Genomic DNA, 131,795 nt, shown 5'->3' on the forward strand with positions numbered 1-131,795 from the left:
GCAAAAAGTAATTAAAATATTCTAAAAATCATTTGAACATTTTCTAAAAGCCATTTGAACAAAATCTAGGGAGGTAAATTATCGTCAGGAAGTGCTCTGGTTACCCCGTCTTCAGTAGCTCGCTTGACTCTCCCCGCCAACAACACACTCTCCTACACAAGAACTAGTTTGTCGACGATCCACGAGGGAGAATGTGAAAGTAATCAGGCTAAATTTAGTTGTCTTAAGTTGTTCTGGGTCCAATTTCATATAAAAAAGTTGTTTCTACATTCTAGGAGGATTTAGATTTCACAAAACTTCTGAAAAGAAATTCTGATTAATAATTTCGATGGCGAAATGATCGTACAAACTCGACAAGAAACGAAGGTCGCCATTGAAGTGACCACGACCACACGGCCACGACAACACGGTCACGACAACACGACCACACGGCCACGACAACACGGTCACGACAACACGACCACACGTCCACGACCCACAACTCGGCAGTGAGTGAATACACTTTGGAAGAGATATACACTGAAATACACTAGGATACCAAAACACACACACATACACAATGAGGGAGGAAGGTTAGCAGAGAGGGGGGAAACGGTGGGTGGGGTGGGTGAGAGGAAGGAGGGAGGAGAGAGAGGGGAGGAAGGAAGGAAGGGAGGAAAGAGGGAAGGAGGGAGGGAAAGAATTAATTTTGTCGTGGATAAAAAAGTGAAGAGAATGGATGAGATGAGTGAGAATAGGATTCTAATTCAAAATGAGATTAGGAATGAAACTAAGATCAGGCATTAGACTGAGATCAGAGGTAGAGTGGTGGTAGTAGTGGTAGTAGTAGTGGTGGTAGTGGTGGCAGTGATAGTCATAAGTGGTGGTAATGGTGGTTACTACAAGAGGGACCTCATCTGCTGTCAGGCTGTGTGTGTGTGTGTGTGTGTGTGTGTGACGAATTTTGCATCATTAAAATAAGAATGATGAAGTGAGCGTTTAAATCGACATGTTGTAATAAAGACAGAGAAGAGTTACCACACCAGCCAGAAATTTGGACTAGCACCGTGACTATGGTTCCAGGTGGCTCGGTCACAGACTTTACATTTTCAATAATTTATAGTCCACGATGATGGCCTAAAGGGGTAGGTGTCTGAAACCCCCCTGCCCCTTACCCCTTGCCCTTCCCCCTCCCACGTGAGTTAACACTTAATATAGAGGAACTACGTGAGTTAACTGCCACGGGAGGATGATTTAATCTCGAATGATTTACTTCCGACCTGATTATACACTTTCCCACGCTACTACAAATACGAGTTAACTGACTGTACTTTACTTTTAAACAGTATATATATTATGAAATCAATGACACACTCACTCTCGAGCCAGTTAGCGTGACTCCGGTTAGCGTGTTAGCCAAATTCTCGCACCACTTACGCCCTTACCCTACTACGACCGGTAACCTGAAGTTTTGTGTGAGTTATTAATCTCCCACGACGCTGTTTTGACGTTTGACCTACATATGGGTTTTCCAATTAATAAAATGTTCTCACGAGTCTTGTTTTAAAGGAGGTGAATCAGGTGTATCGAGGCCAGCCAGGCAGACACGTGTGGGTGGACCCTCGTCTTTGTGTTGGCCAACCTTGACTCCTCTTCCCTCCAGTGACCATAACTTGGCCTCATCTTCCTAATACCTCCATCACAACCAAATGTGGTACACTCCCTAAAGGTTCACCTGGCCTTAATACAGGGGCGGATCCATGAATATCGAAAGGAGGGCGTCCAAGAAGATGTGGGTGAGGTAACATGGAGAGCACAACTAGCCCACCCAGCTGGGGGTTTATGGGTGGGGGATGCTACAGTATAAGGGCCCCCTAGAATTTTTTTGAATTCTGACCAATATCATGAATTTTTTTGGCCATTTTGAAGCCATGTGCACTTGATATGAGGAGATATTCTGAGGTAAATAAATAATTCATTTTTACTTAAAAAAATGTCTGAGTGCAACTGCATTAAAGAAAAAGTAATGGAATTTTCTGATGAAAAAGGGGGGTCCGCACCCCCGGGACCCCCCTGGATCCGCCCTTGTATTACATTCCCAACGACTGACCTGACCCAATCTTTGTAAACTGTTGAGAGCTTGACCTGACCTCCCCGGCATCCTCCTCACGACCCGTACAACATGCTCCCAGTGTGGTTCAGCTGTCGGCAGGAGACGTGACAACTTCCTCCATTAAGAACAAGGTTACTGGGTGGTGATACCTTTTGGGATTATGGTGTTTGGATTTCGAGAACATGTCTGTCTGTGTGTTTAATTTACGTGTTGAATTAATCTGTTTTTGTATCACCTTCAGGAGTCACCGCGTTGTTCCTTTTCTCAGCCTTTTTTCTCTCTGTGATTCATTGTTTCCTGTCGTCTGTCTGCCTCTCTGTCTATTTAATAATTTATCTGTCCCTTTATCACCTCCATCTCCCGTCTATATATCGTCTAGTTCTCATGTTCCCTTCAGGACCAACACTACCCAACAGTACAACAGTTTCCCAGCAATACAAAATTAGAGCTGGTTGAACTGGGAGCGCCCGGTAATCGAACCACTGACCCCTAGAACACGAGGTGAGAGCTGCATACACTCGACCACCGCACTTCCATCGCAAAGGAATAAAGACCCAAGAATTTTCTCTACTTACGTGATGGAGGGAATGAACGAGATGCTATCAGGAAGATGTGTGTGTATTGTTTCTCAACGTAATTATGTGGAAAAAAACAAGAACAGAATGTATCTGGTCATCACGAAACAATATGAAATCAATTCTATTAGATCCTACTTGATATGAGAAATATTTTTGTATGTGTTGTAATTAATGTCTTTAAATTACTGGATAATTATATGAAACTTGACGTAAATGACGAATTATTACCGTGTTAAAGGTTTCAAAATGTGTGTGGGGAAGAGTTCTTGTTTCGCTATCAATGGAGGATTGAGGCCACATACGAGCCTGTGGTCACGCCCAGCAGCTGTGTTCCCACTTTACAGCAGCTGTACTGTACTCGGGTTGCCGTGAATCCTGGCCGAAATATGTTGGGTCAGTTCTGTGCTCTCCTTGTAGTACTTTATATTATCAAATTTGAGAGTTTGTAATATATTTTCATACTTGTTGAGTTAATCTTCATTCGCCGATAATTTACCAGCCGTCATTTCAAGCGTTCAAATACTGTTGGCAAGGCCGGATTTACCAATAGGCCAAGTAGGCCATTGACCTAGGACCCACCGGTATCTGGGGGCCCACTAAACTAATTTGTCGCGCAGCGTGCCAGCGTATAACCTTGTTTCAAGTGTACACCGAGTATTTCATTATATAATATATTCACAACCATAAGGGCCCCTGTACAATAAGTATAGGGCCCGGAGTATGGGGCCCCTGTACAATAAGTATAGGCCCGCAGTGGTCTTCAACTGGTGGGCCATGGGGTGGTTCTCAGGTGGGCCACGGACTAGGCCCTATACAAAAATGAAGAAAATAAGATAAAATAAGATAATAAAAAAAATTTATATATATTTTTTTAAATGTCCGTGTCCCACCATCAATCTATCTATCTATTTATCTATCTATCTATACATACATATATACTGGAGAGAGAGAGAGAGAGAGAATAAAGTTCAAGAAACCTTCAGCGCCTTGACGTGTGAAGGACAGGATCGTTTCACGTTCAGTACGTGTCAGGGTTACCGTTGGTTTGCTGACAGCTCGCTCAGCCAGTCATTATCTTCTCAGCCTCAGCTCAGAGTGAATGACTACTCGGAAATAAAGAAGCTGTTTAGCTTCTTAACGGAGTATGACAGTATGAAATATGATGATCTCAAAGCCCAACTGGAATTAGTTGTCAGTACCTATTCCAGTGACCTGGAAGCATCTGTTCTAGATGAGTTTTTGCAATTTAAAGACATTTTGTCTTCTGAATCTGACAGGTCAGTGACAAAAATCTCTACTTATCTGAGGTCCAAAGATGGTATTTTGACAACTGCCTTTCCAAACATTAGTATCTTGGTAAGAATTTTCCTTACCATACCCATTACAAATTGTGAAGGAGAGAGGTCTTTCTCTACTCTGTCTAGGGTGAAAATTCACCTGAGGTCTACCATGGGACAAACCAGATTAAACTCACTTTCATTATTATGCATTGAATCTGGTCTCCTACAATCCCTTGACACAAACAGTATCATTGACAATTTTCCATGAAAAAAATAGGAAGAATTTATTTTGAAATTATATATATATATATATATATATATATATATATATATATATATATATATATATATATATATATATATATATATATATATATATATATATATATATATATATATATATATATATATATATTGAAACATGCAAACATTTCTATAAATTTGGGGGCCCACTGATGAGTTTGGCCTGGAGCCCACAATTAGTTAAATCTGGCCCTGACTGTTGGGCAGCATTTTTGTATCTGTGTGGGCGTGCGTGTATGTGCGTGTGTGTGTGTGCATCAATGTGCGTGCGTGTGTGCATTTATGTGCGTGTGTGCATGTATGTGCCCGCACTGATAGATATAAGACCAGCACCATCCCATCTATTGTTAAAATAATAAATAACTCCTGATTTATGTACTGTACAGCCCTGTAAATGTATTGAACGTATATCATTATGTCTAAATCACATGTAAGTTTGTATATTTTCAGTCACCGGCAGCAACTCTATTAATAAACCTTTTATTATTATTATTATTATTATTATTATTATTATTATTATTATTATTATTATGTGTGCATCTACGTGCGTTCGTGTGTGTACAGTATATGCATGCCTGTGTGCAGCAGCAGCAGCAAGAATTTTCCAAGGCAGGGATAAACACATAACGGCCGCCACCTAAAATAAAGTATAAGAGCACTACAGACACAAGAAACTACACCACTGTAACCATAAACTGTTTATAAGTTACAGATTCAGTGGCTACACCAAGGTATGATGGAGACAACAGTAGAGTTAAAACAAAACAAGTTCAGAAAATAACAGGGAAAGACACTGAAAACTGGTTTGACATACAGTACAGTGACACACGGCAGACACTCATGAATTCAGTCAGAACTTCACCTTGGAGGACAGAGAAACAAAACCACTATATGTTGGGAGCTGCCCGTATCCCCTTCACTACACGCTACGGTATATGACAAGAGACGTGCACTGGGAGATAATAATTTAACTATCGAAAGAAAGAGTTAGGAATACGAGGAGGATAACAGGATGTAGAGTTTAGCACAAGTATTATCTGACTGACAAAGAGAGAGACAGTGGTTTCAGTTTCGTTAGAACACGGAATACCGAACAATGGATATACGTTAGAGCAGTCATGAGGACGAGGGAGGACCAGCATGTAAAGGTAGGAGGAGCCTGGAAATGAGAACTCGGCTACTGATGAGGAATGGTGGACATGGCACTTATACAGGCGAGTAGCTGAGGAAAATAAAGGTAGGGACATATCAAATAAAGAGAGAGAGAGAGAGTCATTTTGAATCCAGTTTTAGCACGTACTGAGGAGCCCAAGACAGTCTGTGAGTTGTGGTTACTAGAATATCACAGTGGGAAACATGTACAGTGAAGATGTGGGCAAGATGACAATTGTTGTGTCATTGTGAGTTGATTAGCGGATGGTTGTGATGAATGAGATGATACGGTGTTAATATTTTCTATAGTTTAAAACATTAGTGAGATCAACACTTGAGATTGATAGTCGGGGCTACTGTGTGATGGGCAGAGACATGAGCAGAGCGACGGAAGATTTCACGAAGATTGTCAGTCTTCATGACAGCCTGTACAGAGTCTAGGTCAACACAGTTCAACGACACGTAAAGACAATGATAGAAGCAAACACGCAATACTGACGCAGTGAAGCACTACGATAATATAAATCAATGGGAAATTACACAGTATTGGTCCATTTACGACTGGCCTGAGGCTGTGACTGGAGAAAAACGAATAAATTTACGAGTTAAATGAAACGGAAACATTATGGAAGAAATTAGTTCAGCAGAGCCTTAAGCGGGACCTATGAGTAAGGTACTCTGAGTAAAGCAACAAGGCGACAGTCCCCAAATTTATCGAGATATGAGCAAAAGTTTTGAGAGGGAATAATAATCAGGAAGTGGCTACTTAGCCGGAAATTCCCGGCTGGGCAGACTGAGCACACTAGCTCATCACAATTGGTTTTCCGGCTAAGTTGCATCCAATCTACCGGCTGGGAATTCCTAGCTAAATGTGTGTGTGTGTGTGTGTGTGTGTGTGTGTGACCGTTTATATCTTTAAGTGTTTATGTTCAGCCTAACTTAACAACCCAGCTAAGTAGTCTCCAGTCTCCCCAGCCTAGAATTCCCACCTACGTAGCCACTCCTAGTGCAGGGAAGGCTGGTATAACTCGATTCACTTACGCTTGAACACAATTCCATGCTAGTTGAATTTATGAGGGGTTGAGTTGACAGGGGTGGTTGAGTTGACAAGGGGTGGTTGAGTTGACAGAATTGGTTGAGTTGACTGAGGTGGTTGAGTTGACGGGGTGGTTGAGTTGATGGGGTGGTTGGGTTGACAGGGGTGGTTGAGTTGACGAGGTGGTTGAGTTGACAGGGGTGGTTGAGTTGACAGGGGGTGGTTGAGTTGACAGGGGGTGGTTGAGTTGACATGGAACCAATGCTACACAAATGCTAATTCCTAACGTGAAGTTGTAATCAGTGATGACGGAATGAAAATTAATGGGAAAAATAATCTAAAATATTCGGTAAGCAGGTGAAGAATATTGGCAGAGTTAATGCTACCAAGGTTAAAATTAATGTGTTACCAAATTAGTGTAGCTTTCTCCATTTCTGCCTCATTTACACACAATTACAGGGTCTCAATTGTTTCTCTTACCACTGACAACACAACATGCTGTACATACTGTATATAGTTTCTCACAATTGATCTTTTTAAAAAAATTATATTTCTTTATTATTATTATTACATTTTCGCCCCCCCCCCAGGCCCGGATGTGGGTCAGTGACCTGTGCCCGGGTGGGCTAATACCCGTAAAAAAAAAAAGTATGAAAAACAATTGTACCTTATAAATTGCCCATTATTATTTGCCTTTTATTATCCATCCCTTCACTTTATTCTTGTCTTTGTATTCACATTTGTAAGGAACCGTAATAGTGTAATAACGGCTCTTGCGTGTTTACAATGTTTCTAGTAATTCCACTCACCTCCCAGTTGACTACAATATTAAACAAATATCAAACAAGTGAGTGAATAAACTGAATATCTAGACTTTTTGTATATGTGAGAGAGTTTCTCTTTCTTGACATACAATATCCAGGTGTGCGTAGCATTTCTCCCTTCTACTATTCTCAGTTGATGCTTGCGTGTGTTGTTTTAGTCTTATCATTTGCATGGAAAGTCGTCCACAGCGATGAATAAATGCACACATGTGTAGGTGAAGGATATATTCGTGTTTGCATGACAGCTCAGTCACTCAAAAGCTCTCTTATCGTTAAGTGTTCCCGCCCAGTGTATGATAATGGTGTCCAATATATGGCATAGATCACCCCAGCGAGTGATAGCAGGAAGGTGACCGCTTACTTTCTCTCTGTTGCTGGTGACTAATGAATGTCTGAACCATCTCTTACCCCCCATGTTACTTGTGCTTCTCTTGGCTTCAACTTCTATCTTCATTCATTTGGTCACTTTGTGCTTCACGCCGTACACTTGTTCACCAAACATATCAGTGCTTCACGCCGTACACTTGTTCACCTAACATATCAGTGCTTTACGCCGTACACTAGTTCACTTAAAATACAAACGCTTCAGGTTTCACTGTTCTTTCATCTCTTTCTAGTGCCAGGTCAGTTTCTTTTCAACCTTCGATATATTCTGGCGTTTTAGTATTTCAGGCATTGTAAACCTTAGGTATTTGCAAGTTAATCTAGACACCGTTCAGCAAGTGTTATTCTGAACATCGAATTTATTTGCTGCAAACTTCTATCTGATATATATTTGTGTTAATTTGCTATTAATGTATTTTTTTGTGATTATTATTATTATTATTATTATTATTATTATTATTATTATTATTATGGTTGCACTAGTCTGGCGACCTTATGATCCAGGCTTTAGATTACATTGGCTACTTCATGCTTCAGGCTATACAGTAGCTGAACTAATTTATACTTGGCTACCTTACGCTATTCTGGCTATTTACACAAGGTTACCTTACGCTACCTGGCTATTACACTACACTTGGCTACCTTACGCTATTCTGGATATACTGTACTGGCCTGGGAACTGGCTCCTATCTGACGCAAGAGGGTCATGGAAGTCGATGGATCCCCTGCACTGTGGGAGTCAACCTGACCCAGTCTTCACACACACACACACACACACACACATTAAAAATTGGCGATATTTGACGATGATGAAGTGTTCGAACGATGATTATTCTTTTGTGGGTAATATCGGTAGGGGAGGGGGTGAGGAGGAAAAAGAGGAGGTCTTCTTTCTCTTGATGTTTGTGGTCGTGGATGGCTGGGTAGTGAAGTGGCTGAGTCAGATGAATATACAGTAAATTTTCTTCGAGGTAATTTTGGGTAAGAATGGCGATTGTATGTTGCTTCATCCTCTTAATCATGTTTGAAAATAGTGAGAACATTGGTGGTGAGATTCAAAGTTAATTTTAGAATTATTTGAAACTCCGAGTAATGTTCATTCATTCACTGTACCATCCTCATCTTGCATCATCTTCGCGGGGACCACAACTTTGATCTGCCATTCACTCAATTCAGTTTTAGCCATTAATACTGTACTACTAGCATTTTTAACCATCACTAAATATATGACTAAAATATCTCATTTTTCGTATCCTACAAATTTCCGATATTTCTCTGGGTACATTAGCTAACATAAGTGCCCCCATCCGTTGTCTCAACATCCCAGTTAGCCAATTGAATTAACAAGACAGAATTGATAAAAAAAAAAAAAAATAAAAAATTCCCGTCATCCTAACCTTAGTATAGTGTTTGATTTGATTACAACTTAAGAAAAATTCCACGTAGTTTTCTGTTGACAGATGGTGACTGTCAGCACGGCAGCAGCTATCTCGTGAGTTGATAGCTGTACTTACACCCACCTTGCGCCATCCTCACACCATAGACTGTGAGTAATGACGCTTGTGTGAGTGTCAGGCTTTATTTACCATGTGAACTGACGTGCATCACCTTGGCGGTAAAACGGAGCGACTCTCACTCACAAGTCTGGAGAGTAGCTGACTATCTCTCTGTGTTGTACTATCTCTCATCCCTGTCTCTTTATCTCTGTCTCATGTCATATTACTTTCTTATTTCTCCTCCTCCTCATTTCTTCTTGTCATCTTTTCATCTCTTCTTGTTCCTATCAGTTTCACCTATTTCTATTTTCCTGTTACCTCTTCCTCTTCCATACCTCTCTCACTCTACCTCCTCCTCCTGCCGACAGAGTTGACCACAGTGACACCATAACTAGACGTATGGTAAAAGTTGACCCTCACCAAGACATACGATCAATCCCTAAAGGAACACATATGACAGGAACACCATCGTTGCCCTGTATTCACCGCCACCAACCCACCTCTGTCGTAACGTTCACCATCCAGGCGTCGTGGAAAAAGGGAGCCGTGAACACTGAACACCCTACTTGATGACCTAACCCCTACCCCTCCCCACCTCCTACTCCTCCAGGTGGATATTCCCCCTATTAGTAGGTTCTCCCAGCATCTCGCCGTTCACTTGGTTACATCATAAGTATTCTCAGATAACACGATTTTTTTTTTTTGGTGTTGTGTGTGTGGGTGAACCGTTCCATTCTCTACTGATTGTGTATTCTAGTCAGTAGTCCTAATGGTGTTGGGTTATAGTGTGTGTTGGTATGGGGTATAAATATGCTTACTGTACTTACATATGTTAAATTGTATGTACGCTAAAACAACTATCTGTGCAGGTGGGGGTCGATATGCTCCGAAATTTTACGTGTGACTAGTGACAGCCCTCATATACCAAAATTTATCGTCTATGGTCTCATATTGTTTCCCACAAAGTATGCATAGATAGTTGTTTTAGCTATTGTATGTAAGAATATATTTTATGGATACAAATAAATATATACAATTGAAGTTTTTGCCCAATAGGGATGATTTTTGTTGTGTTTATAGCTATAACTCTATATAAATTAATTCGTATATGGTAAGCTATGTCGTTCATTTCAGGCGTCGTTTACTTTCACAAGGTAGCAAAATAGATCGCGTGAAGCCTTGTATTGATAACACCAGCTTTATCCTCACTTGTTGAAATGTGACAAAATAAGGAAAATTAACTCGATCGCCACAACATATTTTTTGAGACATCCTGTGTTAATAATCATCATATACACTGACTCTCACTTCGTTTTAATTGTTGTGGTAGATGATGTGTTGTGGTTGTGGTAGATGATGTGTTGTGGTGTGGTAGATGATGTGTTGTGGTGTGGTAGATGATGTGTTTCGTCCCTCACCCCCTCCAAAAAAAAAAATCAGTGTGTGTGTGTGTGTGTGTGTGTGTGATCACGGGGCGGTGGCGGTGGGGGGAGAGAGGAGGGTGGTGGAGGGAGTCGGAAAAGTCACCACCAGCTGGGCTTCACAATGGGTGGGCCAAGGTTAATGGATTCTTTCCAGTGATGTTCCTCTCCCTAACCCACCCACCCACCCACCTACGGGTTCAGGGCTGCCACCACCCACCCACACAGGTCCGGATCTGCCAGGTATGGTTGAGGGCAATGGGGGGGAAGTTGAACTGCCCTCCATTTCATTAACGGACACTCGAAGGCTACACGAAAAGGAAAACAGAATTGTCACTCGAAGTTAAACTGAGACGGAGAGAACACAGTCAACATAAAACATCACAAAGGTACAGTCGTCCAGGTAAGCGAAGCAGTAGTCAAGCATCACTGAAACATTGCTGAGGTAAAAAAAAACCACTACTTTACAATAAGGCGTTGGTGACTCAGTGATAGAACATATATTAGAGTATCACTTCACTACATATTAAGATAAAATTTTAGCACCATAATGAAGGTAGAGTGAACTTAGATATTGTTAGACACGCCAGAGCAGGAAGTGAACCATTGATTAAATTATATTCAACAACAAAGTGAAGTTTTGTTAGTACGTGAAGTCGAGTAGTTAATAAAGAAGATGGTGAGATATGACCAGACACACGAGAACACATTCACTCACACTTGTACAGGGAAGGGCAGCGTAGTTCATACCTAAGAGAAAGGGAAAGTAGAGCAACACTTGGACGTGGCTGAAACGGAAGGTGGAGTACGGGTCGAGCTGAGCCGAAATGGAAAGTGAACCAGTTTCTCATGCCAGTGGGCAGCCGGAGTCGGTGATCTCCTTTCCCTGGCCGGCCTCCTGGTCTGACGCACCGTAACATACTGTCGCTGTCTTGGTGATCCGTCTACACCGTTCGTCACCTCACAACTAACCACCTCAATAAATAATCACCAAATAATTAATCCGATTGTGTATGAGTATAGTCTGAATTGTATATTAATAAGATATGTAAATCATATTAACTTACACAATATTCGTTAAGTATAAAATACCTTTCCGGTGTTAAGATTTCAGAAACTCCAGATTCGGGAGTTAACTGGGTTACATCACCTGAACTTTTGAGGAGAAAACCCCATAACTGAAGGTTTCCCATAATATTCTGAGCAGTGACTTTTCCAATCAGTAAATTTCCGACAAAAGACGAACCATCAGATACGTTGCATCAGGAACCTTAGTCCATTGTTTAAAGAGAGCGGCCTGGTGAGTTCTTGGCCTCTGGAGTATTGTATTACGACTTTTTACTCACGAGATTTGCTCTTTGTACTGAAGTAGTTAAGTCTTCATACTCAATAGGTTATGTCATCATACTTCAGGTTAAGTCATCATACATCAGGTTAAGTCATCATACTCAAATGGTTAAGTCACCATACTTCAGGTTAAGTCATTATACTCAAAAGGTCAAGTCATCATACTTCAGGTTAAGTCATCATACTCAAAAGGTCAAGTCATCATACTCAAAAGGTTGTCAAGGTTAAGTCATCATACTCAAAAGGTTAAGTCATTATACTCAAAAGGTCAAGTCATCATACTTCAGGTTAAGTCATCATACTCAAAAGGTCAAGTCATCATACTCAAAAGGTTAAATCATCGACATAAAAAGATACGGTAGCTATATAATATAACAATTCCCGGTACTCTGAAGTCTTGCGTCACACTTCTCAAGAGAGACCTAGTGAACAGTGCGTCATAACCCTGGCAGCTGAGTCATTTAAAACAAAAGATCAACAATAGTACCTCAACCAACACTAATAATAGTCTACTACTGTTGTTACTATCACGGAATAGTTCTTTACGTGTGTCTGCTCAGATAGATCTTCTTAGTCGTGAGTCTTGTGATCTGATAGCAGCTTATACGTGGGTAGACAAGGCAGGGTGGTGGTAGTGGTCGGTGGTGGTGGTGGTAGTGGTCGGTGGTGGTGGTAGTGGTTGGTGGTGGTGGTACTGGTCGGTGGCGGTGGTAGTGGTTGGTGGTGGTGGTGGTCGGTGGTGGTGGTAGTGGTGTGGTGGTGGTGGTACTGGTCAGTGGTGGTGGTGGTACTGGTCGGTGGTGGTGGTAGTGGTTGGGTGGTGGTGGTACTGGTCGGTGCTGGTGGTAGTGGTTGGTGGTGGTGATAGTTGTGGTGGTGGTGGTAGTGGTTGGTGGTGGTGATGGTACTGGTCGGTGGTGGTGGTGGTACTGGTCGGTGGTGGTGGTAGTGGTTGGTGGTGGTGGTGGTACGGTGTGCTGGTGGTAGTGGTTGGTGGTGGTGATAGTTGTGGTGGTGGTGGTAGTGGTTGGTGGTGGTGATGGTACTGGTCGGTGGTGGTGGTGGTACTGGTCGGTGGTGGGTGGTAGTGGTTGGTGGGTGGTACTGGTCGGTGCTGGTGGTAGTGGTTGGTGGTGGTGGTGGTACTGGTCGGTGCTGGTGGTAGTGGTTGGTGGTGGTGGTGGTGGTGGTTGGTGGTGGTGATAGTTGTGGTGGTGGTGGTGGTGGTGGTTGGTGGTGGTGATAGTTGTGGTAGTGGTGGTAATGGGGAACTTAAATGTCAGGGGCTGATGAACCCTGGGGCGTGTGTTGGGAGCGCGCGCGCGCACACACACACACACACATCTACACACATGCTCAAAACACGCAACGCACACATGGAAACATAAATTTATGACAGACAGACAGACAGACAGACAGACAGATACAACTGATTAAAAATTTCATTCGGGAAGAAACCTTATATGTGCAAGAGAAGTGTGTGTGTGTGTGTGTGTGTGTGTGTGTGTGTGTGTGAGCGTCATATTTCAGCTTGTGTGAGTAACATAAACATAACACAATATCAAAGGCGTAAAGGCACAAATTCTTGAGGAAGTTACACTAAATTTTCTCCATAACTTGGGCAGATCAGAACTGGTCTAACTGGCTGGGAGTTACGACACAAAAACCAAACAGGTACAAGAGCAGGTGGAGTGTTACCCATATACTAACACTCTTACACAGTGACTGGACAGTAATCCTTGTCTCCAACACGCTTACAGTAAGTCCAGGTACACATAACAAAGCGAGGTGCAGGTATAACCAACGGGTGTATGTACAAAATACAGTTACATAAGTGTTACAAGTACAGGTACAGTCCATCATACAGGTACACATACAAGTACATAATACAACAAGTAGAGGTACACAGACAGGTAAGACTCTTCCATACAGGGGCTAATTAAACAGAGTGACTCAGTTCTCGGTCTCCCCAACACTCCGCTAACGGCCTATTCTTCGTTCGCGGTACGTTGAGCTCTGATTAAATTACTCTGTGCTGAAGAAATGTCACATTGACAATTGGGAAATACAGAGTAACTTTTACCTCGTGTGAAGCAACAACGGGTCATCAAAATCTTTATACATTGATCGTGTTATGTAATGAAACGGAGGCATGTGTGTGGTTGTAAACAGTGCTATAAGAACCTAACCTAACTGAAACTAACACTAACACTAACGTAACCTAACTGACACTAACACTAACCTAACTAACACTAACACCAACGTAACCTAACTGTCACTAACGTAACCTAAAACTAACACTAATGTAAACTAACTGGCACTAATACTAATATAACGTCAATTAAAATAACATGGGTTACAGTGTGTTAGATTAGGTTAAGTTAAGGTTTGGTTAGTTGCCATATTAACATTTTAATTTATATTTTCTGGCCACGACACAAACATCAGCATTGTACTGATATGAACGACCCATATTGGTAGGCTGACTGTACACCTCCCCCCTGCCATCCCATGAGCAATGTACACGGCCTTATACCATGAAAAAATCGAGTAAAAAACTAAACAAAAATGCTAAAAAACTTCGCCATTATTGTGTATAAATTCCAGGCTCGTAGTTTAAAAAAAATGCGTGAGATGAGCAAGAATGTACGAAAGAAAATATACAAACAGTGCAAGCAGGGAGTATCCTCATCGCGCGGCACATGAAGACGGGGTGTGGGAGGAGGGTGAGTGGACGTACAACAGACAAAAATAAGTGATAATGAAAGACATTACAGTATATACAGAGTGTACAGTATATTGCAATGACATTAATAACACATGCAATGAATAATAGACAGGGGAATCTTACAGTAAAAACACATTACAAATTAGAACTAACAGACACACTGGCAGAACGATTAAGGATACGTCATGGAGGGCTGCCAAAGTGCACCCAACAGCTCACACTACAGGTCAGATGAGGCTCTACCCTGGCCAAGCCATTTTGACTGTGGTTGTATTCAAATGGGGCCTAATATTAATGGTTAGGTAAAGAACTGGAACTTATCTGATTATTCACTCGATTTATGAGGTAAAATCCAGCCACCTGCGGCGACACATCTCCTGCCAGGTAGTGAAGATTACCTATTGCACCTGGTGATAACACGGGTGATGAAGACTAACCCCCCCCCCACCCCTCCCCCTAACACAGTCTAGCAGTCGTAAATGTCAGGCAGTGCTGTTACGGCTGTTGCTATCTGCCGCCTCTTCCCCTCACTTCTGGATTTTCTCTGTATGTAATGTGACTCTCATTTTGTCTACCAGTTTCTGAACACTATTGGCTGCCTTAGTGTACTTTATTACTTCTCTCTACATTATTGCACTGGAAAGAAAAACTGCCAACTGTGCTCGATATGTCTACACGGAAGCAACGTTACGTGTGTGCGCAAAATTATCCGCTACGAAGGTAAATGGAGTCGTGACAGTGCACAATAGGCACATCTCGTGGTAACAGATGACTCCGGCGTGACGAACCATGTTACGCTTGTCCAATGTCCACACTTCAGTTACTACCGGCAATCTTTACTCCGGTGAAGGATCAAGTCTGCCAAGGATGTCATAATGGGCGTCTGAAAGATCATTCAAGATTTTGTTTTTTTGTAAAAATATATAAGAGAAGATATTAAATTATGGCAGTCAAGTCATGTAAAGTGATTGAGAAAATAAGATAGTTACCCATCTTTACTGAACACCGAAAACATAACACGAAAATAATTAATATCCCGAGAAAAGAAAATACGAACAGAAATTAAATTAAACAATCATATAACTCACAAAACAAAATAAAAGAATCACCACTGATATACACCAGTTCACGTCCATCTTACTCGAATGATGTTTCCACCTCGTATTGCCTCCAGGAACTTATATCACAGAAAACGGGAAATTGAAAGGAGGAACTTAAGGTATCAGTTGAAGTTAACAATCACACAACTTTTGCTTCCTCCAAATTCCTGCATGCGTAAGCTTGTGTATCTATGTAAACTTGTCTGTGTTCAAGTTTGTTTATAAACGTTTATGTATATTTTTAGTGTGTATCTGTAGGTGCTGTATGTGTATGCGTGAGTCTACTTTGCTCTCTTAGGCCATGATGCGCTGTGGTAATTGTATAGGATGATCTTTGTCTGTCTGTATGTCTGCCTGTCTAGCTATTTGTGTGTGTGTGAGAGAGAGAGAGAGAGAGAGAGAGAGAGAGAGAGGTTCATATAAACGATTTACAGAATTCCACTTTCATATCCTACTGACAATGAGCTGCTCGTGGTTAGGTTAGGTTAGGTTACAAGAACTTATTATGGTGTGTGTGTCATCTCAGGTTACCAAGGTGAGTACATACATACATACATACATACATACATACATACATACATACATACATACTCAAGGTGAACTGGACCGGAAATAAGGGATGAACCTTTAATTCTATGTTGTGGGAGGAGGGGGAGGAGGAAACACGACATAAACATAATTTTCCTTTTATGTTTTTGTATCAAGGTTTTCCCCCCTCTCTCTCTCTCTACCCCAGAGTAGCTCGTGTGTGTGTGTATGTATGCATTTGCGTGTGTCTATGTGCGGTAGCGTGTGTCTGTGTGCATTTGCGTGTGTCTATGTGCGGTAGCGTGTGTCTGTGTGCTGTTGCGTGTGTCTGTGTGTTTGATTGACCGATAGCAACCAAATCCACTGTTTTATCACATCTTCACAAGCTATCTTATGAAAGTAACGAAAAAAATAATTCTTTAATATATTGTAGATAATGTACAATATAAGGACTCAGTGGTGATTACTATTACGATTATTAAACTGATAACTAATTAATCTTTTATGTACGGCGGGGAGGGGGGTGGGAGGTGGTCTCTGTGGTGGCTAAATAAAAAAAAAAAAATATCGTTCCACCGCTATTGTTTTCTTTGACTCGTCTACGTTATTGTAAACACTTGCTTTTTACACTTGTTTTTCCGTAGTGCAATATAAAAGTAATCCACAATATTTTCAGACAGACGTTATTATTACGAGAATAAAATCCAAATTTATACAATGAAATACAATGAAAAATATGTATGTGAGAGTTAAGGATGAACAAACCAACATAGCATAGCACCGTGGATTATTATTATTATAAACACACAAAATTGCATATAATCACAGAGAGACACATACGCATATATACAAACATGAAAAAAGTACAAATACATCCACACCAGCACACGCGGAAGTGAAATCATGCAGACTACAAGACAGCATTATGATATTACACCTCCTTCACCTTCTTATCTCCCTGAATATCTTAGAATTCTACTCGATCCCCGTAATTTCCGTTTTATTGAGAGAAAATACGACTTTCTCTTTCCACATTTTCTCTCTCAAAGCGGCTGGTAACATGGTAGGCTGAAAACACAGTCAATTCCCTTAAGTTAGGGAAGGTTATAATCTTAGGGTACAATATATCTTACAAGGGAAGATTAAGGTTAATTTATAGTGATGAATTATTGCAATGACAAGTTTGTTATTTCCTGAGGGTGTGCAGTAAGTTCAGAAGGTCACTTGTATACTGAACACTTTTTTTTTCTTTCTTTTTAGCAGATTATTGAACAAGGTTAATGGTAGAGGATGGTACTCCCTGCTTCCCTAACCTGTTATGATGGTAGGGGATTGGGGGGGGGAGGGGGTGATGGTAGGGTGGGAGAGGGGCGGGTGGTGGGGTGGGAGAGGGTGATGGTGGGATGGGAGAGGGAAATTTCTCAAGAATAGGCCATTGTGGTTCAAATATAATCATAAATATCGTCAACTCTATTGTTTCATCTTTTATAATTGCAGAGGAAAGATATGGGGGTCATCTCTCTCTCTCTCTCTCTCTCTCTCTCTCTCTCTCTGTGTGTTGATAATCACTTTCACTGTTCAGCCTCGCTTTCAGAAGACTGGAATCTCCGTTGTTCATGTTCTCATCATTTGATCTACAGTGAAGAACAATAACTCTCCGTACCGAACATTTCCTTTCGGGATGGAGGAATAAATGAAGCGTGATCAAATAAACCGAGAAAAAAAAAACTTTGATCATAGATTTACGATAATTCTGATTGTTACTTCTAGGGAGGAGAAGGAGGAGGAGGAGGAGGAGGAGGAGGAGGAGGAGTGAAAGTAAGAAAAAAGGGGAAAGCAAAGAATTATAGATTAGTGTATGACGTGAAGTGCCCGTCCTATCTTCTTATATGGATTTCTGTCTATTCTTGTGATTTAGCGTCTTCTCTTGTTACCATTCCCGGGTGAGGTGGGTGATGATATACAGGGTGTTAAAAAAAACTATTATATTTACCAATGATTTAGCTTTAACTTTTCCTCTCTTGTAGAAACTTACTAAACTTATAACAAGAGACTATTCAAATGGACGGAAAATTTAAAGGGTAAGATACGGTACAAAACCTAAACTCAAAATCAAATCAAAGGACAAACTCAATCTGATAAACTTTTACTGAGATATGGCCGAGGTCTCCAAAGGTGTTAGAAACGGCCCATAAATGGTTTCTTCGCCGCAGCAGTCAAGAACGTGGACTATACAATGATATGAAATTTACCCACACATTATACAGGTCAGACACAAGTTCGCTGACCCACACAAAGATAAACACCTTTAAATGGCTCAGTGACTTGTAAGAGAACTGAAGAGGCGCAGGCTAGTGTTTTTACTCAATAGTTAAGTAAAGAGAAACAATATCTTCCGGGATAGAGTACCACCTGATGAAGCTCACCAGAGGCCCTCACAGTCAGTCAAGTGCACAGGCTGGTGTACAGTGAACAAACACGGCATCATTAGATCATTCTGGTTTGAAGACAAAGACGGTAATGCCCTCACTACCAACTCTGAGAGCAGTGTGTCGTTTATTCTTTTATCTACAGGGCCTCAGCCATCATTACCTGAAACAAGAGGGTCACCTGTACCATACTATGCCGTGTCTGGAAGAGTCTTAATATCAAGACGAGAGACATTAATAACACAAGGCGTCTGAGAACACTAGTCACCCACACCTGTGTTTACTTGTTCTAAATCAAGGCACACTCCATTAGTCACGATCACATCATAGAACAAAGATTTGACTTTAAAATCTTACACTCTGCATGTTCCCGTAATGACTTGCACTTTCCAGAGTTTATGTGGATCTGGAAAGCAAAGCCAACATTATGTGAAGATTTGTTGTACACACTCACACATAAAAAGATTCTCAGGTCATTAGTTTCCCCGCCTCCAAGTTTTCTACGATAAGTGTTCTTCGCACGGAATTCAAGCGACTCGGATTGTTGTCATTGTTACAGTTCCTGGTGATGGACAGATATTCCTACTTATTATTTTTCGGTTTTATTCATAAAATTAGTCTACATTATACTACTCTGGTAACCTTATAGTACATGTGTTTAAGGACAATGTTTGGTGAGACTAATACCAAGTGTTTTTGTATGGTAATTGTTTCTGACGACAGAGGGGATGACTGTTCAAAAGACTGGACTCCTGTTGGCGTCAATCATCTAATATTACGGTTATCAATATTGCCTCACCTCCCAGCCACAAGTTAGGCCACTAAAAGTGTCACAAGTAAAATTACTTATATACTGGGTGGCTCATAAGTCCTACATCATAGGGAACCATCAAAAACTTACAATAAATGTTCAAATTGCTTTCATTCAGTTTGTATGCACATCGCGAACCGGCTCAAGCAGGAGAGTAGAATTTTCTGTACAACTCCTTGCATCTTCCAGCACTAATATCGGCACATTATGAGTTTGTTGTCCCTCAGGTCGTCAATGATCCCAGGGCTATTGATATAAACGACGGACTTCAACTTGTACCAAAAAAAAAATAAAAATAAATCGAGCGGTGAGATGTCCAGGTACCTAGGCAGCCACTCAACAGAACTCTCCGCCCTATGATGACAGGGTTTATACGTCACCCTATATGTACAGTACACTGAATATGTTGTTGTTATAATGTGATTACGGCGCTTGAACAACTTAGGTCTTTAAGCGAGTAACAAAGTTAGTAATTACAGTATTCCACCAAGAATTAAATATTACGTGAGATAAAACTCTTGAGGTTGAACTAATTAATAATTATGAATAGTGAAAACTGTCTCGAATGTTGTCAGTAGACAGAGTTTGTTGAAGAGTTTGTAATAAGTTGTCTTTTTACTGCAATAAATTAAGAGTTTAAGCATTACTTTTTCTATTAAAGAGAGAGTAGAAGGGAATCATCATCTCCTGTTGAAGAAAAGTATATTATTTGGATCTTCGAAAAAAAAAAGACTTATTCACGTTATCGAAAAGTCTACAAGAAGCGGGGATAAACTTTACTAACTCCTGTAAATAAATATAGGCGATATAGTGAAATTAAATCAGCCACTATGAAGTATCAAGACGTGGCTTCAAATAAAAGATATACGAGCTAAGAGATGACGAACACTACCACCAGACTACGGATTCACTTGTCCTACACTTAAATAAACGTGAACACTTAACAAAATGGAGAGCAGTAGAAGCGGCATAGATAACAACCTCAATCTAGGCAACCTAACATCGAGAAGAATTCATGTAACGGGATGGTTAATGAGGGAGGCAGAGCTAATCAGGAGGAACCAAGAGGACCCGGCCAGTAAGATAAAACATTGACCTGATTATCTAAACCAGTGAACTTCTACACAGGTAACGTATTGGCCCATGGGTTTGTTCACACAGTATGTCAACTATAAAGACACATTAATCCTAAGTGACAGGGATGAAAAAGGTTCAGTGGAAGATAAACAGGTGAATAGAAATGAGTAGTAGAGGCTTATAGAGGCTTATAGAGGCTTATAGAGGCTTATAAGACCGTATTCTGAAGTCAGTTATGCTATTCTTTATATTCTTGGTTACAAACTGGATTGGTCTCGGTCTTGACCTCCAGGTGGGGAGGTCAATATTTACGAGGAGCGCGTGTAGGTGGCAGACGTCTTCAAGGTGGCGTCTTTCTTGTGTTTTTTTTCTCTTCCTTCACTTTCCCATCTACGTGACACACCCACACACATATCCATCTTCAAGGCCCTCAAGGTCTGGCACTGAAACTCCCTTCCTTCCTCTCCCGGTAGAACTCCCTACATCACAATGAGGTCAATTTCTTCTTTGGTTCGTGAAGTCTTTGTTGTGATAAATATGAGTTTCTCGCTGGTGATGAACTTCGAGGCCGACGTACAGACGCTTTTTGTGCCGTAGGAAGGAGGAACAAAGTCTAAAATGGAGGTTTATATTACTAAAGATAAGATACCAATGACTTTACATATCAGAAGTACTTAGGGTATTATAAAAATACCTGGAATATACACAAGGTAAAAATATATACACGTGTTGTCCCTTAAAACAGCCGTGACGCAACGAGATGATTATGTTAATTGAAGAACTTTAATAAACATGAGTTACTGATTTTTACATAATAAACTATGATGAAGTAATGAAGACGTCGGTCACCCCGGAGCCAAGGGGTCACGGTCACCTTACCAGACAAAGAAGAGCATACGGATCACTGCCTGGACCTGTGACCACTGCACACACACACACAGACTGTCACCTCCCCACACATACAGACTGTCACTCAGAGACATTAACTCACTCTCAGTTCTCTTAACTCGCCCTCAGCCCCCTTAACTCGCCCTCAGTCCCCTTAACTCGCCCTCAGCCCCCTTAACTCGCCCTCAGTCCCCTTAACTCGCCCTCAGCCCCCTCAACTCGCCCTCAGCCCCCTCAACTCGCCCTCAGTCCCCTTAACTCGCCCTCAGTCCCCTTAACTCGCCCTCAACCCCTTTAACGCGCCCTTAGTCCCCCTTAAGAGGTCGCCTTGACAAGAAATAAATGGGGATCACGACTCCAGGTCTAATGATGCTGAGTCACCCAGTCATGATCTGTATCTGAGAGAGAGAGAGAGAGAGAGAGAGAGAGAGAGAGAGACCAGGCGAGAGCTACAACACGTTTTTGCTGCCCCAGTAGGACCACAGCAGTAAATTCTCACTCAATACTTTCTACCAACTGATGATGACCCGCTCCTGCCCTCGTTAGTAAGAGGGAGGGAGGGAGGGAGGGAGGGAGGGAGGGAGAGAGGGAAGGAAGGAGGGAATAGTAGAGTGGAGTGGAGGGAAAGAGGGAGTGGTGGAGTGGAAGGAGTAGCTTGCACAACTTAGCTGTTAAAGATCGCGCGACTTTCATCCAGCTATGACGCAATTCCTGGTTACCCTCCCTCTCCTCCACCTCTCTCTCCCCTCTTTCCTCTCACCTCCCTTTTCCCTCTTTCTTTCCACCATCCCTCTTCTTCTTCTTCTTCTTTACTCTCCACCCATCTTCCCTCTCCCACACCTTCTCCTCTTTCCATTCTTCCACTTCCTCATTTACTCCCAATTCTCTTCCTTTTTTCCTGCAGAGTTTTTCTCACTCTTTTATCATCCATTCTCCTCCTCCTCTTCCTACAGGAGTATTCGGTTTCATCTACAGTTACAGTGGTACAGTACAGTTACAGTGGTACAATACAGTTACAGTGGTACAGTACAGTTACAGTGGTACAATACAGTTACAGCGGTACAGTACAGTTACAGTGGTACGGTACAGTTAGAGTGGTACAGTACAGTTACAGTGGTACGGTACAGTTACAGCGGTACAGTACAGTTACAGCGGTACAGTACAGTTACAGTGGTACGGTGATGCCCCTACAAACAGTTCATGTAGGGGGAAAGGATAGGATACAGCTACAGTAATACAGGTCGTAGGGGGGGGGAGGGGTACTGTAGAGGCGTACAGTACAACACAAACAACATAGTTAACAGTGAGGAGAGAAGACGCAATGGAAAGGTAAACAATGACGAAGGAATAATGCAAAATAAATGATAAATGAGAAATAGATATTGTAATAAAAGGAGGATATATAAGATATTTGTGGAGGGTAGAATGGGAGGAAGGAGGGGTGAAGGAGAGGGTAGAAGGAGAAGCCACACCCTTCAACACTCCACTGCGTTACGTCCTTACATTTTCAACAACAATTTATGAATTTTGGAGACGAGAAAAAGGAAGAATATTATTATTAGATCTTTAAAACTTACTAAAGAGAAGAACGAATCTCCATCCCAGCCACCTTAACACTAATTGGGGTGGGGGTGGGGGCGGGGTTGGGTTGGGTTGGGTTAGGGGCTGGCGATAGCCCCAGATATCGGGGGAATGGGGGTGATGGTAGCCCCAAATATAGGTAGGGATCTGCTGGGAAGGGAGAGGTGAGTGAAAGGCATACACATTGCTCTTGTTAATTTATCTTCAATAATAATAGTTTATACCTCACAAGACACAATGAGAAATATTCCAATACTAACAATAGACGCCCTTAAGGCTGCCTCATGCTCGATAAACCATTTAGGAGTAAAACAACAAAAAGAGGAAATGGATCAGGAATGTAAAACTGACGACAGAAACAACAATATATCCTTCGTTAGGTGTAGTAATAAAAACACAGCGGTTAATGAAGGAATGGTATGAAATAAGTCTTTTTATATGTATAGAGAAGAATGGTAAAGTGAATTCTTATTTTACCCCTACAGGCTTGGCATACTAAACCTGCGTATCACACATTTTTCTTTTTTTTTTGGTGATGAGAGTTTGGTCAGTGAGCGTCCCTCTGACTACAACAGCGCGCTCCTATCATTAACTGCAAGGTTCACTGCCAACAATAATACCGTAAACGAACTCGTAAAAATGTTGCTTTATCTCAAACGACTTTATAGATAAAATGAAAGTGTTTTAATTATTTTATTACCTTATATGTTTTTTTTCAAATAAAGCAGATAATGTGAGTAAACATTTATTAATTTAAACACAGCAGACAATAAACATGTATATTTAAACTTTCCATACAATGTTTTAGGAGAAAATATATTAATAATAAACTAATAGTAAGACCAGAGAATGCTTTACAATTTCACTTCCGAGTATTTTGTAAACTTAAGACATATAAACAGTATCCTCAAACATTACGTAAGAGTCATTGAGAATGTCAGTCCATAGCTAAATAAATAAATAGGTAAATATCAAAGCAATGTCATCAGTTAAAGGAAGGAAGGAAGGAAGCAAGCAAAACGTCAAAACACAAAAAAATCATCCACTTATTATTATTGTTATTGTTATTGTTATTATTATTATTATTATTATTATTTTTATTATTATTATTATAAATGTTTATGTTTTTATCAATGTTATTATCACGATCATCATCATCATTCATCCTTCATTCACCATCGTCACTCTCCATCATCTGGCACTATTCATTATTCACTTCTGACCTTTACCTAAGCCGGAGTGAAATGCTTTTCAAAAGTGAATTGAATTTATGAGAAGGTGAACTAGTGCACACACTCAGCCCCTAGGGAGAGGGACACCCGTGACCTAGAGTAGAGACCCGCAAAAAGTGAACTGAGAGGAAGACTGCGAGAAAGGTGGCCACGAGAGTAATGTTGTGTAATACTGTAAAAATGTAAGTTGGGCAATGCTTATGTGTGTGTGTGCATTTCTATATCTATATATGTGTTTCAGCTGGTATATGTACGCGTGTGCTTGAAATAATTTAGTGTATGTAGAAAAGATAAGTATTTATGATGTATATAGCGGCTTACTCAGGTGGTTTAGCTAGCTGGCAGGATGAAGACCATAGTTCCACCTGGGGAAAGAGTAATATCCGATACACCATCTATAGGAGTTCCTTATTATACCGAGTTGTGCCTCTCTCTCTCTCTCTCTCTCTCTCTCTCTCTCTCTCCTACTCATAGCCCCTCCTGTCTCACAAATACATGGTAGTGAGTGTGCAGTGTAGGTCAGGTCGGGGAGCGATTGCAGAGGTGTTTCAGTGCCATTAGCCAGGGGGTAGGGGGGGAGGGCAAAGCTCACTTGACCCCAGTGTGAGGTGATAGTGGTGGAGGGGAAGGGGGTGGAAGGAAAAGATAGGAAGGGAAGGTGAGAGGGAAGGAGGGAGGAGGCAGAAACGTATAGATGGGGAGGAATTAGGGAGAAAGGGATGGAAAAAGGGAATATGACAGACACAGATCAGGGGAGGGAGAGAGTATGTCCCGCGTGTTGGTGTTGATTATCACCAGTTAGTTTAGACTCCCTGAACATGTAATTTTGAACATATTTTCTTTAGTCATGTCAAGTATTTCTCCTACAATAACAGATCATCTCAACTTATCACTGACCTCACCTTCGCTTGGCTTATTATCAATTGTTAATCCATTTTTGTACTTTAGAATTTTTCCAGATAATTTAAAATTTTGTTTTACATCCAAACCTGTAAGAAAATAACTAAGCGAATTTTTTTTTTCAATTATATAACAGCGACGCATTGGATGATCTGCGATGCTCTTATGTTTTTAAGAAATCACGAACTTGTAAGGCTGTGATGTGTTTGTGGGCGATCAGACACATATAGCCTATTTTTGTGTGGTGTTACACAAGAGGGTGTTTCGTTACCTGAGCCACACGTAATAAAGCCTCTCCCGCCATCACTGTGGAGGTCGTAGTCTCCCGCATCAAAACTTCCTACGTTAAATCTTTTTCTTTAACTTGGTGATGAGGGAACGCTTTTCGTTACGGTTTAGCCGCATGCAATCTCAATGTCGTTTTCACCGCTATCTTTGTGCCGTTGCTCAAGTAAGAGGCAGTTAAATACAGACTCACGTCACCATCAGGGCTGAAAGAGGTCTAGCGTGCGAACACTTACCAACACGGGTCCCTGTCTTCCCAAACACAGAGTTCAAGTTTTTGTGAACGATGCTCCACCGACTCTCCAAGCTCCTCTCTGCCTTGGATTTGCTAATCTTACCTACGATCTACATCATCTTTATATACCGCAAGTCAATAAAGTTAACCAAGAGATTAAAACTCCGACGTGTTAAGACTGGCGTTAAATGGATCACAGTAGTTCAATGGTTTACTGATCACGACTTGTAGGGGGCAGCGATATGAGGGAGAATGTATGATACGTACTGACCGTGAGAGCAATTTAGACTTAAGGGAGTTGGAAAGGAAAGGAAGGGAAGGGGGGGAGAGGGCAGGCATTAGGGAGGAGGGAGGGAGGGGCCAGGGCAGGAGGGAGGGTGACCTTGTCGTGACTTGAGAGGCAAAGGCTGGCGATCTCCGTCATCTAGTCTCTCATACTTACCCGGGGCAGTGAAAGGAGGGGGAGTAGAGCCTAGGGGAGGGTAGGGGAGGGGAGGAAAGGGAGATAAGAGAGAAGGTATAATGATGGAGGGATGAATGGTAGTGGTCTTAGACATAGAATGAGACATAGTTTAGAAATTAGGTGAGGGAAGAGTGTAGGGGGGGTGAGGGAAACTTGAGGGGAGAGAGAAGCAGAGGGAAAAAGGTGGGGGGTTGTGGGAGGGGACATGGAGGGGGGAGGGAGTGAGGGGTCTGTAGAGGTTAGGTTAGCTTAGGTTAGGTTAGCTTAGGTTAGGTTAGCTTAGGTTAGGTTAGGTTAGGTTAGGTTAGGTTAGCTTAGGTTAGTCGTTCCATTTAGTTATAGACAATAAGAGGAGAGATGGAGCGATGAATGACTAAAAATGTGATGATGGAGGAAGAGGAAGAAGAGGAAGAGGAAGAAGAGGAAGCGGAAGAGGAAGAGGAGGAAGAGGAGGAAGAGGAAGCGGAAGCGGAAGAGGAAGAGGAGGAAGAGGAAGAGACAAAGAAAAGAAACAGAGAAGAATTACAATATATTATTTAGATATAACATTCTCCGACATGGCCAACTACCCCTAATGTCCAGACTCTCGTTATGGCCATGGTTAGGGTCAGGCCTCCAGCAGTAAAAGGTTCCTGGTCCACTACTACAATCACTCAGGCTAGGGACCGCTGGGGTGTGTATGGTGTAATGAACGCCGCGAAAACTGAAACTTGGTGATGAAGGAAGGTGGTGGTGATGGTGAAGGGTGATGGGTGATGGTGGTGATGGTGAAGGGTGGTTAAGTTAGGTGGTGATAGGTGGTGGTGGTTGGTGGCGGTGGTAACCTTTCACGAACACCTTGACTCAACAGCCTATATAAACATTCATCAAAGTTAGAACCAAAAAAATCTTTATCATGAACAAGTGATGGGAAAGACTCAGGTTAGGTTAGGTTAGGTTAGGTTAGGAAAGACTCGGGTCAGGTTAGGTTAGGTTAGGTTATGTTAAAGATAATGTTCTGGCGAGAGAGTGTTTACATACGCAAGAGGAGGTTGGTGGAACACACGATTCTACCCCCCTTCACTCACTGGTTAATTACTTTTTCTACCTAGATTTTTTTTACCTTTGTTGTTGGTTCGTGTTTTGAGGAAGAAAGTGAATACCGTACATAAACAAGGGGCCAGGCGAGGGTGAAGGGCGTCAACACCGAGCAACAGCGTCGTTATTACCACTGATAACTTCTGCCTCCTACAGTCGCCAACTCTCAGCCAAAATGACGTCATTACTGCTTTGAAATTCTATCTTTAACTATATGCGTAAAGGGAGGCAGTGGAGTGAGGAGTGGCTGTATAGAGCTGAGTGAGGGGCGGACGTACTACAAAAACTATGGTGAGTGATGGTAAGCAGGAGGCAGCGGTCATTAAAGTGATAGTGAATGGCTGGTGGTTTAGAGAGGAGGAAGGAAGGTAAGAAGAATACCTCAAGTTACATGATGAGAGAGAAAATGGTAACACTGTAACTTACGACACATTAACATAGATACGTCACATTAGATTTCTGGGTGACGACTCAAGATACAGTATATGTGTACAGTATATATATATATATATATATATATATATATATATATATATATATATATATATATATATATATATATATATATATATATATATATATATATATATATATATATATATAATTCTAATACTAACAATACTTCATGAAGGTATATATTGCATGGGAAATTATACTGCAGAAAGCACAACGAAAACATTGCAAATAACTAGTGGTGAGATTAATACGTCCCTACCTTATTGCTTGGTTAGAGGCAAAATACATATGATTTTCTTATCACAGTATTTATAAAGAGCGTCTGTGTGTGTTTTACGTTTTTTTTAAGTTTAACAAATTTATTGACAAAGCTTGGAGTACAGTTTGCCTATTCTGAGTAATTCAGTCAGGTCTTGACACTGAGGGTGGTATCACTTCTGACTGCCACACAGAACAGAGGTTCATACACAAAGACATACATCATATTCATAAACATATATATATATATATATATATATATATATATATATATATATATATATATATATATATATATATATATATATATATATATATATATATGTCAGGTAATGTCACTGTTCACTGTCATGCAGGTGTGTGTGTGTCACGGTGTCTAATGGAATAAATTGTTTGCCTTATGAAGCCCGCCTCTCAACCTGTTAGTTCAACCCGGTCAGGAAAACACTGTAGGAGGCAGAAGTTATGAGAGGTAATAACGACGCTGTTGCTAGGTGTTGACGTCCTTCACCTCGCCTGGCCCCTTGTTTATGTACGGTATTCACTTTCTTCCTCAGTACACGAACCAACAACTGAAATGTCGTAAATAATGTTGGCAATAGTTTTTCTTTTTTCATTTGTTTCTTATTTGGTCACAGACAAAACAGATTAACTCATGAGCGTGTAAAAAAAAGATCCCGTTTAGGTTAATCCAGATTCCCGGTACACCTGAATGTGCTCAACCTGATGCTATGTCAACAAATATGAAAGATATGAATATAATAACATATCATTAATTAGGTTAGGTTGGGTTAGGTAAGAGGAATTTCGAGACCACCCAAAACGCGTTGTGGGTATTGTGAAAAATCTACGCACGGAAATTTCGCTTCGTGGACGTTTTTGAGGCTTATATATAAACTAACAAACGAACAGACACTCTGGCAATACCTTAGAGAAACACATTCCCCTATATTTCCGTCCTGCATTCAAAGACAGTTTTACCAATTTGTTTAAGTATGGCTAAATGACTCACTTTATTATATAGATCAGTGAGACATGAACCCGTTAAACAGTTCTCATAAATAACTAAGTTTAGGTAACATTTGGTTTGATTTAGTTTCTCAAAGTTAATATCTACATTATGTAACACTGTTTTACTTATGATATTATGACATTTGTGAAGATAAAATCATTCGCCTTGTGTTTGTTTTTGTAAGGATAACAGATATTAGTGTGTAGAGCGTCACTAGGTTTGAGAGAGTGAGTCAACGATACATACTCCACCTCCCCACTCCGCCTCCCCACTCCACCTCCCCACTCCACTCCCCCACTCCACCTCCCCCACCCACCTCCCCACCTCTACCTCCTCACCCGCCTCCCTCACTCCACCTCCCACTCCACCTCCCCACCCACCTCCCCCTCCGCCTCCCTCACCCCCTCCTCACTCCACCTCCCACTCCACCTCCCCACCCACCTCCCCACTCCACCTCCCCACTCCATCTCCTCACTCCACCTCCCCACTCCACCTCCCCACTCCACCTCCTCACTCCACCTCCCCACTCCACCTCCCCACTCCGCCTCCTCACTCCGCCTCCTCACTCCACCTCCCCACTCCACCTCCTCACTCCACCTCATCACTCCACCACTAATATGTCCGTCTCGTCAAGTCACTTATTGTAAAACTTCATCTTATTTTTAACTCTGATGTGATTCAGCCGTTTGCACTATATAATTCACGACGTTTGTTGATTTATTCTTTGCTTTCAAGTGACTGTGTAAGATGAGATGACCTGCATATTTTTCCTCGTCACATTAGGTATTGGTTCTCAGGCCAGACGAACAGACCACAACCATTATAACAACCATCACCACAACAACCTAACCTAACCCAACGTATAAAAGTTACCATTAATCCAACAGTCACTTGCATAGTTGGTAATCTGAGGATCATTATTGAAGCAAGAAGTCTGTCCTGAGTTCTACCTCGTCCAGGGAGCTGAAGTGATGAACCTCCTGCAGTATACAGAGCGAGATAATCCTGACAGCTTCACTACCGCAACATGAGCACGTGGGTGTGGGGGGGGGGTAGGGGTGGGCACTAAGGGCGTAGGAGCTGTGTGGGTGGAGATAGTCTGGGTGTGGGAGGGCACTGAGGGCGTGGTAGCAGTGTGGGCGTGTAGTTTGGAAGTCACTACAGGTGTGGGTACAGTGGGTGGAGGTAGTGTGGGCGTATACCGGGACAGCTCACCTCCTGGGCGGGGAAAGTGAGTGATAGGATTTTACACCGACTTTTTTTTGCGAAGGTATTTACGAAGGGGTGAAGGGAGGCGGCGGTGGTAGCTCTTGGCTGGCTGGCTGAAAATGCTCTACACAGACCTCATCTACCATTTTAACTCTCGGATACTCAACGTGAGATCTTAGATGAACATTGGATGAATCTCAAACATCTGCTCTACACACGCACACTCTTACACTTTCACAACACACACACACACACACACACACAGGAGGTAGGAGGCTGGGCTGATATAGAGAGATCACTGAGGTAGGTGTTGATCCTCCCTCCGCCTCGTTAAGCACAATGAAACCCACAGTAATAGAATCGGCGGAGTGACAAGATCAACATAATAGGTCCCTAGACGGGGTGATAAGGACCATATAATAGGTCTTTGGAGGAGGGTGAAAAGGTCCCTAGAATGTGATGCCCAGGGCCGGTGTTGTGAGGATGACTAGGTGATATGAGCGTAAAGATATTAAGGTAAGTAGGAAGAAACTACCCCGTGTTATGTGGGGGAGAAGATGAAAGTTTTAGTGATATTTTCATCAGGCAGAAACGTTCAAGATCTCTGGCGCGTGATCTTTATTACCGCTGTACATCAAACACAATAAGCACAGTACTTTACCGCTCTCTTCAAGAATGCCAAGTCTCGGTTCGTTAGCTGCGCTTCAGTTGGTCGAGTTCACTGGGTAAGGAGGACTGTCTTGTCGCTGCCTCTCGTCAACGTTAAGTGTTCAGACACACAACCTACTTTTTCCTTTTTCAACCAGGGGCGACCATCGCCTGACGCAACTGACACCCTCAAGACCTAAGAAATTATTGTTCTCATTCCTGATAGCAGAGCGTTTGATCACTAAGTCACAGTCTTGAGAACGTGGAACTTCGTCTGTAGTTTGAGACAACTGATTTTCAGAGGGCAAAGTGGAGTCCAGTTTGACGAGGCTACCTTTCCAGCTGAAATATTTTATATATACATTTTTTAAGCTGCGCTCAATATATCAACGTTATTCATGCCAGATAGTGTAAGTAAGTAAGAGAAAACAGGCTACACCACGTTACCTTCCCTTGCGCATAAGAATCGTGTTTGATTACTTAACTGAACCAATTATTGAAATATAGAATTTAATGTTAGGTTCTTACTAGTCGTGTTGGGGACCTGGGAGAACTTTTATTATGGTACAGAACGAAGGTGTGTCCAGGACTGCCACCTGTTGTCTACGTTAATGAACTTATCAACACAAGTAAACAGGTGATGACGTGTTAAAACAACCTGCTAACATGACACCTGTAACCAACACCTGCCACTACTCTCGGTACACACTAACACCTGCCACTACTCTCAGTACACACCAACACCTGCCACTACTCTCAGTACACACCAACACCTGCCACTACCCTCGGTACACACTAACACCTGCCACTAACCTCGGTACACACCAACACCTGCCACTACTCTCAGTACACACTAACACCTGCCACTACTCTCGGTACACACTAACACCTGCCACTACTCTCAGTACACACTAACACCTGCCACTACTCTCAGTACACACTAACACCTGCCACTACTCTCAGTACACACTAACACCTGCCACTACTCTCAGTACACACTAACACCTGCCACTACTCTCGGTACACACAAACACCTGCCACTACTCTCGGTACACACATACAACAAACACTTACCTGGTGACAAGTGTGCTATTATATAAGAACTCGTGCAGGTTCAGGTGAAAGTACAGGTGTGGGTTAGGTGCAGGTGTAGGAACAGGTACAGGTGTGTGTGTTACTTGGAGCAGCATCCAGTTCACAGGCCCTAAGATCCAGGTACAGAGATATGACAAATAAAAGATGTTAGTTGACGCCAATGTTCACAAGATGTATGTATGTATGTATTTATGTATGTATGTATGTATCCGTGTGCGTTTTATCGTGGCATGAGTCCTTGTGGGCGCTTAATCTGATGTTATCTGGTCATTCCATCTCACTCTTTCCTCTTCTTTCCTCTTCCCCTTTCTCGTTCATCTAACTTTCACTCAATCTTATTTTCCCCTTTTTTTTCTCTCTCCGTGTTTTCGTCATTCGCTTTCTCACGGTACATTTTGTCTGTCTGTTTGTCTCTTCCTCTTTCTAGCTTTTCTAATCTATTTCTCTTTCTGTCCCTCTTCCTCATTCTCTTACACTTTCTCACATTTTATTCGTTCCTCCCACTCCACCCTCCTGCCCCCCCCTCACTCCCCACCCACCCTCCCCCCCTCACTATATAGTCATACCGCCACACCGTTACTTATATTTCTGAGACGCCACATTGATGGTTGATGGTGATAATGGTGGTAGTGATGATGTACATAACAGAAGGAAGTGTACTGTATTATAGCTGTGTTTGTCTGTGGAGAGAGAGAGAGAGAGAGAGAGAGAGAGAGAGAGAGAGAGAGAGAGCCTAACGTAACATCAACAGTACCCATACACATAAACTATCCCCGACAGTTAAAAAAAAGGTCAATTTATTCTCACAAACTATAAACAAAAGAAAAACAAACATTCGGAATAAACTAACAACACAGCCACTTTGAGAACAAGAAAAAAACCTCTAGGGAAACCGGATTTAATTTTACGTTTGGGAGAAGTCATGAAGTGTTGGCTGGTCATAAGAATGAGAACACTGACATGAAGGATTGAATAAAAGAGAAATGAGAAGAAAGAACAAAACCCCCCCCAAAAAATAAAACAGGTTGAGAAAGAAGGTTTGTGATGAGTCTTGCGGTAATACATGGTTGATTACTGTATCAGCTGAAGACAAGGGGTTAAAATATGGCCGCCATACTTTCACCAACGTAATTTTCATGTATGTATGTATGTATGTATGTATGTATGTATGTTTTTTTTAAAGTACTTCAAAGTATTCAGTTCCTATATCAGCTTTCATAACCCTTCTTCCCTCTCCCTCCTTCTCTTCTCACCATCACCCCTCCTCCCCCTCCCCCCACTCTTCCCAGGGTGTAGGGCATCACTCTCTCACTGGCCTGACCGACCTTCAGTACTCATGACCTGGCTGCTGGAGGAGACACAGTGAATCTAAACTGCGTCTGGTTTATAAATACCACGTTCTTGTGTTTTTATTCTGCAACGAAAACAAGTTATTTGAAGTTCATTAAGAAGACGGTGACCATTACACGTAAGATTAAGATAAGGAGGTTTTTTTTTCTTATTGTTTTCATTGTCGTGCAAAAGTTCATTGTCAGTAAAATCACTTGGTAATGGAAACAGCTTTATACCAGTGGTCTACAGAGGTGACATAAACTACATCGTCTACTGTACATCCACCTCAATAACAGAATACATCATTTGCTGTTATTGCTGTTCTTCACCTGTTCTGCCCTGTTAATTGCATCTGACCTGACAGTCTCCTCTAGTAATCAATTGACATGAGTAAGCCCGGCTAATCAATACACACACTACCTTTAATTAAAGTTATCTTCAAGTTCCTAGTTTTCTATTGTATACTTGAATTGATTTTACATTTCTAAGATATTTTATTTTTTGCTATTATTATTATTTTTCCCGAGGTTTCAGTGTCAATTTCCTCTTATCTCTTGTAACTATAAGTGACAACACGTAATAAATGAACACCTCACACCGAATCAGAACAGAACAAAAGAAAGCTAGCACAGTTCACCACAGGGACCTTTTGGAATTTATAGTGTGGCGCACGTGTTGGATCTACGCCAAAACATCAACACCAGAGGACCAACACCAGAATACCAACACCAGAATACCAACACCAGAATACCAACACCAGGGCACCACAATCCAGGTTTATTTATAGATATCAGCAGAGTACAGAGTTGGATCAGATCGTCAACACCCGGAAAGAGAGTGGCTATGTCCTACCTGTGTCTCTGTCTCACTCATCTTTCTGTTCACCTTTGTTGACTTGGTGATTTACGATAGATGATAAGAGAGAGAGAGAGAGAGAGAGAGAGAGAGAGAGAGAGAGAGAGAGAGAGAGATTTTTAAAGGCAGTAACTTCTGACACTGATATATCCTCGTGCCTCCTGATACACCACATCACACTACACCACAGAGCTGATTAATTTAAAACAAACATGTTCTCAACCTTATCAAGAAATGAAAGCAATAAGACTGACGGAGTAGACATACATGGTGGCTATTTTGTTAATCCGTGTGTGTGTGTGTGTGTGTGTGTGTGTGTGTGTGTGTGTGTGTGTGTGTGTGTCGTAGTTTGAAATAATCAGCCTGAAAATATGACTTGTATGATAACAGATCACTAATCAGACTTCTAGAGTGACCTGGATGGTGACATTTGACAGGTCACTAAACAACTCTTGACTCATAACTTTCTAAATACCCGGTTCACCATTCCTTACTTTCTCCGTCTGAACTGAGAATATTAAATAAGTCGTGTTCACTCACTTACACTTTAACATGAAGTAAAAGTGAGGAGGTTATCTATAGTGCACCACATAGCAGGGTTGGCGGGGGGTCCTTCGTTCACCTTCTTGAGTTCATCGGATATTTGTAGCACTTTAGGGACATGTATGTATGTATGTATGTATGTATGTATGTATGTATGTATGTATGTATGTATGTATGTATGTATGTATCCGTCTATCTCATTAAAATGGTGATAGGAAATACCTCAAGAATATCATACACAGTTTATAGCCCACAGGATATAGTTAAACTTTCAGAAACTTTCAAGCAAATTATATCAATGACAATAAGTAACTGTTTAATACTTTTCTTTACTTTCCCTCAAGAATCCTGTCATTAAATAGTAAATGGTCTGATAACTCGTATGTAATCCCAGTTATTAAAACATAAACAACTTGGCATAATTGATGATAGATTGTATTAAGAGGCTCTGGTTATTGTATTGAAGGAACGATAATGACTTAAGTATGAACTGAAGTATAATGTGTTAATATATACCTTCTGAACATTCCTTAGAGTGAAAACCGAGTCATCATTCGCGTTCGACGTTCATCAAAGAGCTGCAGCGTATTGAACTCTAGCCTGAATAGCTCTCCACATGCACCATATACTGTAGAGGAATCTATGTTCTAAATGTGTGTGTGTGTGTGTGTGTGTGTGTGTGTGTGTGTGCTGAAGGATGGTGTTTGTGTGTTTGTTTGTGTGAGGCTGTGAGGAATCTTCACTCTTCCAGCTTTGGCGGGTCCCGGAGTGAGCCACAATAAGTGTGTATATACGAACGCAACTTTTAGAATAACCACAACACAAGACTATCTCTAATCTTCTAATGTTTATTCTTCGTGTACTTGTATATATAGTCTTGGGTAATTATATCTTTATGCTCTACAACAATAAACATCACAATATACATTATAAAACAAGAAGTTTGTGGGTCAGTAACACGAGATAAATATAATGTTGTGTTGAGCACCAGAGAAACACCACTCAGCATGACGAGCATCTGTGGATATTCTTGGTGGTCACTTGTTTTGTCGTGTTCGTCTAGTTTTATTTTCACCAGTTTACCTTGATTTTGTTTTTAGTGCAGAATTAAGTCTTCAAAATCGAGACATCACTCTTGTTAATCCTGTATTTGGTTATCCTTCGAGATCTATCATGTCTCCTTCTCAGCTACAGTGGGTGAAGCTTGATGCTGTTGGACACGTAAACAGATAACGTTGAGACTGCACACACAGGACAATATGATGTGTTTAATAAGTGACCAAGAACACATCATCATCATCATCATCATACTTTCCACTTTCTTATTTTTAGTATTTTGCCACCATTCGCCGCGTAAATTTTTCGGAAAGATTCGAAAAAAATTATCAAAAGTCATTCATGATTGTTTTGTGAAGGTGATGAAGCTGCTTTAGAGTTTTATTGATGTTATGAATGATAAAGGTAAGTACACACACACACGTAAAGAATCAAGCAAGACTGAGCCGAACATTTGTAGAATAATTTCGACTGGAAAATAAATACTACATATCAACAAGACCGACGGATCCCATTATCGTGGAAGAATAGTTCAACACAGCTTTAAGTACCAGTGTAAATATCACACCAGTTTTTACGTGTCGCCAGTGATGACTCCCTGAGGTAAGTGAGCCGACGGCCAGCCATGGTACAAAGAGTGAGCCTCCAGTCATACTGACCACACACCCACCATGCTATACAGTAGTGTACTCATACAGCCTAACCCGCAGCTGGTCACTAAGTCAACCCGGCCTACAGCACACCACGTTAATATACTAGTCCTGGCCAGCAGCATATACCGCTCCACACAGTCCTGGCCAGCAGCATATACCGCTCCACAGTCCTGGCCAGTCCTGGCCTGTGCACAGATCCTCAGACACCTCGTGGTAAATAATGATATGATAATTTCCTTTACGCATGGGCACCCGTAGGACTGACACACACACACACACTTCTAATACAGTGAAGTAAGCCGCTTCATGCAACAGAATGATAAACTATACCATCGATTTGATTCAAGTTCACCACCATTACAGAGTACAACAGGTGTAGTGAGGCCACTCTTACATCCAGCACTCAAACCGATAACCAACGATCATAATGTTTGTAGTCCATAGTTTACTTAGGGATACTATAAAGTGTAAACTGAAGGGGTAGAGAGAGGTAAGAACATGTTTAGTGTTCCGCTCTTGTCGGGTTTACTTCACTCGTGTGTTTAAAATTCCTTGTGTTCACTCCTCAAAACATTACGTGCATTGTTATCTCTTAAGACCCAACATTTGATGACATTTTCGTCGCAAGCAAAGTCAGTTCCTACGAGGCTATAATAATGATGCAACAAACGAACTCTAATGGAGTATAATTCATGTCATCAGCCACTGAGAATAAACGCACCTCCCTCACTACAGCCAACTGGTGTCATATATTGGTACCCATGCAGACAGCCTAGTCCATTCTAACATTATAGAAATAAATGGATCTGTTTACATTTACCATTTGTGGGCAGACAGGTCCTACGCCTTGGTCCAGGCTGTTGACATCTTGATCTTATATGATGCTACGGCAGTTGAAACACACACACACAAGATCTTCGCACGCTCCTTTTTCGTTAAGCAGACCATCACTGAACCATGTCTGATATTAGCAGGAACAGACCACCGAGTATTGCCAAGCTTGTGGTCCGTTCTTACTTAAACAGATTTCATTCTGTTATTGTATTCGCCGTTAAAAAAGCGACGAAGGCCTTCTCATTGTTTGCTTAATTCACTGTCGTTTTTTCTTGCATTGCTTCTTAATATTTTAATGAAAATCCGAAAGTAAACAAACCAATAATAAATGAGCTGAGTCACTGTCTATAATTATCGTTTTCTCCTTACATAACCGCGTGGGCTGTCTCCGTCGATAGCGTTGTAACCACTTCTTGCTCAATAACACTTCTATAATACACTAAATATCTTTTCCCAAATATTCACATGTACGTATTATGTCTCCTTAATTATTATCAATGCTTATGTAGCCTGAATACATCGCTGAGTTATGATGTGTCCTGGCCATGAGTGAGGTGGACCACTGAACCACTCCTGCACCACCGCTCACGACGTGTCTCTCGATATCACAAACATTTATTGGTTTATGAATGTGGTGTCTATCATTCATGTTGTTCATTAAGTCACTCTCTAGATGTTAATAATACAGATTCGGTTCAAGACAAGCTCTAATCCTCTGTGCTTCAGTAAGGCCTCAGTAAAAAAGCGACCTCCTAACACTATCAACAAGGACACTGAACACAGCCCCACGGGTACCCGAGTGGGTGTATTTGGCTCGAATTGAGAAAAATGGTGGTTTGAACCAATGATCGAGCCAGTAGCTTGGCCACTGCTGTGTCGTTCCTTCCTTGAATGTTAGCATTTCCGTTGTATTGCTCGGAAATTTCCTTTCACTTGTTTGCTTTGTATAGAATCGACGCTGCATTTGCCTTTATTTATTCTATTACACGGTTTCCGGCAACTCAACCAGCAAGGAGAGATTTCGGTGCTACTATAGCGTGCCTGTCGCTTCTTCTGGTGTTACATGAACCCCGAGATTCAGACTTGTGAATCCGAAGCAGCCGTGGACTGAATAATAATGCTTCCATGTCTACTGCTTCTGGTTCACGAGTCTGAATCTCGGGGTTCATGTAACACCAGAAGAAGCGGCAGGACAACTCAGGGAAGTATGACTCTGCTGCCTCTTTACGTTAACACCCATAATATATCTTTGAGTTACTTTGTCCACAATTATTACAACATTTACGTTGGTGAAATGAGTGTGTGATATTTAGTCAGTAACTTGCTGCCGGTAGAATGGTCTCTATGCCACTACATTTTCTTTACGCCAAAATGAGAACATTTATATAGACCGGCATCTCAGACTACCCCGGATATACTGCCGGATAAGTGTTTTTTTTTTAATGTCCGTGTGTCCGGTAGTTGCCCGGCTAAACGTGAGAAGGAATAGACTCAGTTATTTTGATAGACAGTAAGAGGCAGAGTGAGAGAGTTAGACAGTAAGAGGCAGACAGAGAGTTAGACAATGAGAGGCAGACAGAGAGTTAGACAGTGAGAGGCAGAGTGAGAGAGTTAGACAGTAAGAGGCAGACAGAGAGTTAGACAATGAGAGGCAGACAGAGAGTTAGACAGTGAGAGGCAGAGTGACAGAGTTAGACAAGAGGAAACAAGATTGAACGAGCTGATGGAGGCGAAGATCAATAGGCCGAGCGTGTTGGCCTTTCAGCTGGCGGTTCACTGGCTGTACTGGGCGGAGGGAAAGCGACCTGAGTATAACTGTAAACTTAAAACAGTCTAAATATGGACTATTTTTGAGTAATACAGAATTTATGATACATATATAGATAACATGTCATATATAACTAGAGTATTTCCACGTAATGTTATGAATATCTGGGTATTTTCATGCTATGCTGTTATGAATCGCGCGAATAACTGGTTTGAAGTTGATTTACGTTACTATATGCTTGATTTTGTATAATCCTTACTGAATAATGATAAAATAGACATGTAGTTACTCTATAATCCTTGTGAAAATGACAAATGGCCAAAGAACCTCACAATCTCTCGCTGAAAAGTTGAATCAGGTCAAGTAAATTTCTATATGAATATTTTAGGGCGAATAAAAAACTCTGTCAGGCGGGTAAACGTCATAAGTCACTCGCCCTGGGTAAGGAAATCCTCGATATAATATTCCCAGCTTACTTCACGCCACTAAGATATTATTTACGCCACTATTCGACAATAAGTCACTAAAATTTTATCTACGCCACTAAAATATTCACCACGCCACTGAAGTCTTATCCTAGGGCGCACTTTACACTACGCTACTAGAATTCTATCTACGCCGCTCTTAACTTGGAGCCACCAAAAATATTTACCACGCCACTAAAATAAATATGAATAACAACACTACAGCCAATAAGGGAGACACGCGCACACACACACACACACTTAAGTCTGTCACGGTCAAGGGAAGTATAAAATATTACTCTATTTTTTTCTTGTCTCAGTCAGGGCAGACAATCTTTAGGACGATAAGGGAATGTGAATATTTTTGGCCCGGCAGCCTAATGGTGAAAAAAATAACCTGGATCATCACTTTCTCCTGAGCAGAAAGGCGACGGGAAGTCCTAGATTCTATTGGGTTTAAATAATTTGAGAAAATGCTTGATGTATTGTGAACGTGGTCACCAGAAGGCTTAGGTTAGGTTAAGGACTATACTTCCCGTGATCCTGTGAATGGTACTGTGAGACATTGTTCGCGCTTTTGTGGTAGAGTGTGAAATATTTGACCAACATGACACTGCCACAGGACAAGGCAGGAAGGATTGGAGGAAGAGTTTCTTGACGAACTGATCCCTAACCTAACCTAACCTAATTTGCATACGTATCTTACTAGCAACGTTGTGAGATTGGTTGATATCAGCTGAAAGGCCAAGGAGCTATTGAACCAACATAGCTGGCATGTTTATCACCTAAACTGATAAACAGAGTGCGGCAATGTGCTCTCTCTCTCTTTCACTCTCTCTCTCTCTTCTCGTTCTGGTTCCTCGTTTAGTCTAACATATAATTCCCTGAACAGCGATTAGATAAACAATCACATTTTGCACGATAATATATGTTCTTGATCTGCAGGTGGAACTGACTCAACGAGAAACAGAACGATTAGGGGTGTACAGTGTGTGAGCGTGAGGTGTGGAAGTATTTCATTGAACTTTAAGGAGCAGTGTGAGAGCTCAGGTGGGTCAGATAGGTGGACTAAACAGGTGGGTCGTCATCATCAGCACGTACACCTTTACCATCGCTACACTTTCCCTCTCTCACCTACAACTAGAGCGATGACCTGCCACTGAGGGTACCATCACCTGTACCAGCCCTGCCACTGAGGGTACCATCACCTGTACCGGCCCTGCCACTGAGTGTACCATCACCTGTACCAGCCCTGCCACTGAGGGTACCATCACCTGTACCAGCCCTGTCACTGAGGGTACAAAAACGCCCCCAGGACCCGGGTGGTCAGGCTTACGTCACAGGAGGGATGCGACCTGGAGGTTGTGGCCTGGGGTGTGTGGCCTGGGGGGTGTGGCCTGGGGTGTGTGGCCTGGGGGTGTGGCCTGGGGTGTGTGACCTGAGAATGTGTGGCCCTGGAATGTGTGATCTGAAAGAGAGTATGGCCTGGGGTGTGTGGCCTGGGGTGTGTGTGGCCTGGGGTGTGGCCTGGGTGTGTGTGACCTGGGGGTGTGTGGCCTGGGGTGTGTGATCTGGGGGTATGGCCTGGGGTGTGTGGCCTGGGGGTGTGGCCCGAGGTAATGTGGCCTGGAAGAACACAAACTAATGGTCATTGGGGCCATTAAATGACAGATTACGTTTCTAGGGGCCAATGGAGGCAATTCAGGGTAATAAGAGAAACAAGGGCCACAAGAAGTCTCCAGGGAACAGTAAAAATACCACAAATCTTTATTACTGTGTTCACCTCAGATGTACTGTGGATCACTAGAGACTATTATTAATTAATAGGGACGCCGTCAGAGGCCATTAAGAGCCATAATATGCGACTATGGCCTCACAAGCACCAAAGGCAAGTAATATATACTACTTGGGACACAACACGCCCTTAGAGGCCACTCAAGGCCAGTAAATCATTTACCGGACCAGTAATTGCAGGGTATTAGACGCCTCTGGCAGCTGGCAGAGTCCACTGAAATGGACCACACTGGGGCAAGGCCATAGTAGATGGGATCATAGTAGATGGGGCCATAGTATATAGGGCCATAGTAGGCGGGGCCACACTGAGCGACGCCTACACTCTGGACATAATCGTAAACAACAATGTTGTGGGAAAAAGAGAAGCTTAAGGAAGCGGGTGTTGCGTATAGCGTATAGCGAGAGAGAGGGAGAGAGAGGGTACGCCAAGTGCCCCGCCCACCACCACCAGTATATAAACTGTTCCTGCTCTACCCGGGCATCAGTTACCTCACATCTCCTCTCTACACAACATCATGAAGGTACTTGACTTCTTTACACTTAATACTCATAATGGACGCACGACCACGGGACCTCAACTCTCACAACTGACTCCTCGACGACACCGACCAACAACAAACCTTCCTCACCATGACGGGTTACTGTAAGATGCTCTGTTGACTCATAACAATACATAAGACTTGAGCGTGTTGTGATTTATTAATATATTGTATCTAAACAAGTCATTGAATTAGTGATGGACTCAACCAAGAATTCGGTGCTTCACCTACAGTATATAGACAATGAACATAGTGGATTTTAGCTAAATATATGGCTGTTTGTTGGTGAAATTTCAAGTAAAATTGTTTAAAGTTTCTATGTAAATATTGTTTATGATGCAAAGTTGGATGATTTATTCAACTTTTATTTTGTCTTGTAGACCACACGTTTGCTATGAGAATCTTTTCGCTGTGACAAAATGATTAGTCGCGACAGCTAACCAGACAGTAGGTCAGTGCTTAACCTGACAGTGTTGTTCCTCCTACAGACAGTAGCTCTGGTGCTCTCGGTGGCGGTGGTGGCGTGGGCGGCTCCTCAGGACAACTACAACTACCAGGCGCCGGCCGTGCAACAGCCTCAGTACCCCGACGCTCCCGCCCAGTACAACTTCCAGTGGGACATCAACGACGATTACTCAGGCAACTTTTACGGTCACCAGGAGCAGAGAGACGGAGACAACACCCAGGGCAGGTGAGTCTACGGTCACACCTCAACCCACCAAACGAGTGGTCATTCCTCAGTCAGTGTTTTGTTGCCATCACGACGTTTATTAGATCATATAAACACGAGAATCAAGATCGATTTGTTTTTGTATTTTCTTATAGTCTTGTGAATATATAGGTATTTTTATCTCCAGTGTGAATAGACTGTCGGTGTGTTTTTACGAGATTATCTTAAAAGTTTAAGTCCTGTATTTGCAACAGTATCATATTTTGTTTACTCTTCTGTAAATTATTATCCTTTACCTCATTTAAGAAAAAAAAAATCGTATATATTCCTTTATCTATCTACCTCTACATATATTGGTCTTTACAGCAGATTATTTTTTTCACTAAACCAATAAACCTTTATACAGGTAACTTACTTTCTCTTCATGTCAGTCATTTCTCGTAAGTCTGGATGTTCTCTTCCTGAATTGGGTATTCAATTTGTGGTGAACCTCTTCACCTCGTGGCCCTGACGTCACTCTTCACTCAGTAATCTTGTACCTCCGTCCACAGTTACTACGTGAGGCTGCCTGACACTCGCCTCATGAGGGTTCAGTATTACGTCGACGACTACGGCTTCCACCCCACTGTTACCTTCGAGGGTGAGGCCCAGTACCCCAGCGCCCCCACCAGGGTCTACTCCCAACCTGCCCCAGCCCCCCAGCAGACTTATCAACAACCAGCCCCAGCCCCCCAGCAGACGTACCAGCAGCCCACCCCAGCTCCCACACAGTACTTCTCTCAGCCAGGAAAATAAACAAAATCTCTACACCTCCTCCATCTTCTCTCTGTTCAGTGTGTTCCCGTCCGTGTGACAAACAACTATTCGTGTAGATCCCTTTCCTTAGAAGACTTCAAGCTATGACGTCATCTGGGATCATCTTCCAGCACAAATGTGGAGGACACGAGTCACTCACCTGCCTGCCTGCACTAATTATTTGTTATCTCCTGTTGTTACCTGTGTTCCCTAAGTCACCTGGATGTATGTGTGTGTGTTTATCCACAACTTAGAAAGAGTTGCGTAGGTGTTTATACCACGCTTTTATAACTATATTTTAGATATACATATTTTTATACTGAGAATATATAAAACATAAAGATTATTTTGAAATTTGGTGTATCATTGACAAAAATCTCCATGTGAATTCTTTGATCAGACCAAGAGTTTGTTTTACCGTAAATTTCGTTTAAGTCTTGTGAGAAACTTTTGACGGTCTGTTTGTGTGTTTCCTCTCGTCCCCACGGCAACACTCAGGCAGAGCTCACTTGTCTGTCAGTAATAACATGACTACCAGGTGTGTGGTTGATACATTAAGACTTACCTGCCCAGGGTGTTGTCTCTATTCCTCCTGGTGACCGTAGAAGTCTCTTTAGGTGTGGTCGTTGGCGTCTCACTACACGAGAGACGATCTTGGGTACTGGCGGCACTGTGGGACTCCTCCACTACCCATCCCATCCCTTCATGACCGGCCCTGATGCCTGCTGTAGAGGGACACCCGTACTGGTATAATTCCAACACTGGCCAGTAATAATAAAGCAGTTAATAGATTATAGATACATGAAATCATACAGAAGTTTGCTTAGGATAATATAATCGATGTTGACACTAATCCAAACATCATGACAAGTACAGCTGAATGGTTGTGTGAGTGATGTGATATTTATATAATAATTAACACCAGTACTCCAACATACACACAGTACTCCAACACACACAGTACTCCAACACACACTGTACTCCAACATACACACAGTACTCCAACACACACTGTACTCCAACACACACTGTACTCCAACACACACTGTACTCCAACATACACACAGTACTCCAACACACACTGTACTCCAACATACACACAGTACTCCAACACACACTGTACTCCATCACACACTGTACTCCAACACACACAGTACTCCAACACACACAGTACTCCAACACACACAGTACCCAACACACACTGTACTCCAACACACACAGTACTCCAACACACACTGTACTCCAACACACACTGTACTCCAACACACACCTCCAACACACACTGTACTCCAACACACACTGTACTCCAACACACACTGTACTCCAACACACACTGTACTCCAACACACACACAGTACTCCAACACACACAGTACTCCAACACACACTGTACTCCAACATACACACAGTACTCCAACACACACTGTACTCCAACACACACACAGTACTCCAACACACACTGTACTCCAACATACACACAGTACTCCAACACACACTGTACTCCATCACACACTGTACTCCAACACACACAGTACTCCAACACACACAGTACTCCAACACACACAGTATTGGATGGGATATTCTATATTGAATTAGGTCATGTTTGTAGGGCAGAAAACAGAGTGACAGCATCAACAACACTAAACATGATTGGGGTAACATCACTAGTGGTGTACCCCAAGGTCCAGTACTGGGACCATTACTAATATAATCCTTGACGATATAGATTATAGGCGAAGAAAGCAACATAGATGGATATGATGTTGAGACAATAATGGGCATTTAATTATATCTAACGAGAATTTAACCTAACCAAACCTAACTAAACCTAACCTAACCAAACCTAACCTAAACAAATTTATTGTTATCGATCAATAAACGGCAGATGTGTTTTAATGTAAAGGGGGAAACTATAGGTATCCGATGAACTACGTAGAGAAATCCAGCTAACAAGGTACTAGGGAGTCATAGTTCTAGTAGAAGTGAGGTTAGGTTAGGTTAGGCCTCACTTGGGTTCTGTGTTCGGTCATCGTGTTATAGAATGCATATCGATTCCCTATAGAATAGCTAAAGGAAGATGGCAAGGTTAAGCCTGGGCATGAGGAACCTTGAGTGAAGAGACAGATGAAGAAAACTGAATTAGCATTTTCTTGTAAGATATAGAGTGAGGGGACGATATGGTCTAAGAGTATATATTGAAGCCGGGGTTAAATAAAGGTTATACAACAAAGATACTGAAACTGTCTAACCAGGAGCGAACAGATAGATAATTACTGGTTTTGAAATAGAGTTGTGGAGGATTGAAACAGATGTCCAAACAACAACTCGTTAGGAAGATTAAAAAAAACAAAGTAGGTTTGGTTAGATATACGAGTGATAAAGGTTAGACGTAAACAGGGCTGCCTAGTATGGACCAATAGACGTCACTGTAAATTCCCCCATTCTTATGTTTTATTTTTCCTCGAGGTGTGTTGATGTTATGTACCCTGGAGTGACCGAGACCACTTGACCGTATGTAAGAATTATATCCCAGTGGAGTTTGTGCTACAGGAGTCTTACAGGTGTTTCAGGGTGAGGCAGCGAAGGTTAGTTTAAAACACCATCAGCTTGTCTCTTAATAGCTTAAAATACTCCCTTCACGTCTTCTGGATGGAGTAGTTTGTCCCAGAATACGAACATCAGTAACACAAGGCAGGTGCATGAGTCAGGTCAGGTGTTTACATACTTACCATACACACTGTTCATGATATAACTTTCCTTACACTGGTCAGCTATCTGGTACTTAAAAGACATTTACATACGACATAATGACAGATTACACCACATGTGTTGCAGGTAATGACTTCTGGATCAGTTAGCTTAACGAAAAAAACCCGATAATTATTTGGGGTCGGTGAAGTGTGGAGGTTGTAGCGAGTGTATGAGTATATGGCTGGATGGTGCATTTATGTTAAGGTGGAGGTCTACTGCTATATTGTTACATGTCTTCTATACCACCACATGTGATATAATTTCTGGTAGGTGTTATATCTAGTTGACTATATTCCATTAGAAAACAGTGCCATGCGTGTAGAGAATCTGCCGGGGTTATGGGTCGTGATAAAGTAATGATATTATTATCTTGGCGTAGATGTGACGTCACAAGGCATGCCAAGGCCGCGCCTACCATTTCCCCGCCAATATAAAGCCGAGCGCGGAGGCCTGAGCCACAGTGCACCTGAGACCTTCACTCAACTCTCAATATGAAGGTACCTGACCTTTGCAATACTATGTTACTGAGACCAATGGCACACACTCCGTATTCAACTTTAAGTTATATAATTATGAAAAAGTTCCTCTGCCTGAGATACGACACAGCCAAGAATGAACTTCCCTAACCTTAGATGTGTGTTTTGGATACAACAGTCCCACTTATAAGAATATCCCGTTCATATTACGAACTAAAAGGAGACGCCTGACCCCAGTTGTAGAGTAGATAACAATATTGAAATGAGTCCCTTACCAATGGCTGACTTATTGACTGTGCATCCACAATTAACCTGGCAGTGTTGTTCCTCCTACAGACAGTAGCTCTGGTGCTCTCGGTGGCGGTGGTGGCGTGGGCGGCTCCTCAGGACAGCTACAACTACCAGGCGCCGGCCGTGCAACAGCCTCAGTACCCCGACGCTCCCGCCCTGTACAACTTCCAGTGGGACATCAACGACGATTACTCAGGCAACTTTTACGGTCACCAGGAGCAGAGAGACGGAGACAACACCCAGGGCAGGTGAGGGAAATATTCAATAAAATATTAAAATAGATGTTTTTGGTAGAAACAACTACACGATGCTTGTCTTCTTGTGTCGACCTCTTGTCACCTTGTAACCTCCAGAAGGTATTCCAACTACGGACTTACAATTTATAATAAACCTCAAATACCACGTGACTTCTGCTGAGATAACATTACAAGACCTAGTTCTAAAGTATCGTTGATTAATTATGAGTTAGACTCATGTCATAGTTAATAATACTGAGGACGATGCGTCTTTTTTTAATTTTACTCCAAGTACACATGTTGGTTCACCTCACACTAATCCCCTACAAGGTTATATCCTACCTACAAGAAGCCTCACCACAACTCCAAATATGAGTAGACCAGACAGTCATACTAGTTCTTTGAGTTTGTCGTAAGGTCTTTCATCTCTTGTTAACTTTGTATATCACTGTACATCATTAACTCCTCTTACCCACAGTTACTACGTGAGGCTGCCTGACACTCGCCTCATGAAGGTTCAGTACTATGTCGATGACAACGGCTTCCACCCTATTGTTACCTTCGAGGGTGAGGCCCAGTACCCCAGCGCCCCTTCTAGGGTCTACTCACAGCCCGCACCAGCCCCCCAACAGACGTACCAGCAACCAGCCCCCCAGCAGACGTACCAGCAACCAGCCCCCCAGCAGACGTACCAGCAGCCCGGACCAACTCCCTCACAATTCTACTCTCAGCCAGGAAAATAACTTTCGTAAATGGCACTTCAGGTTCAATACTGTTGTCTCGTTGTCTCGTGTTATGTGTTGTGTGTCAACTACGTCTAATGTTTAGTGACAAATAAGAATGGTGCGTCGGGAATAATTTCTGGCACCATTATATTTGTAGATCTATATTCTGTATACATACGAGTACTTTTATATAAATATATTTTTATACGAAGATTTTGAAAGTTTTAATAAAATAATGCAAAATATTTATTGTATAAGTGACCTCAACCAGTTATTGCAGTTCCCAAACAGACAAATGATTCAACTGAACTGTTCATAAACAAACTCTTTGGAAAACTTACCTTTCCTTAATGCGACTGCCAACAAACTTTCCCGCCATCATCAGCTGCTTCTCACAACGGAGGTATAAAGTTTGTATCATGAACGTTGTTGACCCGATACTGAGGTTCAAGGTTGTTCAAGTAGGTGTCATTGGGCTGGATTGGGTGGGGGGGAGGGGGCGCCGGTGGGTACAACGGTACAGCTCTTGCCTCGCAAGCGAGATGTCACGGGTTCAATTCCCGGGCCTGTGGAAAGTTGTTCGGACACCCTTCCCAGCCTCCCTTGGTCCCTGTTCACCTAGCAGCAAAGTAGGTACCTGCTGTAAATCGAAAAGATGCGAATTCGTATTCAGGGACAAGTTGTTGGAGCTTCCAATAACTTGATGACATAAACCACTGACTCTTCAGGCTTCTACGCCCTTAACTCATGAGACATAAAGGCAAGCATGAACTTAGCATGCTTCCCTGTTGGGCGCTGTAAACGCTTCTGCGCTTCACCTTACACAAGGATGTAGGGGAGTGCCCAATAAAAAAAGAATGGGCTGGATGGTTTGTTAACCTTTCTTGCCAGAAGACAGTTCTGTTTTGAATCAAAAGATGGCGCACCGTGCATGAGGGGGGGGTGGGGGTGAGTAGAGGGGGCGAGAGGAGGCTTGTGGGGTTGAGAATAATGGAACGAAATTATCAGATCTTAATTACGTTAATATTGTGATATCGTTGGTTATCACACTAATAAGGATAATGAATATATTAAAAGGTAATCAAATATGTATGACACAACAAATACTATGGAATTGTAGCGGCAACAGTAGTAGAGTTAAAGGTGTAAGGATTAGAAGAAATTTCAATAATAAATCACCATGTGTTAGGTCTTACAGCAGAGTTACCATTATAATGTAGCATACGAGTATTGGTGATATTTTACACTGACTAAACCTGTTATATTGAACAATGGAAGTGCTGGCCCTCTAGTAATGTTAAGTGTTTATCCGTCACACCTGTGTACATCCACACGTGGATGATCCCCAACATTTGTCTACACCCACACGTGGATGATCCCTCACAGCTGTGTACACCCACACGTGGATGATCCCTCACAGCTGTGTACACCCACACGTACTCTCTTATGGAAGTACAGCAAAATCATCGAACGTCACATTTATGATGTGTTCCAAGAGTTTGTGTTACTGCTCACTTTACGTGGCACATCAAGAGTCTGAGGTGTTCACGCTTGTGAGACTGACCCAGTTACTGTACACTAGCCGACACGTGGACCCCAAACATGAGAGACAACTATTAAGGTAATTATCTCATTAGCTGTTGCTCAACTTCGTCCGTTTGCATCATACGGATGTGGTATGACGAGCGTTCACTGGTTTAGAGTTAACCTAAAAGGCAAAACAGAGGATTGTTCAACTCAGAAGTAAACTTTGATCGAATATGACACTATATCTTAGGGCCTCTCTTCACTTTATATATGAATGACCTGCAGATGTCGTGACACCCTTCATTGATATAATACGCGGATGACTCAATATTGCTTGCCATATGGGAAAGGTCAACCACTAAAGTGTAATCTAGAGACTTGGACCCCCCTGTACCTTGGTAATAGAGTCTTCAAATGTGAATAAAATACTAAATTCCTTGGGGTTATTGCTGATGATAAACTAAACAGGAAAAAACACTTACAAGCCATTTACAGTAAAGTCAATAAACAGTGCGGTATCCTGTATCACACTAGAGTCTAGACAGTCACTCACTCTTGCAGCAATGAAAGAAATCTACAGTATTATGATCTTGTTTACCAACACTTGATACACTATCACACACCATGGGGGGCCTCTCTGGCTCCACAAAAAACACAACCCCTACACCGCCCAGGAGAGAGTTGTGTGGACAATGACCTCCTTGTAAAAACGTGACCACACTTGCGAACAGTTTGCTTACTTGAAAATGTTAAAATTCAAGGATATTAACACTTACTTCTGTGCCCTATTTGTTTATAAATCTGTCAATCACTTGAATGACATTTATTTGCAGTTCCGTAATAATCAAAGATGCAACTTAAGACTCCCAAAGCTACTAAGACCACCCCCATGCGCTCCTCTCAGTCCCAGACCTCCAGAAAATATCATGGTGTGGTGTGGAGCAACTTACCCCACCCATCCGAGCAAAGACTACGCTCCCTTCCTTTAAATCATCACTTAAAAAAAAAACTATTATCTAAGTATTAGTATTTTTGTAGCACTTACTTTATATTCCTAGTTTTATTGTACCACCAAAACCATTATATCATATATTGTCACGTAGATAGATAGAAATTACCATTGCAATAATTATATATTTGCCGACAAGACATGATACTGACAGCTCTGTCCTCTTGTTTCACCTTAATACAACCCATATCAAGCTGTGTAACCATTTCTTTTAAGTTATTACGACAAATCTTAAAAGTGAAAGTAGGTCCCAAGGGTATGACTGCCTGTTATGGACAGTGTGGATACATCACACTGAATACGAAACCTTTAGTACACCAGGAGACAGCTTGGTCGGCACTGCAGTCGACCGCCTTCACTTCCCCAGCTTGTAAAGTTACAGTAGGCACAGTTCCCACACCTATGGATCTTGTGTGGGTAAAATTATCTGGTAACTCTTCCTGTAGAGAACTGTCTGAATTCCAAAATGACCCAATTGTCTTAGTGTCATTTTTACGTATATACTGTAAGTTATGAATACATTCGTTGTGCACAGGTCAGGTCTTAAGAACACAACAGATCTGTCTTATGGTTTGATTGAATAGATCCGTGCGGCACTGGATGGTAAATAAAAGCAATAGGCAGAATTTAGTAAGGCTGAAACAGTTTTATTTAATAATGGTTCCATACAGTAATGTAAGTAAACGACTCAGTGTTTCGTAACGTCTCAAAATATCATCTGCTTCGAGTTCCTAAACAAACATCAGTTTGTACTAGTGTAAATACACAATGAGGATTATTATGAATGTTGTTTACTGTGTCACAGAGACCAAGTTTGGCAGCTTCTAGAGCTACGAAACACTGCCAGGCCTTTTAGGGGCAAGAGTGAGGTGTTGGCGTATTGGGAAACCACCTGTGGTGGGGGTCGCACTCATGCAGATTCTGTGAACAAGCATACCCCTGGTGAGGTGAAGCGATGGACGCACTCGTGGACCAGTCAGGCTACGTGTGTATATAGTTTGTTTATGATTTTTAATAATGTTTCATGTTATAATTATTTTTATGGTCATGAAGGATAATAAGGCTCCTAAAGCAGAACACAATTCTGCCAATAAATTGCACCAAGTACACAGTGTTTGTATGGGATAATTCTGTCTCAGTAAGAGGGGCGAGTGATGGGGGAGAGAAGTCTGGTTGGAAAGCAGAAGGGAAAGAGGTACGGTGGATAAGGAAACTGAAGTAGGGTGGGAGGAACGGTGGTGAAGGGGCGGGAAAACTATGGATGGTGAAATATAGACGGCAGATAAAGGCGCTACCACATATTATGACAGCAAACAGACACGCGTCTTTCAGTCGTGCCCAGTACAGAGCCATAGGTCCAGTGCAGTCGACATTCTTCAACCACCAAAACAACACAGGTGGCGGACCTCTACTTGAATACTGTTTTTCACGGTCAGCAAACACGTTATAAATTAGGTGATGTGTTCTCAGAGTTAGTTTCTTATTGGGCAATACTTAAAGAGGGGGTTATAAATCAATGTCAACTTCCACAACAATTAAAACTGTCATTGTTAGGTAGCAAACATGTTAAGAGGATTATAATAACATTAATATATATTGGCAACTAGGATGAGAAAATAAGATCTAGTGGCGCGGATGTTGAAAATATAATTGTTTGGTAAGCTAAAACGCTGATATGACTCCCTATTGTGATCTGTTGTTTTGAGGGAATGAAAGATGAACGGAGATGTAGCACGGGATGACCTGCATGATCACGCGTGCCCGTAAAAAATGACCCAGGGTGGAGATGGTGAAGTGGTCACGAAGTTATTCGCCTTGACATTACAGTGACGTCATGAAGCACGCCCCGTCCCAGCCTATATAAAGCCAGGCACTGCTGTGTGGGCAATAGTGTGTCTCACGTCTCCAACTAAGACAATCATGAAGGTACACCGACTCCTAGGACGCATCATCCACTTATTGTTACTTTAATGCAAAGGAGTAATTGATTATTTCATTCTCTCACTGCAGCTGTAACTATATCATTGTCTTATACGAGGCGACCATCTAGTCATATCAGGTTAAACCAGATCAACTTAATGTTACAATGGAGCTAATCTTCAGAAATGTTTAGCACAGATTATTATGGTCATGTTAAGAGGTGAAGCATGTCGAGGCAAAGGCGGGATACAATAATGGTGCTATGTTTACTGTCTGACCATATCCACCATGCTTAGCGATGGGTTCTTGATGCTAAGGCTTTATTTGGGTCTTGAAATTGAGGTTTAACGTCTAACATGCGCGAAAATTGTTTTACTAGACCAGGCAGGTTATGTACGCCTCACGTGGAATAATCTTTGGTAAATGTTTCACCAAATTATGTCCCGTGGTAGCTATTGACACTTCATTCATTGGCCATCTTTAAGACGATAGTTATCATAATCACAATTGTAATGAGTGAATTCCTCTATCAGACAGCGGCTCTGATTCTCTCTCTGGCGGTGGCGGCGTGGGCGGTCCCTCAGGGCGACTACAACTACCAGGCGCCGGCTTCACAGGGACCCCAGTACGCCTCAGCACCCGCCCAGTACAACTTCCAGTGGGACGTCAACGACGCACCTTCAGGCAACTTTTACGGTCACCAGGAGCAGAGGGACGGAGCCAACACCCAGGGCAGGTGAGTTGACCAAAGAAATATTTGAACACACTTGAAATCATCTAAAAAAACATCTGTATTAAGGATGAGGCTCGCGCACTATAATAAACATGTCAAAATCTGTAAGAGAGAATGATTCGTATCTCACCAAGTTCTTTAGGTTAAGAAAGTGATCCTGATTGATGTTCAGGAGAGTAGATTATTATCATCATCATTATGAAAAAAATGCATTACAATTTTCATACAATCCTTTACAACTATCCCTTTCTTAACCTTTTATTTTTCTTAACAAATAAAAAAAAATGTTTATAACAATTAAACCACAAAGAAAGGTTGGAAACTTTGGAGGTTATACTCGATTTCATATTGTTCTTGAGCATCAATTTCCTCCGTCACATCGGTTGGCCTTCACCGACCCTAAAGCTCCCCTCTAGCTGGTCTTCCCATTCACAGTTACTACGTGCAGCTGCCCGACTCTCGCCTCATGCGTGTTGAGTACTACGTTGACGAGACTGGCTACCACCCAACTGTGACCTTCGAGGGAGAGGCTCAGTTTCCCAGCGGCCCCTCCAGGGGCTACTCCCAACCCGCTCCAGCTCCTAGCCAGACGTACTCCCGGCCAGCTCCTGCCCCCCAGCAGACGTACCAACAGCCAGCCCCAGCTCCCTCACAGTTCTACTCTACACCTGGGAAATAAGAATCATGGACGGAGCCTCAGTACAGCACATCTTCCACGACCAGCGTCGCTGACGGCCTAAAGTTGTTTGTGGCTTTCATTATGTCGATTGTATTATTATTTATTTCTTCTTTTTTTCTCCCACTGAATAACTTCTGTCGTTATTATTATAAAGGATCTTTAAGAGTTCATGTGGATCAAGTGACGTATCTCCTTCACAACGTTTCCTTTGAACCTGCCTTATGCTTACCAAGACCCCGAACAGGAATGTCTTTTCTGTCATCTAATATTTTCTCCTAAATTTATTGTGTACATGTACTTATGTATATATATGGATTCACCGAATAAAAAGTAACATGAATTACTCATTTTTGTTAATGGATAATCCTCAGTGAGTAAACTAAATGGGTGTAGAGGTACTCAAAGGAATACTTTAATTAATTAGTTTTGATTATAAATGTTCAGTGAGTTTACAACGATGCAATTGGTTACTGGCAATAGGGAAGAACCTGCAGCTGTGGTGAAAATGTATGTTTAGTTCTTAGTTGCCTTAACCGAGTCACTCATTGAGAGATGTTCAATTCCAGCCTGTGCAACTTTTGGTACAATCATTTCTTTGTTCTGTTTACATCTTTATATCATCATCATGAACAGTAATAATGTGTCAGTAATGCTCCGACTTATTTATATCATTAATAAAGTCTCTAGGACAATAAGCATTCAAAGACCAGTACATAAAATTATCGACCATCTTAGACTTCATTCTTGTAAGAGGTCAAGCATCAGAGGTCGGCCCTAAATATTGTTGTGGTAGATAGATTCTTGGTCACACTTGTTGGCTCCGACACCGAGTTGCTGGTAGTTATATGTACTGTACACAATGTGCTAATAGTCATGGACGTTCATAAAACAAACTAAAAATATATTATTATACAGTAAGTACAAGACACCATATGTGTAAATAAACGAAAAAGGTTCTAGAGTTAGTGGATAATCATGGTGATCACGTCACCACAGTGGAAACTGACAACCTAAAGATTTTATGAGTTTTAATAAACTAATTTAATAACAGTATATGTTACGATCTTTGGTTTTGTTCGGGAAATAATTAAGAAGATTTTAATATTACTGCACATAATATTCATTATTTGGGTAGACTCATTTTTTTTTTACGGGGAATAGCTCACCCGGGCCAAGGCGTTGTAAATAATCTCCTCTGATCTTGTTGTTCACAGTAACTTTCTTATAAAACTCGTGAGTAAATTATTAAAGTTTAGTGTATGAGCCAGTTTTGAGAAAAAAATATTCCACACGTTAATGCGTAATAATAGTTTTTATCAGATTGAGGGTTTAAATAAATGAATAACCCAATTAACCGTGCAAATTATTGAAAGGAAATTGAAAGTTCACTTGAATTCTTTTTAGGCGTTATCGTTATTACTTACTAAATTTTATAATAATTTTTAATAAGCTATAATAGTCTCCCACACTATTTTCTGCTTGATTTCTTGTACCTTTTCCTCTGGATAATTAAGTCACATAAACAGCGAAGACTGTGTTTACTGTTTACGTATCCAGTACACAGGAGAAGCTCAGTAGTCCGCTTGGTTATAATAATGTTCAAACGTGATTCTTTGTGAACAGCGCCTGTGTTGGGATCACCTGAAGATCAGCCCCGTCAGCTTACTTCACCTGATGATTAAAAACTCTAACTCTACCTGCGGGGGTTAGGTTAGGTTGTATCAGATTAGATTAGATTAGGGTGGGGTGGGTTAGGTTAAGTTGGGTTGGGTTAGGTTAGGTTAATCTACAAGTGGTCCAGTTTTTATTTTATACATCTTTTTAGCATCTATCTGGAGTGTGTCAGGTGTGGTGTTGATGTTCAGTGTGTCATTTATTGTACTTTTTGTTGTCTTAGAGCTGACGTGCTGGTGTTGACATGTGTCCGTTATGTTGATGATGTTAGTAGATGTTTAAGTGGTCATGTGGGGTCTGTATCTCGAGGCTAGGACGACACATGTAGCGTGAGTCGTGGAGGTCCTTGTGTGTGTCTCACCATAATGACTTCTGAGTCGGTAATGTCTTATTGTTTCATGTATTCAGATTCTGCGGACAAAGGAAAGAATTCTTACCTCGCGGATTCAACAGCAGCCTTGACGTTATCTTACGCGTGACGCAATAGTAACGAACGTGACGTCATGAGTCAGCTGAGGTCACACCCACAGTCCCTGGTCAATATATAGGTGAACGCGAGTGTGTGGGGCCAGCAGTTCAGCTCAGACATCCTCCCAACGCACAACCATGAAGGTACTGGGGCTTTGTTGACTTCACCTGGCAAAATAATATTTCAGGTTATTGACATACACTACTTAAATCTTTTGTTGATCCTCAGAAGATAACTGTTGTCGTTTTACTTGGATTTCGACGCATAACAAACAGTGATCCTAAACATATCCACAAACACTAAAGCCTTTTATTATTTTTTCACTGTGAGTTTAGAAAAGAACATAACTTGTGAGCCGTTTATGAAGTGTCTGACTATCTTGGCACTACCTCTGTGACCTAAGAGAACATAAGTTTTCTTCCTTTTCATGAAAATTTTCGCTGAATCTTCAGAATAAGAACATTTTTGCGTTAGAAAGACGGCACTAGTTATAATGAGCGCCACCGTCTTGTGATTACTGACCTTGTGAGAATTGTTCACCCAATAACATTCATTAACATAACAAACTCTAAGATAAATGTTATGGTTCTTCAGACAGTGGCTCTGATTCTCTCTCTGGCGGTGGCGGCGTGGGCGGTCCCTCAGGGCGGCTACAACTACCAGGCGCCGGCCTCACAGGGACCCCAGTACGCCTCAGCACCCGCCCAGTACAACTTCCAGTGGGACGTCAACGACGCACCTTCAGGCAACTTTTACGGTCACCAGGAGCAGAGGGACGGAGCCAACACCCAGGGCAGGTGAGTCTGTTAACGTTTATAAGGACAAATTATATCTGGCCATGTTTTTGTGGTAGTTGGCAGCCATTTATCACAAAATAGTCGATAGCTAACAGAGTAAAAAAAAAGAGGGGGGAGGATAAAACTGCTCGTGTATCAGGTGAGATCGACTGTAGATGAAACACTATGACACTATTAATGAACTTTTAGACATCCTCGTAAGTGTAACCAACATACTGCACTAAACTAATCCCAAAATCTTTAAATGATCGATTAATTTAGTTACACTCAGGACTTTATCCACAAGGAAAAAAAATATTAAATATTTGTATTTCCTTCAATACTCTATATTAGAAAAATCGGAAAATGTGTTTTAACCTTTAATTTCAGCTCCTTTACATTGTACAGTAACTCCTTTAGCACCAAGCTATTGCCAAACACCTGTTGGCTCTCCCTGAACCTAAAACTCCCCACTAGCAGACTTTCCATTCACAGTTACTACGTGCAGCTGCCCGACTCTCGCCTCATGCGTGTTGAGTACTACGTTGACGAGACTGGCTACCACCCCACTGTGACCTTCGAGGGAGAGGCTCAGTTTCCCAGCGCCCCCTCCAGGGGCTACTCCCAACCCGCTCCAGCTCCTAGCCAGACGTACTCCCGGCCAGCTCCTGCCCCCCAGCAGACGTACCAACAGCCAGCCCCAGCTCCCTCACAGTTCTACTCTACACCTGGGAAATAAGAATCATGGACGGAGCCTCAGATCATGGTTTTAGCTGTACAGCACATCGTCCACGACCCGCATCTGTGATGGCATAAAACTTATTGTGGTTTTCATCATAGCGATTATGTTATTATTTATAAATTTTTCGCCCTCCACTTAATAGTTCCGTCCTTGTTATCATAAATGATCTTTAAGCCCTTCACTATTAAACACCAATTCTAATATTCCATTTAGCACAGAGACCTCTCGTGTGGGTCATGTACAGTACAGTAAAGTACAGTACAATACGGTACGGTACAGTACAGTACAGTACAGTATATTCTTCACAATATTCCCTGATCTGTCTTATTCCTTCACACACGAATATCGATGACAAGATTACTCCTGTTGTGAGTGCCATTTACTGTTTCCTAATCCACCGCCTAGTTTATAGGTATGCTTACCAACATATGTTTACTTAGCTATATTTTTGTATGAAAAATATAATGATGCATTCAATAAAATATCTCATGAATAAGTTATTTATCTGAAGCGGTAACCCTGGTGGACAATGACAAATATCGGCAGTGCAAAAGCAATCAAGAGGAGACTTTACTCTAACGGCAGTGCATTATAATAAATATTAATTATTTTACCAAGCCTGGAATATTTAATGATGACAATATATGTTGCAAGGATGAGTGAAGCTGCCGCTCTTGTGAAGATACCAAGTGTTTTTATAGCTGGATTTAGCTGTATAAATATTTAAGTAACTCACTGTGAGATGTTTACTTTCCATTAATACTACCAGGTAGAGTCCACTATAATACTAGCAGGTAGAGTCCACTATAACACTACCGGGAGTATAGTCTACAACATTGAGGAAAGGCAAAGTTGACAAGTTAAAATACAGAGTGAATAATCTAGGGGTTGAAATACGTGGATGCAGCAAGTGAGGAACACACACAAGAATCACTGTTTGTGACAGACAAATTTAAGTTATGAAAGAGATAAAAAGATTATTAAGTAAACCGAGTCATTCACTAACATTACACAACACAAGTAAAACACAAATATGCAATTATTGAAACACACCAGAATATTACCTGATTATTCTTACTTTATATATTAAATACACATTCTATTTATAAAACACAAAAACCTGATAGAAATGGTAGCTCAGGTAGTATGTCTAGGATGCGATGGCCAACCACAAGGAACCAGGGATTACCCCCGCAGTCCACTACCATCAAACCATCACAACACCACCAGCAGTAGTCCGTAATACAATCCTTCGTCCACACCCCGGGAGAAGAGAAACACCGTAGGTCGCAGAGAAGAGACTAAGGTTACCAGGCAGATACGCTTGCCTTGATACCTCTCTGTCCACAGCTGAGCCGGTCTCATAGTCGGATGGGAAACTGGCTCTGATCGGTGCTCACTGGGGTCGAGTAGATTCGTGAAGCAGTTCCTTCTCCTGGTGTCAAGTTGGAGCAAAGAACCATTACACACTTGTTAAAAAGAGTTGTTAGACCCAAGGTTCTCAGCCATCTTGAGTACTCGAGAAGATTTAATGTAGGAATAATCAGAGTTGTTCTGCATTGCACTTTTTTTTAAGTCCAGATGGAGAGGCATGAGAGCTTTATGAAGTTAAAGGAGGACTTTCTTATCCTCACATTCAACAGTGTGCTTTATGATTCCTACAGTTTGGTTGGCTTTCTTTACTGTTGTTCCTACCTGTTGAGCAGCTTTCATTGCTTGGTCCATCTTGACGATTAGGTCGGTTTCCTTATCAACAGGTTTAAAAAAAGTGTTACTCACAGAAATGAATCCTAAGATAATAATTATGATAGGCAACAGGGAACTAAAAAAGCGGAAATTTTTGTGTATTTGGGAAGTAACTTTAATTGTGATGGTAGATGTGCAAACGAAAAAAAAAATAATAAGTCAAACAAAAACAGCATTTGGTAATCTAAAAAAAAAAATAATAAAAGGGAAATTAACTTCAAATTTTGTAAAAGAAAGGCAATATATGGTCAGGATTGTATTATGGGCTAGCAGCGAGGATATTCAGCAGACACCAGAAAGAGGTTAGAGGCCTTTGATATGTGATGTTATAGTCGAATGTTAAAACTAATTTGCACACAGGAAAATATATAAAGATGTACTAAGATTGGCAAAAGCTTGAAGAGAAATACTTGAAATTTTGACAATATGGAAAATACGTTAAATTGGTCATATAATTTGGGATAAAGGGATAATAACTAATATAAATGAATAAACTTGAGGAAAGGAGGGCCATGGAAAGGCAGCGACTGAGGTGGATGAACGAAGCTAAAACCTGGGACCCTAGAGAGATACAAAATCTTGGGGGATTTGGTAAAACAGCCCGCGAACAGTGGACTGGAAGACTGTGGTCGCCAACCCTAAGATATGTGGACAGTACTCTGATTCATTAACGTTACGTTGGTTTAGATTAGATTAGGTTGGGTTAGGCAAGGATAGGTTAGGTTAGGTTAGGTTAGATTAGGTTGGGTTAGGCAAGGATAGGTTAGGTTAGGTTAGATTAGGTTGGGTTAGGCAAGGATAGGTTAGGTTAGGTTAGGTTAGGTTGGGTTAGGCAAGGATAGGTTAGGTTAGGTTAGGTTAGGTTGGGTTAGGCAAGGATAGGTTAGGTTAGGTTAATTGTCTATTGGTTGAGTTGTATTTCTTTTATACATCTTCTTATCTCCAGCTGGTGTGTGTCAGGTGTGGTGTTGATGTTCAGTGTATCTATTTATTGTACTTTTTGTTGTCTTATTGCTGGTGTTGACATGTGTCCTTTATGTTGATGATGTTAGTAGATGTTTAAGTGGTCATGTGGGGTCTGTATCTCGAGGCTAGGACGACACATGTAGCGTGAGTCGTGGAGGTCCTTGTGTGTGCCTCACCATAATGACTTCTGAGTCGGTAATGTCTTATTGTTTCATGTATTCAGATTCTGCGGACAAAGGAAAGAATTCTTACCTCGCGGATTCAACAGCAGCCTTGACGTTATCTTAAGCGTGACGCAATAGTAACGAACGTGACGTCATGAGTCAGCTGAGGTCACACCCACAGTCCCTGGTCAATATATAGGTGAACGCGAGTGTGTGGGGCCAGCAGTTCAGCTCAGACATCCACTCAACGCACAACCATGAAGGTACTGGGGCTTTGTTGACTTCACCTGGCAAAATAATATTTCAGGTTATTGACATACAATACTTAAATCTTTTGTTGATCCTCAGAAGATAACTGTTGTCGTTTTACTTGGATTTCGACGCATAACAAACAGTGATCCTAAACATATCCACAAACACTAAAGCCTTTTATTATTTTTTTCACTGTGAGTTTAGAAAAGAACATAACTTATGAGCCGTTTATGAAGTGTCTAACTATCTTGGCACTACCTCTGTGACCTAAGAGAATATAAGTTTTCTCCCTTTTTATGAGATTTTTCGCTGAATCTTCAGAATAAGAACATTTTTGCGTTAGAAAGACGGCACTAGTTATAATGAGCGCCACCGTCTTGTGTTTACTGACCTTGTGAGAATTGTTCACCCAATAACATTCATCAACATAACAAACTCTAAGATAAATGTTATGGTTCTTCAGACAGCGGCTCTGATTCTCTCTCTGGCGGTGGCGGCGTGGGCGGTCCCTCAGGGCGGCTACAACTACCAGGCGCCGGCCTCACAGGGACCCCAGTACGCCTCAGCACCTGCCCAGTACAACTTCCAGTGGGACGTCAACGACGCACCTTCAGGCAACTTTTACGGTCACCAGGAGCAGAGGGACGGAGCCAACACCCAGGGCAGGTGAGTCTGTTAACGTTTATAAGGACAAATTATATCTGGCCATGTTTTTGTGGTAGTTGGCAGCCATTTATCACAAAATAGTCGATAGCTAACAGAGTAAAAAAAAAGAGGGGGGAGGATAAAACTGCTCGTGTATCAGGTGAGATCGACTGTAGATGAAACACTATGACACTATTAATGAACTTTTAGACATCCTCGTAAGTGTAACCAACATACTGCACTAAACTAATCCCAAAATCTTTAAATGATCGATTAATTTAGTTACACTCAGGACTTTATCCACAAGGAAAAAAAATATTAAATATTTGTATTTCCTTCAATACTCTATATTAGAAAAATCGGAAAATGTGTTTTAACCTTTAATTTCAGCTCCTTTACATTGTACAGTAACTCCTTTAGCACCAAGCTATTGCCAAACACCTGTTGGCTCTCCCTGAACCTAAAACTCCCCACTAGCAGACTTTCCATTCACAGTTACTACGTGCAGCTGCCCGACTCACGCCTCATGCGTGTTGAGTACTACGTTGACGAGACTGGCTACCACCCCACTGTGACCTTCGAGGGAGAGGCTCAGTTTCCCAGCGCCCCCTCCAGGGGCTACTCCCAACCCGCTCCAGCTCCGAGCCAGACTTACTCCCGGCCAGCTCCTGCCCCCCAGCAGACGTACCAACAGCCAGCCCCAGCTCCCTCACAGTTCTACTCTACACCTGGGAAATAAGAATCATGGACGGAGCCTCAGATCATGGTTTTAGCTGTACAGTACATCGTCCACGACCCTCGTCTCTAATGGCCTAAAACTTATTGTGGTTTTCTTAATAGCGATTATATTATTATTTATAAACTTTTCGCCCTCCACTTAATAGTTCCGTCCTTGTTATCATACATAATCTTCAAACCCTTCACTATTAAACACCAATTTTAATATTTTATTTTACTAAAGACTGACAATTTTATTTAGCACTGAGACCCCTCGTACCCAATGGGTGAACATCTCGTGTGGGTCATGTGATGTACAGTACAGTACGGTACAGTACAGTACGGTACAGTACAGTACAATACGGTACGGTACAGTACAGTACAGTACAGTATATTCTTCACAATATTCCCTGATCTGTCTTATTCCTTCACACACGAATATCGATGACAAGATTACTCCTGTTGTGAGTGCCATTTACTGTTTCCTAATCCACCGCCTAGTTTATAGGTATGCTTACCAATATATGTTTACTTAGCTATATTTTTGTATGAAAAATATATTGATGCATTCAATAAAATATCTCATGAATAAGTTATTTATCTGAAGCGGTAACCCTGGTGGACAATGACAAATATCGGAGTGTAAAAGCAATCAAGAGGAGACTTTACTGTCAAGTATAAGTTGTGATATTATTATGAGTATCCATTTTAATATTTCGGGAGTTTATATCAGGATGATTTAAAGATGTAAATGAAACTTGGTAATACGAGTGGAGTTGCAGCTGTGTTACCTGATGATATTAAGTAGCTTTTAACTGGGTTATTGCCCTCATGAACATATTCCCAGTTTTGTTTACATAATCATGTTATCCTCAGAGATACTAACAAATCTACTAATATTATCGTCGTTTACTCACATCACCGTTCAAGTTCTAGGTAGACCAGTAAACGCCTCACAATCCTGACCAGCCATGGCGCGAATCTTAGCTAATGATCGATTGCCGATTACCCTGACTCTTTGATATTTATTATTTAGTGCTTCAAAATTATGGCTGCTGTATGATAAGAATGATGATTTGGTGGTCATCTTCATTACATAAAATCTCAGGAAAAGGCGTCGGTCACTGATGCAGACCTGTGAAAGTTAAGAACATTCTCTTTGTGATGATAGTGCGTTTGGTGATAATCGCGTGCTTGACTTCACGTTGAACCAAACGCACGGGGTCGAAGTATATTCAATTACTCATGTACTGTACAGGGTCGGTCGGTATGGTCTACTAAATATGGAAAAGACAAAATTAACAACAGTATAACATGGTGTACAGTGGATGCACTACACTGAGCTGTTGAACTGTTTGTGTTGTACATCAGTGTCCTCAGTACACTCGTGATTCTATTGCAACTTACCCAGTACTACTTGGGTTAATTCGTTCAGAGATTTAGTAATTCTTGACGCTATTATTAATTCTACTTATTTTGTCTTAAGACAGTATAATCACTGCTAATTCTTGTCCGTGAGATATTGTGATATTCTCAGCGAAGGTTCACTAAACAGTTTTTGGTTGAAGCGCTCTTCTACCATCATGGCCAGAAGTCTGTGCCAGACATAGGTGTTGTGTTGATTATGATGGCATATTTTAGCTACTTTTAGCATCTATACGGAAGCCACGTGTGTCTAACGAAATTACTAACACACTGGTTGCAAGCTTCTCCAGCAGGGCCAACGTGGTAGTGTGTCCCTCCCTGGCAGGGTATGAACTGACGATTCCTAATACTTTTCTGGTAATTCTTAGTTTCCTTCGTTATCTCCTACACCGAGTTATCCGCTGAGTTATAGGTAAACATAATACTTATATAATTATACAAATCTAAATATATATATATTCTTATATTCAACATGTATACAGTAAATTGAGAAAAAACGTCAGGAAAACAGCAGAAAGTTAAACGAAATCACACCACGACGGCAGAAACTGGTGAAGGAGTACAGTACTGTATCAGTTATGATTATTGTTATTCTAAGATTTGGTGGGGTTTAATGAGAAGCAGCTTGACCATATAAAATTGATTTTTTTTCTCTGCTCCTAATGGAATCAATTAATTCATATCTTATTTGTGCTCTTATTTGTGATATCAACTACTAGTCCTAATAATCTTTATATAATGAAAACATTAATAACAATAAAGCTAGTGTAAGTGTATATGTCATGGTTGATCATCATTTGTATTATTGTAAAGGAAAAGCTGTTACATTCTTATTACTATTGTTAATTTGTATTGTGTCTCGGTCATATACTGTACTCATCTTCAGAATGTTTAAGGATGACTTGCTCATGTCATGAATAAAAATGATAACCCTTGTATTACAGATTCCACAGTGATCATAAAGGCTTCCGTCATAACGTTTGAGTGACATCACGAATCAGTAAGGCCGCACCCTCCTTACCAGGCGACCGCAATATAAAGCTGAACGCGGGTGTGTGGCCAGCAGTTCAACTTAGACCTTCCACCTCTATACAGACATGAAGGTACTGGATCTCTCTTACACCACGTGACAGACGGATACAATTTATAGATATTAACAAACTTAAACAGGAGAATTAAGATTGAGGCTTGTCTTGAGAAATTAAAAGCTATTACTTAGAAACTGACCTGTGAACGCCAATCCTCCTCAACACACCACATAGTCAAGCAGTAAAGCCCAGTGCAGGATATTATTACGAAACTCAAGGGCGAAGTTTGCTTTTTATTTCATTAAGAACAATGATTTTGGGTTGTCTGCGATCCAAATAATGAAAATCATGTATAAATCTTCACCACGCCGAAATAATATATTTGGCACGAAAACAATACATACCCGTATTCCTTGAAACTTTTTTGACCCAAATAAAATGTACGGTCGTTTGATAACTCTCCTCAACTTAGTGTTCTTGATATGGCATTCACGTTTCTCAGACAGTGGCTCTGGTACTCTCTGTGGCGGTGGCGGCGTGGGCGGGTCCTCAGGGCGGCTACAACAACCAGGGACCGGTCGTGCAGGGACCGGTCGTGCAGGGACCGGTCGTGCAGGGACCCCGGTACGCCTCAGCACCCGCCCAGTACAACTTCCAGTGGGACGTCAACCATTCACCTTCAAGCAATTTCTACGGACACCAGGAGGGGAGGGACGGAGCCAACACTAAGGGCAGGTGAGTGTTTGTACTCACAGTGGAAAAGTATACATGGCAAATATTTTCATCATTAAAATACACATTCATCATTAAGTGCTGTGATAACAATAAATAAAACTCCTTTTGTATCAAACAAAATAGTGTCAGTACAGGACCGTGACGCTCTTGGAAAAAAAAGGACATTGTAAACACCATCACAGGAATGACGTTAGTTAGTCACATGTACTCTAAGCTCCCAATTAAGCAGGTGTTTCCGTCCACAGTTACTACGTGCAGCTGCCCGACTCTCGCCTCATGCGTGTTGAGTACTACGTTGACGAAACTGGCTACCACCCCACTGTGACCTTCGAGGGAGAGGCTCAGTTTCCCAGCGGCCCCTCCAGGGGCTACTCCCAACCTGCGTCTACTCCCCAGGAGACGTACCAACAGCCAGCCCCAGCTCCCTCACAGCTCTACTCTACACCGTAAAAATGAGACTAATGATCATAAGCTCTAATTATGGTTTTATATGTACAGTACATCCTCCATGACCCGTCGTCGACTGCTTGATTAATTATTCACAAACTTCTCTGTTTGACTCCCAGTGGATAGCAACTGAAGTTCTTGTCTTAAAGGACATCTAGTATCCAGTGTAGGTCCTGTGTGGTATTTCCTTCACAGTATTTTCCTGGTTTAATTCATGTTTCCACTTTACCATCTCCACATATAGATCCAACAGCTCTTGGCAACAATGTTTTGTTAGAGTTCTTGTATAAAGGTTGGTAACTCCGCCGCCTAGTCTCTGTAATAATGCTTGTTAAACGATGTACACGTAGCTATATTTTTATATGAATATTTATAGATACATATAATAAAATGTTACATGAATTACTTATTTCTTTCATACAATAATCTTCCCAACAAGTGTAAAACGAGTATAAAGACATTTACTAAAAAATATTTTTGGAAATTTAAATGTTGTGTTCATGTCGGATTGAGTGAACAATAAATAACAGTATTTGGAAGGTGATAGAGGTGCAGCTCTAATGAGGTGCCTTACAACTTTTGGCGGCTTTTAGAGACTTTAATGAACGCTTTTCCTTACTGTCTGAATCAATGAGAGACATTTGCTCCCTCAGCTTTAACCTATTATTCCCAGCTTTTTCTTAAAAGCTTAATCAATCGTCATAAAGATTAATTAATAATCTACTTTTAGGAACTTTCATTCTCATTTACAATCAGTTTTTATTACACTTGTTATGGCTAAATAAACTGTCGCTGGTGAAGTGAGTCTCTACCATCAAGGACTGAAGTCTGTGCCAGACTCTGAAAATGTCTGTCCTTATAGACTGTCCTACTAAATTCTAGAGCTTAGCAAGGAACCATGAGGACACTCCATGAGGTGAAACACGTCATTTTCTTTGCCTTCATCCTGTCTACAAGGTTGGCAAGATAAGGCTCCTAAGACTTGTTGAGGTGAACAATAACAACTTGAGGTCTCCCCTATGTTTAAACAATCTATTTGCGACATTCTCCTTGGAGAGCCAGAGCACCTGTGTGTAAAAGAGGAAGGATTCAACACGAGAGTTTAGAGTTCCTGATTTCAGGAAAATGACGCCTTTGACCACTGCCTCCAGGAACTTGTGAAGCGGAATAGAGAGAGAGGATTTTCGGCGCCAGCTCAGTAAATTCCTACGCCTTCTGAGCTACTTCCTTGACATGCATCTGAAATCCCGGTTTCGATTTCAGCATCGCCAGAGCTCCATTCATACAGACTCCGTAACAATTCTCCCAGGTGATCCCGCTGGCTGTAGAGGAAGAAATAATATTTTCCATCACGTCGTGGAGGTCTCCAGCTTGGTACAGAACAGATATTCTTCCTTGATGTCACCCGAGAAAACCTCGCTCACACACAGGAGCAGCTGCTAACAAGAACTAGCATCCATTGACTCATCCAACTATTATAGTGTACAAACAGAGTAGTTTTAGCCAATTTGATCTCGTAGATCACTTCAGATGACCTTTCGTAAATTTGCCGTTTCACCAAATTGATCAACAAGTATATGCACTAAACCAGCAGGTGTTAGTGCATTCAGCAAGTGTTGTGTATTCAGCTGATGTTGGTGTGTCCAGCAGGTGTTGGTGTGTCTAACAGGTGTTGGTGCATTCAGCAGGTGTTGTGTATTCAGCAGTTGTTGGTGTGTCCAGCAGGTGTTGGTGTATTAAGCAGATGATGGTGTATTCAGCAGGTGTTGTGTATTCAGCTGGTGTTGGTGTGTCCAGCAGGTGTTGGTGTGTGCAGCAGGTGTTGTTGTGTCCAACAGGTGTTGGTGTATTCAGCAGGTGTTGGTGTATTCAGCAGGTGTTGTGTATTCAGCTGGTGTTGGTGTGTCCAGCAGGTATTGGTGTGTGCAGCAGCGTTGGTGTATTCATCTGTTGGTGGTATGTCCAGCAGGTGTTGGTGTATCCAACAGGGTTTCGTGTGTCCAGCTGGTGTTGTTGTGTCCAGCTGTTGGTGGTGTGTCCAACAGGTGTTGGTGTGTCCAGCTGGTGTTGGTGTGTCCAGCTGGTGTTGTATCCAGCTGGTGTTGGTTTCCAACTGGTATTGGTGTGTTCTGTTGTTGTTGGTGTGTCCAGCTGGTGTTAGTGTGTATATATATATTGATAACATGTGTCCTGGTACCATAATGATGGTCGAAAGTATTGTATCATCACTTCAGGACAGCACAGTTGTCTCAAGTCTCCACATATCCTGATGTGTGGGTCACGATATGTACTTTTTGTTCTCATATGTTACTCGTATATTGTGTTTCAGATTCTAGGTGTTAAAAGTCGACTTACTCGTGTCGTGAACAACGGCAATAATACATAATATACAAATTCCACAGCGATCATGAAGGCATCCGTCATAACGTCTGAGTGACGTCACTAGTTAGTAAGACCACACCCTCCGTTCCCCGCTAATATAAAATTGAGCGCGGGTGTGTGGTCAGCAGATCAAGTCAGACCTTCCATCACCATACAGACATGAAGGTAATGGACAAATGCCGCACCATTTTACGAACACAATATTTCTAGATATTGATAAAGATATATAGAAATATAGGCTCGTCTTCAAAAGTTAAAAGTTGCTATTTTACTTAGATACTGACGTGTAAACGACACTAATCGTCTGGCAGTAAGGCCCAATGAAGGAAATTATTATAAAACTCAGGCAGGGAGTTTCCTTTGGGTTACCTGAGAGCCATATAATGTTCATAAAAAAATAATCATGTGGGTAAATATATTGACATTTCACTGATAACTTACTGTTGAAATAATAATGTTCAGTAATTTCTAGACACGAGGACTCCCCAGTAGAGTGGTGGGTATGAGGCGGTACACACTTAACCACCAATTGGTATTGTTGTCAAGACCTTAATAATTTTCTGTTTCGAGAACACGAAACTTGAGAGCCATTAATGTCGACACTGACAGTCTGAGACAGTATAGCTGTGACCCAATAGGCTATGCCTTTATCATAGAACATTCAATAATATTATTTATCTCCAGTACAAAAACATTCGTTCATGTTGGTATAAAGGGCATGGTGTGTCATGGCCGCCATAATGTTCTGATTATTAAACAAACTTTTATTGTTCACCAGACAGCGGCTCTGGTACTCTCTGTGGCGGTGGCGGCGTGGGCGGTCCCTCAGGGCGGCTACAACTACCAAGAGCCGGTCGTGCAGGGACCCCGGTACGCCTCAGCACCCGCCCAGTACAACTTCCAGTGGGACGTCAACCATTCACCTTCAAGCAATTTCTACGGACACCAGGAGGGGAGGGACGGAGCCAACACTAAGGGCAGGTGAGTGTTTGTACTCACAGTGGAAAAATATACATGGCAAATATTTTCATCATTAAAATACACATTCATCATTAAGTGCTGTGATAACAATAAATAAAACTCCTTTTGTATCAAACATAATAGTGTCAGTACAGGACCGTGACGCTCTTGGAAAAAAAAGGACATTGTAAACACCATCACAGGAATGACGTTAGTTAGTCACATGTACTCTAAGCTCCCAATTAAGCAGGTGTTTCCGTCCACAGTTACTACGTGCAGCTGCCCGACTCTCGCCTCATGCGTGTTGAGTACTACGTTGACGAAACTGGCTACCACCCCACTGTGACCTTCGAGGGAGAGGCTCAGTTTCCCAACGGCCCCTCCAGGGGCTACTCCCAACCTGCGTCTACTCCCCAGGAGACGTACCAACAGCCAGCCCCAGCTCCCTCACAGCTCTACTCTACACCGTAAAAATGAGACTAATGATCATAGGCTCTAATTATGGTTTTATATGTACAGTACATCCTCCATGACCCGTCGTCGACTGCTTGATTAATTATTCACAAACTTCTCTGTTTGACTCCCAGTGGATAGCAACTGAAGTTCTTGTCTTAAAGGACATCTAGTATCCAGTGTAGGTCCTGTGTGGTATTTCCTTCACAGTATTTTCCTGGTTTAATTCATGTTTCCACTTTACCATCTCCACATATAGATCCAACAGCTCTTGGCAACAATGTTTTGTTAGAGTTCTTGTATAAAGGTTGGTAACTCCGCCGCCTAGTCTCTGTAATAATGCTTGTTAAACGATGTACACGTAGCTATATTTTTATATGAATATTTATAGATACATATAATAAAATGTTACATGAATTACTTATTTCTTTCATACAATAATCTTCCCAACAAGTGTAAAACGAGTATAAAGACATTTACTAAAAAATATTTTTGGAAATTTAAATGTTGTGTTCATGTCTGATTGAGTGAACAATAAATAACAATATTTGGAAGGTGATAGAGGTGCAGCTCTAATGAGGTGCCTTACAACTTTTGGCGGCTTTTAGAGACTTTAATGAACGCTTCTCCTGACCACTGACTAAGTGAGAGAGGAAGGCTTCTACATGTGAATCTATGTCCTTAAAAAACTCCTTGAAAAGACGAGAGTTCAGGGCTCCTGATTTCATGGAACTGACGACTTTAACCATTGCCTACAGGGTTTTGTGAAGCAGAATATAAAGGACTTTCGACGCCAGTGCAGTAAATTCCTTCGCCTTCAGATCCAATTTATTGACACGCGTCTGAAATCCCGATTTCGATTTCAGCATCGCCAGAGCTCCATTCAACAGACACCGAAACAATTCTCCCAGTTAATCCCGCTGGCTGTAGAGGAAGAAACTTGCTCTTCCATCGGAGTGCAAACTGAGTAAATGGATCCGATTTGATCTCATAGATTACGTCTTCCGTTACGTCAGCTGATATTTCGCAAATCTGCCGTTGATCGACAAGTATATGGACTGAACCTTGGGGTCACTTGCCTCTCCGAGAAAGAGCCTCACAATCTTCATGCCACATTGTTTGATTAAGTTTCACCGATTGTGTTTGTATTCTTCTGCATCGCTGTTTAGAGGCAGGCAACATAGGATTCCTAAATACACTCAAAGTGTGATACTGGAAAGCAACACTCGTATCCAGTTTCTGTATTCCAAGATATTTTTTCCTTATGAAGAAGATAGCACAGCAACCAACAAGCATAACATGATTATAACCAATACATTACCACAGATATATGACAAAATCTGTCGGCCACGACAGTCACCGTAGAGAGACACACACAACACCTCGGCCACGACAGTCACCGTAGAGAGACACACACAACACCTCGGCCACGACAGTCAGCATAGAGATACAGTACCTCGGCCACGACAGTCACCGTAGAGAGACACACACAACACCTCGGCCACGACAGTCACCGTAGAGAGACACACACAACACCTCGGCCACGACAGTCACCGTAGAGAGACACACACAACACCTCGGCCACGACAGTCACCGTAGAGAGACACACACAGGACCTCGGCCACGACAGTCACCGTAGAGAGACACACACAGGACCTCGGCCACGACAGTCAACAACAAAACTTGCTCCCAGAAAAAATAAATCAACTTCAAGATGAAACTCATTAAAGGACATTGTCAGGTCTGTCATGGTCAAGAAAAGTGTACAAAATATTGCTCTAGTTATGGCCACGTTGAGACAGGCCAGAGAGTATAAGACGATCAGTTTTTTTCTCGTCAAGCGACCCGATGAGAGAAAAGTGGTCTGGTTCTTCCCTTTCTCCTACGGTGAAAGGCAACACGAGCGGAAGGTTACGTTTTCGGTTTACCTGAAAAAACTCGCAAGAGATTATCGTTTCGTGAATAACGAAATAAAAGAAGATTCTTTGCAAGAACGGTATTTTTTTCGGCAATGAATGAAATATTTGGCCACCTTTAAAACAGGATACATGAAGCTGCTCACACTACACACTACTTGTTATTCTTTTCTCTCTCTTTACACACACTCATACTATACACAGCACACTAGGTAGAGTAAGTGTAAACTCTTAAATAAATAACTTCCCTACGTGTTTGATCATTGCCCTCAGTAACAGGTGAAGGGAGAGGTTACCACAATACCACATGCTCCCGTCCAGAACTCGATCCCACATTTATTGATTGAAAATTTACACCTTTACATAATTTAAGAGAATAAAAGCTAAGAGCCTAAGGGTAGGTAGGTCAGGCAGCTGGACTGAACAGGTGGGTGATCAGCAGCATGTCCACCACCAGTCCGACACTTTCCCTCTCTCACACACATCTAGAACGTCTCCCTGCTAATGTTTCGACCATCACCTGTACTAAACTCGCCAGGGTCTCCGTAAAGGTCACTGCTGGTCATTAAGGGCCACATAGGAACCACAAATCCATTAGCAGTCATTAGAGACCATTAATGGCCACTAGACGCCAGAAGGAATACTTAAACTACTTTAAATTATGATTAAAGGCTGTGACTTAAGCCACTAGATGATAGGAAAAAAAAGATTACTCTTAACCCATAGGAACCATTTGGCAACTAGGACGATATAGCACATATAGGAGACAGAATATGAGGCACTAATACTTATAAAGGCATTACAAGACACTTAAAAGCCACTAGAAAAAGACACTAGGCGGGGCCAAACTGGGCTTTGCCACTATAGAGGCCAGAGTGGACGGGGCCAAACTGAGTGACAGTCACAATCTAGATGCATCCAGAAAAAACAATATTGTGGGCAAGAGGAAGATATAGTAGGCGGGTGTTGTGTATAGCGAGCGAGAGGGAGAGAGAGGGTACGCCAAATGCCCCGCCCACCACCACCAGTATATAAACTGTTCCTGCTCTACCCGGGCATCAGTTACCTCACATCTCCTCTCTACACAACATCATGAAGGTACTTGACTTCTTTACACTTAATACTCATAATGGACGCACGACCACGGGACCTCAACTCTCACAACTGACTCCTCGACGACACCGACCAACAACAAACCTTCCTCACCATGACGGGTTACTGTAAGATGCTCTGTAGACTCATAACAATACATAAGCGTGTTGAGCTTTATTAATATATTGAGAATTAAACCGAACTTTGTATAAACTGTTAGTAATGAAGTCAACCCACACTAAGGTACTTCACCTACAGCGACAAACAACAACCTGTTGCAGCGGCTGAACGATGAAAAATCCCTAAAACACATTTGTGTAAAGGTTTTCAACTTAAAATGTCTTTCGTTGATGGTGGAAACTCAGTTGAGCGTCATAGACTTTGTGACAGTGTATAGCAAACTGTGATGGCTGACGACCACTACCTCAGTGTCACATCCACCACGTACACCTGCTTCATTGGAACCCATGTGACAGATGTGGATTTTTCATAATTTCTGGAATTAAGACAATGATTAGTCGCGACAGCTAACCAGACAGTAGGTCAGTGGTTAACCTGACAGTGTTGTTCCTCCTACAGACAGTAGCTCTGGTGCTCTCGGTGGCGGTGGTGGCGTGGGCGGCTCCTCAGGACAGCTACAACTACCAGGCGCCGGCCGTGCAACAGCCTCAGTACCCCGACGCTCCCGCCCTGTACAACTTCCAGTGGGACATCAACGACGATTACTCAGGCAACTTTTACGGTCACCAGGAGCAGAGAGACGGAGACAACACCCAGGGCAGGTGAGTCTACGGTCACACCTCAAAACTAACGTAGTCACATAGTGCCAGAGAACCTGAACGATGAAATATTGAGCATTTTCTATGATTTTGGCCAGATTATTTTCTGTTTTCCATACTTAACATACAGGATTTATTAACTTAAGTACAGTGACAGGGATACAGAGCCGACTTAACTTTCGGTTGTTGGAAGTAGTTTTGATTTACTATGACGTCATCAGTATCCAGCTTCCATCACTGGTTCCTTCGTCAAATTAGAGTCTAGGTGTCACCTGCAGCTGAACGCTTCTGATAAATTCTTCATATATCTTAACATTACCATCCGTCTTAGCTAAGTCGTCATGAACGTCTTAAATAAGAAATCGTTCATAGTGGAATTCATTTCAAACCTCACATAAGATATTCAATATAACTACCAGACTCTATTAAGAGGCGAGTTGCGAAGAAACAAGTGAATTTAAATCTGTATTAAAGTTATCAATTTTAGATAAATTTGAGCGTAACAAAACAGTTGGAATACCTTTATGCTGCTGAACTTTCCTCTAACTTTTATAACACCAGATCAAGTCACCATTGAGAGTGCCGACATATTTTCTACGTGTTACTCTTAATATTATTTTAAATTCTACAGCGAAAATATACCTGAGTTTACAGTTGTTGTATAAAGTCATCTCTGAAACGAAGATGATTTCCCCTTTTTCTACTAGAGTGAAACCGATTATTTTTGTTTTGGTTTTTTAGAACCTGGTGCTTTTGCTGTTTTGTACCTGACACTGTACGTGGAACTTCATTATGTCATTATGATGCTAGACTTTACCTTATGATTTACGCTTTCTAACTGAAATCCAACTGACCAGTCACCTCCGTCCACAGTTATTACGTGAGGCTACCTGACACTCGCCTCTTGCGAGTTGACTACTACGTTGACGAGTACGGCTTCCACCCCACTGTGACCTTCGAGGGTGAGGCCCAGTACCCCAGTGCCCCCCAGCAGGCATACCAGCAGCCCGACCCAGCTCCCACTCAGTACTACTCTTAGCCAGGAAAATAAACACGATCAATACAACCTCCTTCATCTTTTCTCTACATTACGTTCCTAAGATGAAGGAGAACTGAACGATGGCAGAAGGATACCACCCCTGCAGGACCCCAGGCCCCACGGTGTTGTCAAGAACGTCTTCCAGCACAACTATGAAGGTCCAGGATCACTTCCTTGCTCTAATGTCCTTAATGTTTGTTACCTGTGTTCCCTGAGTCACATGTGTGTGTTTGTGTGTCTGTTGCTTAAAGAATTGCGTAGGTCCTCACACCACGCTTATATATCTTTGTATTAGATAGAATTGTTTTTATACTGAGAGTTTATGAATACATTACAGAAGAAAAAATATTATGAATTTCGTTCTTTCACTTGATAGAAAAAATATCCCTTTTGGTATCGTGTGACCAGACCAACCATGTGTGAACCAAGGTGTAGGTCTACTACTACGACGACCACTACAACAACCATTAAAGCAACAACTACAACAACCACTACAACAACAACTACAACAACCATTAAAGCAACAACTACAACAACCATTAAAGCAACAACTACAACAACCATTAAAGCAACAACTACAACAACCACTACAACAACCATAAAAGCAACAACCACTGCAACAACCACTACAACAACCATAAAAGCAACAACTACAACAACCATTAAAGCAACAACTACAACAACCACTACAACAACCATTAAAGCAACAACCACTGCAACAACCACTACAACAACCACTACAACAACCATTAAAGCAACAACTATAACAACCACTACAACAACCACTACAACAACCATTAAAGCAACAACTATAACAACCACTACAACAACCACTACAACAACCATTAAAGCAACAACTACAACAACCACTACAACAACTACAACAACCACTACAACAACCACTACAACAACCACTACAACAACAATATTATTTACTGGTTTGACTGGTGGATGCTGATGATGATGATGATGATGATGATGAATAGATGGTGATGCAAAGAACGATAATGAAAGGACATATAGAAAGTGAAATGAAAAATCTGGAATACTGTCTTGCCATGCTACTGATGTGTGTGTGTGTGTGTGTGCGTGTGTGTGTGTGTGTGTGTGTGTGTGTGCGTGTGCGTGTGAGTGGCAATAAGAGAGCGTGATACTGAGGGAAAGTGAATTACAATCACAGCTCAGCGGTTGATAGATCACGCTTTCATATTCCTGATATTATCGACCTAAAGCGAAGAAAGTAGCCATCGTTTGTGAAAGGTTTGAGAAATTGTCGTATTCAAAAGATTAAGCCAAGTTACTCAGTGGGCTAATGCATTGTACTCAGGAAGTCGGCATCGTACTCAGGTAGTTAGTACTCTAATGTGGTGTTATGTCGTTATTTATGCTTTATCTTAATATTTTTTTATTTATTTTTTATTTATTCTCGTTATAAGACACGACATGGGAGCTAATTAATCTTTACACTTAACAGGTATGACACCTGGGAGCTAATTAACCTGATACATATGACACATGGGAGGTATATAATCCTCACACCTGACACATGACACATTGGAGGTAAAAAATCCTTACACCTGACACATAAGGCACCTGGGACGTTATGTAATCAGCCTTCACACTTGACACACATAACACATAGGAGGTACTGCAATTAGTCTTCACATCTGACACCATTGCGTTGGGAGCTAAATATTCTACACACCTGACCACTTAGAAGGCAAATGTTGAACACATGTGACACATATGACACGTGTACTGTAATGGAAGTAATGCACACACACACACACACACACACATGACACGTTTGGCGCCTGCGAGATTAGTGTGTGACACCCGTACAATTGGGAAGAATAAATTCAATCTACCTTATACGTACAAGGAAACACATAATGGACACATATGGCACCTTACATATATACATACATACATAACGGCACCCATGGACTATCACCACTGCCGCCTCTCCTGGTAACATAATGAAATACGCGTGAGATGATGTTCGAGTACAATAAATACCACGCAACACATGTGACGTCATGCGCAACACATCTGACGTCATACTGATGTAAGGCGCTTCACTATGGTGTTTCCTGGTGCCCTACATCATTGGTGAGGTGTATGGAAGTGTGACGTGGTGACAACAGGACGCAGGAAGCACCTCACTCAACCGTCTCCGGCCTGCACGTATATAAGATGAGTCGAGGTGGTGGTGGAGTACAGTCTGCTTCACTTCTCCAGTCAGAGCACAACCATGAAGGTACGAGTCCTATCTCACGCTGACTGTTATTGAAAGTCACACTATACTCTGTCTCTTGTTGCTATACTCTGTTAAAGGAGCCGCTGCTATTTGAACACTGGATATACTGTACGTTAAAGTTGATTCAGGTTATTTCTTTTCTCTCTAAGACGATCGTTGTGAAAATAGCCAACATCTTTTTACTACTGTATGTACATTAAGCAAACTTAATCTTGTTTAATTTATTTCTGTAATTACCATTATCATTGTATATAAAGAAAATTTGATTGATAGTTTAGGATACAGCTTCCTCACGTTTAATTTACCATAAATATATGACAAAATAATCCCTTTTTTGTCCCGTGTGTGTAGTGGAAGACAGATGCAGGCTCTGGCAGAAAACATTCAAACTGGGAAGGTTATTGTTCAAGAAAGTCTTTATTTCTCAACCTTACTTTGTGAAACTCTATGTGGGGGCCCGTCTGTGTCTTATACAGATATTGCCTTACTTCATTTATGCCAGTCTAAACATTCTACGTGAGATTCTGTCCTTTTGTTGATATTGTCACTTCCATGTTGCTGATGACAAGAACTTGTCAGCACCTATAATGTCAAAGTACTGTAACTCTCGAGGTCTCTTGCGGCTGTCAGTGTAAGGCAATGATGGCTAATTAAGGTATTTGTTCCATTAATGTTTATTTACTTCATGTACTGTCACCAAGATCCTATGTTCTTCATTTTCCGCCAGACAGTAATTTTGATGCTCGTGGTGGTGTCGACGGCGGTGTGGGCGGGTCCTCAGGGGTATGGCAGCCAGGGGGGCGGCGGAGGTGGTGGTGGTGGTGGTGGTTCTGGAGGACAAGATTTTGCACCCCCCCAATACAACTTCCAGTGGGACGTCAACGATTCGCCCTCAGGCAACTTCTACGGCCACAAGGAGGAGAGAGATAATGACGATACTCGGGGAAGGTGAGTTGGATCATCCCGTGACACAGTGTACAGTAAGTTAGGTGAGGGAGAATCGGTGAAAGGTTACCTCCATGCCATCTCACTCAACAAACACCAGTGTACTGCAATACCCAAACAAACTATAAAATATGCAATAGCCATTTACACACTGGGCGCGTTAGAATCACATACAAGGAATCATGTGTCAACAGAAGAAAGCATCACTGAGTCACGAAACAATAGATAATCCAAATACAAGTCAAGTCAGGCACCTCTTAGTTCCTTTGTTTTGATTCAGTGTTAGGATCACCCAGATAAAATTCACCTCATATTAACAGCTCCTTCAGGGCTTTCACCCTTGAGAACTCTTTTATGAAAAACATCCTAAATGAGACATATATCCAGTATACAGACTGTATTTGCTGTTTGGTATAAGGACAACCACAGACACAACAATCCTAAAAGAAAAATTAACGATTGCTACATTACCCCCAATTCATTGAGAGCCTTATTGATAAAGGGAAGCTCAGATGTTTACATATTATCATCCACCAATCAACAGCTCCTCTCATTGAGTAACTAGACTTACCCGATATACAAGACGTTCCATCCACTCATCTGATGATCTACAGTGTTCATATGATATGTTAACCTAATGAGCGGGAGATATCAATAACCAAGTAGGTGTTCCCTCAACCGTTGTCCCACCCACTGAAAAAGAAACTTTCGCTACTGAAGTGATCACTAAGTCTTTTTTATCGTCCACAGTTATTACGTACAACTTCCCGACGGTCGCCGTCTAGTGGTCGATTACTTTGTGGATCAGTGGGGCTACCACCCCACCGTCACCTACGAGGGCGAGGCCACCTTCCCTTCCGGGGGTGGTGGAGGTGGAGGTGGTGGTGGTGGTGGAGGTGGAGGTGGTGGAGGTGGTGGTGGCTCCCAGCAGGGTTACTATCAGTAGCTGACCCCCAACCCTGAGCTGCTTTTTCGGCCAGCGGCTCCGGTCAGGACTTGAGGATGATTCTCATCAGGGTCGTTGTCACCTGTGGACCCATAATCATCTGAGGCCAATGGCCACGATGACGGTGGCTCCCAGCATGGTTACTATCAGTCATCTACTTACACTCTTCTCACCTGATGCCTCAGACTTAAGTACAAGGTGCAAGGCCCCGTTTGTTTATAATTCTCACCTAAAAGACTTGTGCAGTTTCCGTTAGTTGTTGTGTTCAGCGTTACGTTATGTTCTGTGTTACTTGTTATTATCATCATTTAGCTAACTATATTTTTCTAAAGATTTTGTTATATTAATAAAAGTATTTCATATTTCATGTAATATTTGTTTTTTTTACACATCTAATATGTTCTGTGTTAACATGTGAGCCGACGTACACAAGTGTGATGAGTGTCAAGGCCCGCGTCACCTTCCCCGAGACACGCGCCTCAGACTGACTATTCTTGTTATGCATGTGGGAAAAATTTGCTGACCATCTCCACAAATTTTCTCACAAGGGACTAAACGGGTAGTGCATCAACTTAATCTTCCTTCTTCTCACAGACCAGTATTTATAGAGGAGAGTAAATAAACTAATAACTATCAATCGGTTCCTTCATAATATGGACGCATCGCGTTCATCTTTGTCCTGAGGATGAATCAGTTATCAACAGCGTAAAATAGTTTCAGTAAACTGTCTACACATGGATATTTTTTACAATTTTGATAATCTGAATTATAAACAATGTTAAAAAAAACATTGATATGTCACCAAATAAACTGAAGTAGTTATTATATAAATTACCTACTGGTAACATCACAAGCTTTGACAAGACCTTTCAGTTCACCAATACTCTCACTGAAGACTCATTTTTATCGTGTCTTTAGGTTTAACAATGATCTGTAAACTCTTTCAAATGGAAATGGTCTTGACAAGATGTGAAAAACAGCTGCACTCATTATTGCAATCATCTCGCTTCACTGTCATTAAGTGTCGTCGTCCAGTACCTGACGAATACTATTATCTTGGATCAAGGTAAAGCGCCTAGAGACTGGAAATTAGCCAACATCACCCCCAGTATACAGGCAAGGCGGGAAGAGTGCGGCAGGAAACCACAGGCTGGTCAGCCTAACATCACATATTATATGAAAGCTCTTTCAGAAAATTGTGAGGGACACCATCATCCAACACCTAACCGAACACAGCTTATCAACGCATCACAACACGGTTTTATGGAAAGATAATCTTGTTTGATAAATATATTCGCCTTCATTGAAACGGTAACAGACAACGTGGGCTCACCAGTGGATGTGTTGTACATGGATTTCTCCAAGGCGTTTGACAAGTCCCACATGCACGACTAGCTTCTAAGATCTAGGTACATGGCATCACAGGCAAGATTTTGACGTGGAACAACACTGGGTCGAAGACAGGCAAAAAAGAGTGGGAATAAATGAAGTACATTCTGAATGGAAAAATGTTCTCAGTGGAGTACCACAAGGCTCTATCCCTGGACTCACCCTGTTTGTGATCTACATAAACGACATAGATGAAAATATATCGAGCCACATTGTCAAGTTTACGGACGACACGAAAATATTTGGGGAAGTAGCAAGTCAAGACCGTGTCGAGACTGGCAAATGCTCTATAACATTACGAAATGCAAGACCTTACACGTAAGATGCAACAACTTTAAACACAACTACAGTATTCTATATCAACACTTTCTTGGATACTGTCAATAAGGCGAAAGGTTCTTGGCGTTGTGATAGAGTAAAAATCTCAAAGGTATGTGGCAGGATATTAACAAAATTAGAGGAAAAAGGAGTAATTTTATGAGTCATCCTCATCCAGAGGAAGAAGCTAATAAACTGGTTGACAAATGGGCTAAAGCTGCTAGTGTTGCCTCCCTGCCTAACAGGACACTAGAAGCATTAGATGAGTGGCAAAATGAAAGAAGATTTATTTCATCATCTCTAAATATTTGTGATGTAACATGTGTAGATATTACTCAAGATGAGTTGCTAAATGCTGTTAAAAAAGAATATCTACAGCACCAGGCGAAGATGGTGTGACTTATGAAATTTTGAACTGTTTAGTTGGTATGGAAAATAGTCCATTATTAGATTTATTCAATATGAGCTATACAGAGGGTAGATTACCACCAGAATGGAAGAAAGGTTTAGTCATTCCTGTCCCTAAGGCAACTGGTGGATACAGGCCAGTGTCTTTAACATCTTGTTTTACCAAGATGATGGAGAGAGTATTATTAAATAGGCTTGTATATATTGTGGGGGATAATTTATCTTGTAATTTATTTGTTTTTTGGAAGGGAAATGTACTTCAGACACTGTTATAAAATGTTTATCAAATGATACAGTCAGATGTAGAGTTTTTGTGGATTTACAAGGAGCATTTGATAAAGCTCACAGTGAAGTAGTTATGAGTGAACTGGCTGCACTAGGGGTATTACACACTAAGTTCCCAACACCAAAGTTCCTTGTTGGTACTTATTATCCTTACGTCCTTATACACACATGGGTAAATCTATATATCTTTCAGATAATGAAATAGGCTTGAAAACATTCCAAATTTGGGAGCTTGCACTCACGGCTGTGTTTACCAGTGCCCGTTTTCTGTTGAACGATCTGGTGATTGATTACGATATTTACATTCCTGGGGACGCAACAATCAAGTCTGGGATCAGCCCAAGTAAACAAATAGAACAAATATGAAGCTCTAGCCAAGAAGTTATTTACCTTAAATGAGCCGCGGCTTCTGTCTCACACATCCAGTATACTGTACAGTCTCGTTTAAGGCCGCTTGTTTACTACAGTACGTAGTAAAAATTATGAATGAATATAAAAGTGATCGGTGACTGGTTACTAAGTTCCCCGTTGTTTAATTAATGGTTGGTCTTTGTTGTCTCGTATTATATTATACCTTTCTGATGGTACATATTGTTAATTTGATTTTAAAATGGATAGAGCAATGCGCCAACCTATATGAATTTATGTTTAGACAATTAAACATAAGTAAAAATCGTTAAGTGTGTTAAAGTACATCATACATCGGGCACAGCTGTGTGCAGGCTGTGTATGAGGTTGCCTGCTTATCATTAATTTATACTAATATTAACTTCAAACGTTTAATCCCTTTCGGGTAATTAATCCAGTTGTATGTAACCGAAGCAAAACATATTTCTTTCTAAAGACGCTGATTTCATGCAACACAAACTGCTGTTTTAATTCGCTGTGGGATTAAGTAGAATCATCGGCTCACTGCTACCTGTAGTAAGTGTGTGTGTGTGTGTGTGTGTGTGTGTGTGTGTGTTTAAATGAAGATGGTGGTCATTTATCTTACGATCCATCCGTCTGATGGTGTGAACTAGTGTGGTAACATATGCAAAATACTTTTACAAGCTTTTATCTAGCAATATCATTGTCATTCCAAGACTCTGAATATTGTACACAGCAAATGGTATTTCTTTCGTTGAGTGACTATTTGCCCCCCCCCCATCCTTGTTTCTGACTTGTTGATTACGTCACTTTTAGTCTGTTTAAAAAAAAAAAAAATATATATATATATATATATATATATATATATATATATATATATATATATATATATATATATATATATATGATAACACGGAAAAAGAAAACACGAAGTTCCCAAGCGCTTTCGTGTAATTCACATCTTCAGGGGTGAGTACAGGTACTCACTGAAGATAATTACACGAAAGCGCTTGGGAACTTCGTGTTTTCTTTTTCCTTGTGGTTATCAGCATATACCTGGATCACGCGCACCTACAGTGATTTATTTGTATATATATATATATATATATATATATATATATATATATATATATATATATATATATATATATATATATATATATATATATATATATATATATATATATATATATATATATATATATATTTTTTTTCATGTAGATCCACAATGAAAACGTGGATAAGATAAATCTTGATAAAATTTTCTTTACACCTACCAGGTGCACTATGACTTCATGGACTTTGTAAGACACTTTGGGCAGTCAAAGGCAGCTGCAATAACTGTATTTCCAGGAAAAACAGAGAGCTTCACGAATGTCTGTTGTGTTGACTCCCGTTTTCTGTCCGACCTCCAGACTCCAGAGGAAAATCTAAATAAGTAGCCATGTCAAGTGATTTGGTGAGCCACTGTTGTTGCTCTGAGCTAGAAGAGATAGTAACATTATGGATGTTGAGATATAACTATGTTTCATATTCGTATTACATCGAAGAAACTAAAACGTTAAAATAAAAGAATAAATAAGATTAAGAAAACAGCAATGGATAGCAATTGAATAACTTAAAGTGAGAGGGAGACGTTAGGTAAATAAAGCCGAACAGCGCGGTACAGAGACTCCTTCAAGAAGAGTTTGAGTGATATACCGTATAACCGGTAAATGTATTAAAGATCATCGTTATCTGGCATACTTTCAATCTTCCTGTCATAATATTTATTTTATTTATCGTAAACCTTCTCTGAAATTTCTAATGCAAAGGAAATTATGAATAAAGTTAATTATGAGATGTTTCGAATTACTCAGCGGGGCCACGTACTAGAGTGCTCACCTTAAGCACGTGAGGCTCCTTCGCCATTGATGCCATAGTTCATTGATGTTTACAGAGGAATTGCACAATTAATAATAAAGATTTTTTTTATACACCAATCGTAAAGTTTATTTCACCAGGAAACACTAAAGTTAACAGCAGCCTCCAGGGCGTCAATACCAAAATAATTTTAACACAACAGAGCAAATCACAGAATTTGGAGTGTAATGCAATCATCAAAGGTAAATACATAAAAACCTGCCAAAATTTATATTTTGTGTCTGAGAGATCAGCTGAGATGAGTGTGGGTCAGCTACTGGTAGTAACCCTGCTGAGAGCCACCACCACCTCCCCCGGTAGGGAAGGTGGCCTCGCCCTCGTAGGTGACGGTGGGGTGGTAGCCGGTCTGATCAGCGAAGTACTCAACCAGCAGACGGCGACCATCAGGCAGCTGCACGTAGTAACTGAGGGAGAGAGGAGGTGAGTAGTGGCAGGTGTCCAGTTAATGGCAGAAGTTAACGACTAAATGGGTTGACTTGTTTCAAAATTAATTAAAAGCAAAGAAGAGGAGCTGAGAGAGAGTAGGAAGGCCTCTATGGGCAGGAGAAGAAAACTAACTGACTAGCATGTAAAGCCGTGACATTATGTCCATTTAACTGATTGTTTATATAACCATCCTGTTGCTGCTAACATTATTCTGTCTTTAGCTACATCCAAACTGTAGCTCCACTTGTTGGCCCTCCACATTTTGTCGATTTTTAATTACTGTTATTTAGTTATTGTCTTTTTGTTTCCAAGTTCTTATTGTGGCCTATTTAATTTCGTTGCTTGCTTGTTGCTTCTGTCTTGCCACTTGTGTATTAATAATGAAAACACCATTACGTGTATATGCGTCTCATCAGGCGACCGCTTGAAGAAGGTCACTTTCCGGTGATATGAATGTAAAAAAAAAGCAACTGTGTTTTTGCATTGTGTTATACTCACTTGCCCTGTGTGTTATCTCCATTCCTTTCCTCTCCATGACCGTAGAAGTTGCCTGAGGGAGAGTCGTTTACGTCCCACTGGAAGTTGTACTGGGCGGGTGCTGAGGGGAACTGTACTCCCTGTTGTCCGTAGTTATTGGTAGCAGAGGTTAACAGATCTCCCTGTCCGCCGGACCCCACACTTCCAGATTCTTGCCTAACCGACTCCTGCCCGCTGGACCCCTGCCGTTCAGACCCCAGCACAACGGGCCCTGGGTTGTCGTACTTGCCCTGGGTTTTTGCCAGCGTCAACACCGCCACCGACAGCAAAAGAACAATTACCTGAAAGAAAACTCAATTAATTTGCTTACACTCACTTTATACGTTATTGTTTGAATAACTTACTGGTAACTAATAACGTTTACTTGATTAACTGTTCCTTTATTTTTCACGTTTTATTAACACGAGCAGCTACATTATAAAGGACAATGGCGTTAAGAGTGTAATGGGGACACAAGTACCTTCATGGCTGTGTCACTTGTGGATGGGTGAGCTCAACTGGTGTCTGTACATCAGTCCTCAGGTTTATATAAGTGACCAACACGGGGTGATGGGCGGGGTCCTCCCTTCTCTTACGTCAACGAATATCACGTGTGGTTAAACTTGGACATATGATAAACCGCCTCTTGTATCAGACAAATATTCAAAACTACACAAAACACCAGCTATTGCGCTCATCACTTAAACACGAAGCAGTTTTCTCCAAATATCAAAACAACCAAGTGTGACCATATAACTTACAGTATATGAGAACATTCAGTATCCTCATTTAATATTATCAGCTATACATTATACATGATTATATGACGTAGTACATCAGGACTGGTGAGTCTAGTATGATGATATCACCATCTACGGCCATAGTGGTGAGTACTATGTGGTGGTAATCCTCTACTCGAACAATGATGAACGTTATATGGTGACGTCATCATCATCTGCCTGTTCTTCTGGTATAATTTGCGTCTTCGTACAATGATATAAGATTTATTTTATCCTTTTATGGTACACAAAATGTTCTCGTGAGGATAAAGAAGTAATACTACGCTTTGTTAGTACTAATGGTCATCAACAACACATCTCCTGAATATTACACGCGGGTCAATATTTCATCAAGATGGACTCTGATTAATCATATAACTAGTTTTTATACAATACAATACGGTACAATACAATACACGCATCAAAAGCTAAAACGAATCCCTGAAACAAATGTGTTCTCTCATCATCATCGTGAGGGGTAACAATTATTGACGTATGTATCTCATGTTTGCCTTGTCACTCAGCACTCGTTGCCGCCTGAGTCACGGGATGTGGAGGTAAATATTCTTAGACTGACAGTATATCGTGTAAAAGTGTCTGTAGAGGCACCAGTAAGTGTACAGGGGTCACAGTTGCGTGCGGGAGCTGCGCCATTATCCGCCGGGATCTGTCATGTGAAATGTGACAGTTATGAGAAGGAACATTTTGGTGACGATGAGAACTACTTTTATGTTTTGTGAAGAATGAAATACAATACTGATCTAAATGGGATTGGGAAAGGAAATAAAAAAAGGGAAATTAAATAATAACATTTTATCAAGTCATCTCACTCCCCGAGATGTCGTAGCGGACGTTTGACTTTCCTAATGTGAAGAAGTCAAGGGTAGGAGTTTATGCCTCAAAGTGTTGGGACTCTCAGAGAATTACGGGACAGTTTCGCAATAGTTTTAATACTATTACAGGGATACTATGGAAGTCTTATGTGACAGGGTAAAAAATGAGAATCTTTGAGAATACGTGGCCAAGGTTGAGTACTTCGCTGATCAGACCGGCTACCACCCCACCGTCACCTACGAGGGCGAGGCCACCTTCCCTACAGGGAGAGGTCAAGGTGGTGGTAGTGGCGGTGGCTCTCAGCAGGGCTACTACCAGTAGGTGATCCACACTCATCTCAGCGGCTCAATCCGGCAGTAATACAAAGTGACAACTCACTTATTCAACAACTCGCGTTTCTCTTAGTTCTCTGACGTATTCTATTTTACATGTATAATTCCCTAAAAGGTTTACTGATGCGAGGTAATTTGTTTGGACAGTGAGTTGTCCTGTCACAGATCCTTCCATATGGTTTCAGGGGAAGGCTGAGTGCGGTCTGTCTGGATCCGGAGTTTATCAAAGAAGAGTTCCTCGTGGGTACCATCAAATCACCTGTTCTCTTCATTTGTTTTTTTGGAAGATGTTCCTACATGATCCCTGAATAAAGGATCTTTGTCTAGGTCGTCGTATATTTTATTTCTTGCTTGTTCAGTTATATATGGTGTCTCTTTGCGGCTGAAGCCTCTCAGTCTCTTAACTCGACGCCAGAACTCTCCTGGGTCATAGTATGTTTGTGAAAATTGTTCTACTATTTCAGCCCATTTGAGGTTTGCTTTGCTGCTGAGATGTTGTTTTTATTTCCTCCCGTGTTCTTCTGTATACATTGTAGTTATCGGTGTTCCAACTATGGGTCTCGACGCTGTGTTGTAGCAGTTGGAATTGGTTGGTGAGGACAATGAGTTTTGGAGTCTGTTGTGGGTGTGGGAGTGTTCTGGTGCGTTTGGGAAGGGTGGCTTCTTATTAGGCTGTTCCAATGGCTTCACACCATATGTTGATTTCTTCGTCTATTTTGTTCACCGGCTGAATGTCTGTAGGATTGTCATATACTTGGCCTCAAGCTTCGTTTTAGCTTTTTATCGCTGAGTAGTTCCCAGTTGGTCCACTAGGCGAGCCTCCTTAGTGGAGCTGGTATCGTTATTGGTATTGCGGAGATGGTCATGATTATAGGGAGGTGGTCGCTGGAGGACCTTGCTTAAAGAGGTAGTTTGTTATTGCTATGTCTGGGGTAGTGGCCGAGTTCCTGATGGAAAACGTAGGGAAGTCTGGGCCTATTAGCTGGGCTCTTTTGTCCGTTTTGAGGCCAGCGAAGCCTCTTCCAACATTGTTGGTTGTCCTCTTACCATCTAGTAGAGGATGTCTGGCGTTCATGTCCCCGTAAGGCAGGTACTCCCTGCGTGGTGGGAAGTAAGTTGTGGCCAGTATGATTGGTCCTGTGGTCAAGTTGATTTGAATAGCGAGAGTTTCAGAGAAGTCGTCTATAATTGCGTGGTGGACATTTCTATTTATGGCCATGGCCACACCATCGACTCGGCTCCTCTGACAGATTTTGTTTATGGATCTTGTAGACAATTACTTTACTTTCTTCGGTGTCTATACTAATAATAATATTTTTTTCATAATATAAGTTGTATATGATTTTATGTTTACTACGTGCTAACTTCATCATGCCATCTGTGGGATGTTGAACTGCTAAAACTGCTTTTAGTTTTTATTTATATTTTTTATTTATTTTATAACACGTCGTGAAGATCTTATAACAATAACACAGAGAAATATTGGCTAACAACACAGATAAAAGTAACAGGACAGGAGGTGTTGTATGTTGAAGGCTTAAGGTGCCAGCCGAGGTCTCAACACACGGCAACACGTATCCTTCACTGGTCTAAGAGAGCCGCTGGGAAGAGTGTGGGTCAGCTACTGGTAGTAACCCTCCTGAGAGCCACCGCCACCACCACCACCACCTCCACCCCCCGCAGGAAAGGTGGCCTCGCCCTCGTAGGTGACGGTGGGGTGGTAGCCGAACTGATCAACGAAGTACTCAACCAGCTGACGGCGACCATCAGGCAGCTGCACGTAGTAACTGTGGGAGAGAGGAGGTGAGTAGTGGGAGGTACAACAAAACACAATGACGAGCATTTTAAAAGAAGAGTTAAATTGTGAACATTTAAATAAAAGTAATAGTTTGCCTGTAGACGGAACTTACTACTGAGTGGATAGGAAAATAAATATCTATTGTGGTGAACTGAGTGAAAGATGTAATATAAGATGAGTGGTCGTTTTATTTATAAGAAAAATAATAACTGGACAACGTTAGGGTGAGCCAACACCACCATTATGTAGATACGAGGAGAAATTCCCAGAAAACTATAAAAGACATTTTTTCTTAATATTTAAAGTTATTGAATAAAAAAGTTTATATATCGAGACGTGTGAAGGCAGCTGAAATAGTAATGTCATAATCACTTCATATCGAATACAAATATTGCAGCACTAATAATGTGGTAAGGTGAATTTACCTGCCCTGGGTGTTGTCTCCGTCCCTCTGTTCCTCGTGACCATAGAAGTTGCCTGAAGGAGAGTCGTTGACGTCCCACTGAAAGTTGTACTGGGCGGGTGGGTAAACAAACTGGCCTCCCGGTCTGCCGGACCCCTGGCCGCCATATGAGGCAGGTGCAGAGGCTGACGGACTCCCTTGCCCGCCGGACCCCTGACCCCCAGAGACTTGTCCTCCGGACCCAGGGGTGTCATAGCCGCCTTGGGGTGTTGCTAACGCCACCACCGCCACCGACAGGAACATAACAATTGTCTAGAACAGAATATATAAGACCATTGCGTGAGAAACAACGCCAGTAACATCCGGTATGGAGCATCTTGACGTTGCTAAATATTTTGGAAACACCGTCAACATTTAATTTTATAGACAATCGAGCACAAAGATGTAATCAGTGTTCACGGTGAGTTGTCGACTTAATTATTCTCTAGTTATTCCGTAATTGATATTTCAGGTTGACTGTTTTTAAACCATTCTTGCACAAGGACATTTATCAAGCATGTGATTCACACATCATCGATTATAATAAATAAAGAAAATTTATAATTTTTGGTAATTTTCCGTCAAGGACCTGAGACCGTATAAGATTCATCAACTATTAACATGAGTCCAATACACGAGTGAGTAGTCATTGTGTGTAGTGGTGCGGACAACAAGTACCTTCATGACTGTGTCTCTTGTGGAGGTGTGAGCTCAACTGGTGTCTGTACATCAGTCCTCAGGTTTATATAAGTGACCAACACGGGCTGATGGGCGGGGTCCTCCCTTCTCTGTAGTCAGGATCCATCACACGCAGCGAAACATAAAACATATTACAAACAACTGGTTTTATCAGAAGATAACCCAACTTAACTGCCCACAGCACCAGCTATCACGCTCACCACTTCCACTCGAGAAAATTCTTCAGAAATATTATATAAATTAAGAACAAAATGACAACATCTCATAAAACCATTTCACATAACTTCATAAATAGTATATAATTATATCCAATATGTGTAGGTGTGTACATCTGTGACTGCGCGTTATAACTCTTATCAAGTTTTAACAGTTATATAAATGATCTGGGATATATACAGCCGTACAAACTGTAATTCATTACCTATTGTGGTTTAAGTTTGGTATCATTTGTTTCTGTTTGACTTCGACCTTTTATGATAAATATTGAAAATTTTATAACATCCTCTCTGAAGTGCTAATGCCTTGAAATCATTTGTATTTTAATAAGCCAGATATTTAACACTGTTTTAGAGAATAACAGGCCTGCTTACCAATTGTGAACGCATTTAGTTTGAATATATGTACAGCTACTGTATATGAACAGCTATATTTAGAGAAAAGGGGCGTGCCTTACGGGCCAGGTTAGCGTGGAAATACTATAGGTTCCTTAAGCCCATAGTGGGAGTTTTACTACGATGTAAACAAACACACAGGTGCCACATCTAGCAAACTGCGCCAACCACTGTATCAGGTATAAGTGCAGACTATTGTACCGGAAACAGTTGGTAGCTCTGACGTACTGTCCCGGATACAGATCTATAACTACAACAATTAAGGTAAATATATTTATGCCGCTGTTAAAGAGGAACTGATGAGTTGCAGCAGTGATAATATATATAAATCAACACTGAAGGGGGTCAAGATATGGAAATTATTTGAACACTCCTGAATATTTGTTTAGCTCTTAAGGTCTTATGAAGCTTTTGTGTTCTTTATGTATAAAATAGTGAATAAGAACATAAGATTAACCCAGTGATATTATCAGAACATTCAGCTATTCACTCGGCCTTCATTACCAACAATGCTTGCCTTTAATGATAGTTTTTTCCAGATGATAACAAAAGTGACCATAAATTTCTTCATATCATCTGATCGTGAAACATAATTATCTTTATAATAATTAATATAAGACCTCAAAGTGTAGTCATATACTTTATACATTGTTGGAACCTTCCTCACCGAGCTCTTGGCCATACACAATAAGTATACATCTTATCTGAGGTGACTATAATACTCTTTCAAATCCTTGGCTTCCAGCATGACAGAACTATGGCGTTACTGACCCATCAAGAGAAAAGTTGTATATAAGTTGTGATAATCTATGTCTCTGTTGTGAAGTTTCAATCATGTGATATAAATATACAAAGGAGATGTGATTATCTATATGTAAAGGGGTTAATCAGTGATAAATATACGTACAGTTCTTTGTTAATACGTCATGTATACTTGAACATCTTATTTGTAGGTAGAAAGTCCATTCTATCATAATTGAAAGATATACATTAACTTTATCTATTCATGTATAGAAGGTGTACATTAACGTTGTCTCTCATACGTGGACGATTATAGTCATGCAGTCTGAGAGAGAGAGAGAGAGAGAGAGTCTTCAGTATTGTAAGTACTGTGATAGAGCTTCACTCTCGTCAAAACCTTCACCGCTGTTCTCACTTTAGTAGCATCATCTCCTCGTCATAACTTGCCAACAGTACACGCTGTATCGATAAGGACCTAAAAGTGTTTAATATACAGCCAAGAGTTATCAACACAATGATTTCAATTATCAACTAAACCAAAACAATATTAATGAGGTATAAAGTCAATTAATAACAGTAGTCGTAGTTGACCGTTATTGTACTCATCATATTTTGTGAAATTCAACAATTATCGCGACAGGTGAAAGATTGTGTAATAAATACCAATATTACTATATGTATATTTATTTGTTTAGTGATAATATTGTGGAGAAGAGAACACCGTATACCTTTCGGTAGTCATGACACAACATAAGTGTACATGTTACCAGTTTTTGGGAGACTCATTCAGCAAATTCCTCACTTTCCATAAACATTTTCCTTTCTATCATCTCTGCATATCCACAAGATGTTTCATGCAGCGTCTAAAAATAAATACATGAAAGCATTTTTGGGTTCGAAATCTTAAATCAAAATTTTATATCAGGAATTATTTTAATATAACAGGTAGCGTTACCACTGACTTGTCGAGACTACGATTAATGCGTCCAGCATGACAACCTACAGTGTACAACGTGTTCATGCCGTGCTTGATATATATATATATATATATATATATATATATATATATATATATATATATATATATATATATATATATATATATATATATATACACAAAACCCAATCCAAACTTATCGTAACCTAACCTAACCTACTCAAGGTATAATGTGCTATATTATGATAGTAAACGACGCCTTTAGCGGAAAAAACAGCAAATTTGACCATGTAATATACATTGAGTTAAAGCAACAACAATAAAACGTTATCTCTATTCGGCAAATAATTCAGCTGCTTGTTAAGGTTTAATCGGTGCTAACTATCGCTCCATAGATTAGTTTACAATAATATGCTCTAAACGTTCGTATTTTAATTATATTAAATAATTTAATATTTTGAGATGGACTTACTGTAAGGTTTAGTTGTGACGTCATCAAGATAAAAAGCCCCGCCCACCTATCGTAGTATCCGTGGCTCATATATAGCCGGGAGCCGATGTCTAGACACCAGTTGAGCTGAGACCTTCACAAGTGACACAGTCATGAAGGTACTTGGTGTGTGCACCACAACACACTTGACACAGCACTTATAAAGGACTCAACACTACTCAGTGTCTTGTTTACCTCTTGCAGTACAACACACACGGCACCAAGCTGACTCACACCTGTAATATATATATATATATATATATATATATATATATATATATATATATATATATATATATATATATATATATATATATATATATATATATATACACGAGTATGTGTCCTGTGTCTCGTAATCACCAAGACACATGACACTATATGTGTCCTGTATCTCGTAGCCACCAAGACACATGTTACTATATGTGTCCTGTGTCTCGTAGTCACCAAGACACATGACACTATATGTGTCCTGTATCTCGTAGTCACCAAGACACATGTTACTATATGTGTCCTGTGTCTCGTAGTCACCAAGACACATGACACTATATGTGTCCTGTGTCTCGTAGTCACCAAGACACATGTTACTATATGTGTCCTTGTCTCGTAGTCACCAAGACACATGTTACTATATGTGTCCTGTGTCTCGTAGTCACCAAGACACATGTTACTATATGTGTCCTTGTCTCGTAGTCACCAAGACACATGTTACTATATGTGTCCTTGTCTCGTCCTTAGTCTCGTTAATTTATCTCTCAATAGTAGATCCTCAGAACGTTGCACTTGACTCTCGTCTTCACTGAGATATATTAAAGGTATTCAATAACAGGTAGATTAATGACATTCTTCCACGAACATTGTTAATTATCAAAAGTCGCCAGATTATATTCTTACTTCTTCAGACATTGGTGTTGATCCTGACGGTGGCGGTGGCGGCGTTGGCGAAACCCGATGGCGGCTACGGCGGCCAGGGTGGCGGCGGCGGGCAGGGAGGTGGTGGTGGGTTCCCCTCAGCACCCGCCCAGTACAACTTCCAGTGGGACGTCAACGACTCTCCCTCAAACAACTTCTACGGTCACCAGGAGCAGAGGGACGGCGACAACACAAAGGGCAGGTGAGTCTACGGTCACCAGGAGCAGAGGTACGGCGACAACACCCAGGGCAGGTGAGTCTACGGTCACCAGGAGCAGAGGGACGGAGACAACACCCAGGGCAGGTGAGTCTACGGTCACCAGGAGCAGAGGAACGGCGACAACACCAAGGGCAGGTGAGTCGTTACACCTCCACCCTGATGACACCGAACCATCAAACAACATAAACAATCTTAATACCTTTTTTTTCTTACTTCTGAAAAGTGATCATAACAGAGGCACATGATGGTGCGCCTCCATGATAATTACATTTTTCTCAAACACTTCAGCGACATTCAGGTGTTAGAGACTTGTAGTAACACATTTATTTGTTTAAAAGAATATGGGTTTGGTAGTGGCTCAAAGGTGTTATTGATCTATGAATGAGGTTTATGTCTTCTAGTAAATAGGTGCAGGGAAAGAAGAGACAAGCAATGGAAATATGATTTGGATTGGCGTAGCTGTAAGGACCGAATGAAAATGTGGACTTATTGTTACTTTAAAGAATCACCGAGTGGAATTATAATGTTTTGTAGATGAAGCCAAAGAAAAGTGACATCGTAGCATCAGGACAGGACGATGCTTTAGGTTGACCACGTTAGTACTTCTATGGATAACTGAAGCCAAACTGTTTACTACTTAATATAAACAATTCTCTCTGGTTAAATAGAAAACTTCATGGATCTTACTTAACTGTTCCTCATGTTCATCAGAAAACTCCTTCAAAACTCTCGGCGTCTTTCTACTGTACTGAACAAGTCTGTTTTTCGATAGATATTTAAGTTCTCCCTTCAGCTTCTGCAACTGCACATAATTATCTAGTAACTGAAAAAGGTTATTCCACGAGGTAGTTAACTTCTGCCATTAACTGGACACCTGCCACTACTCACTCCCTCTCTCCCTCAGTTACTACGTGCAGCTGCCTGATGGTCGCCGTCAGCTGGTTGAGTACTTCGCTGATCAGACCGGCTACCACGCCACCGTCACCTACGAGGGCGAGGCCACCTTCCCTACCGGGGGTGGTGGTGGTGGTGGCGGTGGCTCTCAGCAGGGCTATTACCAGTAGCTGACCCACACTCATCTCAGCTGCGAAGTTTTTCTAACTGTGTAAACCTTGCCTTTGTTGGTCATAACTAAGGAGCAAATGTTTGGTAATCTCACATCTCTGTTGTTGATACTTTTTTCGCGTAATGTTTTGTGATATTCATAAATCTCCGTTTCTGTTTTTCCTGTATCATTCTTCCTAAACAAGAAATATTGTGAATGTTGCATGAAGAGAAGTTATTTATAAGTACAGATCGTATCTTCGTTGAGCTTAAACCTTACAACAACAAGCGAGAATAATCTTGAATCTTTTTTTTTTGGGGGGGGGCACCCCCCTACATCCTTGTGTAAGGTGAAGCGCAGAAGCGTTTACAGCTCCCAACAGGGAAGCATGCTAAGTTCATGCTTGACCTTTATGTCTCATGAGTCAAGGGCGTAGAAGCCTGAAGAGTCAGTGGTTTTTTATGTCATCAAGTTATTGGAAGCTCCAACAACTCCCTGAATAAGAATTCCCAACTTTCGACTGACAACAGGTACATCCATATGATGGATATGATCATATGACCTCTGGAGTCATAGTTTTTCCTTGTACAGCAGAGGAGTCGGTGTGGCCAAGCTTAACTTATGGAAGAACTAAACATCTTACAGAAGATTTTCATTACATGATAATACACTCCTATTATTATCGGTGAAAAAGAGTAAATCACAACACTGCAAATTCATATAAAAAAAACCTGTCCAGAATTACAAGTTCAAAGACCTTTTTTTATTGACGAAATTCAAAATGGCCGCTACAGCTAATTTATCAATACTATTTTTGGCCATATCCCAACTTCTAATTGAGATAAAGACTTAATTTTGGGGCCAAAATCCATGTATTTGTAGTCTGAGAATCTGTTGAAACACACGGAAATTTAATATGATATCAGTCTCATGCAATTATTTACAAAAATATGGTCAATCAGTTTCATCAATCAAACAAATATGTTATACACAGCTAACTCATTATAATGATAATACTTGTTCCACAGTCTTGCAACAGCTCATGGTGGCAGATTGTTCCAAGAGTTTACAACTGTCACTTCGAAAAAGTTCGCCCTCACAGTTTTCTGAACTTGCGACTTCTTCAGCCTTGAGCTGTGAGTTGTGACAGTGTGTAGGGCGGGCGTCCGCCAGCTCCAGGCATGGACACTCGTCTGAGTAGTGCCCTTTGAGATGTTTATACACCTCAGTTAGGTCCCCCTCCCCTTGCCCGTCTGTAGTATAAGCTAGGCAATTGCAGGCGCTCTAATCTCTCTGGGTAGCTGAGGTGCCGGAGTACGGGCACCAGTCTGGTGGCCCTCCTTTGGACATTTTCAATCAAATGACAGTCCCTAGCATATCACTGGGACCAGACAGGGTGACAGTACTCTAGGCGGGGAAGCACCTCACTCTTGAAGATCGTTACGAGGGACGGTCTAGTTGCTTGATTTCAACCTCTCACAATGAAGGACGGGTTATCCATCATGATGTGGGTAAAGGAAGGGTCATCCACCTTCCTGCTGCTGACTTACTGTTTAAGAATACTAATGATAAGTACCGTGCCTTGTTATTCCTCATTTTACGATATCATCGCATGGATACTGTGATTACGTTATTCTGATGAATAAAGAAGAGTACAGTATATTTATATTTTTGTATATTTTACTGAACAAAAAAAATTGTATGCAACGTATGTGTTATAACATTTGTATACAATCCTCAACCATCAGCAACCAGATTTGAATAATGAATATTGTTTCGTTTGCTTCTATATACTAAAATATAGTTACCCCTAAACATATATATTCTAATCAAAGAAAAACGTCTATGGTGATACTGTGTTTAAACGAGCCCTTGTCCTAGACCCAAACACTCTCCCTCGGTCACCAGTCAACACCTATAACGTCACTAGAACACATTTAAAAGCTCGACATTGTAAAGTTTGTCCAAGTGAAGGAAAAGCCTACACGTAAGCTTGTCATATAATGAAAATAAGGAAGTGCAATTCTTTGGGTTCCACTCTTAGTAACATCCCTCGTCTACTGCCATACTCTCAGTATTTCTATTCACAATAGCTACTATTCGCATTATGTTCACTGTTGATCCTACTGTATGTCTATTCAGTAACCATAATACTGATTAACTGTACGGGAGAAAATAAGGTAAAATTATCGTTTCGGTCATCCACCTATTTGGATTATATGTTCAAAACACCAAAAACCTAACCTAACCTAAACTTTAAATCCTGTAATTCGTTGGGTGACCAAAACGATAATAATACCCCTAACCAATGTAATGTAACCTAACCTAACCAACCTAATCTAGCCACAGAACCCAGGAACTATATCTAACCTAACTGGGTGGGCTTTGCCATCCCGGACCCCCCCATTTCTGGTGGGGGGCTTGGCCCGGGTGAGTGAAACTAAAGTAATACTGAAAATAAGGCACAGTATATTGTTAAGTTCATTTAGAATAGCTCAAGATATGGAAATAGTTGAACAGATGGTTAGCCTGTGTTTCCAAACGGTGTAGTCTAAAATTCCCCAAATCCAGGGGCAAAAATCTGGTACTTGCTGCCACTATGTGCAATCAAAGTTGAAACAATGTTTTTCCTATGGTTTTTGATGTGGAAAAAGTTTTGAATCTAACCAAACCTAACCTAACCGGAGGGGCTCCACATTAATTCTATGTTCTGGGTGTGTTCCGCTACGTATGAACATATATAATAAAATGTTCAATATCTCTCATACATAATTAATACCAGAAATGCCATTGAAGAAAAGTGTCATAGAATTGCCCAAATACCAGATTGAAACTATTAAATTCACGAGATTCGTTTAGTGGCAACAAGTGAAAGGTAAATTATCATACTTAATAAAATGTTAAATATCTCATATAGAGACGTGAAATTACTCCCATTTGATGAGCGTTCACATTATTTTTACCTCATTATTTCCCTCTTTTTTGCCCTACCCACCATTAAGTAATTTATGATCAAGGGATAGGCTAAAAAGAAAAGAAACTACAATGTTGTTGCTTTGATTTTATTACTCAGTATCATCCAAACAACATCTGAAAATTGGGTGCAATTCCAGAGAGTTCTTCCGGTAATAACGGTCTCCTCCACTTTTGTCTACCCTTTCCACAGTTGATATTAATTAATAAAAACAATACAACAACTTTTTCCTTTAATTATATTTATTTTTATTTTTTCGTTTTCTCTATGTATGATCATAAATCGCCTGTAGTGGACGGGGCATGAAAGATGAAGGAAATTGCAGTGTAAATTGTGGCAAAAATGGAACCTATTAATACCTGGACCATCGTGAGAATAAGGTATATCAAGCAAATAAATTAGTTAGACTTACGCCAAGGTCATTCACATATATTGTCCGTCCCTAGTTAAGCTCTTCAAAAGTGAGGTGCTTCCCCATTTGGAGTACATTATTGTACTGTACTGTCATCCCACTTGGTCTCTGAGATACAATATGTTTGTTTTAAATGTTTATAAAAGTAAGAACATAAAACTTTATTTAGGTGTTAAAATTGGTGAGGTCAGTTAGACTGTACCATCCTGTACTCTCAACAAGCTTGCTTATTTTAGGATCTGGCATGACCTTGGTCCAGGGAATTGTGGATATGAGAGATTTAAGTTTTAATTGGTGGCTTTGGCATTATAATACTAAATAACTTTTTTTCCAGGTTGAAATACAGGACTAGTGGATGCAAAGTAACTTAGTGACATGGCAGCTTCTCTTCACACACTCTCTTCATCACATGATGACTCTGATGACAGGTTAGTTCTTGTGAACTTATGGTGTTAATAGATTGTTTAAAATTGCATAATGGAAACAACTTGGATATTATATTACATAAATTCCTTTAGCTTTAACAAGATTACAGTATTACAGCTCTATAGCAAAATAATTGTGAGTTGCCAGTTTGGTATAAAAAGTTTTTCGATATAAAACAAATATGAAGAACTCATCCATTACAGAACTCTGGTCTGTATATAGGTATCCAATAAAATAATAATAATATAATAATAATAATAATAAACGGTTTATTAATAGAGTTGCAGCCGGTGGCTGAAAATATACAGACTTACATTTGATTTAGACATAATGATATTACATGCATTGAATACATTTACAGGGCTGTACAGTACATAAATCAGGAGTTGTTTATTATTTTAACAACAGATGGGATGGTGCTATTCTTATATCTATCGATGCGGGCTCTTTTGGGCTGAATTTTGTTGTAGTGGTAGACTGCGCGAGTTGGGCGGGGGGCTGCCGGTGGCAGGAGGTGGCGATGACGAGGGTGGTGCATTAATTGGCTGCCAAACCTTTCCAGTGCTTGGTAGTGGAGGTCACTGAGGGATGGCATTTCCAGGGTGGAGAGAGCGTTGGTGTAGCCGGAGTATTCTGCGCCGAGCATGATTCTGCAGGCCCTTTTCTGTACCTTCTCCCTTGCTTAACAAATGTTCGAGATACAAAAATTTGCTTATATGAATTTCCTAAATTAACTTTCTTACTGATGATTATCATTGATATCAATTGAAATATGGCTACTGAAAAAAATACTATTAATTGAGATATAAGTGAAGGTGAATTTGAAATATTGAGTGATGAAGAAAATTATGGATTGGATGAGAAAAATGAAACAAAGTGAAAGTGAAGGACCTGGCACATGTACAACATGCTTCTTGCACATAATGTATGTAATTGGTTACAGGGTAGTACTGTACTCTCTTATTTACATGAGGTATTTCACTTATGGTTGATGGTGAGTAGCATGAGTATAGCACTATTTATGCAGTATGATGCACACTTATTCAGCACGCCATTTGAGTTCTTTCTCAACTAAATTACACTACTGTGTAAGTTCATAGAACTAAGCAGCTTGAATGCAGAAAATGGCTTGCACAAAAAAATTTACTTGGATTCCTTACTTAATTTTTTTTAGTAGATAGCTATTGTGCTCAAAAGTTATTAATATATTATTAATATACAATTTCGGATGATTACAATGATACCAAATACTTATGGAATAAGTGAGATAATTTATTTTATTAATACTTGTCAATATGCGCATCTCGGCTGTTGCATTTGGGCAGCAAAACTGCTGTACTTCGTGGGTTAACTCACCAAGACCACAGCAGAAGATATACAAGATGGAGTAATGGGAATATAAACATCTTTGTTAGCATTTGAACTATGAAGAATATACAGTATAGCTATTGTATATGACTGCCACCTTCCCAACAGATTTAAATACTGTATGATGGTACATGAAATTGAAATAAAATACGATACTGTATTACCAAATTACTTTGAAAATTTGGTTGGAATATAATTACTGTATGTACAGTACTACTGTACTGTACTGCTTGTCAATTTGATGGTACCTGGAGACAAATTCAATAAGTCTGTATACGGTACTGTAACCCATTTTGATGATGATGCTGTATTTACCGCTCTTCTTTGATAAATATAATTATCTTTCAGCTTGCCTGATCTGGAAACCCGCTTGAAGCCATTGTTGGTACAACCTCTTCACACCAAGCCAACTTTTTACACATTAAGCAGTGATGGGGAGAGTGATTTTAATGAGGAAAATAAGAAAGGGATCGAGAATGATGAACCTCTTGTCATTAACACAAAGTTAAAACGAACAACAAGTATGTTATTATAGTACCAAATTTTTGTTCTAGAAAAGAAAAAAAATTATTTGTTGTAAAACCTTGTTCTTGTTCAGAAGGAATTCTTTTAAAGTTTTGGAATTGGATCACCATGTTAGGAGATCTTTGTTATTTTGTCACCTAAGTCTTAAAGCGTCAGTCAATATCCAGTTTATCCCCTGTACAGCTGCAATTGGGGATTAATCAACAGATTATCCATACTTTCCCCTTATAACCAGAAGCTTTTATAAAGGGTCTTGGGAAATGTAAACCACCATTCACCTTTGAAGCATTTGGGTCATTGCCATTTAATAAGTTTGTATTCTCCCAGTAGCTTGTTCTTTTTTATAAGATTCATCATCATCAATGTTTTACAATGTGTGTGGGTTAGCCACTGTTACCTGATGGCAGCCCTCCATGCTACACTGTCTTTTGCAGTCTCTCCCCATGTCATTCTTGTTCTGCCCTTGGCTCTCCTCCCATCCACATTTAAACTCATGCACCTCTTGACCCAATTGGTCTCATCCATTCTCTCCACATGCCCAGACCATCTCAGCCTGGCTCTATGCAGAACTTATGTCAATATTCTCAATACCTAGCCACCCTCTTAAGTCCGAACAGTGTCCCATTACACATCCACCTTACCATACTCATTTCAACTCGCCCAAGTCTACTTATGTCATCCTCTTTAACTGTGCATGTTTCACTGCCATTCAACATCACACTTCTCACACTAGCAGCATACATTCTTCCTTTCACTTGAAGAACGTACCTCTTGTCATCAATAAAGGCAGCAGCTCCCTAACATACCAGGTACTTTGCAGACTCGGTAGTACCTGATGATTTCGAGGAGGAACTACCAGTTATCCATGAATTCACGTTCTTGACCTCCAGCTCCAGAGTTACAACTGATGGAAATGTAGATACGGTAATTAGAAATTTGAATTGTTGTCTCAAACAAAAATCTGAGTTTTTGGGGCTTGGAATTCATTTATGCTGATATTTCAACTAGCTCCATTTGTCTCCTTCCAGCATTAAGTAAATACAGGCATCCCCCACGTTACAAAAAGGATGCATTCTTGAGAAATTTTCTGTAACATGAAATTCTGTAATGCAAAACAAATTTTCCATTAAAACCCATTATGTACAGTATTTGCAAATGTGTTCCTACAGAAATAATTTAGCCAAAAATTCATAATAAGTAATAATTATAAATGAAAATAAACCTTTTAGACACATGTTAAATGGAAAATTTGATATTTTAAGATACAATGCTACTATGATGATAATAAATAGAAGACTTGAATTTAACTCACCAGAAATGATGTTGACTACTGCCTGTGGTGGTAGTGACTCTGAGACCTTGCAATGGATGTTACTGGGAGGGAGGAGGGGAGGCAGTACTGTTGCCTGCCTCCCCCTATAAATCATCTGATAAAGGGTAATACACTTTACTAAGATACTCTGCTGTCACACTGAGAGGGTGTAAGGCTCACAAATTACTCACTCTCAGATGTAAACAAGACTAGCAGTGTGGATATGCCACATATCCATGATTGTTGGTAAACATTAGTGCCATGAAAACAACGTAGTATTTTATTTTGATGGTTTTTCTCTTTGCTAATTGTTATATTAAAATTTTGAAAATTTTTGTTTTGTACAGTACTCCGAATTTAGTGGTTATAACCTTCGAACTTCGTAAAGGTTAATTTCCTTAACCTAAATGTATACAGTCGACAGTAGAAGCTCATCCTAACTAACCTGCATGATGTGAGGCAGATGATCTGGTAACACTTTAAATTACAATTATTATCTAAGATTTATGATCGGAGATTGACAAAGAATACATTTCTTGTATATAACTTAAATAGCATCAACATGAAAAATGTAGAAAAATAATATCTTCTTTCCTTTGGAAGACTCCATTTAAGGACTATGTTTATATTTGGCTCAATTTCCTTGCGGTGGGGGGAAAGAGGTTATCCTTTGGTCATATTACTATGCTTATATTTAGAATAACTCTGTATTTGTCTGTGAGGGGGATCTTTGGTGTCCACTAACAATTAGAATTAGTCATTTTGGAAGTATTGTAATAGATATTAAGATGCTGAATTAATTTTGAGTATCACCATTAGGTGCAGAAACATCTTTTTTTCAGATGCTAACTCTTCAGCATATGAGCATTCATTGTCCAAGGAGCAGTTTTGATAGACTTGTCATGGAAGGAATTGGTTACACTTTCCAGCTCTTCTTCTGTTGCAAGATGAGATTGGTATGTTTGTCCAACAAACCAGATCTGATTCTTGGGCATTTTGGGATCTTTTTAAAAAAAAGTTTTGGAATCCTGGCTCCAAGAAAGATGCAGGGAAGGGTTCACAAGTCCCTCCCTTTGGCCTTGGTACAGACCTATGAGAGACTTTTTGTTTCTCTTGGGCATTCACTAATGTGAATCAATCTCTGATGTTGTCAACAAAGCTGACTCTTGGGCTTGAAAGATTTTTTGGGCTTGGAATTGGATAGGGATCCTTTCATTCCCTTAGTCTGGGAGAAGTACAGTAGTTCACAGTTAATAACATAAGAATGGAGGAAACTGCAGCGGCCCTATTGGCCCATACTGGGCAGCCCCATTTAGACCCAACCCCTATCGCTCATATATCCATCCAACCTATGTTTGAAGCTATCCAGCGTATTCGAGTAAATGATGATGTTTGGTAAGTTGTTCCACTCATCCACTACTATTTCCAAATCAATGTTTACCTATTTTGCAGCTAAATATAAATTTGTATAATTTAAAACCATTGTTATGAGTTTACTCCTGGTTGGATAGTTTGAGTACCTTTGTAATGTCACCTTTGTTTAGCCCTGACTTCCATTTATGCACCTTGATCATATCGCCCCTCGCTCTACGTCTCTCAAGAGAGTGCAAATTAAGATGCTTTAACCTGTCTCTGTACTCAAGGCTCTTAAATGCCCGGGATTAGTCTTGTCATTCTCCTCTGAATTCTTTCTAGGGATTCTATATCCAATCTGTAGTACGGTGACCAGAATTGAACTGCGTAATCCAAATGAGGTCTCACAAGTACAAGATATAGCTTTAGGATGACCTCGCTAGCCTTGTAACTAACACTCCTTTGTATGAACCCTAGTACTTTGTTAGCCTTGTTTCGAACAAATACACATTGTTTACTTGGTTTAAGATTCCTACTTATCATTACTCCTAAATCTTTCTCACAGTTGGATTTCTCTATAACATCATTGTTCATCTGGTATCTGGTTTCTCTGTTTACATCTCCTAAACTAAGTACTTTACATTTGTCCACATTAAATTTCATCTGCCATTTTTCAGACCATTTGTGCAACCTTAATATGTATAATATAACACTGAAGGATTAAAGTTTTCTTAGGATTTGAAGAGGCTTGTCTCTGGATTCAGTCCTCCATGGGTGAAGGAGGGTTTGGGAATCAAAGAGAGTGCACCTCTCAGGATACCTTCATGTTCCTCTCATGTAGCTGGCATGTGTGGCACTTGTAAACCTGTGGTGCTCTTTACCCTTTTTCCTAGGATGTAAGGTGCAAGTCATGCTATTATGTGGGGTTCATGCCTCAATCCTTCCCACTTTATGATAATCAGTTGACTAAGAATGTTAAGGGGGTTGGAAACTAAGGGTCACTTGAACCTAAGGCCTGTTGTATAGCCTTCATGGGTTGCATGGTGCATGTACAGTGATGTGATGGTGTAGAATAAAAGCTCTCACTTTTGGGTAGCTGTTTCATCAATGTTATGTCCTTCTCTGTTGGGGCTGTAGTTGAAGCAGGGCAGATCATAATTCTAGTTTTATTGAATTATGAAGCACTGTACAGTATATCCCAATTGCACAAGGAGAGAGTTCCTGGAAACTTGGGGGATTAATCCATATGCATGTTGATGTAAGTATATGCATCACCTAATCCATTGCTTTAGTTATAAAACCTGGGATTTTTGGATCAATCCTCTCATGGTTAACAATCATTACACATCAAAGTGCATCACAGCAGCTTCTGTTATTATTATTATTATTATTATTATTATTATTATTATTATTATTATTACAGTATTATTATATAGTCAACATTATTATTTTCATTGTCATTGACAGAGAGAGGAAAATTTTTTTTGCCATCCTCAAAAAAAATTTCGGTCAGAAATTGTTAGGGAACAGAAAAAAGACAACCGAAAGCAGCGAGAAGCCGCCAAACAGAGACGAGCTGTTGAGAAAGCCGAAGCCAAGGCTCAAAGAGATGCAGAGAAAGCCTATAAACATGCCATGAAGCCAGGAGAATGTATAAAGGTAAGAACTACTTTAGTATCAGTGAACAGTTCTCAATAATTCATTTAAATTTGTCTTGCATTATACTGTATCTTTCAGTGAATGTTAAGTCTTTGGTGTAAATGTTACCTTTCTTTGTTTAAAAGAATTTATTAAATAAAAATAAGAATATGAACTGATTTAAATGGCAATATTATGTCATGGAGAACTTTGAAGTAATTATATATATATATATATATATATATATATATATATATATATATATATATATATATATATATATATATATATATATATATATATATATATATATATATATATATATATATATCATGTAGATCCACAATGAAAACATGGATAAGATAAATCTTGATAAAATCAGGGAAAACAACGGAGCACCTTAGCTTTTCTTTATTCAAGACATCTTCAGAGGCAACTGAAGTTGCCTCTGAAGATGTCTTGAATGAAGACGAAAGCTAAGGTGCTCCGTTGTTTCCCTTTTCCCGTGTGATTTTATCAAGATATATATATATATATATATATATATACTGTACTGTACTGTACTAGTTTTTCTCATGATAGTGAATGCAGCCCAGTTGGACAAGTCACCCAATCCATGCCATGCTTGTTATAAATACAATTTCAGAATCATTTCCTAATTTTTTTGAAACTTGAATAAGAATTTGAGTGTTTCTTCTAATATGAGCATCCTGTTCTTTACTCCTTTCTTAAAATACTGCACTGTATTCTACAGTAAATCATTTTAAAATTATACAAATTCTAATTTTAAAGTTATATTTCTGTTTTGTGTAATAAGCACGTAATAGTCCAGCTGGACCGTCAGCTGCTGGAGCTTGCAGAAGGAAGCCAAGTAATAAGCCAACTACAGACTGGAGGCATTCGCTACCGCATTGTTGATTCTGCTGTTGCTGCTGCTGCAACAATAGTGAGGGTTGACCCAGTCACTCGACAGGTTTGTTTATTTTGCTCTTTACTTAGATTTATTTTCCAAAATGCTATTTAAAGTTTAATATATATATTATAAATGTACTGCATTGAGCAACAAGCGTGATCCTTTTTGATAGGTTGAACTTGAACTCTTGTTGGAATATACAGTAACTTGCTGCCACCCTAGTACTGTATGCCAGCACTGATTGTTGTTCCCTATTGGACACAAAGCTTGATGCAAATCTAGAATCTGCTGGCAGGGTTAACCAACCCATAAAACTAGGGGTTGCTGTGTACAGTAGTTAACTGCCTGAATAAACTATACATTTTATTGCACAGTTTACCATTCCTGCAGGGGATATTTTCCTTGGCACGACCATGATTTAGGATATGTTTCTGGGCCATTCAAACTTTACCTCAAAACACCTACAGTTGAAGTACAAAGCCATAGAAATGGACAGAGTACAGTACTATACTGTAGTGACCAATAAGCAGTATAACCTCTTATCTTAAAGCATAGGAAATAATGGTATCATTGAATAAAGAATCTTAATAAATACATTATAAGAACCTGACAGTAGATCAAGACCTGCAGTATATGACTTTGTATACTTTAATATGAGCCATGAAGTTTGTTCTTCATTGGCTCCATAAATGCATTTTAACTACTTAATTCACTAATGTGTTTTGTATGTATCAGATTTTCTATTTTCCCCTTACAGGAAACACCAGCAGAAGAAGCGGTAGTTATAATGGCTGTAAATGATTTTGTTGAGGTAGTTAAAAAACAAGTGTACGAAGATGGAGTGGAAGGCTTATGCCACCAGTCCCGCAAGTGGAAAAGGTCATTTAACAATGCCAATTTAACACTTGTTGTTTGTGGTGTTGAAGTTTACTTAAGGTTAGTACAGTATATATATATATATATATATATATATATATATATATATATATATATATATATATATATATATATATATATATATATATATATATATATATATATATATATATATATATATATATATATATATATATATATATATATATATATATATATATATATATATATATATATATATATATATATATATATATATATATATATATATATATATATATATATATATATATATATATATATATATATATATATATATATATATATACATATATATATATATATATATATATTTGAATTTTTTTGCCTTTCTCAGTTCATTTGAAAATGACCAAGAAAGCTAAGAAGACTACCGACTTATTCCCTTAGAAAATTGTTAGGTCCAGCCCCCCAAAAAAGAATCATTAGATTTTCCATCGCTACAGTTTGAAATGCTAGACGAAATGCTTTGATGTGATCCCCAGTGCATCATCATAAGTTGGTACGCCTGCTCGCCATATCAATAACAGCTAGAGATAGGAGGTAAAGTTGAGGGAGGAAGTCATCCTGTATGGCAAACTAGATACTTTATATTACTTCATCTTATTCCTCAGAGGAGTTGGTAACTGAAAAGAATTCATTTTCAGAATCGGTAACACTGTTCATAGCGTCAGCTGTTGTGGTGGTGGTTGCGGCCAGGACATGTTAGTGTGAATCTGTATGTCTGGTATTTCTCAAAAGCTAGGGTTCAATTTTACAAGAGATATATGAGAAACTCAGGCTTTTTTACCAAAAAATCAGGGGTTGAACTATACTGTATATGGTAGATTTTTTATGTATTTCATCTAGGATGCAGGGCAGCTGGGCACTTGTTGATCCCCTGACTCTTAGTATTGGAGTAGCCCACAATAGCTGGATCCTAATCCTCAACATTTATTCCTTCAGAAATAAGAAGACGCACAGCCAGCAAAATTTCCGATCTGCTGTGCTAGGAGGGACTACAAAACCAATGAGAGGAAGAAAACAGAAATCTGGAGGTGAATTCCATAACAGCACTGCAACTTGTGTGAGCAGGTAAAAGTATGGAAGTAACTACAAGGGAGATTCTTGACTTGAGGTAACCAAAAGTTAGAATGTATAGTATAAGGTTTCCTACATCTGACGTGATGAACTTGCCGTCTTATGAGACTTGTAATTTGTTCAGATAATACATCACTTAAACTCTTCTTTACCGGTGTAAACAAACTTATCCCTCCCTCATACCGCACTTCTCTTCCAGACTACACAGTGCGAGGTGGGTGTTATAATTATCCCTGTACCCACACTGTTTATTCATTGTTAATTATTTATATATCTACAATCACTAACCCAACAAAATGTAGTTCCCATGAAAAAATATAAGTAAAATAAATTATGGTATGCTTTCATCTACAGCCTATATATTATACTAAAATGTTCGTAGTTGGCAAATGGATGAGTATACAGTATAAGTGTGAAAATTATAGCTTACATAGAGTAATGTTTTGTTTATTACCTTGTGAGTGATGTACTGTAGAGTTCTTATAAAAAAGCGTCTGATCTTTTGTCTGCAAATGGATCTGATAAGAGCGTAAAACAAGGAATGGAGGGGCTGGGGAGGGAGGTGGTGAACCTCTGTTGACTGATAGCTTAACAGAAGTGCTTCCACTATTAATGTCTTCACTATTATCTAACTCTTTTTCAGGATTATAATCACGGTCATATTCATCTAAAGTGTCTTCTGAAAGATTATTATCACTTTCTGAGTAATGTTCAAACTCATCTTCACTATCAGAAGTGTCTAATGGTGCCATGGCTACGGAGAACAAAGTATATCCCACGGTAGGAAAGGCATGAGAATACTGGCCACCAGCTTGGCATCAACTACATATTCAAACATTACATCTAAGGGGGTTACTATAATACGATTTTTCAAAAGCAATTATTTTTTGGGTGCAGGTAGTCATTGGTTATTTCCAAAGACTTTGTTGGCATAATAAAAGAGTATTGCCACCACCTGGTGTAAAAATAAGGCCCAGACCATGCTTACCTTGCATCTGAAAACATCCACTGCTTAGTGTGGTGCATGTACTCACGGTCAGCTGTCACAGTATGATTTGGATGCTTACACGGATAATACACCTGTTCCACATAACAAGATTTTGGTATAGGTTAAAGGTTTGTGTAGCCAGGCAGGGGCATAATATGCACTACCATCAGCATTTTTTCTCTCATTAACTTGAGGATCATATTATTATAGTATACTGTAGATAAGTGCATGACTGGTCTGATAATAACTTCACTCTTGTGATTTTTGTACAAAATGATCTCACTTCATTTTTGATTTTCAGAGTTGACATAGAGACTGCTCTTGTGACTGCACAGCTTGAGTGTGGTCTTAATCACAGGTTAATGGCAGATGCCAGTGGAGTTGCCACTTTCATCTTGCAGATTACCAAAGCTGTAGCTGAAGCACCTTTCAAGTAAGTCCAGGTTACCAGGAACAAAACTTGTGGCTGGAATCTAAAAATCTAATAAGTAAAAAAAAAATAAAATCCTTCACTATCATACCAAACTCCAGCAAGGCAGAAACTTGGTAAGAATGCTTACCTTGGGAGCTGAAAGTTAGAAGTACAGTTCCGTTTAGAAGTTCGTTATACACTCGCGGTAAAGGGCGCATAGCCTGTTGCACCCTTCCTGGACGCCAGATCATTATGCTGACCCTCCCACCAACACACAGAGTGGAACAGACAATGGAACAGTTTGATTCGAATGAAGACTCATCAAAAAGAGATAGGAAGGATATGAATATGAGTATTGACTAACGGTAGTGCTGATGGATGATATAGATGTGTTAATATACAGTACTGCTTACCAGAAGAAGAACACCATAATGTTAGGAATGTATATATTCTGATATCAAAACACAATGGGGAAATTGGTTTCGAATGAACACTGTAAGAAATAGTTGAACAGAGCTCATAATCAAGAGTCTTCAGTGTATTCATTACTTGAAGTTTTCTGTACAATACTCTCTCTCTCTTATTACTGACCACCTACACACGTTCACTTCTCACACATACACACCCATGCCCTTCATTTATCTTATTCTATAGTTTTATATCGGCTCTAGCTGAAGCTAATCCATCTCTGCTTCACTAAAATTATGATTTAGTTGGTAACAATAAAGATAGTGGTGATGATGATAGGGGTGGTGAGGGACATTGTGGTACCTGTAACTGAAGGAGTTGGATTTTTTTGGAGATAATTAGGCATAATTATCATTGCTAAAAATTTGGATGTGATATGGGATGATGGAGTACATTTAGCAATGGCTATTCACTGAACTTGTGGGTGAGGTAGTAATATGTTGAGTAAAACTGACACAGAATGGAAGCTTTCACAGTTGTATGTTGCTGTTTTGATGTGTTTTGTATCTTTCCACAGACATGAAAAAGGTGAACCATCATTTTCATGGTATGCAGAAGGTAGCAGTATAAATGCTGTGAAGATTGATAAATCAGGAGTTGGATTACTAAAGCTCTGGCACCAACAGCTTCGGCAGTTTAACAATGTTGGTGTTGAGGTTGCACAGGCTATTGCTAGCAAGTATCCTTCTCCTTGTGCTTTACTGCAGGTGAGTGAATGAGACCATAGAAGTACAGTAGTCTTCCAATAATGCAAATTAGGGACCGCTAGGGGCCTGTATTATTGTGTAGACATTAAACTGTGACATATGTTTACATGTTAAATATACCACTGCATCTGAACATCAGGAAGTAGACACTAAAATAATTTAATACACACTATAAAGAGCTAAGTGAATTTATTCTACTCAGAAAAGTATCTTCGTTGTCACTCTCTCATGATGAGCCTGATCCTGGTATGGAACAGGCAGCCTCAGGTCTCACATCTGAAGGCAGAAGGAGGTCATAGGAGGAACAGGCGATTCCTTTTTGCTTCCTATTTCTCTTCATCATGGAAGATACTGCTTGAGGAGATCCATCCCGGCAGGGGGGGGGGGGGGCACTGTAAGTCCCCCAGAATTTTTAGGAGGAAATCTGACCAATATCATGGGCATTTTGAGGCCATTTTCAACCCATGCGCACTTGATATCAGGAGATATTCTGAGGTCAATTGTAATTACTTTTTACCATGCAAATATGCCTGATTAGAATACATTAGGGTCGGGAAATATCGCAAGGTAGGGTCAAAGGATGTTCGCCATATGCTAAATCGCGATATATAATTACATGTAATCAATGGGGAAAATAGGGTTAGGTTCTGGAAGGCAATAAAAGTGACTAAACTTGACTGAACGAGTTTATTTTCTTATGAACTAAAGCACCAATGAACACTAGACTCGGGAACACCACCCTAGACGTGTCTGTATTTCCATTGCCTCATTCTTTATCATTGGACTCGATATGGCAACTTTACGGCATTGCCTGTTTTCAAGAGCTGAATCAGGAAGACTGTGCGGGCGAGCGTGAATGCGTGAGTGAGCAGCCACTGTGGCGACTGGTGAGCAAATAATGCATTTGTTTGCCCTGGCGGTACATTTGAAATATTTCCTGCCCGATTTCCCTCACGAAATAAATAGAATTATCACTACATATTGGAAAATGTCGATAATTTTGGTAGTCGCGATATAAAAATCTTCATAAAAAATTGCTATATATCCCGACTGTACTGTACTGCATTAAAGATAAAATAGTGGAATTTTCTGATGAAAAGGGGGAGTCCAGACCCCCAGGATTCTCCCCCCCTCCCCTGTCAGTTAAGATTACAGTATATGATTGAGCATTTAAAAGGAAAATTTTGCCCCCACTTTCCTTCCTTTGTTATGAGGGACAATAAGTGTGGTAAGTAACAATACATTATGACAATTTTTCTAAATCTAACATGGCCCATCAATAATTTATCACCAGCAATATACTGGTGCTCAGCATCTCATTTTAAGTCACACAGTAATAGAACCAGCTCGTGGTTCTGCCTTGCTAAGTTTTTATTGTTCATAACCCCAAAATATTTGGATCCAGGAATTTAAAGTATCCAAAGTTATTGTTTTGTCTAGGACATGCAGGGTTGGTTTGACTGGTGGTCTGATGTATCAAACAGTGGCCCCAAGTAACTATATGTCCAAGTCTCTTGTTTGGTTGGAGGAGGAGGAAGGTTCTTGTACAATACGTATATAAATTGTATTGTTGGAATTCTAGAATTAATGACAAATTTGTATTACATATCAACACATATGTAAGGTAAAATACAAAGATACTTAATGATCATAAATTTCTTTACAGTCTTACAGGAAGTGCCTCATGCCACAAGAAGCATCACTTCTCCTTGCAGATATTCCTGTACGAAGGGGAGCTGGTCCACTTACATCCTCAAGAAGAGTTGGTCCAGAACTGTCCAAGAAGATCCATTTATTTCTAACCACAAAAGATTCTGAAGTAAGTTTAGGACAGACAACATGAATCATCATCAACATTGTTGGAATGTATTTTAAATAATAAAGTTTAAACTTTTCTTTGTTCCAAATTTATTTACTGCTACAAGAAACCGGGTGTAGGTATTATTTAATTTCCAAATTTTTTTTTTACCTTGTTTCAAAAGGGAGATGTGCATATAGAAGCAACACACATTGATTCGTACCTTTTATCCAAGTGAAGAATGGATTAGCTTAACGGGTAGTCCAGGCACTGACGAGGCGGCTGGTGCCAATGAAGTTGAGACCACTAAGTCTGAGACCGAGACCTGGCCTTCCAAGACTGACACCGTTCACAATTTTAGCATTTATGGATCACCTGAAGAGTATCTGCCCAGGTAGTGTCATGATGGTTAAACCTCAAGTGGAGTATGTTGGAGGGGCTAATCTTCAGGTGACAACTAAGGTGTAGTGTGTTGGGACCAAACAGAAGGAAAGAGGGAGGTTGAGGGACACTGTAATAAACTTGTCTTTTATGAAGACTGAAAAGCAACTTAGGCATGGGCAGCAAGAGGAGGTCTACTGGAACATGTGACAAAAATTATGAAAAACCTAACCTAACCTACGTGCAATGCCATCATATATATATGTGTACAAGTCATGTGACTCTTTTTTCCTGTGACTTTATTTCCGTTCACCGTATGAATATCAGACGGTGAATATTCAGTTTAAAAAGTTTCATTGAGTCATGTGAAAATTGGACAAGGGCTAGCTACAGAGATTACTGAAAACTGAAGGCTGATGGGTTGAAGACTGCACAGGCCAGGGTTATGACAACAGCTAACATGGCAGGGAAATACCAGGGTGTGGAAGCAAATATTATGGACATAATATTAGAAAGGTTTGTACCCTGTATGGTCCACACAGTTAATATTGTAGGTGTACATGCAGTATTTCTTCAAAACCTGGACACTTTTACAAGGATACCCGTGACATCACATATGATGTCACCCCACCACTGGGTTACATGCACCCCAGAGGGAAACTACATGTGAAATATATTTCTTTAACCATCTCCTGATGTTTTATTACCATTTCTAGGGTATCTATATCTCTTTTATTAAAATTAATATCCAGATCTGCTGAAAATTATTAATAAACAAGATGTAGCTTACTTATTTTTCATTTTCAGCAGGTCTGGATTGAAGATTTGAAAAGAAGAGATAAAACTATTCCAGAAACGGCAATAAAAACATGGGGTTAAAGAGCCGGTTAATCCCTTCACCACAATAACGTACTTCAAAGATTTTGTTCGGATTAACGCCAAACGAGTAATTCATATGTCTAGGAAATGTCTTATGTTTTAAAATCCATCTTCAAAGTTGAATAATTGGTTGAGGGCCTCCATCTTTACGGCTTCTTGTGGCGCGTGTTTATCTGGATACACTCGGAAACAAAAAACATCCCCTGTGCATACCACAATATCCTCAACTCACAAACCCCTAATATCAACTCATTTTGACTTATCTGTGGGAAGCACTGGCTGAAGAACACAACCAACAGGACTACATACAACTGGCATCTTACCTCTGGGGCCACTGCCTCTGAATTGCACTCCCATGTTAACACCAGTGACAACACAATCAGGTTTAGATAGCCTAAATAAAACTCTAAGATATAACAAGTGTAAGTGTTCACTAGCTTGTAGATGGTAGAGAAAATCATGTGGACCTCGAGGGCTTATTGGAGAGGGTTACACCATCATGACTTCCAAGTCTTCAGAAGCACAATTAAAATTTACTGAATTGATGCATTATTTAGTTAAAGGTTACGAGAAAATATCTAGAGGTTTGCAGGTTTTCCTCGGGGTTATGTGCGTCTGTATCCCTCCAGGGGTGCTCAATGAGTCATCCATTACTCAGGCTTCGTCGTCTCGAAATCCTGAGTTTTCTTCTTAACTTTGTCAACCGCCGCATGGTTTATGTGTAGCGGTCTCCTTGTATTCCTGGAGGCACTGGGTTTGGTCTTGGGTATATATTTATTGATCAAATGATTCACTTTCCTGGCTATGGTATTCAGTCTAGTATCTGCGGGCCAGTGTATACCCTCCATCATCCCGTCATCGTATTTCCTTTGTGATATTTTAGCTTAGACCTGGAATAAGTACCCAGTAGGTAAGTAAAATAACATCAGATTAGGTTAGATTCTTTCAGGTATGTTTTTAATTCCACATTTTCTCTCTTTGAAGATAGGAAGGGTCACAACTCGGTAATTAGGCATATCCCCAAATTTTCATTGGCACCATGCATCCAAGAAAACTATTATTTTTTTCTATGTCGAATATTATATATTATATTTTATGTTTAGTTACGTTTTTACGATTGGCCAGATTTGTCAACTATTTTCCACGCGTATTTCTGAAGAGCCTATAGTATACTCGCACGCGTTTGGTACCTAATTGGTTGCCACGTGAACTTCTTTACACAGAATATTGTAATGTACTTAATTTTTTAGTTAAATTAAAATTGAGTAAATTAATTAAATTAATATTTATTATTTTTTAGTATCAATTGTACTTATGTATCAATATAATAAGCATTCATCTCTACCCGAACGCACAGATCAAGGGAGGTCAGTGGTTGTTTAGGTATATGCCTGACGGTGACGGGCCGGAGGCGAGGGGTTAAATGTGAACACTGGAGACTTACGCAAAGTGGTTATATTGATGTTAGAGTTAAAAAACAAGTTGTGGCTACACTGAATTTGGTTGATGAAAACTCCTTGTGTAAACGCAGTTTAAGTGAAAGAAAAAAATGGTGATATTGTTTGAAAAATTACATTTAAAATATAGATAGATTAAAACCACCATCATAATAACATCTCATCATCACTGGTAAGTTCAAATACTTTGTTTAAATCTTCAGGTACAGCACGCATTACTGTATATACAGTAATCGGCATATCACAAATCTCGCTGTTTATGAATTTAAAAATGCTGCAATTTCACTGTTTTATAGTGGACACGGTAATAGTTTTGGCAAATGCGTTAAAAATTGGTTATTTCTAAATTAAATCTAATCTAACTCGAGTTGATAAGAAAAACAAGCGGCAAAGGTGTTTTTAGATGACTTCACCAACCTGACCAAAGAAAACTACCGAACGAACGTAACTTCCTAGCCGTGAGGCTCCTCCCTGCCGGACCCCTAGGAATATTAAACAGAAAGAACAATGATATGATGTAATTTGACGTGTTTTGTGGACGTGAGAGCAGCCACCAGGATAGTGTTGTTCATAAACATCACAGGCGACTGGCGTGATGGTCGATCGGATATTTACTTTTATCCTCTTCACCACTGATTGGCTTGTTAGCCGCTTGGGCGATCGGTCACGTCTCTGTTGTACCCACTGTTGGCACATCACCGTCGAGGAAGACGAGTAGTGCCGCCAGACAAAATAGTGCGCGCCTAGTCGCCTAACTATCCACCAAAGGAAGCAATTTCCAAAGAAAAAATTATTATCATATCAGAACTCACTAATGAAAATATAGTAAGAATATAATAAAAACAAATAACGCATCGGCGGGTTAGTCGTCAATGTTAGTCCAATGTAGCAATCGCACAAAATTGTGTCAGATGGACGAGTGGATACTTGTCCATTATTTCTAGGAAGATAAACCAAGGAAAAAAAATACGAAATTGGAACTACAGCCCTTGATGTACATTTTTTTTTTACGAAAGGAAAAGGATGTGTTCAATGCAACATTAGTTAGTAATTGTGGTTTAGTTGTTTGTACCGCTCGTACCATGATTCACCACGCGCCTCGTGTCAGAACGATGTCATTTCAGTATTAATACATAGCGGTAAATTGGTAACAAAAGGCGAGAAGTGAGTAATAAGTAATGAAAAGGATATACAGTAAGTTCCAGTGGGGAATTTAAGGGGGAGGGAGCGCAAAGGGAATGTATCCCCTCCCCTAGTTAGTGCCGATTAAGTCCCTTTTTTATTTGTACTTTTCTAACCTGTCAAGTGTCCACGTCTAGATATGAGACATCATGTTATTATCACACTCTTATTTAAGGTGCACAGAAACATTTAACGATTGGTTAGTTTCAATATATACTGTATATATTTATTTGTTTAAATTTGCTTCCCCCAGGCTTTAAGGTTTTGGTTCCCCGCTGAATTGTTTAGTATGATGTATGAGGCTCGCTGACAACTCTAACGGCATGATAACAAAGTGTGGCAACTGTTACTTATTGAGCAACACCGTATATTACCAGCCGCAGGAGCAAGTCTTGCCACATAATCTGCCTCTTATAGTTATATATGCTCTCTTGAGATCATATATCACTTGTTCTAAATGACCTGATACAAAATTTATAAAATCCACTTTAATGGTGTAAGGCGTTTACCTGTAAATGTGTGTGGTTATGTTTTATTTGCATGTGTGTGTTTTGAAGGTGTTGCCATAAAGGTGCACTTGTACTGTACAGTATATGTACAGTCAACAAAATAATGTCTTCACCCTGGGTCAGACCGCCTTCGTAACGATCACCGACTGAGGCTATATTTAGTTGGTGAGGTTGATAGTTCTGATTGTATGATGCTTATTTATAACCAACACTATGTATTCTGTATATCACGTATAGTTAATACAGTACAGAGAAATTAACAGGAATACATATAAAACCCGCACGTCTGTCTTAAGTCCGGTGTGTCACGTACAACATCGTGAAGGTGCATTTCTTTGTTTACGGTTCCTTCCTGTGTGCTTTGGTACTTGTAATTGTCTTTGTGTGTACATTATAACTACCGGTATACCAGGTAATGTCGGGTCTTCACAAACGCCTCCGGCACATTGACGCTGATCATGTGAAGGCTAAACCTTCCATTTCTTATGGAAGAGGAACATGTTGTTGTCTCACTTTTCTGGTGTTTTACGTAAAAACTCCCAGTTACTTATAATGATTTACACAGGAAACCTTGCAACGTTTGGAGTACTGTGAACAATTAGTTTTATCGGAAGGAATATTTTCACAAATCTCATCATCGCCATTGCAAACACGAGCATGAAAACTGTAGATAATGATTGGGATGTTCACTGGTCAACAGAAGACGATTGTGCCACTTTTACTGAATAAGTAATTACCCTTATGGGCGGCAAACTATAAACGAGAACATTTTTATTCCTCTCGTCTATTATCCTCACAGGTCTTGACGGTTATGTCTCGGTGCACACCTTATTATTATTATTTTAAGTGTTTATCAGTCTTGGCGAAACTCGTCAACATCAAACAGTAATTCAACCATACAGGTGGATTTTGGGCGAGACGTGTTTGTTAAGAGTAAGACAGTAAGGTGTTGGGAGACCATCTGTACTTCATATGTTGGGGAGTTACGGACTCGTTATGTCTCACTGGGGACGGTGGACATTCCTTTGGTTAACTTTATTTATTATTATTTTTTTGTAGAGAGTGATTTCATCTCCGGTGGGGGGAGGGGGGGAGTATGGGAACAGCATCCGTCCGAAATCCGGATGTGTCTGTACAGGGTTACTGTACACGCGGTAAATAGAACAAATATAAATGGATATAATGAGACAGTATGTGTATACAGCCTCACAGGACTTAGCACGAGATGGGTGATCAATGTTTGGGGAGTTAAGATCAGGAGACAACTGAAGTAAATTTGTAACAATAATCCGCAAATATTCAAACTTAGAACAAACAAATACTGAGAAAAAAGAGAGTGAGTTCATTGGCCAGCAGTCAGTCCGTGCAGAGCAGCTGGTTCAACCCGGAGACAGACTGCCAGGCTCACATAACTGCTATCTTATTGCTAAAGCTCACAGAGAAATCAGTATAATATTACTAGGACAGAGATACCGTATGTGTTTGCAGTAAACTAAACAGGTAGAGTATATGACATACCATACTGATTATTGTATTTGTTCATCGATTTTCTTTTTTTTGTCAAGGATATGGTAGAAGGGGAAGCACAGTAGCGACGTGACCGGCCACTCTACCATCACTCAAGCGGTGTTCTGTGTGTAAGTCACTATAGGCTGTGGTGGTTTTGATTCCGTTTGAAGAACTACTGGCTATAGCGGTGTTCTGTGTGTAAGTCACTATAGGCTGTGGTGGTTTTGATTCCGTTTGAAGAACTACTGGCTATAGTACACACGTTAAGTCATGTACACGAAAAATGATGTTCTGTGTGTGTGGTGTTATAACAGTGTAGTGGTGAGTGTTGCGACAGTAGAGTGAGTTGTTGGAGTAATAAGGGACGCGCGATGGTTTGTATATTGCTAAAGCTTTGATCAGTAAATTAATCTCTTTGTGATTTGTTCTCTGGGGAATATGGTTTGACACCTATAGGAGGATGTGATTAGATAATGATGATGGTACCCTTGGATGATAAAGTTTATTAATTAAACTCCTGTATTATCATTACGGGTTAAGCTCCAAAATCCGGTATACGATAATTTTCACGATGTTCTCGTCTGGCAAAATTTCGAAGTAAACCAAAGTTAATACAAACGCTGCCCGCATACAATTTTTATAACTACAATTTCCAGGAGAGCAAACTATTGAGAGCTGTGAGGCGTGTGGTGTGGCCTTGTGTAGATTATACCAGTGTCCGCCGCACGAGATAGTGTGAGGAGACACCAACTGACTCAGTCCCTCACACCTTATACCGCTCGTCTCCCTTACACCACTGACTCGAAAATTTAATAATTCCTTTTTTATATTTTTATCATCTATCTGGAATCCCTTAGTGCTTAGATAAATTAACCTCTAAAATAATTGACCAGGGTTAATAATGTAAGCTGCCTATATGAGGAATGTTTCTACCATGACGTGCGGTAGTGTGTTGTGAGGGAGGTAGCCTGAGGTGTGTCGTCAGGGGGTCAGACACGTGCTCACCTTTCCTAACTGTACCATCTATGACCAGCCCCAGGCATGACGTACACCCTGCCTCGTTAACTGTCATGGTGTGTACACGAGTGGGTGGTATTAACTGTCGTGGTGTGTACATCAGTGGGTGGTGTTAACTGTCATGGTATGTACATTTTGATAACGAACTGAAATTCTCGGAGTAATAGGACTTATAAGATGGGCGTTCACATACCTAGGTGCTTCATCATTTGTAATACTGTCACACCATCTGGTCCCCGAGGTATGCTAGAGACTGTTAATTGATTGAAAATATTTAGAAGAGGGCCACCAGACAGGTGTTTTCACTACGGCACCTCAGGTAACCAATGAGATTAAAACGCCTCCAGTTGCCTTGCTTAATAGAAGTCTATTAACATCTCAGAGAACATTACTCAGTCGACAGTTTATACCTGGAACTAGTGGATGCCCGCCCGCCCCACTAGAGGGCACAGCTTAAGGTTGAAGAAGCCACAAGCTCAAAAAATTGTCAGGGAAAACTATTTTGGAGTGAGATTTGTGAACTCGTGGAACAATCTGCCAGAGTGTTGTGAGGGCACCGAGTGTGACTCATTCAAGACCAACCATCGAACTGGGCTAACAAGTCGATCAGTGGCGAAGACGATAAAGTCAAAGTAAAGTAAGATAACAAGGAAAACACTCAAACTAATGTAAGATGGTGAAGAAGAGCGTCAACATAAATGAGACAAACGTCGACCACAAACAAGCCCACAATAATGTTATCAGCGGCTAGTGGCTGAGAGAATAAAATAAAGGCAGCGCGTTAACTATCCTCAGCCACTGTTCGTCCTTTCCACTGAAAATGACGTTTTGGCCATCTGGTCAGCAACACACCCACCACTCACAACCAAGAACCTGTCAAAGGACACATCCATGACCATATCTAGAGTTCATCAAACGTTATTATTATTGTTATTATTATTATTATTATTATTATTATTATTATTATTATTATTATTATTAGTAGTAGTAGTAGTAGTAGTAGTAGTAGTAGTACTTTTCTAGTATAAGAAACAGAGTGAAGTGGGAGTTAACGAGAGGCGAGTAGTCCGCTTAAGTGTGGTCAACGGGTGTGGACATCACAATAGGGAGGGAGGTGTAGTGTTGCCTCACCTCCGCCACAACACTTACCATCCCTCGCCGCCATCACCGCCAAGGTCACCCTTCACACTCACACACGCTTACCATCTTTATACTTTGAAATTATCTCAACTCCGTCTTTACAACTATTACTTCATTCTGGGGTCAGTAATTGTAAACATCATCACCTGACCAGCGGGAGATGTGTAACCAGGCGATGACAACACAGTAACACTGACACACTGTATAAGAGGATCACTACACTGACACTGTATTGACTACAAGTACAGAAATCAGTCTATTGTGACAAATAATGTCTCACTCACCACCACCCACAGACCCCACCCTACCCCTCAACCACCTCAGGAGTGGGGGTGAAGTCTTGTAGCAAGACCTAAAGTTCTCCCGTGGATGCATTTATGTGTATCTGACAGGGCCACACATGCTGTACAGGGCCACACATGCTGTACAGGGCCACACATGCTGTACAGGGCCACACATGCTGTACAGGGCCACACATGCTGTACAGGGCCACACATGCTGTATATCCTCATTCAAACGTAAAAATTTCCGTCCTTGAAGATAGATGGTGGTCGCGTGTATTTCATTTTCCTTTAGTTTTTTGAGTGCCTTGTATACACCTAGAGGCCTTCAGCTATAACCCCAAGTGATCCACAGGTACCAATCGGGTAGAATAATTTCCACGACATTTTGGGTAATTTTCTGTCAATAAATGAAAAACCACCAGCACCAGAAAGCGCACTTTAACTAAACTAACCTTTAATTATTACAAAACGATTATGAGAAAACACCATCTGTGATTAAGTAAACTGAAGAGCCGTTTTATTGTTCTACATAAAGAAAATTTCATATACATTTGTTTAAAGTGTTACATAGGATGTGAGTGTAGATCTCCACACTCATCGTCCCACATCAATCATCTGAGTCACATCTTCCTCATCTTCTTCATCGGGCTGTCATCTGTTTCTAAATGATCCTCATTTTCTCAACATTTCCACGTGACAGTAGTCCTAGCAGACGTGGACTTGAGCCCTGTAAAGGCAAAGGCCACTTTATCACCCCGCTCCTCATCATCCATCATCAGTAAACAACGGAGTACACGACAACAGCGCCTGACAGTGTAGGGAGGTGGTGGCAGTTGGCCTGACTCAGTACTTCCTTTCAAGGCCCGAAGGAGAAGGTACCTGAATTTACTGACTTCTCTATGGACTTGGCCTATATACAGTAGGTGCGTCAGGTAGACTACTGCTGTCACAAGCTGTTTGTCCAGCTCTACCATGCCATGACCAAGATGTTTCCCACGTTGTCTGAACACGCCGAGTCACACCCTGCAGTAAAGGCACACAAGAGCCGCGCACGTTTCTTTCCCCAGTGCAGCACCAAGTTTGTTGACATCAAGAAACGTATTCTCTTCTGTCCTCATCTGACACCCATGTTTTCATCATCACTATGCAGGGATTCATGTCACCAGCTGGGCTTGTAGGATACACAATGTACTGTTGGGTGTTTTGATTATTTTCTATTCCAAGCAGCAGTTATTTTGGCAAGTTTGGGGAGATTTTCTTGCATATATTGATGTATTGCCTATGTAAGAATTTTTCGATGTATTGCACCATAGCCTCGATTAGAGTGGAGCATCCTAGAACTTTCCAGGTGTGTCTCGTTCCGACCTGCGACGTCTGGGTGGCGCTGGGACTCTAGGTGGCTGACGAGAGGTATAAATAACTCTAGTGGTGTACCTAGGCCTACTCCATCCTCCACCTCCACCACCCTTCACCCCTCCACCTCCACCTCCACCACCCTTCACCCACCTCCACCACCCTTCACACCTCCACCACCCTCCACCACCCTCCACCACCCTCCACCACCCTCCACCCACCTCCACCACCCTTCCCCGTCCTCCTGGTGACCACCCAGACACTGGTTATTTCCGTTGCCATCGTGGCCACTTACCATGTTGCCTCCGTCTCTCCCACACCAACACTCTACCCCGCCACCTTCCCTGCACCCCAATGTTCTCACACTGATCCTGTCACGACACCCAAGACAATAATACTGTCATGACGTTGATGCCGTCATGATACTAAAACAGTCATGATCTGTTGCTGTTATAATGATGAAATATCATGACTGATACTGTCATGGCTGCAGCAGTCATGACATTGAGATCGTCATAATACTGTAGTGACACTGATGTATACTGGCGTTACGGTAGTGGTGGTGCTCCGTAGTGTACTGCCAGGACTACTAGTGATGTTTCTTCTCTGTTGTTACTTGTACCTCTGGCGTCCATCAGGGATCATTATCTTGTTTATTGTATACGACTTGTACAGTGTAGCATCATCCATAACCTAACCTACCTAGCTCTTACCTCACTTGTCCTATATGAGACGTGAAGCATTTCCTGGAGACACCACCACTACACACGAAGGGTGGCAGTGGTGGTGGTGGAGAGGGTGGTGATGGTGGTTGGAGAAGGTGGTGATGGTGGTGGTGGAGAGGGTGGTGATGATGGTGGTGGAGAGGGTGGTGATGGTGGTGGAGAGGGTGGTGATGGTGGTGGAGAGGGTGGTGATGGTAGTGAACGTTGTCAGAATTCCACACATTACTTGTATCTATAATTTCTTCAGTATTTCCTCGTGACCTCGATTCTTGTCTCGGTCGACGGTGCAGTTTCCGTTTCCCTCGTCCTCACTTTCCTCCGATGACACACACACAGCCTTGTCCCCTCTCCTTCCTCCCTTTCCTCTCCTTCCTCCCTCAGTGCCTCTCTCTCAGTCCTTCTAACCTTCCTTCCTTCCTTCCTCACTCTCTGCTGGCTTCCTCTCTTGCCTGTTTGATTCTCCTTGTGGTCCATTAAGCCACACTGGTCTTCTCCCCACCTGTCTTTTCCGTCTCCCCTCACACCTGTCCTGTCATACTCGTCCTGTCTCTCTCACACCTGTCATTTATCTTTCACACCTGACTGGTCTCACACACGTATCTGGTCCCACACAACTGCTCGATCCCACACACCTGCCCGGCCCCTCTGACCTGCCCGGCCCCACATACCTGCCCGATCCCACACACTTGCCCGGCCCCACACACCTGCCCGGCCCCACATACCTGCCTGGTCCCACACACCTGAGTTAGGTAGTAGGGACAGGTAGAGGTGAGTCGGCAGCAGACACGGGCCTAAACTTTTATACCGGTTCTCAAGGTTGTCTGAGTGTGTGTATTCCCTTCCTCTCTCACCCCTCCAGTCTTACCTGTGCCCCTTCCCCCTCCAGTCTTTACCTACCTGTCATGGTACATTGGCTCACCACCTCCAGTATGGTGTCAGATTTAAGAGTCGCTAGATGACCTATGACAAGAACTGGTCACTCAACAGTTAACCATTAATCTCCCGGTGAAACTCGAGAGGGAATTGACTGCACTCCTGTTCTACGCCATTAATGCTGCCCTCTTCCAACCCTCCTTTTCTGGGCCATTAATGCTACCCTCCACAAGAAATATCCTCAGACTGGAAGAACGAGCCCAGGGGTAATAATCCCCATCATTTTTCATCATCCTCACTACACGTTGCCTTATAAATGTCCACGAGTTTACACCATGTATTGAATAAGAGAGATTATCGCTTCCTTCTATCACCAAGGCAACCAGTATCTCACGACCTGTCTTACTGGGGCCTAGGGTGCGCCTCTCTCATTGGTTGTTGTGAGGGCCACCTAGGGAACCGCCTCCCTCCCTCCACCACAACAATGGTATTGGACGTGTCTATAATCTCGTGTTTATTAATGACGACACATAAGATACCTAGTTCTGATGTACAGGTGTCCTACTGTATCATGGAGTCACTGGGATAAAGGTCACAGGGTTCCTAGGTTAAAGGTCAAGGTCAATAATTGTCTGTACTAAAGTGTTGATTCCCGCGCCGTGATATATGTTTACACGCACCAGTAAACACGATATTGGCTGTACTGATCAAGTGAACTCTTTTCCCAGACATTATATTTAGTTTATAACTTTGTGGATATCAGAATACCTTTATTATTATTATTATTATTATTATTATTATTATTATTATTATTATTATTATTATTATTATTATTATTATTATTATTATTATTATTACCACCACCATACACAGGCACCATACACAGGCACCATCCCCCACACCTCACATAACCATAGGGTTCAGTAGCGCCTTCCCTCCTCTCACCAAGGTCTCTGACGCTTCTCCCCTCCCCCCAAATCGTTAATGGTCTCACACATTCACCCACGGATGACGACCAATACTTTACCCATACCCCTCCTCCCTAACTCCTCCCCCTCCTTCCCCTCCGTCACGACTCTCCCTTATCCCTAAGACGTGTTCCTCCTTAACCATCACCTCATACCCCTTAGTGACACACCCGCCTCTCTAAACCTCATCTCCCCACCCATTTACGCTCCCACTCTCCCCACGTACTCCACGACCTTCCCCTACACCCACCTACACCCACTTCGGAGTTCCCTCTCTTTCTTTCCCTTGCTCTCTGCCTCGCCGAATTTACATTAATAAACAGTAATTAAACACATCTCTGAAGGACCCACGTTCCCCTCGTAAATATAATACAAAATAAGTGGACTCTCACTCCTTAACATTTATCTAAATCTGTTTACATAACGAGAGGATAATGGCTAGGCTAGGACCCACCAGATGAGGAGAAACTCGTGTGTAGTTGAGGAGAGAAAGGTGCCCCCCCCCCTTCCTGTTTTGTTTGTTTACAAGTCGTGTGAGTGCTGGTGGGTGGCATTACAACTCTTGGTTTATATAAAAAACTATTCACCATATTGTCTTTGACGAGCATAATATTACACTATATTAATCAGTGATCCAGTAAGAAGGACACAGGTAAAGAAGTAAACAGTGTGGTCGGTGGGTGGGAATACTGGTGAAAGTAACTGTTATTGACAGCCCCAGCATGTCTCCACTTACACAGGTCTCGTTATTTTCACCGTGATGGCTTCCTCCCTCCCTGCTCTCAGAAGACAATAATCCTAATGTTATTGTGAGGTGAACTTATGGATAATATTTGTAAGGGGTGGTTCTGAGGGACACAGATGACCAGGTGATGATAGTGTGCGAGTCGCCGAGTGTCAGAGACTACAGTACATTGAAACTTATTAACATTCCTCAAGAGTTGTGTAATGTGTGTGGTGCGCTTACATATTAACATACTGTACCTCTAGCTACACCCAGCCTACGGTATGTACTCACAGCCGCCCCTCAACCCTAGCCCAGTGAGGGGGTGTTACCGGCTGGCAGTACGTCGTAGTATTTTCCTTGACTTATGAAATAAAATAATCCTCATAGTCGTGACTGTTGTTGTTCCATAATAAACATCAACATTCCACACAACGAGGTGGATATTGCGCTTATCGTTGTTTAGCAATACTGGCGTTATTTTCCCTCTTGTGCATAAAACCTCTCGGCACACACGGTAGCAAACAATATCCTCTGTAGCGTCAACTAGTATGTGAGGACATTAAGGCGAGACACGTGACGATAACTACACTACATGCCTTAAGTTACAGTATAGGGATGACCACCCAAAGCACTGGCCAGGTCTTAGGTTGGATGATTTACAAATACTTGACTGTGAAACTAACTAACCCCTCAGCGAAGACAAACAGTCAGAATCATAACATTACTGAACTGGTTTCCCTAAATTCAGACAAAACAATATATTTTGTATTTTTATAAGTGTGATTTCAAAATACTATAGAGCATCTAGTTGTATTTTGAACTTTCTGACATAAAGTTTAAGAATTTGTTTAAGCAGAGACCCTGAGTAAAATATTATACATAGAGTTTGTGAATGATTGTTTCACCTCTATCCTCAAACTAATAAGTTATGTCATAGCTGAAATTAATATCAGATTTTAACAGTAATATAAAGTAAGCTTACTGTCACTATGCTTGAATGACTGACCGACGAAACATGTAAACAGACGTAGAGAGTTTACAGCTTGGCATGATGAATGAGAGGTAAACTGTACTACTTTCTAATAGTTACACAGCCTATACTAAAGTGGCTCTCTTGATCTTTCGTGGGAAACACCTGAAGGATGTACTTAAGCCTTTCTCAACGTCAACAAAACAGTGTGGTTAAAATACGTCCATTTAGTTACTGTACCCGACGTAAGCATGTTTTTTTTTTGAACAATCGATCATGTGACGTAATCATAACCTATTAGATGTTATGGTGAAAAGCATTATTTTCTCTCTCTCTCTCTCTCTCTCTCTCTCTCTCTCTCTCTCACCAAATTCGTTAATGGAACATGGTATGAGTGTGACCTAACAGTGTGCCCCTGGGTAGGTCTAGAGTTCCCGATTTTTTTTTTTCACTCTTACCTGAAGTAGAACGTAATTTATAGGGTGTCTCAGAAAAATATCCCAGCCTTCCTCCCTGAGACACTGTGAGTTGGAGGGAGGGCGGAAAGCAGGGAGAGACCTTTTTCTGGGACACCCTTTATTTGATTCATGGCAGAATTTTCATCGTGCTGAGGCGGTTTAAGGATCTTTGGGTGATGCTGAAACCTTAATACTGGATAATGACTCAGCTGCGCCATTGTTGTGGTGGTTTATACGTGAACCAAATAATTTTTTTCCTCAATATCAGGATTTATTCGTTAAAATTCCTGATAATCTTTTTTTTTATTAAAGAAAATAGACACTTTTCCTGTTCCAAAACAACTTCAAGATTTAGAAATATTAGCGAGATAATTTTGCCTTTCTTATTTCCTTATGTAATAATTCATAATCTTCGTTTCCTTCTGTTCAGTGGAATTATATATCTAATTTCTTTTAATTTAGTTCTCTTGCATTTTTGTTCTATTATCTTTTGTTTTCTAAGTATTGTTATATATTTGTCGTGTTTCTTCTTCTTGTTCCTCTTTAATTACTTTACTAACTAATATTACTTTATCTTCAGGCAACTGGTGTTCTTCTGACGGAGGAGAGAACATTGGTCCACTACATCAGGTACTGTACATGTGTCACTTTCGTCCCCCGTCTATCACCCTGAACTAAACATATTCGGACTCGTGTCTTGTGTCGTGTCAACATATCAAAAGACACTCGGTATTTCCTCTGGTGATTATTAATATTTTTGGTATAAATATGTATAATGTGTGTGTGTGTGTGTGTGTGTGTGTGTGTTGTTCTTATTTATCTTTTCATATTATATAAACAAATTTACCAAACATTAAGAAATTCATTTATGCCTGTTAATTTTTTTGTTTACTATTATTATTATTATTATTATTATTATTATTTTTTTTTTTTGGGGAGGATTTTTTCCTGTGTTATTATTTTCTATCATGTCTTAAAGTTATCAGTAACATGACTTGGTGACGTAGGTTCCGCCATCTTGTAGAGTATCTATCTAATATACTATAGGACTAGGCATGTGTGTGTGTGTGTCTGTTCTGGGCAGCCGAAACGGCACAATCGGTTTTCATCAAACTTGGTGGAAAAATCGCAAAATATTCGTAGAGTGGAACAAACCTGGTCCCATGTCGATGGTTTCTTTCGGAAGGCATTAGTTAACAATTTTTTTTTTTACGATGGAAATCGATGCAAGTCTACGGACTTGGTACAACCATGCCTACGGATTCGCTGTATGCTGTCACGAGCGTTCAAACTCTCACAAGGGCACGAACATGCCCGCAATCACTAGTGACGTCCATTATGTGTGTTTGGTGAAGTCAATTCCGCCATCTTGTAGAGTATGACGTCTATTATGTGTGTTTACATTCTGTTAGCTTGGTCCTCAGACCCGTTATGACGAATGCCACTCATCATGTTTATGTGTTTAAGCGAGATATACAAACAATACAAACAATATATATAAACAAGGCACATATATAAACAATGCACAGTACTAAGACACTGCAAAGTACAAACCAAAACATTCAATTAAGGATGACCCAAAAGAGCTTTATTTTTACCACTGACATCTCTTGAGGTTCACGGTGACGGAGACCCCAGGGAACTGTGTTGAACTGATTTGGTGTCATCTGAGACCTGAGCGTCCCACCAGCGAGCTCTGGCGTTATCTGGTTCTTTACCGAGAGAGGAAAGTGATGAATGACCCACTTAGTCGTAATAGATACCCCGTATGAGAGAGAGAGAGAGAGAGAGAGAGAGAGAGAGAGAGAGATTAAAGGAACTGTAAGAAGTATTAGGGAAAGAAACAAAGATAAAGGAAATAAGAAAATATTTAATAAGGGACTATCAGAGTAAGGTGTAGCCACGAGTCACGCCACCCCCTATGTAGCCTACGGTGTAGTCCCTTGAGTAGGTGATCGAGGCGGCCTAACCTAACCTAACCATAAACCCGAAAGTTATACCATACCACGTCATAACCAGAGATCACAAACTTATGTTATTAGGTCACGTACGCTCACCGGGTTAAGACAAAACAAAACAACTCCCTGATGCGTATTGTAAACTTGTGGAACAGCTCACTCGACCTTTGAGAGAAAACTGGACAAGCACCACGTTGATTATGATCTGTTGTGTAGTAACGTTATTAACTCTCCCTCTGCAAATGGATGAAGGTTTAGGTTACACAACACAAACTAAACAGCGTACAGTATAGTTTAGGTTTATCAATACTGTAAAAGAACAAAAAAAATTATGAGGCAAGAGTCGGGATGGTAGCTATGTGTCTCCATGCCACACCACGCCACGCCACGCCACACCACGCCATTAGCTGAACAATACCAGGTGAGTGAAGCTTTTATGTAAGTCTAGGGTGGAGGTGAACCATTGTCTCATTACGGGTTTTAATTCTCGTTGTTAATGTGACACAACCCTCAGCACTAACACCATATTAAAATACTTCTTGCTTAATATGGTTACTTTTAGAAGATGTCTTATCACCACTGCCTAATTAAGTCTTCGATTTCCTACTGGGTTGTGTAAAATGGTCAGTGTGTGTGTGTGTGTGTGTGTGTGTAAAACGCGTTAAGTAACCAGTCAGTTCACTTTCTCCACTAATGGCCCTGACCGAACAGTTGTCAGGCGGTGTTAGACCTTGAAACTCCCTGTCTTACCCGAGTCTTTGTAAGAACATTACTTCCGCAGTATTCCACATGCAAACTATAGTTCCTAGATGTTCAGTAAAGTACCCGCAGTTTCATTAATTATACAGGAAACAACAGATGAAATCCCTTACCGTAACCTCACCGGCCGTCCTTCACCCAAAATGGCTGCTCCCAACAGGTGAGCTTCCCTGGCGCAGTTCCGCTTTGAAAATATGTCAACTTTTGTTTCTTTCCCACTGATTTTTTAACAATTTTCAGGCACAACAACACAAACATGACCGAGGTTTTATATGTGACCAAAGCCAATTGATGTTCAACGCGTTTGTTCAGGTATAAATGTTGTTACTGGATTTAGGCCTATGACGCCATAGTTCAGGTACACCACCACCACTCACAACCCAGTAAACGTACTCAGTCACTCCTGCTCGGTAGTTACAACTGTCCTTTAATCCTAACAACCTTCTCGTAGCAGCACACATCACTAACAACTCCAACGACACGAAGCATAAAAACTCCCCCAAAAGTTATTTAGTAATTTGGTATAGTCGAGGGAGGTTGTCGGTTACCGCAGTAGAGGGTCGGTGGTGTACGTCTATTTGTGGAGTCACTTGCTATTCTGGTGGGTGACGCTCAACACCTCACCTTGACGCTGGCCAAAATGATGGGAAATGTGCTTCGTGTGCCAGGTCTCACCCCCCCCCCCCTACCCCCTGCACCGGTGTTTGTTATGTTTGATTATCATAAGATTATAAGGTCGTGTTCCCTGTCACACACACTGTAAACATTAATCTGTATGTTCACTGTATGTTCCTTTACATTTCTCTAATGAAGGCTTTTGTTAAATCACCAATGTATGTAATAAGTCATTTATGTCCAATGTATATTTTCAGGCTGCAGAACTTTTTCAATAAACCGTTAGTTATTATTATTATTAATTATTACACACAGAGACACACACGATATATTCTCTGGGTGTCATATTAACTAAAATTATTTATTAAGGAGAAAGTTTTTAACTCCCGACGGTGACAAACACAACCTTGCAGATGTCTCAGTCCAGCTTGTGTCACCAACAACAATGGTGAAGATAAAACTAAACACTTTAAACAATAATTATCAACAGATGTTTGCTCTCAACCTTCACGCCTAAGTAAAGTTCTCACTGCGAGGTTACGTTATATCAAAATTATAAACTGCACTCGAGGGACGTAGTGTAACCAATTCTCAGTGGCTGGGGTCTTCTTATAAACGATCAATTTAAGCAATGAACTTTGGATTAGCGTAGAAAAAAACCTTAGCAGTCCCAGGAGCTGATATGGTGCAGGAGTGAACCGTGTAGCTCACCTGCAAGACCAGTGCTAAAACAACGGGGAGTAAAAATTAACACCCAGATGACTCCAACCACCATTGTGACCTGACCCATAAGGCTTGACCTCAGCTGTAGTCAGACTTAACAACGTCGAACTAAACAAACTCAGCCTTTCAGCCTTTGTGTTAGTGGATTTAATTTATTTTTAAAGAATTTTGTGACTTACAGATTAGGACCAGACCAGCATTATGACTGATCAGACCAACATATGACTGATCAGACCAACATATGACTGATCAGACCAACATTATAACTTGATCAGACCAACATATGACTGATCAGGCCAACATTATGACTTGATCAGACCAACATTATAACTTGATCAGACCAACATATGACTGATCAGGCCAACATTATGACTTGATCAGACCAACATTATAACTTGATCAGACCAACATTATGACTGACCAGACCAACATATGACCTGATCAGACCAACATATGACTTGATCAGACCAACATTATGACTTGATCAGACCAACATTATGACTTGATCAGACCAACATTATGACTGATCAGACCAACATATGACTGATCACACCAACATATGACTTGATCAGACCAACATTATGACGTAAGCTGCCATAAGGATTAACCATACATGAATGTCTCAGTCGGGGTTGTGGCCGGACTGTGCGACGTGTGGGGTCGTGTGTGTTTACCCGGGCGGTGTTGCGGGTTTACTCATCTTCAACACTTTGCAGGACTCTGTATCTTCTCACCTTGATGAGTAGACCCGACCCAAAGCAAGACCTACTGGCACCACTGATATACCTGTGTCAGTGTTGTCAGCGCTCAAGGACAGTTGTCAGAGTAGTTGTCCCAAGGTCAGGTGGTGGGGGCTACAGCCAGGTCAATTGTTCTTGGGTCATGCAGTGGGGGCTGGTCAGCTACACACACACACACACACACGCTCAAAACGAAAGTGATTAAAGTTTACATTTTCTAGGAACACTTTTAACACATCATGAGGTGGTCCTTGATAGTACTTCATATTCCAAGTGGTCCTCGGTCACAGAAGGGTCGACCGCTGCACATTACTAGTGTAAACACTCCGAGCTTTAACAACTCGTTCGTGTTCTAAAATACTTACTTAAATTTTTATTCGCTCTTCCTACGCCAGATGTGTTGGTCTCTTCAGCTAATAATTGAAGTAATGTTGTTGATCAGAGTTGTTGATCAGTCGCGCCAACAGCTCTATACATGATTTTTCACTGATTCATTCAATCACTAACGGAGAAAGCTGATGTGTGTGTCTTTGTGTTCGTCTCCCGGTAGCGACAGCAGCTTAAGAATATTTGTCGAAGGGAACAATACCCTGACTCTCTCAATGACTTCTCGACACTCGTCCCTCTCCAGCCTTACCGGGAAGTCCTCAGCCTCCCACAGTTCCCTCACGTATCCTTAGTGTCTGGGCTTCGTTTTCTGCTTCTGCATCTACCTAATTTGGGGCATATGAAAGACTGGGATTATTTTTGTAGTCACCAGTTAAAGGAGATTAGTAAGCTACTGTCACATCAACGTCTAGGAGGGTTTGGCCAGGAGGTCTTAGGGAGTACGGTGTCAGGCTCTTCTATTACTTAATTTTTTTCTCATTATAAATTCGAAACCATTTTTCAACCCGTAGCTTAACATGACATTGCTAGCTAGACTCGTCGGCGTTCGTAGAAAAAATTAACCGTGATCAACTGGGAAATCTGAACCTAAAAAAATCTAGTAAGAATTAGAGAAGTGTTCTTTATTAAGGGATACTTGCAGCCCTTATGGTTGGGAGTTCAGTGTTCTGGGAGGAAAGAAAATACTGTCTTCAATATGGCCAGTAAGAAGACATATTGAGTGACACCTTGTAGAAATATAACTATGGGCAACGACAGAACCCTACAGTGATTTGAGGGGGTCATGGGTGAGGGAGGAAGGACACGTCGAGTCCAGGGGCGACAGGTGAGGTGAGGTGAGTGTGTGTGTGTGTGGTGAGGAGCAGCCTTGAGCCTCACAAGGTCTGGTCATCACCTTTCAGCCTCTTCACAATACATGTCAGTCATGTTTCCTCACAGAAACACAGACACGTGGCAGAACTTGGCCTCCACTTCCTCCTTTCACGGATAATTGAATTAACACACCAAGGCCTGGAGGGACACGTGTAATGGTCATGATAAGAGCTAACCTGAAAACCTTAAGGATTCATATTACGCTCAAATGTCCACAAAACCTTCCGAGTCCCCCAGTGGAAACGTCCCCCGTTTTCTCTGTTTCCCCCGCCTTTGTCTATGGGAGCAGACGCTGTATGCTGGGACCTGTTGCCATCCATTCCTTTGTAATCAATTTAATTTTGCTTTCGATAGCTGAGTCAGAGCATTGTTAGTGAAGATAATAGTAGAGAATGAAAAGGAGTTCATAGTCT

General features: G+C 40.8%; 10 protein-coding genes across 12 annotated transcripts; 8 read left to right on the top strand and 2 right to left on the bottom strand.

The window, feature by feature from the left end:
- Positions 1-41,623: 41,623 nt before the first annotated feature.
- On the top strand, positions 41,624-62,314 carry LOC121854310. The gene is made up of 14 exons (XM_042348902.1): positions 41,624-41,745; positions 42,252-42,454; positions 42,985-43,225; positions 46,791-46,993; positions 47,460-47,669; positions 51,048-51,189; positions 52,696-52,898; positions 53,331-53,519; positions 55,824-55,860; positions 56,312-56,514; positions 56,989-57,228; positions 60,338-60,374; positions 60,827-61,029; positions 61,504-62,314. The coding sequence occupies exons 1-14, from the start codon at positions 41,740-41,742 to the stop codon at positions 61,745-61,747; spliced, it is 2,361 nt and encodes a 786-aa protein (XP_042204836.1). The 5' UTR covers positions 41,624-41,739; the 3' UTR covers positions 61,748-62,314.
- LOC121853913 (cuticle protein 19-like) lies at positions 46,420-47,951 on the top strand. The gene is made up of 3 exons (XM_042348310.1): positions 46,420-46,475; positions 46,791-46,993; positions 47,460-47,951. Exons 1-3 carry the CDS (start codon positions 46,470-46,472, stop codon positions 47,722-47,724), a joined length of 474 nt encoding a protein of 157 aa, XP_042204244.1. The 5' UTR covers positions 46,420-46,469; the 3' UTR covers positions 47,725-47,951.
- Positions 62,315-64,184: 1,870 nt separating the features above from the next.
- Positions 64,185-65,719, top strand: LOC121853919. The gene is made up of 3 exons (XM_042348322.1): positions 64,185-64,253; positions 64,681-64,913; positions 65,159-65,719. Exons 1-3 carry the CDS (start codon positions 64,248-64,250, stop codon positions 65,361-65,363), a joined length of 444 nt encoding a protein of 147 aa, XP_042204256.1. The 5' UTR covers positions 64,185-64,247; the 3' UTR covers positions 65,364-65,719.
- Positions 65,720-67,880: 2,161 nt separating this feature from the next.
- Positions 67,881-69,529, top strand: LOC121854389. The gene is made up of 3 exons (XM_042349052.1): positions 67,881-67,907; positions 68,521-68,723; positions 68,969-69,529. The coding sequence occupies exons 1-3, from the start codon at positions 67,902-67,904 to the stop codon at positions 69,171-69,173; spliced, it is 414 nt and encodes a 137-aa protein (XP_042204986.1). The 5' UTR covers positions 67,881-67,901; the 3' UTR covers positions 69,174-69,529.
- A 2,542-nt stretch (positions 69,530-72,071) lies between these two features.
- LOC121854398 (pro-resilin-like) lies at positions 72,072-74,336 on the top strand. The gene is made up of 3 exons (XM_042349063.1): positions 72,072-72,169; positions 72,743-72,945; positions 73,816-74,336. Exons 1-3 carry the CDS (start codon positions 72,164-72,166, stop codon positions 73,979-73,981), a joined length of 375 nt encoding a protein of 124 aa, XP_042204997.1. The 5' UTR covers positions 72,072-72,163; the 3' UTR covers positions 73,982-74,336.
- Positions 74,337-76,182: 1,846 nt separating this feature from the next.
- LOC121854404 (pro-resilin-like) lies at positions 76,183-78,504 on the top strand. The gene is made up of 3 exons (XM_042349076.1): positions 76,183-76,241; positions 76,969-77,189; positions 77,937-78,504. Exons 1-3 carry the CDS (start codon positions 76,236-76,238, stop codon positions 78,130-78,132), a joined length of 423 nt encoding a protein of 140 aa, XP_042205010.1. The 5' UTR covers positions 76,183-76,235; the 3' UTR covers positions 78,133-78,504.
- Positions 78,505-82,872: 4,368 nt separating this feature from the next.
- On the bottom strand, positions 82,873-84,349 carry LOC121854413 (pro-resilin-like). Its single transcript, XM_042349087.1, has 3 exons — positions 84,248-84,349; positions 83,749-84,068; positions 82,873-83,228 (listed from the first exon to the last, which is right to left on the bottom strand). The coding sequence occupies exons 1-3, from the start codon at positions 84,251-84,253 to the stop codon at positions 83,078-83,080; spliced, it is 477 nt and encodes a 158-aa protein (XP_042205021.1). The 5' UTR covers positions 84,254-84,349; the 3' UTR covers positions 82,873-83,077.
- A 2,768-nt stretch (positions 84,350-87,117) lies between these two features.
- LOC121854424 (pro-resilin-like) lies at positions 87,118-88,687 on the bottom strand. Its single transcript, XM_042349099.1, has 3 exons — positions 88,630-88,687; positions 87,935-88,224; positions 87,118-87,498 (listed from the first exon to the last, which is right to left on the bottom strand). Exons 1-3 carry the CDS (start codon positions 88,633-88,635, stop codon positions 87,333-87,335), a joined length of 462 nt encoding a protein of 153 aa, XP_042205033.1. The 5' UTR covers positions 88,636-88,687; the 3' UTR covers positions 87,118-87,332.
- Positions 88,688-91,477: 2,790 nt separating this feature from the next.
- LOC121854435 (pro-resilin-like) lies at positions 91,478-93,784 on the top strand. The gene is made up of 3 exons (XM_042349109.1): positions 91,478-91,548; positions 92,332-92,543; positions 93,466-93,784. Exons 1-3 carry the CDS (start codon positions 91,543-91,545, stop codon positions 93,623-93,625), a joined length of 378 nt encoding a protein of 125 aa, XP_042205043.1. The 5' UTR covers positions 91,478-91,542; the 3' UTR covers positions 93,626-93,784.
- Positions 93,785-95,452: 1,668 nt separating this feature from the next.
- LOC121853926 (crossover junction endonuclease EME1-like) lies at positions 95,453-110,992 on the top strand. 3 transcript variants are annotated; one of them, XM_042348331.1, is made up of 11 exons: positions 95,453-95,593; positions 97,327-97,420; positions 99,135-99,307; positions 100,132-100,235; positions 103,444-103,635; positions 104,432-104,587; positions 105,285-105,463; positions 106,388-106,516; positions 107,812-107,943; positions 108,908-109,097; positions 110,764-110,992. In XM_042348331.1, the coding sequence occupies exons 2-11, from the start codon at positions 97,368-97,370 to the stop codon at positions 110,938-110,940; spliced, it is 1,485 nt and encodes a 494-aa protein (XP_042204265.1). In that variant the 5' UTR covers positions 95,453-95,593; positions 97,327-97,367; the 3' UTR covers positions 110,941-110,992. The 3 variants fall into 3 exon arrangements, with proteins under 3 accessions (XP_042204265.1, XP_042204275.1, XP_042204280.1); XM_042348341.1 differs by having other exon boundaries at positions 95,471-95,559; XM_042348346.1 differs by lacking the exon at positions 95,453-95,593 and adding an exon at positions 95,639-96,960.
- Positions 110,993-131,795: the final 20,803 nt, after the last annotated feature.

Source organism: Homarus americanus, unplaced genomic scaffold, assembly GCF_018991925.1.
Source record: "Homarus americanus isolate GMGI-L3 unplaced genomic scaffold, GMGI_Hamer_2.0 scaffold50564, whole genome shotgun sequence".
Classification (NCBI taxonomy): domain Eukaryota; kingdom Metazoa; phylum Arthropoda; class Malacostraca; order Decapoda; family Nephropidae; genus Homarus; species Homarus americanus.

Coding starts and splice junctions, on each gene's coding strand:
- LOC121854404 (XM_042349076.1), top strand. Junction 77,190..77,936: donor AATGACGATACTCGGGGAAG/GTGAGTTGGATC, acceptor TATCGTCCACAG/TTATTACGTACAACTTCCCG.
- LOC121854310 (XM_042348902.1), top strand. Junction 52,899..53,330: donor GGAGCCAACACCCAGGGCAG/GTGAGTTGACCA, acceptor TCCCATTCACAG/TTACTACGTGCAGCTGCCCG. Junction 55,861..56,311: donor CCCAACGCACAACCATGAAG/GTACTGGGGCTT, acceptor ATGGTTCTTCAG/ACAGTGGCTCTGATTCTCTC.
- LOC121854413 (XM_042349087.1), bottom strand. Junction 83,229..83,748: donor GGAGATAACACACAGGGCAA/GTGAGTATAACA, acceptor TCTCTCCCTCAG/TTACTACGTGCAGCTGCCTG.
- LOC121854424 (XM_042349099.1), bottom strand. Junction 87,499..87,934: donor GGAGACAACACCCAGGGCAG/GTAAATTCACCT, acceptor TCTCTCCCACAG/TTACTACGTGCAGCTGCCTG.
- LOC121853913 (XM_042348310.1), top strand. Junction 46,994..47,459: donor GGAGACAACACCCAGGGCAG/GTGAGGGAAATA, acceptor TCTTACCCACAG/TTACTACGTGAGGCTGCCTG.
- LOC121854398 (XM_042349063.1), top strand. Junction 72,946..73,815: donor GGAGACAACACCCAGGGCAG/GTGAGTCTACGG, acceptor CTCCGTCCACAG/TTATTACGTGAGGCTACCTG.
- LOC121853919 (XM_042348322.1), top strand. Junction 64,914..65,158: donor GGAGCCAACACTAAGGGCAG/GTGAGTGTTTGT, acceptor TTCCGTCCACAG/TTACTACGTGCAGCTGCCCG.
- LOC121854435 (XM_042349109.1), top strand. Junction 92,544..93,465: donor GGCGACAACACAAAGGGCAG/GTGAGTCTACGG, acceptor TCTCTCCCTCAG/TTACTACGTGCAGCTGCCTG.
- LOC121853926 (XM_042348331.1), top strand. CDS start 97,368: ATGGCAGCTTCTCTTCACACACTCTCTTCATCACATGATGACTCTGAT. Junction 100,236..103,443: donor CTGATGGAAATGTAGATACG/GTAATTAGAAAT, acceptor TGTCATTGACAG/AGAGAGGAAAATTTTTTTTG. Junction 104,588..105,284: donor TTGACCCAGTCACTCGACAG/GTTTGTTTATTT, acceptor TTCCCCTTACAG/GAAACACCAGCAGAAGAAGC.
- LOC121854389 (XM_042349052.1), top strand. Junction 68,724..68,968: donor GGAGCCAACACTAAGGGCAG/GTGAGTGTTTGT, acceptor TTCCGTCCACAG/TTACTACGTGCAGCTGCCCG.